Source organism: Hypanus sabinus, unplaced genomic scaffold, assembly GCF_030144855.1.
Source record: "Hypanus sabinus isolate sHypSab1 unplaced genomic scaffold, sHypSab1.hap1 scaffold_790, whole genome shotgun sequence".
NCBI lineage: Eukaryota > Metazoa > Chordata > Chondrichthyes > Myliobatiformes > Dasyatidae > Hypanus > Hypanus sabinus.
The window spans coordinates 55971-200149 of NW_026781641.1; the positions used below are offsets into that span (position 1 = coordinate 55971).

The following is a 144179-nucleotide window of genomic DNA, read 5'->3' on the forward strand; positions in this document are numbered from 1 at the left end:
AAGAAAACCTTTAAGCTGATAAGATGAGGAACTGTATAATACTTGTAATGTAAATTACATGTAATAAGCAATGCGTACAGTAAATGTAAGAAACATATAAATATTACATTATATCTCTGGATGTATATTGATGAATATACTGATATATTTTATTAATAAAAAAGATATATTTTATACAATTATTATTGCTTCTATAATTCATTATATTATAAATCACCCCTTAATGGATCCACACCACCCCCTTAACGGATTCACACCACCCCTTAAATAGATCCACACGATCCCCATAATGGATCCACAGACATGGATGGCGCATGTGTAAGAGAGTATACCCGTCGCCCCCCTTACTAGAACAGTCCCAGATCTCTCAAGCAGAATTATTCTAAAATGAAGCAAGCATCTCAAAATTAACGAGCCTTAGATTCGTGTGCCTTTACTGCGCATGTACCAGTTTATTAACCAGAACTGAGTAATCTTGTATTGATGACTTAGTTGCTAATGTCCCAAACGACAGGAATGACTGACACAGCATACCTCAATCAAATATAACATGGGGTGGAGTTATAAGTGTTACGCCAGCCTCCAATGGAGAAAGGCGCCTGATTTGCACAATGCTCACTGCTGCTCCTCTATTAGCCATCTGGACTTCTTGAGAATGTTGCTGCCGTATATGTAACAACTGTCCGGGAGTACCTTCCACTGCCCATATACGGTTTAGACCCCGGAGGGGGACCTTCCGTTACTCATATATGGGCCCATATCCCGCCAACCATATACGGGCCCGTATATCGGTAGACCGGAGTGACGGGCCCGTATTCCGCCAACCATATACGGGCCCGTCACCCCGTTCAACCGATATACGGGCGCGTCTCCTGCCTCCCGTATACGGGCCCGTCACGCCACAGCGCCACCCCGTGGCCGGTCTATCCATATACGGGCCCGTCACCCCGTTTAACCGATATACGGCCCGTATCCTGCCTCCCGTATACGTGCAGGTCACGCCGGAGCGCCACCCCGTGGCCTGTCTATCCATATACGGACCCGTCACCCCGGTCTACCGATATACGGGCCCGTATCCTGACTCCCGTATACGGGCACGTAACCCCCGTCTACCGATATACGGGCCCGTCACCCTGGTCTACCGATATACGGGCCCGCATACTGCCACCCGTATACGGGCCCGTCAAGCCGGAGCGCCATTCCGTGGCCGGTCTATCCATATACGGGCCCGTCACACCGGTCTACCGATATACGGGCCGTATATGGTTGGCAGTATACTGGCCCGTCACCCCGGTCTACCGATATACGGGACCCTATGCGGCCTCCCGTATACGGGCCAGTCACGCCGGAGCGCCATTCCGTGGCCGGTCTATCCATATACGGGCCCGTCACTCCGGTCTACCGATATACGGGCACGTCACGCCGGAGCGCCACCCCGTGTCCGGTCTATCCATATACGGCCCCGTCACCCCGTTCGACCGATATATGGGCCCGTATCCTGCCTCCCGTATACGGGCCCGTCACGCCGGAGCGCCACCCCGTGGCAATTCTATCCATATACGGGCCCGTCACCCCGGTCTACCGATATACGGGCCCGTATCCTGACTACCGTATACGGGCACGTCACCCCCGTCTAACGATATACGGGCCCGTCACCCTGGTCTACCGATAAACGGGCCCGCATCCTGCCCGTCACGCCGGAGCGCCATCCCGTGGCCTGTATATCCATATACGGCCCCGACACGCCGGACTACCGATATACGGGCCCGTATCCTGTCTCCCGACATACGGGCCCGTATCCTGTCTCCCGTATACGGGCCCGTCACGCTGGAGCGCCACCCCGTGGCCGGTCTAAACGTATACGAGCTCGTCACCCCGGTCAACCGATATACGGGCCCGTATCCTACCTCCCGTATTCGGGCCCGTCATAGATTCTACTGTCTTCAGTCAGTACGAATCTGTCCTTCACGTGCAGTTCTTTTCCGAGGTGAGCATCCAAAATGGTAATCCAGTCACTGTTATAAACAGATCCATAGATTTATTGATGACATCGAGCTCTAGTCATTATTGAAAATGCTCCCGAATGTCTTCAGTTGTTAGTGCGCTCTGGTATACAGGACCACGCTTTTTCCCGTTCCTCCAAATGTAGTCTTTGCTCCTGGACAGTGGGTAGGTCAGGCAATTCTCCACCTCGATATACGTGGTAGCAGATGTAGCCTGTACGTACAATCTCCGGGAGCCATAGCACAACCCATACAGTAGCCAGAAGAATGGCACAAAAGACTCTGATCTACAAGGACACCGACGTGACTAGCAATGGTACGATCAGTGGCGCCCAGAGGAGATTCCACACGAACGCCAGTGAAAGAAGGCCTGCGAGCTCGAGACAGTAAACTACTAGTAATTTTAGTAAACGAAATTTTATCTCCGATAAAGCTCTGCCAGACGCTGGCAAGCTGTGCAACCTCTTTTTGGAGACAGGATTTTACATTATGTTTCTTAAGTTTGCTCTCGCTAGCTACGATGTATTTGATGTATAGTAGAAATTCAAGAACCGTTGTCGATATAGCGATTTACGAATGGACCAGTCAATTGTCAGCAGTCATTGAAGAAGTGAAGAAAACCTTTAAGCTGATAAGATGAGGAACTGTATAATACTTGTAATGTAAATTACATGTAATAAGCAATGCGTACAGTAAATGTAAGAAACATATAAATATTACATTATATCTCTGGATGTATATTGATGAATATACTGATATATTTTATTAATAAAAAAGATATATTTTATACAATTATTATTGCTTCTATAATTCATTATATTATAAATCACCCCTTAATGGATCCACACCACCCCCTTAACGGATTCACACCACCCCTTAAATAGATCCACACGATCCCCATAATGGATCCACAGACATGGATGGCGCATGTGTAAGAGAGTATACCCGTCGCCCCCCTTACTAGAACAGTCCCAGATCTCTCAAGCAGAATTATTCTAAAATGAAGCAAGCATCTCAAAATTAACGAGCCTTAGATTCGTGTGCCTTTACTGCGCATGTACCAGTTTATTAACCAGAACTGAGTAATCTTGTATTGATGACTTAGTTGCTAATGTCCCAAACGACAGGAATGACTGACACAGCATACCCCAATCAAATATAACATGGGGTGGAGTTATAAGTGTTACGCCAGCCTCCAATGGAGAAAGGCGCCTGATTTGCACAATGCTCACTGCTGCGCCTCTATTAGCCATCTGGACTTCTTGAGAATGTTGCTGCCGTATATGGAACGGCTGTCCGGGAGTACATTCCACTGCCCATATACGGTTTAGACCCCGGAGGGGGACTTTCCGTTACTCATATATGGGCCCATATCCCGCCAACCACATAAGGGCCCATATATCGGTAGACCGGGGTGACGGGCACGTTTATGGTTGGCGGAATACGGGGCCGTCACGCCGGAGCGCCACCCGGTGGCCGGTCTATCCATATACGTGCCCGTCACCCCGGTCTACCGATATACCGGCCCGTCACCCCGGTCTACCGATATAAGGGCCCGTATCCTGCCTCCCGTATACGGGCTCGTCACGCCGGAGCGCCACCCCGTTGCCGGTCTATCCATATACGGACCCGTCACCCCGTTTAACCAATATACAGGCCCATATCCTGCCTCCCGTATACGTGCCCGTCACGCCGGAGCGCCACACCGTGGCCTGTCTCTCCATATACGGGCCCGTCACCCCGGTCTACCGATATACGGGCCCGGATCCTGACTCCCGTATACGGGTACGTAACCCCCGTCTACCGATATACGGGCCCGACACCCTGGTCTACCGATATACGGGCCCGTATCCTACCTCCCGTATACGGGCCCGTCATAGATTCTACTGTTTTCAATCAGTACGAATCTGTCCTTCACGTGCAGTTGTTTTCCGAGGTGAGCAAACCAAAATGGTAATCCAGTCACTGTTATAAACAGATCTATAGATATATTGATGACATCGAGCTCTGGTCATTATAGAAAATGCTCCCGAATGTCTTTAGTTGCTAGTGCGCTCTGGTATACAGGACCACGCTTTTTCCCGTTCCTCCAAATGTAGTCTTTGCTCCTGGACAGTGGGTAGGTCAGGCAATTCTCCACCTCGATATACGTGGTAGCGTACGTACAATCTCCGGGAGCCATAGCTCAATCCATATTGTAGCCAGAAGAATGGCACAAAAGACTCTGATCTGCAAGGACACCGACGTGACTAGCAATGGTACGATCAGGGGCGCACAGAGGAGATTCCACACGAACGCCAGTGAAAGAAGGCCTGCAAGCTCGAGACAGTAAACTACTAGTAATTTTTGTAAACGAAATTTTATCTCTGATAAAGCTCTGCCAGACGCTGGCAAGCTGTGCAACCTATTTTTGGAGACAGGATTTTACATTATGTTTCTTAGGTTTGCTCACGCTAGCTACGATGCATTTGATGTATAGTAGAAATTCAAGAACCGATGTCGATATAGCGATTTACGAATGGACCAGTCAATTGTCAGCAGTCATTGAAGAAGTGAAGAAAACCTCTAAACTGATAAGATGAGGAACTGTATAATACTTGTAATGTAAATTACATGTAATAAGCAATGCGTACAGTAAATGTAAGAAACATATAAATATTGCATTATATCTCTGGATGTATATTGATGAATATACTGATATATTCTATTAATAAAAAAGATATATTTTATACAATTATTATTGCTTCTATAATTCATTATATTATAAATCACCCCTGAATGGATCCACACCACCCCCTTAACGGATCCACTCCACCCATTTAATGGATCCATACCACCCCCTTAATAGATCCACACCATCCCCTTAATGGATCCACGGACATGGATGGCGCATGTGTAAGAGAGTACACCCGTCGCCCCCCTTAATAGAACAGTCCCAGATCTCTCAAGCAGAATTATTCTAAAATGAAGCAAGCATCTCAATATTAACGGGCCTTAGATTCGTGTGCCTTTACTGTGCATGTACCAGTTTATTAACCATAATTCAGTAATCGTGTATTGATGACTTAGTTGCTAATGTCCCTAACGACAGGAATGACTGACACAGCATACCCCAATCAAATATAACATGGGGTGGAGTTATAAGTGTTACGCCAGCCTCCAATGGAGAAAGGCGCCAGATTTGCACAATGCTCACTGCTGCTCCTCTATTAGCCATCTGGACTTCTTGAGAATGTTGCTGCCGTATATGGAACGGCTGTCCGGGAGTAACTTCCACTGCCCATATACGGTTTAGACCCCGGAGGGGGACTTTCCGTAACTCATATATGGGCCCATATCCCGCCAACCACATACGGGATATACGGGCCCGTATCCTGCCTCCCGTATACGTGTCCGTCACGCCGGAGCGCCACCCCTTGGCCGGTCTATCCATATACGGGCCCGTTACCCCGGTCTACCGATATACGGGCCCATATCCTGACTCCCGTATACGGGCACGTAACCCCCGTCGACCGATATACGGGCCCGTCACCCTGGTCTACCGATATACGGGCCCGCACACTGCCTCCCGTATAGGGGCCCGTCACGCCGGAGCGCCATCCCGTGGCCGGTCTATCCATAAACGGGCCCGTCACACCGGTCTACCGATATCCGGGCCCGTCTCCTGTCTCCCGATATACGGGCCCGTATCCTGTCTCCCGTATACGGGCCCGTCACGCTGGAGCGCCACCCCGTGGCCGTTCTAAACGTATAAGAGCTCGTCACCCCGGTCTACCGATATACGGGCCCGTATCCTACGTCCCGTATACGGGACCGTCATAGATTCTACTGTCTTCAGGCAGCATGTATCTGTCCTTCACGTGCAGTTCTTTTCCGAGGTGTGCAATCCAAAATGGTAATCCAGTCACTGTTATAAACAGATCTATAGATATATTGATGACATCGAGCTCTGGTCATTATTGAAAATGCTCCCGAATGTCTTTAGTTGCTAGTGCGCTCTGGTATATAGGACCACGCTTTTTCCCGTTCCTCCAAATGTAGTCTTTGCTCCTGGACAGTGGGTAGGTCAGGCAATTCTCCACCTCGATATACGTGGTAGCAGATGTAGCCTGTACGTGCAATCTCCGGGAGCCATAGCACAATCCATATAGTAGCCAGAAGAATGGCACAAAAGACTCTGATCTACAAGGACACCGACGTGACTAGCAATGGTACGATCAGGGGCGCACAGAGGAGATTCCACACAAACGCCAGTGAAAGAAGGCCTGCGAGCTCGAGACAGTAAACTACTAGTAATTTTAGTAAACGAAATTTTATCTCCGATAAAGCTCTGCCAGACGCTGGCAAGCTGTGCAACCTCTTTTTGGAGACAGGATTTTACATTATGTTTCTTAAGTTTGCTCTCGCTAGCTACGATGTATTTGATGTATTGTAGAAATTCAAGAACCGATGTCGATATAGCGATTTACGAATGGACCAGTCAATTGTCAGCAGTCATTGAAGAAGTGAAGAAAACCTCGAAACTGATAAGATGAGGAACTGTATAATACTTGTAATGTAAATTACATGTAATAAGCAATGCGTACAGTAAATGTAAGAAACATATAAATATTGCATTATATCTCTGGATGTATATTGATGAATATACTGATATATTCTATTAATAAAAAAGATATATTTTATACAATTATTATTGCTTCTATAATTCATTATATTATAAATCACCCCTGAATGGATCCACACCACCCCCTTAACGGATCCACTCCACCCATTTAATGGATCCATACCACCCCCTTAATAGATCCACACCATCCCCTTAATGGATCCACGGACATGGATGGCGCATGTGTAAGAGAGTACACCCGTCGCCCCCCTTAATAGAACAGTCCCAGATCTCTCAAGCAGAATTATTCTAAAATGAAGCAAGCATCTCAATATTAACGGGCCTTAGATTCGTGTGCCTTTACTGTGCATGTACCAGTTTATTAACCATAATTCAGTAATCGTGTATTGATGACTTAGTTGCTAATGTCCCTAACGACAGGAATGACTGACACAGCATACCCCAATCAAATATAACATGGGGTGGAGTTATAAGTGTTACGCCAGCCTCCAATGGAGAAAGGCGCCAGATTTGCACAATGCTCACTGCTGCTCCTCTATTAGCCATCTGGACTTCTTGAGAATGTTGCTGCCGTATATGGAACGGCTGTCCGGGAGTAACTTCCACTGCCCATATACGGTTTAGACCCCGGAGGGGGACTTTCCGTAACTCATATATGGGCCCATATCCCGCCAACCACATACGGGATATACGGGCCCGTATCCTGCCTCCCGTATACGTGTCCGTCACGCCGGAGCGCCACCCCTTGGCCGGTCTATCCATATACGGGCCCGTTACCCCGGTCTACCGATATACGGGCCCATATCCTGACTCCCGTATACGGGCACGTAACCCCCGTCGACCGATATACGGGCCCGTCACCCTGGTCTACCGATATACGGGCCCGCACACTGCCTCCCGTATAGGGGCCCGTCACGCCGGAGCGCCATCCCGTGGCCGGTCTATCCATAAACGGGCCCGTCACACCGGTCTACCGATATCCGGGCCCGTCTCCTGTCTCCCGATATACGGGCCCGTATCCTGTCTCCCGTATACGGGCCCGTCACGCTGGAGCGCCACCCCGTGGCCGTTCTAAACGTATAAGAGCTCGTCACCCCGGTCTACCGATATACGGGCCCGTATCCTACGTCCCGTATACGGGACCGTCATAGATTCTACTGTCTTCAGGCAGCATGTATCTGTCCTTCACGTGCAGTTCTTTTCCGAGGTGTGCAATCCAAAATGGTAATCCAGTCACTGTTATAAACAGATCTATAGATATATTGATGACATCGAGCTCTGGTCATTATTGAAAATGCTCCCGAATGTCTTTAGTTGCTAGTGCGCTCTGGTATATAGGACCACGCTTTTTCCCGTTCCTCCAAATGTAGTCTTTGCTCCTGGACAGTGGGTAGGTCAGGCAATTCTCCACCTCGATATACGTGGTAGCAGATGTAGCCTGTACGTACAATCTCCGGGAGCCATAGCACAATCCATATAGTAGCCAGAAGAATGGCACAAAAGACTCTGATCTACAAGGACACCGACGTGACTAGCAATGGTACGATCAGGGGCGCACAGAGGAGATTCCACACAAACGCCAGTGAAAGAAGGCCTGCGAGCTCGAGACAGTAAACTACTAGTAATTTTAGTAAACGAAATTTTATCTCCGATAAAGCTCTGCCAGACGCTGGCAAGCTGTGCAACCTCTTTTTGGAGACAGGATTTTACATTATGTTTCTTAAGTTTGCTCTCGCTAGCTACGATGTATTTGATGTATTGTAGAAATTCAAGAACCGATGTCGATATAGCGATTTACGAATGGACCAGTCAATTGTCAGCAGTCATTGAAGAAGTGAAGAAAACCTCGAAACTGATAAGATGAGGAACTGTATAATACTTGTAATGTAAATTACATGTAATAAGCTATGCGTACAGTAAATGTAAGAAACAAATAAATATTACATTATATCTCTGGATGTATATTCATGAATATACTGATATATTCTATTAATAAAAAAGATATATTTTATACAATTATTATTGCTTCTATAATTAATTATATTATAAATCACCCCAGAATGGATCCACACCACCCCCTTAACGGATCCACACCACCCATTTAATGGATCCATACCACCCCCTTAATAGATCCACACCATCCCCTTAATGGATCCACGGACATGGATGGCGCATGTGTAAGAGAGTACACCCGTCGCCCCCCTTAATAGAACAGTCCCAGATCTCTCAAGCAGAATTATTCTAAAATGAAGCAAGCATCTCAATATTAACGGGCCTTAGATTCGTGTGCCTTTACTGTGCATGTACCAGTTTATTAACCATAATTCAGTAATCGTGTATTGATGACTTAGTTGCTAATGTCCCTAACGACAGGAATGACTGACACAGCATACCCCAATCAAATATAACATGGGGTGGAGTTATAAGTGTTACGCCAGCCTCCAATGGAGAAAGGCGCCAGATTTGCACAATGCTCACTGCTGCTCCTCTATTAGCCATCTGGACTTCTTGAGAATGTTGCTGCCGTATATGGAACGGCTGTCCGGGAGTAACTTCCACTGCCCATATACGGTTTAGACCCCGGAGGGGGACTTTCCGTAACTCATATATGGGCCCATATCCCGCCAACCACATACGGGATATACGGGCCCGTATCCTGCCTCCCGTATACGTGCCCTACACGCCGGAGCGCCACCCCTTGGCCGGTCTATCCATATACGGGCCCGTTACCCCGGTCTACCGATATACGGGCCCATATCCTGACTCCCGTATACGGGCACGTAACCCCCGTCGACCGATATACGGGCCCGTCACCCTGGTCTACCGATATACGGGCCCGCACACTGCCTCCCGTATACGGGCCCGTCACGCCGGAGCGCCATCCCGTGGCCGGTCTATCCATAAACGGGCCCGTCACACCGGTCTACCGATATCCGGGCCCGTCTCCTGTCTCCCGATATACGGGCCCGTATCCTGTCTCCCGTATACGGGCCCGTCACGCTGGAGCGCCACCCCGTGGCCGTTCTAAACGTATAAGAGCTCGTCACCCCGGTCTACCGATATACGGGCCCGTATCCTACCTCCCGTATACGGGACCGTCATAGATTCTACTGTCTTCAGGCAGCATGTATCTGTCCTTCACGTGCAGTTCTTTTCCGAGGTGTGCAATCCAAAATGGTAAACCAGTCACTGTTATAAACAGATCTATAGATATATTGATGACATCGAGCTCTGGTCATTATAGAAAATGCTCCCGAATGTCTTTAGTTGCTAGTGCGCTCTGGTATACAGGACCACGCTTTTTCCCGTTCCTCCAAATGTAGTCTTTGCTCCTGGACAGTGGGTAGGTCAGGCAATTCTCCACCTCGAAATACGTGGTAGCAGATGTAGCCTGTACGTACAATCTCCGGGAGCCATAGCACAATCCATACGGTAGCCAGAAGAATGGCACAAAAGACTCTGATCTACAAGGACACCGACGTGACTAGCAATGGTACGATCAGTGGCGCAAGAGTAGATTCCACACGAACGCCAGTGAAAGAAGGCCTGCGAGCTCGAGACAGTAAACTACTAGTAATTTTAGTAAACGAAATTTTATCTCCGATAAAGCTCTGCCAGACGCTGGCAAGCTGTGCAACCTCTTTTTGGAGACAGGATTTTACATTATGTTTCTTAAGTTTGCTCTCGCTAGCTACGATGTATTTGATGTATTGTAGAAATTCAAGAACCGATGTCGATATAGCGATTTACGAATGGACCAGTCAATTGTCAGCAGTCATTGAAGAAGTGAAGAAAACCTCGAAACTGATAAGATGAGGAACTGTATAATACTTGTAATGTAAATTACATGTAATAAGCAATGCGTACAGTAAATGTAAGAAACATATAAATATTACATTATATCTCTGGATGTATATTGATGAATATACTGATATATTTTATTAATAAAAAAGATATATTTTATACAATTATTATTGCTTCTATAATTTATTATATTATAAATCACCCCTTAATGGATCCACACCACCCCCTTAACGGATTCACACCACCCCTTTAATAGATCCACACGATCCCCATAATGGATCCACAGACATGGATGGCGCATGTGTAAGAGAGTATACCCGTCGCCCCCCTTACTAGAACAGTCCCAGATCTCTCAAGCAGAATTATTCTAAAATGAAGCAAGCATCTCAAAATTAACGAGCCTTAGATTCGTGTGCCTTTACTGCGCATGTACCAGTTTATTAACCAGAACTGAGTAATCCTGTATTGATGACTTAGTTGCTAATGTCCCAAACGACAGGAATGACTGACACAGCATACCCCAATCAAATATAACATGGGGTGGAGTTATAAGTGTTACGCCAGCCTCCAATGGAGAAAGGCGCCTGATTTGCACAATGCTCACTGCTGCGCCTCTATTAGCCATCTGGAATTCTTGAGAATGTTGCTGCCGTATATGGAACGGCTGTCCGGGAGTACATTCCATTGCCCATATACCGTTTAGACCCCGGAGGGGGACTTTCCGTTACTCATATATGGGCCCATATCCCGCCAACCACATACGGGCCCATATATCGGTAGACCGGGCTGACAGGCACGTTTATGGTTGGCGGAATACGGGCCCGTCACACCGGAGCGCCACCCGGTGGCCGGTCTATCCATATACGTGCCCGTCACCCCGGTCTATCCATATACGGGCCCGTCACCCTGGTCTACCGATATACGGGCCCGCATACTGCCTCCCGTATACGGGCCCGTCACGCCGGAGCGCCATCCCGTGGCCGGTCTATCCATATACGGGCCCGTCACACCCGTCTACCGATATCTGGGCCCGTATCCTGTCTCCCAATATACGGGACCGTATCCTGTCTCCCGTATACGGGCCGGTCATGCTGGAGCGCCATCCCGTGGCCGGTCTATCCATATACGGGCCCGTCACACCGGTCTACCGATATCCGGGCCCGTATCCTGTTTCCCGATATACGGGCCCGTATACTGTCTCCCGTATACGGGCCCGTCACGGTGGAGCGCCACCCCGTGGACGGTCTAAACGTATACGAGCTCGTCACCCCGGTCTACCGATATACGGGCCCGTATCCTACCTCCCGTATACGGGCCCGTCATAGATTCTACTGACTTCAGTCAGTACGTATCTGTCCTTCACGTGCAGTTCTTTTCCGAGGTGAGCAATCCAAAATGGTAATCCAGTCACTGTTATAAACAGATCTATAGATATATTGATGACATCGAGCTCTGGTCATTATTGAAAATGCTCCCGAGTGTCTTTAGTTGCTAGTGCGCTCTGGTATACAGGACCACGCTTTTTCCCGTTCCTCCAAATGTAGTCTTTGCTCCTGGACAGTGGGTAGGTCAGGCAATTCTCCTCCTCGATATACGTGGTAGCAGATGTAGCCTGTACGTACATTCTCCGGGAGCCATTGCACAATCCATACAGCAGCCAGAAGAATGGCACAAAAGACTCTGATCTACAAGGACACCGACGTGACTAGCAATGGTACGATCAGGGGCGCACAGAGGAGATTCCACACGAACGCCAGTGAAAGAAGGCCTGCGAGCTCGAGACAGTAAACTACTAGTAATTTTAGTAAACGAAATTTTATCTCTGATAAAGCTCTGCCAGACGCTGGCAAGCTGTGCAACCTCTTTTTGGAGACAGGATTTTACATTATGTTTCTTAGGTTTGCTCACGCTAGCTACGATGTATTTGATGTATAGTAGAAATTCAAGAACCGATGTCGATATAGCGATTTACGAATGGACCAGTCAATTGTCAGCAGTCATTGAAGAAGTGAAGAAAACCTCTAAACTGATAAGATGAGGAACTGTATAATACTTGTAATGTAAATTACATGTAATAAGCAATGCGCACAGTAAATGTAAGAAACATATAAATATTGCATTATACCTCTGGATGTATATTGATGAATATACTGATATATTCTATTAATAAAAAAGATATATTTTATACAATTATTATTGCTTCTATAATTCATTATATTATAAATCACCCCTTAATGGATCCACACCACCCCCTTAACGGATCCACACCACCCCTTTAATGGATCCAGACCACCCCCTTAACGGATCCACACCATCCCCTTAATGGATCCACAGACATGGGTTGCGCATGTGTAAGAGAGTATACCCGTCGCCCCCCTTAATAGAACAGTCCCAGATCTCTCAAGCAGAATTATTCCAAAATGAAGCAAGCATATCAAAATTAACGGGCCTTAGATTCGTGTGCCTTTAACGCGCATGTACCAGTTTATTAACCATAATTCAGTAATCGTGTATTGATGACTTAGTTGCTAATGTCCCTAACGACAGGAATGACTGACACAGCATACCCCAATCAAAAATAACATGGGGTGGAGTTATAAGTGTTACGCCAGCCTCCAATGGAGAAAGGCGCCTGATTTGCACAATGCTCACTGCTGCTCCTCTATTAGCCATCTGGACTTCTTGAGAATGTTGCTGCCGTATATGGAACGGCTGTCCGGGAGTATCTTCCACTGCCCATATACGGTTTAGACCCCGGAGGGGGACTTTCCGTTACTCATATATGGGCCCATATCCCGCCAACCACATACGGGCCCGTATATCGTTAGAACGGGGTGACGGGCCCGTTTATGGTTGGCGGAATACGGGCCCGTCACGCCGCAGCGCCAACCCGTGGCCGGTCTATCCATATACGGACCCGTCACCCCGTTCCACCGATATACGGGCCCGTATCCTGCCTCCCGTATACGGGCCCGTCACGCCGGAGCGCCACCCCGTGGCCGGTCTATCCATATACGGGCCCGTCACCACTGTCTACCGATATACGGGTCCGTATCCTGACTCCCGTATACGGGCACGTAACCCCCGTCTACCGATATACGGGCCCGTCACCCTGGTCTACCGATATACGGGCCCGTACCCTGTCTCCCGTATACGGGCCCGTTACGCTGGAGCGCCACCACGTGGCCGGTCAATCCATATACGGGCCCGTCACCCCGGTTGACTGTTATAAACAGATCCATAGATATATTGATGACATCGAGCTCTAGTCATTATTGAAAATGCTCCCGAATGTCTTTAGTTAGCAGAGCGCGCAGTTATACAGGACCACGCTTTTTCCCGTTCCTCCAAATGTAGTCTTTGCTCCTGGACAGTGGGTAGGTCAGGCCATTCTCCATCTCGATATACGTGGTAGCAGATGTAGCCTGTACGTACAATCTCCGGGAGCCATAGCACAATCCATACAGTAGCCAGAAGAATGGCACAAAAGACTCTGATCTACAAGTACACCGACGTGACTAGCAATGGTACGATCAGGGGCGCACAGAGGAGATTCCACACGAACGGCAGTGAAGGAAGGCCTGCGAGCTCGAGACAGTAAACTACTAGCAATTTTAGTAAACTAAATTTTATCTCTGATAAAGCTCTGCCAGACGCTGGCAAGCTGTGCACCCGCTTTTTGGAGACAGGATTTTACATTATGTTTCTTAAGTTTGCTCACGGTAGCTACGATGCATTTGATGTATAGTAGAAATGCAAGAACCGATGTCGATATAGCGATTTACGAATGGACCAGTCAATTGTCAGCAGTCATTGAAGAAGTGAAGAAAACCTCTAAACTGATAAGAGGAGGAACTGTATAATACTTGTAATGTAAATTACATGTAATAAGCTATGCGTAGAGTAAATGTAAGAAATATATAAATATTGTATTGTATCTCTGGATGTATATTGATGAATATACTGATATATTCTATTAATAAAAAAGATATATTTTATACAATTATTATTGCTTCTATAATTCATTATATTACAAAATCACCCCTTAATGGATCCACACCACCCCCTTAACGGATCCACACCACCCCTTTAATGGATCCACACCACCCCCTTAATGGATCCTCACCATCCCCTTAATGGATCCACAGACATGGATGGCGCATGTGTAAGAGAGTATACCCATCGCCCCCCTTAATAGAACAGTCCCAGATCTCTCAAGCAGAATTATTCTAAAATGAAGCAAGCATCTCAATATTAACGGGCCTTAGATTCGTGTGCCTTTACTGTGCATGTACCAGTTTATTAACCATAATTCAGTAATCGTGTATTGATAACTTAGTTGCTAATGTCCCTAACGACAGGAATGACTGACACAGCATACCCCAATCAAATATAACATGGGGTGGAGTTATAAGTGTTACGCCAGCCTCCAATGGAGAAAGGCGCCAGATTTGCACAATACTCAGTGGTGCACCTCTATTAGCCATCTGGACTTCTTGAGAATGCTGCTGCCGTATATGGAACGGCTGTCCGGGAGTAACTTCCACTGCCCATATACGGTTTAGACCCCGGAGGGGGACTTTCCGTTACTCATATATGGGCCCATATCCCGCCAACCACATACGGGATATACGGGCCCGTCACCCGGTCTACCGATATACGGGCCCGTATCCTGACTCCCCTATACGGGCACGTAACCCCCGTCTACCGATATACGGGCCCGTCACCCTGGTCTACCGATATACGGCCCCGCATACTGCCTCCCATATACGGGCCCGTCATGCCGGAGCGCCACCCCGTGGACGGTCTAAACGTATACGAGCTCGTCACCCCGGTCTACCGATATACGGGCCCGTATCCTACTTCCCGTATACGGACCCGTCATAGATTCTACTGTCTTCAGTGAGTACGTATCTGTCCTTCACGTGCAGTTCTTTTCCGAGGTGAGCTATCCAAAATGGTAATCCAGTCACTGTTATAAACAGATCTATAGATATATTGATGACATCGAGCTCTGGTCATTATTGAAAATGCTCCCGAATGTGTTTAGTTGCTAGTGCGCTATGGTATACAGGACCACGCTTTTTCTCGTTCCTCCAAATGTAGTCTTTGCTCCTGGACAGTAGGTAGGTCAGGCAATTCTCCACCTCGATATACGTGGTAGCAGGTGTAGCCTGTACGTACAATCTCCGGGAGCCATAGCACAATCCATACAGCAGCCAGAAGAATGGCACAAAAGACTCTGATCTACAAGGACACCGACGTGACTAGCAATGGTACGATCAGTGGCGCACAGAGTAGATTCCACACGAACGCCAGTGAAAGTAGGCCTGCGAGCTCGAGACAGTAAACTACTAGTAATTTTAGTAAACGAAATTTTATCTCTGATAAAGCTCTGCCAGACGCTGGCAAGCTGTGCAACCTCTTTTTGGAGACAGGATTTTACATTATGTTTCTTAGGTTTGCTCACGCTAGCTACGATGTATTTGATGTATAGTAGAAATTCAAGAACCGATGTCGATATAGCGATTTACGAATGGACCAGTCAATTGTCAGCAGTCATTGAAGAAGTGAAGAAAACCTCTAAACTGATAAGATGAGGAACTGTATAATACTTGTAATGTAAATTACGTGTAATAAGCAATGCGTACAGTAAATGTAAGAAACATATAAATATTGCATTATACCTCTGGATGTATATTGATGAATATACTGATATATTCTATTAATAAAAAAGATATATTTTATACAATTATTATTGCTTCTATAATTCATTATATTATAAATCACCCCTTAATGGATCCACACCACCCCCTTAACGGATTCACACCACCCCTTTAATAGATCCACACCATCCCCTTCATGGATCCACAGACATGGATGGCGCATGTGTAAGAGAGTATACCCGTCGCCCCCCTTAATAGAACAGTCCCAGATCTCTCAAGCAGAATTATTCTAAAATGAAGCAAGCATCTCAAAATTAACGAGCCTTAGATCCGTGTGCCTTTACTGCGCATGCACCAGTTTATTAACCATAATTGAGTAATCTTGCATTGATGACTTAGTTGCTAATGTCCCTAACGACAGGAATGACTGACACAGCATACCCCAATCAAACATAACATGGGGTTGAGTTATAAGTGTTACGCCAGGCTCCAATGGAGAAAGGCGCCTGATTTGCACAATGCTCACGGCTGCTCCTCCATTAGCCATCTGGACTTCTTGAGAATGTTGCTGCCGTATATGTAACAGCTGTCCGGGAGTAATTTCCACTGCCCATATACGGTTTAGACCCCGGCAACCATATACGGGCACGTATATCGGTAGACCGGAGTGACTGGCCCGTATTCCGCCAACCATATACGGGCCCGTCACTCCGGTTTACCGATATACGGGCCGTCACGCCGGAGCGCCACCCCTTGGCCGGTCTATACATAAACGGGCCCGTCACCCCATTCAACCGATATACGGGCCCGTATCCTGCCTCCCGTATACGGGCACGTAACCCCCGTCTACCGATATACGGGACCGTCACCCTGGTCTACCGATATACGGGCCCGCATACTGCCTCCCGTATACGGGCCCGTCACGCCGGAGCGCCATTCCGTGGCCGGTCTATCCATATACGGGCCCGTCACACCGGTCTAACTATCCGGACCCGTTTCCTGTCTCCCGATATATGGGCCCGTATCCTGTCTCCCGTATACGGGCCCGTCACGCTGGAGCGCCACCCCGTGGACGGTCTAAACGTATACGAGCTCGTCACCCCGGTCTACCGATATACGGGCCCGTATCCTACTTCCCGTATACGGACCCGTCATAGATTCTACTGACTTCAGTCAGTACGTATCTGTCCTTCACGTGCAGTTCTTTTCCGAGGTGAGCAATCCAAAATGGTAATCCAGTCAGTGTTATAAACAGATCTATAGATATATTGATGACATCGAGCTCTGGTCATTATTGAAAATGCTCCCGAATGTCTTTAGTTGCTAGTGCGCTCTGGTATACAGGACCACGCTTTTTCCCGTTCCTCCAAATGTAGTCTTTGCTCCTGGACAGTGGGTAGTTCAGGCAATTCTCCACCTCGATATACGTGGTAGCAGATGTAGCCTGTACGTACAATCTCCGGGAGCCATAGCACAATCCATACAGTAGCCAGAAGAATGGCACAAAAGACTCTGATCTACAAGGACACCGACGTGACTAGCAATGGTACGATCAGGGGCGCACAGAGGAGATTCCACACGAAAGCAAGTGAAAGAAGGCCTGCGAGCTCGAGACAGTAAACTACTAGTAATTTTAGCAAACTAAATTTTATCTCAGATAAACCAATGCCAGACGCTGGCAAGCTGTGCACCCTCTTTTTGGAGACAGGATTTTACATTATGTTTCTTAGGTTTGCTCACGGTAGCTACGATGTATTTGATGTATAGTAGAAATTCAAGAACCGATGTCGATATAGCGATTTACGAATGGACCAGTCAATTGTCAGCAGTCATTGAAGAAGTGAAGAAAACCTCTAAACTGATAAGATGAGGAACTGTATAATACTTGTAATGTAAATTACATGTAATAAGCTATGCGTACAGTAAATGTAAGAAACATATAAATATTACATTATATCTCTGGATGTATATTGATGAATATACTGATATATTCTATTAATAAAAAAGATATATTTTATACAATTATTATTGCTTCTATAATTCATTATATTATAAATCACCCCTTAATGGATCCACACCACCCCCTTAACGGATTCACACCACCCCTTTAATAGATCCACACCATCCCCTTAATGGATCCACAGACATGGATGGCGCATGTGTAAGAGAGTATACCCGTCGCCCCCCTTAATAGAACAGTCCCAGATCTCTCAAGCAGAATTATTCTAAAATGAAGCAAGCATCTCAAAATTAACGAGCCTTTGATTCGTGTGCCTTTACTGCGCATGTACCAGTTTATTAACCATAATTGAGTAATCTTGCATTGATGACTTAGTTGCTAATGTCCCTAACGACAGGAATGACTGACACAGCATACCCCAATCAAATATAACATGGGGTTGAGTTATAAGTGTTACGCCAGGCTCCAATGGAGAAAGGCGCCTGATTTGCACAATGCTCACGGCTGCTCCTCCATTAGCCATCTGGACTTCTTGAGAATGTTGCTGCCGTATATGTAACAGCTGTCCGGGAGTAATTTCCACTGCCCATATACGGTTTAGACCCCGGCAACCATATACGGGCACGTATATCGGTAGACCGGAGTGACGGGCCCGTATTCCGCCAACCATATACGGGCCCGTCACTCCGGTCTACCGATATACGGGCCGTCACGCCGGAGCGCCACCCCTTGGCCGGTCTATCCATAAACGGGCCCGTCACCCCGTTCAACCGAGATACGGGCCCGTATCCTGCCTCCCGTATACGGGCACGTAACCCCCGTCTACCGATATACGGGACCGTCACCCTGGTCTACCGATATACGGGCCCGCATACTGCCTCCCGTATACGGGCCCGTCACGCTGGAGCGCCACCCCGTGGACGGTCTAAACGTATACGAGCTCGTCACCCCGGTCTACCGATATACGGGCCCGTATCCTACTTCCCGTATACGGACCCGTCATAGATTCTAATGACTTCAGTCAGTACGTATCTGTCCTTCACGTGCAGTTCTTTTCCGAGGTGAGCAATCCAAAATGGTAATCCAGTCAGTGTTATAAACAGATCTATAGATATATTGATGACATCGAGCTCTGGTCATTATAGAAAATGCTCCCGAATGTGTTTAGTTGCTAGTGCGCTCTGGTATACAAGACCACGGTTTTTCCCGTTCCTCCAAATGTAGTCTTTGCTCCTGGACAGTGGGTAGTTCAGGCAATTCTCCACCTCGATATACGTGGTAGCAGATGTAGCCTGTACGTACAATCTCCGGGAGCCATAGCACAATCCATATTGTAGCCAGAAGAATGACACAAAAGACTCTGATCTACAAGGACACCGACGTGACTAGCAATGGTACGATCAGGGGCGCCCAGAGGAGATTCCACACGAACGCCAGTGAAAGAAGGCCTGCGAGCTCGAGACAGTAAACTACTAGCAATTTTGGTAAACGAAATTTTATCTCTGATAAAGCTCTGCCAGGCAAGTTGTGCAACCTCTTTTGGAGACAGGATTTTACATTAAGTTTCTTAAGTTTTTTCACGCTAGCTACGATGTATTTGATGTATAGTAGAAATTCAAGAACCGATGTCGATATAGCGATTTACGAATGGACCAGTCAATTGTCAGCAGTCATTGAAGAAGTGAAGAAAACCTCTAAACTGATAAGATGAGGAACTGTATAATACTTGGAATGTAAATTACATGTAATAAGCTATGCGTACAGTAATTGTAAGAAACATTATATCTCTGGATGTATATTCATGAATATACTGATATATTCTATTAATAAAAAAGATATATTTTATACAATTATTATTGCTTCTATAATTCATTATATTATAAATCACCCCTTAATGGATCCACACCACCCCCTTAACGGATTCACACCACCCCTTTAATAGATCCACACCATCCCCTTAATGGATCCACAGACATGGATGGCGCATGTGTAAGAGAGTATACCCGTCGCCCCCCTTAATAGAACAGTCCCAGATCTCTCAAGCAGAATTATTCTAAAATGTAGCAAGCATCTCAAAATTAACGAGCCTTAGATTCGTGTGCCTTTACTGCGCATGTACCAGTTTATTAACCATAATTGAGTAATCTTGTATTGATGACTTAGTTGCTAATGTCCCTAACGACAGGAATGACTGACACAGCATATCCCAATCAAATATAACATGGGTTTGAGTTATAAGTGTTACGCCAGCCTCCAATGGAGAAAGGCGCCTGATTTGCACAATGCTCACTGCTGCTCCTCTATTAGCCATCTGGACTTCTTGAGAATGTTGCTGCCGTATATGTAACAGCTGTCCGGGAGTAACTTCCACTGCCCATATACGGTTTAGACCCCGGAGGGGGACATTCCGTTACTCATATATGGGCCCATATCCCGGCAACCATATACGGGCACGTATATCGGTAGACCGGAGTGACGGGCCCGTATATGGTTGGCGGAATACGGGCCCGTCACGCCAGAACGCCACCCGGTGGCCGGTCTATCCATATACAGGCCCGTCTCTCCGGTCTACCGATATACGGGCCCGTCACGCCGGAGCGCCACCCCTTGGCCGGTCTATCCATAAACGGGCCCGTCACCCCGTTCAACCGATATACAGGCCCGTCTCCTGCCTCCCTTGTACGGGCCGTCACGCCGGAGCGCCACCTCGTGTCCGGTCTATCCATATACGGGCCCGTCACCCCGGTCGACCGATATACGGGCCCGTATCCTGACTCCCGTATACGGGCACGTCACCCCCGTCTACCGATATACGGGCCCGTCACCCTGGTCTACCGATAAACGGGCCCGCATCCTGCCTCCCGTCACGCCGGAGCGCCATCCCGTGGCCTGTCTATCCATATACGGGCCCGACACCCCGGACTACCGATATACGGGCCCGACACCCCGGACTACCGATATACGGGCCCGTATCCTGACTCCCGTATACGGGCACGTAACCCCCGTCTACCGATATACGGGCCCGTCACGCTGGTCTACCGATATACGGGCCCGTATCCTGTCTCCCGTATACGGGCCCGTCACGCTGGAGCGCTACCCCGTTGCCGGTCTATCCATATACGGGCGCGTCACCCTGGTCTACCGATATACGGGCCCGTATCCTGTCTCCCGTATACGGGCCCGTCATAGATTCTACTGACTTCAGTCAGTACGTATCTGTCCTTCACGTGCAGTTCTTTTCCGAGGTGAGCAATCCAAAATGGTAATCCAGTCACTGCTACAAACAGATCTATAGATATATTGATTACATCGAGCTCAGGTCATTATTGAAAATGCTCCCGAATGTCTTTAGTTGCTAGTGCGCTCTGGTATACAGGACCACGCTTTTTCCCGTTCCTCCAAATGTAGTCTTTGCTCCTGGACAGTGGGTAGGTCAGGCAATTCTCCACCTCGATATACGTGGTAGCAGATGTAGCCTGTACGTACAATCTCCGGGAGCCATAGCACAATCTATATAGTAGCCAGAAGAATGGCACAAAAGACTCTGATCTACAAGGACAGCGACGTGACTAGCAATGGTACGATCAGGGGCGCACAGAGGAGATTCCACATGAACGCCAGTGAAAGAAGGCCTGCGAGCTCGAGACAGTGAACTACCAAGGAGATCATCGTCAATAGTATAATAGGCGATAGCGGTTTGTTCGTTGTGTGGTGTATATATAGCCAGATGGACGCGCCGCCTCCTGGTGATTACTATCGTCTTCTAATTGGCGCTTCGTCAATTTGGCTTTGCGGCTGTCCGATGAGGCTCGCGACGACCATTATTGAATCGCGGATGGAAAGCTCCATCAAGAGCTGACAAGTGAATTGTAAAACATGAGGCATGAAGCCATGGTAGAGCGACAAATGGCGTCGCCGGTTCCGCCTCTGCGCCATTTACTAGTGAAGTGGCTAAATTTCTCATGTGCCCGCTGTTTCCTGCGCCGTCTGCGTTCTGTTTCGGGATCCCCCTGATGCTGATCTGTCTCCTCTTGGCCCTCTTGCTCTTCTTGTTCCATGTCCCCCTGATCTTCCTCTTCACCTCCGTTGTCTCCATCATTGTCGTCATCGCTAATGGTACCGGAAGGTGGTGTGATTTTCTCGGTTGCTCCTAATGGATGGCTTGTTGCCCCCGCGGGTCCTACCTCGTCCGGTTCCTTCTTGATGATAGTTCGTACGGGTGTTGAGTGTGATGGTCCAGCTACGGCCTCTGTCTCTTCCGCTGAAGAATCGGACTCGATCAGAATCGGTTGCTCCGTTACCTGTTGCTGTTGTTCGATCGTGTTGCGTCGGCTTTCAAGGAGCTTGCGCTGCAACCAATGAGCCATGTCTTTACCTATGAGGAATTTAGAGTCCTCAATGTCATTGTCAGTCATTACTCCGAGGAAAGATTCATTGTTGTGTAGTTGATAGTGATGTTTTTGTGCGTGTTTAGTTAGTCTATATTTCCCGAGGGCGTCTTCGTTGGAGTGCACTGTGTCACCCTCTGGGACTGTCACAATTTCCACATCCTCCGAACGTCCGGCCTGTGCTGACGTGGATGGGGCTTGGTCGGTCGATTGCCGAATTTTAAATCCTATTGGTGGCGATTCATGGCTCATACTTGTCAAGGCTGGAGCTGGAAATGTGGTATTTTCTGGTGGCTTTAGTAGGATTTGTTTCATTTTTCTGTAGTGGGCGATTGCCCGTTGTATAGCTTTTGTCCCTTCGATGACAACTCCCTTCAAATTAATCAGCCTTTCTGTTAGGTCTTGGACCGTTTCTCGTGTCGGTAACTTCCAGGCCGCCAGTTTTATGCTGTTTTTCACAAACTACAGGCCGTTATCGACTGTTATTGTAGTTCTCCTATTAAACCTATCTGTCATGATTAAATTGGGATTGATATCTATTCCACACCCTTTATAGTGAGTGTCTCTTGCTGAAGAAAAAGATCCATCGCTGTCGCTGCTGGGCTCGTGTAATTCAATACCTTCTGGTAGTCCCGGAGATTCAGCCATTGTAGGATTGGGGGTCTGACCTCTCCGTGCCCTGGATTTCCGTATTATGAGTGGCGCGGGGACGTGTTCTGGATTTAATACCGGCCCTTATTCTGTACTGCTTGTTGTTTGCCTGTCCCGGTGACATCACAATCGCAATTTTCCGGACCCTCCTTCTCTGTTTGTGTCCTTTCTTTCCTTCTTCCGCGTTCCCGTTGCTTCCTTTCAGACGTCCGTTCCCTTCTTTCTCTCTCTGTACGTTTCCTTTCCTTTTCCTTTTTTCTTCTTTTCTTCCGCCTTTCAGTGTCCTCGTTGTCACCTGTGTTGTCGAATTCCTTGCTTGTTCCCGCCGTTTCTGCTCTCTTCTCCTTTGTGTGTCTTTCCATTTCTTGCCCACCCTCCTTTCCCGTGGGTCCTTCCTCTTCTCTTCCCCTCTCCTTTTCTGTGGGTCCTTCCTCGTCCCGTTGCCCTTCCCCTTCTGTGGGGTCTTCCTCTTCCTCCCAAGGAGGTACCGCTCCCGTTCCCCACTTCGCTACCGGTTCGTACCCCGCTGGCGGCTCTTCCCTTTCGCCCTTCCCTTCCCCCGGTGATGGGTCTCCGCCTCCGTCCTCCTCCCTCGATGGTGGTTCTCTCGTTCCGCCCTCCCCCTCTCCTGGGGGTTCGGCTTCTCCTCCATCGTCCCCCTCCTCCCCCGGGGGTTGGTCTCCCCCTCCGTCGTCCTCCTCTCCCTTCCTCGGGGGTTGGTCTCTTCCTCCGTCATCCTCCTCTCCCTCCCCTGGGGGTTGGTCTCCCCCTCCGTCGTCCTCCTCCTCCCCCAGCGGTTGGTCCCCTCCATCGTCCCCCTCCTCCCCCGGGGGTTAGTCTCCCCCTCCGTCGTCCTCCTTCCCCTCCCCCTCCCGCAGTGGCTGCTCTCCCCTTCCATCCTCCGCCTCGCCTGGTGGCGACTCTCCCCTTCCGTACTGCCCCTCCGCTGGTGGCGGGTCCCCGCCTCCGTCTTCCTTCTCTCTCTCCCCCTCCCCCGGTGATGGGTCTCCGCTTCCGCCCTCCCCCTCCTCCGGTGGTGGCTCTCTCTTTCCGTCCTCCCCCGGTGGCGGCTGTCTCCCTCCGTCCTGCTCCTCCTCTCCCTCCCCTTGTGGTGTCTCTAGACCTCCGCCTTTCTCCTCCCCCTCACCCGCTCCCTGTGTCGGGTCTTTGCTTCCGCCCTCCCCCTCCTCCGCTGGTGGTTCTCTCTTTCGTCCTCTCCTTCCCTCGGGGGTGTTTCGCTTTCTTTTGAGTGTCCCCGCTCCCCTTCTCCCGGTGTACACCCTTCCCTTTCCTGTCCCCCTTCACTCGGTGGTCCCTCTCCTTGCATCTCTCTCTCTTCCTCGGGTAGCGGCTCTTTCGTCCCGGGTTGGTGCTCTGTTGTGTCTGTTAATCTGACCTTTTTCCTCTTTCTTCCTTTTTTCCCGTTTTGGCCTGCTTCTGTTGGGGCCTTTCGTTTACGACGCCGTATCGTTTTAAATTGTGGCGGTTCTTCATCTGAATTATCTGTGTCGATCCGGTGTTGGCGGTGGAGCTGGTGCTTTGTCTTAAAAGAAATGCGTTTCAGTCTTGGTGATAGCGGAGGCCTATCGCCTGAACGCAGTCGGGCTCTCGGGGGAGGTGATGGGCCTCTTCCTGGCATGTTAACACCTGTGTAAGAGAAATATATTAGATTATACGGTCAACAAACTCTGACTTGTACAGATCTTAAAATGGTAATACACCCTGTAACTATATCTCGAGATAAAGACACCCTGAGACAGTACCCCGAGATATAGAGACCCGAGATAGGGACTCCTGAGACAGTCCTCCCAAATATACAGACCGGAGATAATACTCCCAAATATAAAGCCCTGTGACAATATCTGGAGATATGTTTCAAGCATCTATTGTCTATTGAGTGGTATGACAGTAAGTTATTTGAAATACAGGACAATTACATCTATCGATGTTATATACGGCTACAGTTATCGCTTAGAGTAGTATACAGTCGAGAACGTTCAATAAATAGGTCTATGGACATTTTTACTTATAACTATTAGCGGGTACATTGTGTTAATAAATACGTCTGATACAGTTCATATACCAAGCTGAATTGTTGTTGTGTACAACCGGCACGGTGCCGTGTCTTTATAAATTAGTCTATATACTTTATCTACACAGTAATAGCTTATCAACGAGAGCCGATCTATTGAACAATTACTTATTGAGCAATGCCGTTTCTCGGTGAATCCGGTATAAGCACGCGTACAGACCCGATAGAGATGTTTCGGGGTGGTTGAAAATGTCACACAGTAAACGGCGGGCGCAGGTCAAGTGATACCTAGCTGACTTATGGAGGAGACAAAAACCGAATTTGCTGTTAATTCTGATGCAATTGACGAATTGCTGACTGGGGGTATTGTGTCCCGGTCGTGATAGAAAGTCCGCTGCTAGTAAGGTGCCCCATCGTGGGTCCGACTCGTCCCAAAACACGAGTGTGGCTTTCTGCCTCTTTGTTGCTGTTAGTCGGGTGAGGTAACGACGCACGAGTGCTTTTTTGTAGCAATCTAGTATGGCGTTCCCGTGGTAGTCCAACAGGTTGACCTCGCCGGTAGGCCGCTAACGATGTCTGTACATTCCCCTTATCCATCAGCGATGTGATAGTTTTCCTTAACCCCTTGGCTAATTCCTGTAGTATCCCGGTAGTATCGTTTAATAGATTCCGAATGTCTTGGTCGACGACCCGTCTACTGAAATGCATCCGTCTGGTACAGTATCGAGATGATGTGTTGGGGTCTGTTGTCTGTCCACGGGCAGGGTAATATGGCCACTACAGCCTGTGCAGGTGCATGGACGTCTGCGGAGGAAGAGTGGGTGCATAATGGCCCAGTGGATAGCGTGTATGGTCTGGGCGTTGGGGATGCCATTCCCGTCGTCCGAGGGGTGTTCCGCTGGGGGGAGGGTCCGTAGAGGGGGGATGCACGAACTTTCCGCGCAACCGGAACTATAAGGTGTTTCTGGGCAGTTAATCGTTGCCAGTATATATTAGATTGCTGTATACAATGCATTGCCATTAGTATTTACATCATATTTGTTACAGAGAGATATCGTTAGTTACACAAACCACCCGTTGGTGAGGCAGGTAAACATCTTCTTCATGGTATCTTATATAAGAAGCATTAGATGCGGTGGTATGACAGTGGTTTCTTCCAGTCTTGCAAAAAATAAAAAAACGACCTGTTGGTAAAGAGGGTGTGTTCTCTATTTCTTCGTAAGGACACTCCGTGTCCTATCCCTATCGCTATTCCCAGTATTATCACAAATTTCAAATGACCGAGGCGACCAGTTTCTGCGGCACTTCGGTTGCAATCATGCTTGTATTCCGCAGATTAATATTAAAATGACTTGATACTGTGATTAAACTATTAAACGAATTTAATAGTTATCATGACGCTGAACTTGGAACCATTAGGAACGCTAATAACAGCTGCTCCTGCGGGTGGGCTTATTGTTTATTCAGCTCTTATGAAGCAGATCATTGCGAATGTGCACGCGACCGCCATTGCACAAAGTATCATTGCCAGAAAGCGAAGTGTTGCTGGTATTACAAATGAAAGGAAGAAGAGCTTGCAGCTGCTAGCTCCTATTACATTTCAAAAGCCCAACGAATTCAGGGTCGTTTATCAATCTTTGATATTTACGTAGCGTCATATGACTGTAAAAGAATTGACGTATTCTGAAGATCAGGCTCCACACGTATACGGGAAAGCACATTGATATGGCAGGGGTTCCAACCGATCTAAATGGGCGCGTAATCAATGACTCCCTTCACGATGTGCCTTTAATGGTTTTAATAGATTCACTGATGCAGAATAGACGACTGAATGAAAACGATGTTGTACGGGCGCGCCGGGAACGGCTACCCGAACATCTACGGCATCGATACAAAAATACACCTGAATATACATTTATCCTCTTGACCCGTAATGAATTCTATTCCAACATGTGTTCGATAGCTACATCTGATGAAATGTTTCGTCAAACGTTGGAACACACGACTAACTCGTTCGATGGCGAACAATTGCTAATTCATTACATATTTCAGCTCTTTCAGACGGACCCCGACCCCTCTGCGGCAATCGGGCTCAGTGGAGATCTAATACATGTAACGAAAGATATCATTACAGTTTGGTACCCTAATATCTTTTGCGAATTCATTTCGTGGTTCGTACTGATGCAGGTGGTTCCATACGCCTACGTGACACTCACCGATGTGGGGAAATATATCAATTGTCCCGACCATCTATCTGCTTCCACCTGTTCCTTCTAGACAACAGTTCATCGCTATTCTCAGACTTCTACATTAATCTGCTGATCAAACACTTGCTTTACTTCACGACCTGCAATTTGACGAATCGACCTGTCCCAATACTGCCGAGCTCCGACGTGGTAGACCTGACAATAGTTTGTCAAATACAGCGCGTAAATTATAGGTGTTATTATACCAAACTATTGTTTACACCTGGTGACAAATAGGTGGTATATATAATATACATCGGTGTATACAGGTTATACCTAGTTATGATAGTTTGTATATCTATGCCATTTGTGCAATTCTGATATCATAATCAACCTGCAATTTGACGAATCCAAGGGAAGGCGTCTCTGCAGTCGGCCCACTAATAGATCTCTATGGTGTGGCAACCGTTCTCATCTGGCTAGTGTCTGGACGACCACTTAACGATCAGTTAAGTCAGCGAGCTATGAGCATGAACACACCGTGTGTGACCCAGCGGGGCGCCGCTTACAGACGTTTGCTCATCAGATGCAGACGGAGTGGGCTTATGGAGTATTAGATTTATTCTTTCTCACCAGGGACACGTCTATGATGTTATTACTAACCGGTGACGCTGGGACCGGGAAGTCCTACTCTATCCGTCTTCTTGTTTCGCTAATGCACGATGTTGGATTGCATGATTGTACAACTCTAACTACAACTACCAGGGCTGCCGCCGGCGCGCTGAATAATCAGATACCGTTCCATGACGTCACAACATATTCGGAATAAATGACAGTGAGTTATTAAACACCGAGCAGGATCTAGATACAGAAATATAAAAGTAAATATCGGGATATCATACGTTAGATACAATGGGATATCGTGCTGACTGGCATCAATGCACCATCATTGTATACGTCTCTCTTTGAGATGTAGAAAGCGTGCCACCCGCATAAAATTTGCCGTGACGTCGAGGTGCAGTTTTGCTCCTTCGTGCATCCGGAGCGCGGTTGTAGTCGTTGATGAATATGGCATCTCGTCAGCCCAGGCTATGCGAAAGTTATTTCGATCACCAGAGGAAACGGATGCGACCGAGCGCGATAAGAGGATCATTATCCTATCGGGCAGCGTCTCCCAGTTCGCACCACACGTGGATCCCAGATCGGACTCTTCTATACACCTGGCCAGGAGGGACATGAAGAAAAGGATGTTTCATACTCAGATATTGTGGTTTAATCAAAGACAGATGGAGGACCCTTTATTTTCTGAGGCTATTGGATCTATGCAATTCAATGTTGTGACAAGGTTAACGGTTGATATTCTAAATTCAAGGGTCCTACCGGACGGGTGCGACCCCACAGACCCCCTGTACATTGCGGATATTCGACAGTAACAGGGGTAGGAGCGAATACACTGATAGTTGTTTCAGGGCAGCCAGGGGGCGGAGCCTACAGCTGTCATATAAGATCTCCTGTCGGAACCCAAATTTGGAAGCGAGACAGATGCAACAGCAGTTTCTAAGGTATCTCCAACAGAGATAGAGTTTCATCTTTACCGAGGAGGGGGCAAAGTATTTATGAGAAAGGTAATGTTTGGGTGGTACAGGGCAAGCAGATACCAACTTGCAGCAGACTTGCTGTTGTCGACCGTATAGAGGATGGGGTCGTGACCGTTCGGTATAATGATGGTACACATCAGGAAATCACGAGAGAAACAGTTGAATGTCAGATGTATAGTGGTCTTTATGTGACATTTTACCCTTTAGCCCCAGCGGCAGGAATCAACACCTACTCTGCCCAAGGACAAACTTTCGACTGTGATGTCATTTACCTCCCACCCTTAATTATCTTTTTTCTCCAGTCAAACCATCAGCGTGCGTCGCTTGTTCACGGGTGAGGCACAGGGAAAAGTTACATATCACGCGTAACATCTTCGCCAATAGACGTGGCTATTGTCCATATTATACAGATGAGATTCTGAACTTTAAAAAGGAAATTGAGTTAGGATGCACTGTGAAATTCCCCTGAACAGTTTGGTAGAAAGGACTATGACCCCGTGTCCCTATTACATGACAGGTTTGCGGCTGCTACGAACCAATTAATAATAAATAGCATAGCGACATTACGAACCGACGGAAATCAGAAAACATACGCGGGCAGACATTTAAACTACGATATACGGCCCCGTATATGAACCTTACTTATCTTTAAGGCTGGGGTGAACAGGTTAATTAATAATACTCCGGTCTAAACAATTGACTATTTAAAGAATATAAAACCTACCTGTGATAGAATGGTATCGACCGCTCTTACACATCACACAATTAACTGTTACATGTATGAACTGAATATATAATTCACCTACCGTGAGATGCGGGTAAACTACAGTAGAGTTACAATCTTTGTTAATATAAATTATGTCTTATACTCACCCGATGGTCCTGGTTTAGGGTCACTCTCGTCGAAGCGTTTTAGGGGCGGTAGGTCTGCCGCAGCGATGGCGGTGGCAACGTTTACAGCGTCGCTGCCCTGCCCACCCGCCATCGCCCTTCCCTGCGCTTCCATTACCGCTGCCGACGCCGCATTCCTGCCTCGTCTGTTCTACTTCCATCTCCTCTTCTTCTTCCTCCATCTCTTCTCCTACAACGACTCTCCTGATCAGATCTGCTTTCTGCGACCCGAGCCACGGTCGGTCATCTCTTCTCCTACAACGACTCTCCTGATCAGATCTGCTTTCTGCGACCCGAGCCACGGTCGGTCATCTCTTCTCCTACAACGACTCTCCTGATCAGATCTGCTTTCTGCGACCCGAGCCACGGTCGGTCATCTCTTCTCCTACAACGACTCTCCTGATCAGATCTGCTTTCTGCGACCCGAGCCACGGTCGGTCATCTCTTCTCCTACAACGACTCTCCTGATCAGATCTGCTTTCTGCGACCCGAGCCACGGTCGGTCATCTCTTCTCCTACAACGACTCTCCTGATCAGATCTGCTTTCTGCGACCCGAGCCACGGTCGGTCATCTCTTCTCCTACAACGACTCTCCTGATCAGATCTGCTTTCTGCGACCCGAGCCACGGTCGGTCATCTCTTCTCCTACAACGACTCTCCTGATCAGATCTGCTTTCTGCGACCCGAGCCACGGTCGGTCATCTCTTCTCCTACAACGACTCTCCTGATCAGATCTGCTTTCTGCGACCCGAGCCACGGTCGGTCATCTCTTCTCCTACAACGACTCTCCTGATCAGATCTGCTTTCTGCGACCCGAGCCACGGTCGGTCATCTCTTCTCCTACAACGACTCTCCTGATCAGATCTGCTTTCTGCGACCCGAGCCACGGTCGGTCATCTCTTCTCCTACAACGACTCTCCTGATCAGATCTGCTTTCTGCGACCCGAGCCACGGTCGGTCATCTCTTCTACAACGACTCTCCTGATCAGATCTGCTTTCTGCGACCCGAGCCACGGTCGGTCATCTCTTCTCCTACAACGACTCTCCTGATCAGATCTGCTTTCTGCGACCCGAGCCACGGTCGGTCATCTCTTCTCCTACAACGACTCTCCTGATCAGATCTGCTTTCTGCGACCCGAGCCACGGTCGGTCATCTCTTCTCCTACAACGACTCTCCTGATCAGATCTGCTTTCTGCGACCCGAGCCACGGTCGGTCATCTCTTCTCCTACAACGACTCTCCTGATCAGATCTGCTTTCTGCGACCCGAGCCACGGTCGGTCATCTCTTCTACAACGACTCTCCTGATCAGATCTGCTTTCTGCGACCCGAGCCACGGTCGGTCATCTCTTCTCCTACAACGACTCTCCTGATCAGATCTGCTTTCTGCGACCCGAGCCACGGTCGGTCATCTCTTCTCCTACAACGACTCTCCTGATCAGATCTGCTTTCTGCGACCCGAGCCACGGTCGGTCATCTCTTCTCCTACAACGACTCTCCTGATCAGATCTGCTTTATGCGACCCGAGCCACGGTCGGTCATCTCTTCTCCTACAACGACTCTCCTGATCAGATCTGCTTTCTGCGACCCGAGCCACGGTCGGTCATCTCCTCTCCTACAACGACTCTCCTGATCAGATCTGCTTTCTGCGACCCGAGCCACGGTCGGTCATCTCTTCTCCTACAACGACTCTCCTGATCAGATCTGCTTTCTGCGACCCGAGCCACGGTCGGTCACCTCTTCTCCTACAACGACTCTCCTGATCAGATCTGCTTTCTGCGACCCGAGCCACGGTCGGTCATCTCTTCTCCTACAACGACTCTCCTGATCAGATCTGCTTTCTGCGACCCGAGCCACGGTCGGTCATCCGAGTGCGTGGATATCGACCAGGTGTTTTGGCAGCTTTGCCATCATCCGATGGATTCATACAAAAATAAAGGAGTGACCTACGTTTTTGCTTTCAGCATTGTGACAGATCTGTGACAGGGGACAAAGAAAGTATAGGGGTAATAGATGGCAGTGACAGATATGGACAGCACGTAGCAAATACTGTCAAATCACCCCATTGACTTTGCTTTGCTCCAAGTCCTGTGCCCGGTATGACAACTGTCTATCTCTTTCTCGACTGTTCTAACATGAAAACGAGTAGGGTGTGTAAGCCATAGCTAAATATAACTGAGGAATAATGAGTTTGCAATATGGGTAAGCGCTCGTGACACAGAGCGCGCATTGATGTTTCTCCCATGTGGGCATAGGGCTCCTGAAAAACAAGTTAGATAATGCTACTGACCCTCCCCAGCGACCAGGATAGCGTGCAATTTCAGACAAAGGAGCTTGCGTAGATGAGGATCAGGTGATACATAAAGGACAAACTGGTATGGGAGGTTGGAGGTTGAGTACACCCGGTACAGAGATAATAAATCAACCTTACATAATTCTGCTCCGGGGCTAGTTATGGCTTCAGGAGAATAGGTATGGAAACAAGTTGAGGGGGTTGGTGCAGTTAACTCATTATTCCACTGGATGAAAAAAACAGAAGGCGTGTTTTGACATGAAATACACCTGTTAGCTCCTCTCCTAAAACTGCCAGGTCACCATCATCAAGATACCTCCAATAAGTGATTGGCCAATAGAGACCTTTCAGCCATATCCCGTCCATCGTGGCATTTAAAAAAGAGGTGTATACGCGGTGTGATTTCCTTTCATCTGTTCGGCAAAACTGCAATCTGTCACAGAGAAAACTGCATCACCGCATTACCAAAGGAAAGGCTTTCATCACAAAAAAGGTACGTGCAGGTTCTCCGATATCACAGTCCCTTTAGACACGCTTTTCAATGTGATACACTACGGTTACACAAGATCTTTCTCCAAGCACCGTCCCTTCAAACTGGCTTTTCTGAGTGATGCATCAGGTTTCTATTGTCTTATATTTCATATATTCTATTGTTTACCTAAAGGGTTTTTCCCTAATAGACGCTTTCGATTTCGGTCATTCCTCGAAAATAACAATGTGTTATGTTGTTACTATCTGTCTCAGTATTGTGTTTATTGACAATCACCTGTGATGATGGATGCAATATATCTAATCCTACGCATCCAAATAATGGGTTTACTCTGACAGTAATTTGCACCGGACCCCCGGAACTCATGATACCCTCCCTCACACTGTCATATAAAAGGCCACCCGTAATAGGGTGTCATCTCTCAAATTCCTGTGCCTCCCGTGGTAAGGTGTCACTTTTCAAATTCCTGTATCACCAAACCATGGCTTTGTCCCCCAACGCTGACCCGAACACCGCGATTAGAGAGGGTATGCTTCAGGACCTAATCAGGCCCAGGCCGAGCACCGACGCCACAGTGTCCCCTCCTTGTCATCTGTAGAAAGACAGGACGCTGACAGTGAGAGGTATGGGCCACCTAATATAGAACGGATATATCAGGATGAACAGTGGGAAGAAGTTAAGAGGAATGCCAGTATCATTCATCGCGTCTCACCCGCAGTGGCATCCAAACCAGTAGTAGTCGAGGCAGAAGTGCGGTACCGCACCGATGGGGCCCCTCTGCCTATTCCACCCTGTGGCCAACAGCGCCCGGTTATACCACGCGCTATCAGTCCTGCTGTCGATAGCTTTCTATACTGTGTCGCCGTAACCCGGGCTGTGTGGCAATCTATACAGAGGCGATTGATAGGGCAAGGGAAAAGCCCAATTTTAATCTGAATACATTTTGGGCCATTGACGACCGCCGTGTCAGGAATAAAATTACTGGTCAGATCCAGACCCTGCTCAACGAGCTGGTGGTCATGTTCGACACTCTGGGTTCACGTGATCAGTCAGAATATTCACGTCTTAGCTCTACATGGTCTCATTCGCCCGTTTGGGAATCGATTACAGTATATTTGCACTAGGAAACCACGCTTCCTTGAGTAATACGGAGTGGTGCGTTGTCAGCCTCGAAACAGAATCACCCAGCCCCAACTTTCAATCACTTCGCTGCTCTCTATTTACTGCTTGCTGCAATGTTGTTCGACAGCACTCTGTGTTCTTGAGCGGTTTACCCACTCTCGTGCAGCATTGTCTTCACCGTTCCACATGCGACAGGTAACTGCTTCACTTACAAAGTAAACATCTTTCACTTCCACCTGTTCTGCAAGATCGTTATACCGGTCCGTACCTGTGAATGTGTATGTTTGTCTTGCTCTGGACTGCTCTTTATTATTTCACGTTAAAGTATTGCAAATATATAAAATATATAAAAGTAATATGGATTGGCCTGACAATGACCGAAATGGAATACGTTGAGCTTTGACATATAATTGTGACCCAAATTTCGAATCCCGATCAACCCTGAAGGGAACTAATATTAAAGGAGAATATGTTCAGTGGAAAGAAGGATGCGAGCGGGCTACATCTGGGGATCAGAAATGGGAACAGAAGAACAGAAAGCTACCACGGGACAGGTGGGGGAAAACAACCCGTTTAGAAACGGACAAGCAAGGATGCTTCCAACTGTGATTTCCACCCCTCAGGAAGAGCCCAACGCAATATTGCAAGTTTCTGGAATTCCAATTCCGTTTATGATTGATATGCGGGCAACCACAACCACTTTCGATCAGGAAACAGTATCAGAAAAGGGATTCCAGCTAACAGACGCCGCAGTCACTGTGTCTGGCTTTGAAGGCATAGGATGTACGTGTTCACATAACCAGCCACTGCAGGTGGAATTCCAGGGGAACCAGTGTGAGGTTTCATTTACAGTCACCACCAGTCGGGGGTGTAAGCTAGCAGGGAGAGACTTGCTCTGTCTGTCGGAAGTCGAGATCCTATGCAGAGACACTGGTATCACCCTGCAACTAGCGATCAACCGACAGCTTCCCCAATTTCTGAACCCCCCCAGTGGTGGGCACTTAATTTGGACTCCACTGAGTTTGAACCCCTTCTGCCAGCGGCCGACTCTCATGTGACTCTGTACTTTGACCCTACGGGGTGCTCAACTGAGGAAAGCCATATTTATGCAGCCCTCGAGGGACAGAAGTTCCCATTCAGGGTGATTGGACAGGTCAAAGGAAGAGAGGGCAGTTCATTACTGTCTGAAGTTCTGGATTTCCTTTTGCGACAGACAGGACTGGTGGCTGCCCATACCAGCATCAGGGTTTGCCCTGGGTTCCCTGCCTACACCCTGACAAAACAAGCCTCCAGCACGGAAGGAGACTGGTGAGATTTCCCGTGGGCCAACTCCGATACTGGAAGGAGTCGGAAGTGAAGACGGGACATCCAGTAAAACTCTCTTTTAATATTGACCAAACCCAAGATGTTGCACCACATCTCTGGGCAATTTCAGGCCATGAAGTCGGCCGCACCAACTGCCCCCTGTCTGGATCACAGTGAAAGAAGGACAGACTCTCCCATCCATTCTGCAATACCCCCTCAAGCCTGAGGCAACGTTTTACGAGGATGGAAGCTCTTTTGCGGATCCATCAGGAAAACGAGATTCTGACTATGCGATAGTGACGGACAGTGAAGTAATTGAGCAGGCCTCTTTTGAAGCAGCTGTCTCCGTCCAGAAGGCTGAGCTGTTTGCTCTGACTCGTCTGTATCCCAGCAACAGACAGAAATGGGAACGTTTACACAGACTCCCGTTATGCGTTTGGAATGGTACATGACTACGGGGCTCTCTGGGAACAGGGGGATTCCTGACTTCCTCTGGCCACCCCATTAGTAATGCCACCTTTGTAAACAACTTACTCACCGCTCTGCAGCTACCTCGAGTTTCGGCTATTATTAAGTGTGCAGCCCACGCCCGCATGTCTAACCTGGTCACTACAGGCAATGCTTTAGCAGATGAGACAGCGAAAAGTGCGGCACAATCCTCGGTAGTTGTAGTCCGCTCGGGTTCCCGTCAAACAACCCTCCGTGACTCAAGCAGAATGGGTTTGCCAGACATGCGGGAGGTACGTACTTTTCAGGGGGACGTCTCTGAGGATGAGCGCAAACTGTAGTCCCAGATGGGATGCCGGAAAGACCCCGACCTAGGTTTTTGGATCACCCAGTGGGACAGGTTTGTGTTCCTACACAGTTTTTACCAACATTGGTCAATTATGTACATAACTGTACACACTTGGAAAAGGAGGGAATGGTTGGTAACCTGTACCCTGCACACCGGGTACGACTCCCTTGACAGGTGAAACTTTTTCGTGTCTACAATTTGATTTCATTGAATTGCCTCGAGTACATTACTATAGATACTGCTTAGTTATTGTAGACGCGCTTAGTAGATGGGTTGAAGCTTTTCGAACTACCATTAATACTGCTGACTGTTGTGAAGGTATTATTACGGGAAATAATTCCCAGGTACGGCCTGCCAGAGATGCTGAGCTCTGACAATGGTCCACACTTTGTGGTGAAAGCAAACGAAGGGGTATGTAACGAACTAGCTATCAAGCAACAATTCCACTGGCCGCTGACACAGTGGAAAGAGACAATGCAACTCTGAAGAGTAAACTGGCCAGACTAACAGCGGAGACTGGACTCACTTGGTTGAAGGTCCGACCATTAGCCCGATTCCACATGAGGGTTACCCCACAGGGGAAAACAGGGTTGTCACCAGCTGAAATCATTTCCGGATGGCCCAACAGGACACCCTGGGAACAAAGTCTCAGGATTAAAGGCTAAATGAATAAGAATAAGGAACCTTGGTTCTCGAGGGAACTCTGATAAAGAAAAAGAGAGACGTATGACATGTATAAGAAACTGGGAGCAAATAAGGTACTAGAGGAGTATAAAAAGAGTAAGAAAATACTTAAGAAAAAAATCAGGAGGGCTAAAAGAAGTCATGAGGTTGCTTTGGCAGTCAGGGTGAACGATAATCAAAACAGCTACATCAGGTATTTTAAGAGCAAAAGGATAGTAAGGGATAAAATTGGTCCTCTTGAAGATCAGAGTGGTCGGCTATGTATGGAACCAAAAGAAATGGGGGAGATCTTAAATGTTCTTTTTGCGTCTGTATTTAATAAGGAAACTGGCATGGAGTCAATGGAAATAAGGCAAACAAGTATTGAGGTTATGGAACCTATACAGATAGAAGAAGAGGAGGTGCTTGCTATCTTGAGGCGAGTAGATAAATATCCAGGAGCTGACAGGGTATTCCCTCAGACCTTGAAGGAGACGAGTGTTGAAATTGCAGGGGCCCTGGCAGATATATTTAAATGTCGTTATCTACGGGTGAGGTGCCAGAGATGTGGAGGACAGCTCATGTTGTTCTGTTGTTTAAAGCAGGCTCTAAAAGCAGTTCCCGAAATTATAGGCTGGTAAGTTTGATGTCGGTAGTGGGTAAAATATTGGAGGAGTACTAAGAGACAGGATCGACAATTATTTAGATAGACAGGGTCTTATTATGGAGAGTCAACATGGCTTTGTGTGCGGTTGTTCATGTTTAACAAATATATTAAGAGTGTTTTGAGGAGTTTACAAGGAAAGTGGATGAAAGCAAGGAAGTGAATGTTGTCTACATGGACTTCAGTAAGGCCTTTGACAAAGTCCCGCATGGGAGGTTAGTTAGGAAGATTCAGTCGCTAGGTATAGATGGTAAGGTAGTAAATTGGATTAGACATTGGCTCAATGGGAGAAGCCAGAGATTGGTAGTGGAGGTAGTGGAGCCCGAAGATGTAGGGGAGAAGAAAGAAAAGGATAATAAATTTGAATGCATTGTTAGGGATGGAAAGAGAGGAGGAGATGGAGAGAATCTTAAATGTATCTATTTTAATGCTAGGAGCATTGTAAGAAAGGTGGATGAGCTTAAAGCATGGATTGATACCTGGAATTATGATGTTGTAGCTATTAGTGAAACATGGTTGCAGGAAGGGTGTGATTGGCAACTAAATATTCCTGGATTTAGTTGCTTCAGGTGTGATAGAGTAGGAGGGGCCAGAGGAGGAGGTGTTGCATTGCTTGTCCGAGAAAATCTTATGGCGGTGCTTTGGAAGGATAGATTAGAGAGCTCCTCTAGGGAGGCCATTTGGGTGGAATTGAAGAATGGGAAAGGTGCAGGAACACTGATAGGAGTGTTTTATAGGCCACCTAATGGGGCGCGTGAGTTGGAAGAGCAAATGTGCAAGGAGATAGCAGATATTTGTAGTAAACACAAGGTGGTGATTGTGGGAGATTTTAATTTTCCACACGTAGACTGGGAAGCTCATTCTGTAAAAGGGTTGGATGGTTTAGAGTTTGTGAAATGTGTGCAGGATAGTTTTTTGCAACAATACATAGAAGTACCGACTAGAGATGGGGCAGTGTTGGATCTCCTGTTAGGGAATACGATAGGTCAGCTGACAGATGTATGTGTTGGGGAGCACTTCGGGTCCAGTGATCACAATAGCATTAGCTTCAATATAATTATGGAGAAGGACAGGACTGGACCTAGAGTTGAGATTTTTGATTGGAGAAAGGCTAACTTTGAGGGGATGCGAAGGGATTTAGAGAGAGTGGATTGGGTCAAGTTGTTTTATGGGAAGGATGTAATAGAGAAATGGAGGTCATTTAAAGGTGAAATTATGAGGGTACAGAACCTTTATGTTCCTGTTAGGGTGAAAGGAAAGGTTAAAGGTTTGAGAGCACCATGGTTTTCAAGGGATATTAGAAATTTGGTTCAGAAAAAGAGGGATATCTGCAATAGATATAGCCAGCATGGAGTAAAGGAATTGCTCGAGGAATATAAAGAATGTAAAAGGAATCTTAAGAAAGAGATTAGAAAAGCTAAAAGAAGATACGAGGTTGGTTTGGCAAATAAGGTGAAAGTAAATCCGAAAGGTTTCTACAGTAATATTAAAAGCAAGAGGATAATGAGGGATAAAATTGGCCCCTTAGAGAATCAGAGTGGTCAGCTATGTGTGGAACCGAAAGAGATGGGAGAGATTTTGAATGATTTCTTCTCTTCGGTATTAATTAAGGAGAAGGATATTGAATTGTCTAAGGTGTGGGAAACAAGTAAGGAAGTTATGGAACCTATGACAATTAAGGAGGTGGAGGTACTGGCGCTTTTAAGAAATTTAAAAGTGGATAAATCTCCGGGTCCTGACAGGATATTCCCCAGGACCTTGAGGGAAGTTTGTGTAGAGATAGCTGGAGCTCTGACGGAGATCTTTCAGATGTCATTAGAAACGGGGATTGTGCCGGAGAATTGGCGTTTTGCTCATGTGGTTCCATTGTTTAAAAAGGGTTCTAGAAGTAAGCCTAGCAATTATAGACCTGTCAGTTTGATATCAGTGGTGAGTAAATTAATGGAAAGTATTCTTAGAGACAGTATTTATAATTATCTGGATAGACAGGATCTGATTAGGAGTAGCCAGCATGGATTTGTGCGTGGAAGGTCATGTTTGACAAACCTTATTGAATTTTTTGAAGAAGTTACGAGGAATGTTGACGAGGGTAAGGCAGTGGATGTAGTCTATATGGACTTCAGCAAAGCCTTTGACAAAGTTCCTCATGGAAGGTTATTTACGAAGGTTCAGTCGTTAGGTATTAATGCTGGAGTAATAAAATGGATTCAACAGTGGCTAGATGGGAGATGCCAGAGAGTAGTGGTGGATAATTGTTTATCGGGATGGAGGCCGGTGACTAGCGGGGTGCCTCAGGGATCTGTTTTGGGCCCAATGTTGTTTGTAATATACATAAATGATCTGGATGATGGGGTGGTAAATTGGATTAGTAAGTATGCCGATGATACTAAGGTAGGAGGTGTTGTGGATAATGAGGTGGATTTTCAAAGCTTGCAGGGAGATTTATGCCAGTTAGAAGAATGGGCTGAACGTTGGCAGATGGAGTTTAATGCTGAGAAGTGTGAGGTTCTACATTTTGGCAGGAATAATCCAAATAGAACATACAGAGTAAATGGTAGGGCATTGAGGAATGCAGAGGAACAGAGAGATCTAGGAATAACTGTGCATAGTTCCCTGAAAGTGGAGTCTCATGTAGATAGGGTGGTGAAGAGGGCTTTTGGAACGCTGGCCTTTATAAATCAAAGCATTGAGTACAGAAGTTGGGATGTAATGCTAAAGTTGTACAAGGCATTGGTAAGGCCAAATTTGGAATATTGTGTGCAGTTCTGGTCACCGAATTATAGGAAAGATATCAATAAATTAGAGAGAGTGCAGAGACGATTTACTAGGATGTTACCTGGGTTTCAGCAATTAAGTTACAGAGAAAGGTTGAACAAGTTAGGTCTCTATTCATTGGAGCGTAGAAGGTTGAGGGGGGATTTGATCGAGGTATTTAAAATTTTGAGAGGGATAGATAGAGTTGACGTGAACAGGCTGTTTCCATTGAGAGTAGGGGAGATTCAAACTAGAGGACATGATTTGAGAGTTAGGGGGCAGAAGTTTAAGGGAAACACGAGGGGGTATTTCTTTACTCAAAGAGTGATAGCTGTGTGGAATGAGCTTCCTGTAGAAGTAGTAGAGGCCAGTTCAGTTGTGTCATTTAAGGTAAAATTGGATAGGTATATGGACAGGAAAGGAGTGGAGGGTTATGGGCTGAGTGCGGGTAGGTGGGACTAGGTGAGATTAAGGGTTTGGCACGGACTAGAAGGCCGAGATGGCCTGTTCCCATGCTGTGATTGTTATATGGTTATATGGTTGTTTCTCTGAGTGGAGGCCTGTGACTAGTGATGTGCCACAGGGATCAGTGCAGGGTCCATTGTTATTTGTCATCTATATCAATGATCTGGATAATAATTTGGTAAATTGGATCAGCAAATTTGCTGATGGTACAAAGATCGGAGGTATAGTGGACAGTGAGGAAGGTTTTCAAAGCTTGCAAAGGGATCTGGACCAGCTAGAAAAATGGGCTGAAAAATGGCAAATGGAGTTTAATACAGACAAGTGTGAGGTATTGCACTTCGGAAGGTAAAACCAATGTAGAACAGATAAGGTAAATGGTCAGACACTGAGGAGGGCAGTAGAACAGAGGGATCTGGGAATACTGATACAAAATTCCCTAAAAGTGGCGTCACGGGTAGATAGGGTAGTAAAGAGAGCTTTTGGTACATTGGCCTTTATGAATCAAAGTACTGAGTATAAGATTTGGAATGTTATGGTGAGGTTGTGTAAGGCATTGGTGAGGCTGAATTTGGAGTAATGTGTGCAGCTCTGGTCACCGAATTACAGGAAGGATATTAATAAGGTTGAAAGAGTGCAGAGAAGGTTTACAAGGATGTTGCCGGGACTTGAGAAACTGAGTTACAGAGAAAGGTTGAATAGTTTAGGACTTCATTCCTTGGAGCAGAGACTTCATAGAGGTATTATGATGGGTATTGATAGAGTGAGCGCAAGCAGGCTTTATCCACTGAGGCTAGGGGAAAAAAAAAACAGAGGACACGGGTTAAGGGTGAAGGGCCAAAAGTTTAAAGGGAACATCGGGCGGGGGGGGGGGGGGGGGTTCTTCACAACTGGTTCTGACAGAGGCCTAACTGGTTCTTCTGGGCACATTCTGTCTCACTCCCAACTATTCCCTACCTTCCTTTGTGCAGGTACGTAATGTCTAAAGGACCAGTGTTTGAGTAAACGAGACTCACCAAACTTTCTCCTGACTGAATCAATGGAAACCCTGAGTCAGACGGGTTCTCTCCAGTCGGTGTTCTCAGTCCTCGGGCTGGTTCACTTGTTGCTGTTCCCTCGTCTTCAGTCGTGGTTTTTCTTCCAATAAATCTCTCACTGCAGGTCTAACTTTAACATGAAAGATAATGAAGCACATTAACATTACAAAGGAGGACCAAACATGTTACTAGGAACAAAACTCACTGAAATTTTAAAGTTGAAGGCAAATATAATTATCTCAGTGAACAATCTTTTATTGTCCCTCACATGTCACAAAACAATATGGGATAAGAAGGAGCCATCATTCAGTCATGGTAAGACATAAGACACAGGAACAGAATTAGATGATTCGATCCATCTGGTCTGTCCCACCACTCAACCAGGGCTGATTTTTATTCCAACACCATATTCCTGCCTTCCTCCTGTAACCCTGAAGCTGCTTAGCAATCATGAGTATATTAATCTCTGTCATAAATATACCCAAATGGCAGCCTCAATCAGACTCCGTGGCAACAAATTCCATAGATCAGACATCTTTTGGCAAAAGAAAATTTCTCAACTGAATTTGTTCTGAGACTGTGCTGTCAGATCACAGACTCTGCATCTAATGGAAACATCCTCTCCATGTCCACTGTATCCAGGCTTTTCAGCATTCGGTAAGTTTACTTAACCATACATCCCTCCACCACCCCCACCGTCCCTCTGAACTCCATCGAGCACAGGTCCAGAACCATCAAATGCTCCTCATACATAACGCCGATTATCCATGTAAACCTTGTTAGCAACAACTGTACTGAACACATTTCCAGGAATAACAGACAAATCGGTACCAGGATAATTTAAAGGGAAACGTTGTGCTTTCTTTACTGTTCTACTATCACATGTGCTGGCTCGTGGCCAAGTGGTTAAGGCGTTGGTCTAGTGATCTGAAGGTTGCTAGTTCGAGCCTTGGCAGAGGCTGCGTGTCTGTCCTTGAGCGACGACACCGGTGCCAAGCTGTATGGGTCCTAAAGCCCTTCCCTTGGACAACATCGCTGGCGTGGAGAGGGGAGACTTGCAGAGACTCTAATGGAGGCCTACAAACTATCACAGCCATTTTCATTTCCAGGTTAAAACAGGTCCATTTCATGAAATATAAACCAAGAAATAAAAAGAAACTGTAATTACCAGAACCACTCAGCAGGTAAGGAACAGCTTACAATACAATTCAATCAATAACATTTCATCAGATTGAGTTCAAACATTTTCAGTTTTTAGTGCAGATCTCCAGCACAGCTGCCTGATTTCCACTGTGTGACAGTGGGATTTCCAAACATAGTTTGAACACCAGTCTCAGGGTCTATTTCTACTGTTGTAAACACGGAACAGCCCATTTACTCACAGCCTCTCCCTGTGAGGATGAAATGGGAACTCATCCTCTCCTCAGATTGGCAGTCATTGCTTCCAAAGGAACTCCAGAAACAAACATCTGATCCCAGACCAGAAATACTCGATCAACACCTCACAAGCCCAAACAGCTCAATCCCAGGTCCACTTAACCTGGATCAAAAACCGTGATCTCCCAGGACCCAACCTCACAGCTGAATCTGCCACTCACCGACACTGAGAGTCTCACACATCGTCCCCACATCTCACACTGGGTAGTGCAATCTAAGATTTCACCACAACCAATGTCCAGCTGCTCAAAATTTCTGCTTTATTGCAGAATGAGCATCCAGTCCCATCTGTAGAAGCTCAAACCAAAGTCAAAGCCAAAACACCAATAGTTCCATTTGCCTGGAATGCCGATCACAGGATTGGAGCCCAAGCACCAACTCTCCCAGTACTCTTTGCTGCCAGTAAAATGCTGCAGTGTGTCAGCCCGTCACTGTTCATAAACTAGCACCTCCACACCAATGCACAACAGAACTGGGACCTGATGACCCTCCGGCATTCCAGCTGACAATAACCGATTCTGGAAATGAGTCAGCGAGGCCAAAGGTACAAAAGAACACTTCACAATGAAGACAAGGGTTGGAAGAAAGTTTGCTGATATATAACATTGAGGAGGTTAAATACAAGGCGGACTGAGGATGACCCAGATGGTTGATGTATATCACTGAAGCGGGGTTGGGAAGTGTGAGGAGACTGGACAGAGGTTGAACAAGATGAGCAGATGGAACAAGGTGGGAGAAGGGATCAAGGACGATCACTGATGGTCCTCCATCAACTCATAGGTACTGAATGAATAGTGCATAATATTGTTCAAAAGATTCTAAAATGACAGAATTGGCAAAAATAGCAGGAACTTTGCCAGATATACTTTGACCCTCACCAAAATTTTTATCAACACAACATAGAAAGTTTCCCATCCGGACACTTCACGCTTTGCACAGTAACTACTCTGCCCGTGACTGTGAGGAACGGCAGAGACCTTTGGATCCAGATCAGCACATCACAGAAACCATTCTCCCCCCTCGACTTCCCAGTCCCTCGGGAAAGCAGGCAGTGAAATCAAAGATCCCCACAACCTGGGACGTTCTCCTTGCTCACCCACCCCAGTCCGGGAGAAGACACAACAGCCATAAAGCTCCAGGACAAATGTGAGGAGCCTCAGGAAGCGAGGCGAGTTCGGGGGAAGTTAACGGGACTCAGTGGCCGACATCAGATTTCCCAACACAACATGGAGGATGCATGACCACCAATCTGGAGATTGTGAACATGCACAAAGAGATCGTTACATCTGCGGTTAAATGGGAGGGGCAAATGGGATCACGTGACCGGTGGGGTCTAAAACCCCAGGCAGAGTCTCCAGCTTCCCAGCACTCTGTGGAAATAAACAAACTTGCCCATCACATCTCCTCTCACCTTAAATGTGTCAGACATTTCAAACCCCAGGTAAAACATAACGTCTGTCCACTCTACCTATTCCTCTCATAATCGTATAAACGTCCATCCAGTCTCACCCCAGCCTGCGCCGCTCTGGAGAAAACAACACAAGTTTCTCCAGCCTCTCGTTATAGCTCATGCCCTCTAATCCAGGCAGTGTCCTGGTAAACCTCTTCTGCGCCCTCTCCAAAGCTCCGACATCCTTCCGAGAATGGGTGCGACCAGAACTGTGTGAAACACTCCAGATGTGGGCTAACAAGTTTTACAAAGCTGCAACACAACTTCATGACTTTTGAACTCAGTGCTTCAACTAATAAAGACAACCACGCTATTTGCCTTCTTAACCACCCGATCAATCTGTGCAGTCTCTTTCAGGGAGCGATGAACTTGGAGTCTAAGATCCCTCGGATCATCGACACTGTTCAGGGTTTTGCATTTAACAGTGTACTGTCTCATGCATTCAGGGGTGCAGTGTTACCAGAGCTCACCGGAGAGCCGCTCTGACACCTCTGAGAAACAGTCAAAATAAACAAGCACGGAATTTAACAGCCGCCGCATATTAAATAGAGGGAATGTTACCGAAGGGGGGGTGTTGGCTGGTGGGGAAAAATGCCACTAATAACATTAGGATATTTTATCGTTTTTTGTGAAATCCTGGAGCTGTGACTCTTTTTTATTTAGGTATTGGTCAAATTCCTTCTCGCTCGACCCGTTGTCCTAGGAAGCTGGGAAATACCTGCACATAAGTGCGAGCATTTTTCCGCTCTTTCCAATGGGTACCACTGGATTCCAGGAAGGAGCTATATTAAGCAAGGAATGAACATAGAAACCCAAGTTTAAAAGTCGAAAACAATGAAAGAAAAATTCACTGCTTCCTGATTTTGATCAAATACACAAGCTAATCATCCAAAATCCTCTTCTACACCAGGATAAATTTAGTTTTGTTTTACAAGCTAAATGGAAAAAAAAGCATTTCTGGGCTATAAGCTAGTTTTACGTCATTTCAACTATCATTAATAGCGGATCAACCCCTTGGCCTCGCTCCACCAACTGTAACTGATGGGAAAAAGACTCTTTTTCTCTTCGTGTTGATAGGAAAAAGAGTAATTTAGTGAGGCAATGAACGAGATGAAATGCATTTCCAAAACTCCCAAATGGTTGCTGTGCTCCCCTGTTAACATTTGTCACTTGCAAACTACGATATTTTCTATTTGTATAAATGCGATAATAATTCATGTAAAGATTCAAGCTTCTTTAACTTTTTATATATTTAAAGACTAAACAGAATCTGTAAAGGTCGAACCATGTAACACCCAACGTGTGAGAATATTGTGAGCATCGACACTCACAGGTACACTTCCCGACCAACCATTTCTGCGAGAGAAACGGTATGAGGCAGAGTTGCCAACCTACCACTTTTGAGACTAATATTCAGCAATATTCCTGGCCTTAGAAATAGTTCATCAGACATTCTTTTTTCATACTTGATTACTTGGTTCCAATTTAGGTGGCTAAAAGTGTAAAAAAAAATGAATTGCTTTATTTCTGTTATTTTTATACCTCTGAGGAACACTGCTAAGCGCTGCGGGCCCTGCCGTCTGCTCTGACTCAGTCGTATTAGTGAGGCTACATCTGTGGTGGTCTGTGGATTACTCGCTAATCCTAAAGTAAATTTTTCTCACTAACAACCCTTTGGCTTCTAAGCAAACAAAGTTATTTTACTTGCTTGATAATTATATTTTATGATAATCAGTTAAGTGCAACTGCGTAATACTTTATCATATTATTAAATTAAGTATTATGTTTAATTGTACCAGTTATACACTGAAATGTAGTGAGAGGCTGTAATCTTGTTAATGTGTTAGCTATCACTATATTTCTGTGGAGCTCTGGAATTCACATATTTCTTTCATCTTGGTTTACTGCTTGACATTACAAGACATTACTGCTTGACATGTCACACCCAATTTGGGTACCTGCTCATTACACGAATGGGCAAGGAAGTTGCCCAGTACATGAAATGAACAGGTAGACAAATTGGGTGTCTCACACGAGATGTGATTGATAACTTCGTAGCCTAAGGTGGAACGAGTCAATTTTACAAAACCGAGCAATTTTCAATTATCTGAAACAGAAATACCGCAAAAGTTATTAATTTCAAACTTTATGCATAATCACTCAAAGAGTTGAACCACGTGCAGGTACCGAGAGTAGTATAACTTTCAGCCTTCTAACTTAGGCCACGAACTTATCAACCACACCACGCCCCCACCCCATACAGCTCCGGCACCTAAAAAATTGCCACTGCACCGCTGCTCCAGCCGTCCGGCAGAGCTCGGGCCTGGCCCTTTCCCTATGCAACCGGCCCACATTTGCACAATTTCGGGATCAATCCGGACTCACCCACGCTCGAATCGGAGATCTGCAAACAGCTGCAGAGAGCACTGCGCATGCGTATAGCAGGCGTTTCTCCGCAGCGCCACCCGTGGCCGGAGGGCCGCACAGCGCCACCTGGGGCCAGAGGTCCAAGGAGCGCCGCCAATCTCTGGAGGTCCGTGCAGCGCCACTAGTGGCTGGAGGCGAGAGTGACAACGGAGAGGGAAATCACAAACACAAAGTCTGCAGATGCTGGACATTCAGAGCAACACAAACAAAATGCTGGCGGAACTCAGCAGGCCGGGCAGCCTCGATCGAAAAGAGTTTCAGTTGAACCCTCCTTCAGGACTGAGATGGGATGGGAGAAATATCTGAATAAAATCGGGGCGGGTGAGGAAATGTCTCGCTGGAAGGTGATAAGTGAAGCCAGTTTGGTGGGAAAGCTCAAGAGCAGAAGAAAATAGAGTCTAATAGGAGAGGGGAGTAGAGAATAGGGGAAGGATATGGAGCAGTGGACCCAGAGAGGACGCAGGTGAGAGGACGTGAAAAGTCAGAGAGGAAGAGAGGGAGAGGGAGGGAGGGGTGTGAGGGAAATTTGTTCACCGGAAGGAGAAATCGATTTTCATGCCATCAGGTTCTGGGGGTGGGGGTGGGGGTACATAGACGGAATATGAAGGTAGCCTCATCTTGGCACAAGAGGAGGCGATGGGTTGACACGTCGGAACGAGTATGGGAATCGGAATGAAAATGTTTGGACACCGGGAACTCCCGCTCGGAGCGGATAGTTCAAAGCTTAATTTATTATAAAGCAGGTATCCATAAACAACTCTTAGTTTTTTGTTCTTCTCCGGAGAACCACGAAACAAAGAAAGAGCATGAAAGTCGCTCAGGGAGAAAAATCAAACTCCCACCCCACCCCCCGCATAAAACAGAACGTCACCCTGATCATCAACTCCCAAACCCACCCCTCCAGACAAAACGGAACTATAATATTGATGCCCCCCCCCAAAATAAAAAAAACAACCCTACCCCGCATAACTGCGGAGGAGCCAGTGTCACGAGTGCAGAGGCGGCCGCATCGGGAGCAGGGGACACAACGGGAGACCCCGGAAGATTCACAGGTGAAGTGTCGCCTCACCTGGAAGGATGTTTGGACAACGGAGAGAGTTCGGCCGTCCGGCCCTTTCACTGTGACACCCCGAACTCCACATCAAATCCGTCCAAACGAATCCGGGTGAACTTTAATGACCAATAAATAGAATTCCTCTCAGCGATCAGCTGTCTGAGTGATCCCCTGACTCTGAGAGGAAGGGGTATCTGTGGTCCACACTGACAGGGTGTTGAGTTTACCAGGAGACAAAGACTGCAGGGACGAGAGGTTTTCTGTTGATTAATACACTGTGTGTGGACCCGCTGGCAATTCTGGTGTTGTGACCCGAATCGAGACAAACACCACGCTGCCCACTCCACCAACAACACGGCACAGCCGGACACATAACAGGGGACTTTACATCTCACAACACTGGATCCAGTGATGAAACCCGTCATTAATGTTGTTGACCCACTGAAAAGTCCATTAAGGTGCTTTTAAATGCCAGCGCTCTCCCACAGGTGACGTCACACATCTCCTCCCCCCATGCGCCTGACGTCACACATGGGCTCCCCACGCCGGGATCTGCCCTCACGTGCGCGGTGTCTTACGTCACCCACGCGCTGCTCTGCTCGAGCTTTATCGGTTGAACGGCTGGGCTAATAATCACGTGACCAGCCCCTCCCGCACCGCTGTCAACAGAGGATTCAGGAGCTGCGCTATTCCCATTGGTGCGAAGCGATGTCAGTCACCGGTTACAACCAGTCGCGGAGGCGGACAGGCCGAGTGGGCGTTACCCCGCTGAGTCCGTCTCCCGCTCATCAGGGCGGAGAAAACCTCAAAGTAAATGTCCGCTTTCTGATTTATTTCCATTTCCCTCCGAGGGAAGTCGGGGCGTTTGTGAAGCGTCTCCCGCGGCCCGAGTCTGATGTATGGCTGAGAGGTAGGAGGAGACCGCTCGGCCCGTCGGTTCGATGCCGGTTCCCCGGGGAGGGAGGGATTTTATTGAAAGGATGAAGATGGTGAGAGAGGGGGCGGACAGGATGTTTGTCCCGGTGGGGACAGGAGGGGCTCATCTGTGGAAATGTCTGAGCCCACGGTGGCGTCGAGCAGAGGGATTCACCACATTGGGGGCAAACACCGGCAGACTGTTGCCCTGCAAGCGGGGCCAGTGATCCGGACAAAATGACAATTATTTGGGTTTTGTTGAGACTGTACCTGGAATACGGTGTAATATCCCGCTCCCCATACTAACACGGGTTACACAGACCAAAGAACAAACTGCCGGAGGAACTCAGTGGGTCGGGCAGCATCTGTGGAGGGAAATGGACCGTCAACATTTCGGGCCGAGACCCTCCGTCTGGACTGAGAGTGGACGGGAAATAGTCAAAGAAAAGAGTTGAGGGGTGGGGATGGGGCAAGAGCTGGGGAGTGAGAGGTGGATCCGGGTGAGGGGGGAGGTGGGAAGGGGCAAATAGTGACAGGGGTGGGTGGGGAGTGGTTGGGCAACACGGGGCTGCAGAAGATTAACAAAGAGGTGAGAGAGTATTTATTATAGAGAGTGCAATAAAGATACACCAGACTGATCCCTGGGGTGGTGGGGTCATCAGATGAAGAAAGATCAAATGTGATAACCCTTTCATTTAGAGAATCGAGGACTGAGAGGTGACCACATTGAAATTCACAAAATCATTACCGGCTGAACCAGGGATCCCAGACTCTGGAAAAAGGAGTGGATTGTCCGGGACTGAGATGAGGGGAAATGCCTCCACTCCGAGTGTGTTGAATGTCTGTAAATCCCCACCACAGAGGGCGGTGAAGACTCAGTGATCGTCCCCACGTAAAACAGAGGCCGGCAGATGGGTGGAGACCGAAGCGATCGAGGAAATGAGGATCGGGCAGAAACACGTGGCTGAGAGGGGAGAGCAGCTGCCATCTTGTTGATGGTTAGAGGGGCTGAATGGCCACCCCCTGCTGTTTCTCACTTGATGTTTCAGTGTTCCTGTCCAGTGAGGCAGGAGGAATGTGAGTAGGAATTAGTGTTTATAAACATAGACTGATTTACATGAAAGCTGCACAATTCTGTTTTGGATCTAAAATGTTCGTCGGACCGGCATGGGATTCGAACCCGTAACAGTGACCCAGGGAGGTGGGGGGATGGGACGGGAATATACGGAGGGGAAATGTTAAACATGTACCCGGTGTAAATATGGGATAATGTGGGAGATGCGGTGGGGAGGTCGGGCAGCGTGTGAGGGGCGAGGAGTGGAGTCACCGGGTCACGTGGGAGACCCTCCGCCCGTCACGTGATCCCGTTTTACCGCGGATCCGCAGCATCTGCAGCACACACAAAATGCCGGCGGAACACAGCAGGGCAGGCAGCATCTACAGGGAGAAGCTCTGTCGGCGTTTCGGGCCGAGACCCTTCGTCAGGACGTCCACCAGCATTTTGTGTGTGTTGTTCTCCAGCTTTTTACCTCTTTCCCCAATCAGACCTTCCCTTCTCCAGACAACACACACACACAACACTGGTGGGATGCAGCAGGCCAGGCAGCATCCACAGGGAGAAGCTCTGTCGATGTTTCGGGCCGAGACCCTTCGTCAGGTCTGACTGAAAGGAAATATAGTAAGAGATTTGGAAGTAGATTGGGGAGGGGAAAATGCGAAATGATAGGAGAAGACCAGAGGGGGTGGGATGAAGCTGAGAGCCAGAAAGGTGATTGGCAAAAGGGATACAGAGCTGGAGAAGGGAAAGGATCATGGGACGGGAGGCCTCAGGAGAAAGAAAGAGGGAGGGAGCACCTGAGGGAGATGGAGAACAGGTAGAGTGACGGGCAGAAAGAGAGAAAAAAAGGAGGAGGAAAAAAACTAAATATATTAGGGATGGGGGAAGAAGGGGAGGAGGGGCATTAACTGAAGTTAGAGAATTCAATGTTCATGCCATCAGGTTGGAGGCTACCCAGCCGGTATATGTTATTGTTCCTGCAACCTGAGTGTGGCTTCATCTTGACAGTAGAGGAGGCCATGGGTAGACATATCAGAATGGGAATGGGACGTGGAATTAAAATGTGTGGATACTGGGAGATCCTGTTTTCCTTGGCAGACCGAGCGCAGGTGTTCAGCGAAACGGTCTCCCAGTCTGCGTCGGGTCTCACCAAAGGCCACACCGGGAGCACCAGACGCATTACACCACACCAGCCGACTCACAGGTGAAGTGTCGCCTCAACTGGAAGGACTTTCTGGGGCCCTGAATGGTGGTGAGGGAGGAAGTGTAAGGGCAGGTGTAGCACTTGTTCTGCTTACAAGGATAAGTGCCAGGAGGGAGATCGGTGGGGAGGGATGGGGGGGACAAGGGAGTCGCATCGGGAGCGATCCCTGCGGAAAGCAGAAAGGGAATGTGGAGGGAAAGTTGTGCTTCGTAGTGGGATCCTGTCGGAGGTGGCGGAAGTTACGGAGAATTATACGTTGGACCCGGAGTCTGGTGGGGTGGTAGGTGAGGACAAGGGGAACCCTATCCCGAGTCGGGTGGTGGGCAGATGTGCGGGAAATGGGAGAGATGCGTTTCAGAGCAGAGGTGATGACAGACAGACAGACATACTTTATTGACCCCGAGGGAAACTGGGTTTCGTTACAGAAGCACCACCAAGAATAGTGAAGAAATATTGCAATATAAAACCATAAATAATTAAATAATAATAAGTTAATCATGCCAAGTGGAAATAAGTCCAGGGCCCGCCTATTGGCTCAGGGGTCTGACACTCCGAGGGAGGAGTTGTAAAGTTTGATGGCCACGGGCAGGAATGACTTCCTATGACGCTCAGTGTTACATCTCGGTGGAATGAGTCTCTGGCTGAATGTACTCCAGTGCCTAACCAGTACATTATGGAGTGGATGGGAGTCATTGTCCAAGATGGCATGCAACTTGGACAGCATCCTCTTTTCCAACACCACCGTCAGAGCCCCTTTGTTTTAAAAAGGAAGACATCTCCTTCGTCCTGGAATGAAAAGCCTCATCCTGAGAGCAGATGCGGCGGAGACGGAGGAATTGCGAGAAGGGGATAGCATTGTTGCAAGAGACAGGGTGGAAAGAATAATAGTCCAGGTAGCTGTGAGAGTCTGTAAGCTTATAGTCGATATCAGTAGATAGGCCGTCTCCAGAGATGGAAACAGACAGATCAAGAAAGGGCAGGGAGGTGTCGGAAATGAACCAGGTAAATTTAAGGGCAGGGTGAAAGTTGGAGGCAAAGTTAATGAAGTCGACGAGCTCAGCATGCGTGCAGGAGGCAGACCCAATGCAGTCGCCGATGTAGCGAAGGAAAAGAGGGGGATGGATACACGTATAGACTTGGAACATGGACTGTTCCACATAACCAATAAAAAGGCAGGCATGCGGGTGCCCATGGCTACACCCTTGGTTTGGAGGAAGTGGGAGGAGACAAAGGAGTAATGATTGAGAGTAAGAACTAATTCCGCTAGACGGAGGAGAGTGGTTGTAGAGGGGAATTGTTTAGGTCTGGAATCCAAAAAGAAGCGGAGAGCTTTGAGAACTTCCAGGTCGGGGGTGGAGGTATAGAGGGTCTGGACGTCCATGGAGAAAATAAGGCAGTGGGGGCGAGGGAACTTTAAATCATTGAAGAAGTTCAAAGCGTGAGAAGTGTGACGTACATTAGGGATTGAACAAGACAGTGTCAAGGTTTGCAGAAACGAGTTCGGTGGGGCAGGAGCGATCTGAGACACTGGGTCTACCTGTCCGAGGCCCCGCCCACTCACCTGGTGACGGACATTAGGGATTGAACAAGACAGTGTCGAGGTTTGCAGAAACGAGTTCGGTGGGGCAGGAGCGATCTAAGACAATGGGTCCACCTGTCCGAGGCCCCGCCCACTCACCTGGTGACGAACATTAGGGATTGAACAAGACAGTGTCGAGGTTTGCAGAAACGAGTTCGGTGGGGCAGGAGCGATCTGAGACACTGGGCCTACCTGTCCGAGGCCCCGCCCACTCACCTGGTGACGAACATTAGGGATTGAACAAGACAGTGTCGAGGTTTGCAGAAACGAGTTCGGTGGGGCAGGAGCGATCTGAGACACTGTGTCTACCTGTCCGAGGCCCCGCCCACTCACCTGGTGACGAACATTAGGGATTGAACAAGACAGTGTCAAGGTTTGCAGAAACGAGTTCGGTGGGGCAGGAGCGATCTGAGACACTGGGTCTACCTGTCCGAGGCCCCGCCCACTCACCTGGTGACGGACATTAGGGATTGAACAAGACAGTGTCGAGGTTTGCAGAAACGAGTTCGGTGGGGCAGGAGCGATCTGAGACACTGGGTCTACCTGTCCGAGGCCCCGCCCACTCACCTGGTGACGAACATTAGGGATTGAACAAGACAGTGTCGAGGTTTGCAGAAACGAGTTCGGTGGGGCAGGAGCGATCTGAGACACTGGGTCTACCTGTCCGAGGCCCCGCCCACTCACCTGGTGACGGACATTAGGGATTGAACAAGACAGTGTCGAGGTTTGCAGAAACGAGTTCGGTGGGGCAGGAGCGATCTGAGACACTGGGTCCACCTGTCCGAGGCCCCGCCCACTCACCTGGTGACGAACATTAGGGATTGAACAAGACAGTGTCGAGGTTTGCAGAAACGAGTTCGGTGGGGCAGGAGCGATCTGAGACACTGGGTCCACCTGTCCGAGGCCCCGCCCACTCACCTGGTGACGGACATTAGGGATTGAACAAGACAGTGTCGAGGTTTGCAGAAACGAGTTCGGTGGGGCAGGAGCGATCTGAGACACTGGGTCCACCTGTCCGAGGCCCCGCCCACTCACCTGGTGACGGACATTAGGGATTGAACAAGACAGTGTCGAGGTTTGCAGAAACGAGTTCGGTGGGGCAGGAGCGATCTGAGACACTGGGTCTACCTGTCCGAGGCCCCGCCCACTCACCTGGTGACGGACATTAGGGATTGAACAAGACAGTGTCGAGGTTTGCAGAAACGAGTTCGGTGGGGCAGGAGCGATCTGAGACACTGGGTCTACCTGTCCGAGGCCCCGCCCACTCACCTGGTGACGAACATTAGGGATTGAACAAGACAGTGTCGAGGTTTGCAGAAACGAGTTCGGTGGGGCAGGAGCGATCTGAGACACTGGGTCCACCTGTCCGAGGCCCCGCCCACTCACCTGTTGACGAACATTAGGGATTGAACAAGACAGTGTCGAGGTTTGCAGAAACGAGTTCGGTGGGGCAGGAGCGATCTGAGACAATGGGTCCACCTGTCCGAGGCCCCGCCCACTCACCTGGTGACGAACATTAGGGATTGAACAAGACAGTGTCAAGGTTTGCAGAAACGAGTTCGATGGGGCAGGAGCGATCTGAGACACTGGGTCTACCTGTCCGAGGCCCCGCCCACTCACCTGGTGACGAACATTAGGGATTGAACAAGACAGTGTCGAGGTTTGCAGAAACGAGTTCGGTGGGGCAGGAGCGATCTGAGACACTGGGTCCACCTGTCCGAGGCCCCGCCCACTCACCTGGTGACGAACATTAGGGATTGAACAAGACAGTGTCGAGGTTTGCAGAAACGAGTTCGGTGGGGCAGGAGCGATCTGAGACACTGGGTCTACCTGTCCGAGGCCCCGCCCACTCACCTAGTGACGGACATTAGGGATTGAACAAGACAGTGTCGAGGTTTGCAGAAACGAGTTCGGTGGGGCAGGAGCGATCTGAGACACTGGGTCTACCTGTCCGAGGCCCCGCCCACTCACCTGGTGACGAACATTAGGGATTGAACAAGACAGTGTCGAGGTTTGCAGAAACGAGTTCGGTGGGGCAGGAGCGATCTGAGACACTGGGTCTACCTGTCCGAGGCCCCGCCCACTCACCTGGTGACGGACATTAGGGATTGAACAAGACTGTGTCGAGGTTTGCAGAAACGAGCTCGGTGGGGCAGGAGGGATCTGAGACACTGGGTCTACCTGTCCGAGGCCCCGCCCACTCACCTGGTGACGAACATTAGGGATTGAACAAGACAGTGTCGAGGTTTGCAGAAACGAGTTCGGTGGGGCAGGAGCGATCTGAGACACTGGGTCCACCTGTCCGAGGCCCCGCCCACTCACCTGGTGACGAACATTAGGGATTGAACAAGACAGTGTCGAGGTTTGCAGAAACGAGTTCGGTGGGGCAGGAGCGATCTGAGACAATGGGTCCACCTGTCCGAGGCCCCGCCCACACACCTGGTGACGGACATTAGGGATTGAACAAGACAGTGTCGAGGTTTGCAGAAACGAGTTCGGTGGGGCAGGAGCGATCTGAGACACTGGGTCTACCTGTCCGAGGCCCCGCCCACTCACCTGGTGACGAACATTAGGGATTGAACAAGACAGTGTCGAGGTTTGCAGAAACGAGTTCGGTGGGGCAGGAGCGATCTGAGACACTGGGTCTACCTGTCCGAGGCCCCGCCCACTCACCTGGTGACGAACATTAGGGATTGAACAAGACAGTGTCGAGGTTTGCAGAAACGAGTTCGGTGGGGCAGGAGCGATCTGAGACACTGGGTCCACCTGTCCGAGGCCCCGCCCACTCACCTGGTGACGAACATTAGGGATTGAACAAGACAGTGTCGAGGTTTGCAGAAACGAGTTCGATGGGGCAGGAGCGATCTGAGACACTGGGTCTACCTGTCCGAGGCCCCGCCCACTCACCTGGTGACGAACATTAGGGATTGAACAAGACAGTGTCAAGGTTTGCAGAAACGAGTTCGGTGGGGCAGGAGCGATCTGAGACACTGGGCCTACCTGTCCGAGGCCCCGCCCACTCACCTGGTGACGCGCTGACGACATCGCGCATGCTCAGTACGGAAGGGCGGTGTTGTTTTTCGTTCTTTGTTGAAGCGGGTCGGCGGTGGATCGGGATCGGGATCGGGAGGGGTCCTCACCCTCGCCCCTTGGGGCAGGGAGCCGTGGACGGATTATTCTCTGCGGGGCGACACCAAGAATTTCCTTTCGGTGAGTATTGAAGCAGGTCCGGAGCGGGGAGGTCTGACGTTAGGCCGAGAAACCCATTAACTTTCCCGGATTCAAACAGGAGAACTGGAGAATAAAAGTTGGGGGTGGGGAGGGAGAGAGAAACACAAGGTGATCGGTGAAGCCTGAAGGGGCAGGGGATGAACTTGCCCGAACTGGCGGGCTCGCCTCGCTTCCTTCACAGAATCTGCCGGGGTCGGTCCTTCACACCGAACCGTCTGAGATGAGCCGCCGCTCAGCCCGTTGTTCTGGTCCTATTAGCCGGAGGAAGTAAAACATGTTTCTATCTTGTTACTGACAGAGAATTGTACAATTTGTGTTCCGTGTGTTATCTGAATGTACTTGCCTGTGATGCTGCCACAAGTCAGTGTTTCTCTGTCCCTGTACCTTCCCGTACTTGTGACTTGGCAATAAATTCAACAGGACCTGAGAAATCTCAGTGAGATTTGATTAGTGATGATCATCTTGGCAGCTCGGTAGGTCGAATGTATGAGACGGTACACTGTTAAATGCAAAACCCTGAGCAGTGTCGATGATCAGAGGGATCTTAGACTCCAAGTTCATCGCTCCCTGAAAGAGACTGCACAGATTGATCGGGTGGTTAAGAAGGCAAATGGCGTGGTTGTCTTTATTAGTTGAAGCACTGAGTTCAAAAGTCGGGAAGTTGTGTTGCAGCTTTGTAAAACTAGTTAATCCACATCGGGAGTGTTTCATACAGTTCTGGTCGCACCCATTCTCGGAAGGATGTCAGGGCTTTGGAGAAGACGCAGAACAGGTTTACCAGGACACTGCCTGGATTAGAGGGCATGAGCTATAACGAGAGGCTGGACAAACTTGTGTTGTTTTCTCCAGAGCGGCGCAGGCCGGGGTGAGACTGGACGGACGTTTATAAGATTACGAGAGGGACAGAGTGGATAGACGATATATTTTTGAAATTTCTAAGATAAGAGGCCATGCATTTGAGGTGAGAGGAGGTAGGTTAATGGAGATATTGTGGCGACCCACTTCCTGGCGCACTCGGACAATATGAGGGGCTACAATATGAGGGGCGTGTATGTTGTTCCTCACCGAGTCTGCTGGGTCGGTCACTGGAATTTGCTCCCTGGGGAGACCCTCCGCTTGCTCACAGCCGCCGCCCCTCCCCCCCCGGATGGATGGTGGTTTTTCTCCCCGTTCGTTGTTGAAACCGATCGGGTCTGCGCCCCCTCACCCCGGGGGAAATATCAGATTCCCGTCGTTGAGTACTGAGGCCAGTGTCGAGTCGGCAGCTCTGATGTTGGGCAGTGAATCCCGGTAACTTCCCGAACTGTCGGCCATTTACTCATTTTCCAACTCTCTGGGCCCCTCTAAGACGGACACACTTCACTGATCTCTCCCTGCGAACCAACAACACCAAATTAAAATGGCGAATCAGCCTCAGGGCAAAGAGGCGCCTATTTAAAACAGAGATTCGGAGACATTTCTGTAGCCAGAGTGTGGAATTAGCAGAGGGAGCTGTGGGGGTATTTACTAGGTTCTTGAGTGGTTCCGATGAGAAGGCCGTGGAGTGGGGCTGAGGAGGGGTAAAAAGGTCAGCTAGACTCGATGGGCCAAACGGCCTAATTATTCTCCTCTGTCCTATGGAGCCGGTTTGTTGTCGGGGAGACGCGCCCACCGGTCACGGTATCCTGTTTTCCGCTCTTATTCTGCCGCAGATCTGCAGGCTGCGGCTTTTTCCCGAGGCCCCCCCCCCCCCCCCCCCCCCCCCCGGCTGTCGATGTGAGAATCGCATCGCGCATGCTCACAGTCTGCCGAATGCAGTGATTTTTGGCTGGCGGAGTCCAGTGACCGTTTTGTGCTGACGTGGATTTGTTGGAGAAATCTAATATTGGCCAATGAGTCCCATTAACTTCCCGAACTGTCGACTTCGCCTCGCTTCCTGGAACTTCTCAAAAACGTTTTCACTTCAGATGAGCTGCTTTTAAGCCTGGTGATATGTATCTTCTCCCCCCTAATGGGGGTGGGTGAGAAAAGGGAATGCCCAGGCTGTGGGGATCTTTGATTTTACCGAGCGAGGGAGCGGGAAGTCCAGAAGGAGTTCACGTAGGGAAGACTGGTTTCTGAGATGAGCTGATCTGTGTCCGTAACTCTGCAGTTCCTTGCAGCCATGGGCGAAGCAGTCGCCGTACCAATGCGTGGAGTATCCGGATGGGAAACTTTTTATGATGCATTGATAAAATTTGCTGATGGGCAAAGCATATACTCCAAAGTTTTTATGGTTTGTTCCAGCTTTGTTATTTTCAGATCTTTTATACAGTAGTATTGTGGTGAGCATTCGGTCCATAACGACAGATGAGGCAGCTCGTTAAACTCAATAACAGTTTTATCGTGATAAAGACAAAATAGACCGGCCAGCACGACCCAACCAGTCTCATACAGACGGGAGGTGACCATCACACACCCCGGTTACAGTTAGTGTGACCCAGAAATACACAAGCAAGTAACTGTATAATCCAAACTAAAAGGTAACAATAAATGAACTGGAACATCATAATCCCATAAAGGCATTTTAACACAAGAACAATAAATAGTGCTGCTCATTAGAAATGTAGGGGGCGGGCTGTTGACCAACCCCTCCTCCTGAGGACCATCAGTGATCGTCCTTGATCCATTCTCCCAGCTGATTCCATCTGCTCATTCCCCGCCCATCTTGTTCTACCTCTGTCCAGTCTGTTTCCCACCACCTCAATGATATACAACAACCATCTTATTCAACCTCTGTCCAGTCTGTATCCCACCACCTCAATGATATATATCAACCATCTTGTTCAACCTCTGTCCAGTCTGTATCCTACCACCTCAATGATATATATCAACCATCTTGTTCAACCTCGGTCCAGCCTGTATCCCACCACCTCAATGATATATATCAACCATATTGTTCAACCTCGGTCCAGTCTGTTTCCCACCACCTCAATGATATATATCAACCATCTTGTTCAACCTCTGTCCAGTCTGTATCCCACCACCTCAATGATATATCTCAACATCTTGTTCAATGGAGAATGGAAGGATATGGACATTGTTCTGGCAGATGGGATTAGTTTAGTTGGCCATTTCATTCATTGAATAGACTGAGCACTCTGCTGTACTGTTCTATGTTCTGTGTCTCTTGTTGAGAGGTTTTGGGGTAATGGAGGCAAAAGGAGTCAGTGGGAACAACAGGTCACTGGAGTCCAGTTTGGGAAATGTGAGATCACCCACTTCTGCAGGAGAAACTGAAATCCTGAGTGTGTTAAAATGGAGAGTTTAAGTGCAGTGGGTAGAGAGGAAGGTGAAAGGTACATTGTATTTATTGTAAGAGTTATTGGGTGTAAGAGTGAAATGACATTAACAATTACTTGCATTTGCTTGAGATTGTACCTGGAATATGGTGTAAAATCCCGCTCCCCACACTGACATGGGTTATATAGACCTGCTGTTGAAGAAAGGCTTAAAAAAATAAACCAGCAAACTATAGACCAGTGCTTCTGACATCAGTATCAGAAGCACTGCATATATAAGTATTTGTAAAGACAAGACTTACTTGGAACAGTCAGCATGACTTTGTTTAACCATATAACATATAACCATATAACAATCACAGCACAGAAACAGGCCATCTCGGCCCTCCTAGTCCGTGCCGAGCTCTTAATCTCACCTAGTCTCACTTACCCGCACTCAGCCCATAACCCTCCACTCCTTTCCTGTCCATATACCTATCCAATTTTACCTTAAATGACACAACTGAACTGGCCTCTACTTCTACAGGAACCTCATTCCACACAGCTATCACTCTCTGAGTAAATAAATACCCCCTCGTGTTTCCCTTAAACTTCTGCCCCCTAACTCTCAAATCATGTCCTCTCGTTTGAATCTCCCCTACTCTCAATGGAAACAGCCTATTCACGTAAACTCTATCTATCCCTCTCAAAATTTTAAATACCTCGATCAAATCCCCCCCTCAACCTTCTACGCTCCAATGAATAGAGACCTAACTTGTTCAACCTTTCTCTGTAACTTAAGTGCTGAAACCCAGGTAACATCCTAGTAAATCGTCTCTGCACTCTCTCTAATTTATTGATATCTTTCCTATAATTCCGTGACCAGAACTGTACACAATATTCCAAATTTGGCCTTACCAATGCCTTGTACAATTTTAACATTACTCCTGGCAACACACACACAATTTTTTTTTTTTTGATGAGGTTATGGGGTATGTTCCCAGGAAAGTAGATAAAGGCAATGAAGCGAATGTTGTTTACATGGTCTTTTGCAAGCATTTAACAATCCCGCGTGGGAGGTTGGTCAAGAAAATTCATTTGCATCACGTTCAACATAAGGAAGTAAATTGGAGTAGACAATGGCATTTTGGGAGAAGGTGGACTGCGATGGTAGATGATTGTCTCCATTAGAAGGTAGACTGCGATGGTAGATGATTGTCTCCATTAGAAGGTAGACTGCGATGGTAGATGATTGTCTCCATTAATCGTTGGGTCCGTTGCTGTTTGTCATCTATATCAATGATTGGGATGGTAATGTTTTTAACTTGATAAGCACATTTACATGTGACACCAAGATTAGGGGTGTAGTTGACAGAGAGGCAAATTATCTATCATAGGTTACAGGGATCTGGAACAGCTGGAAATACTGACCTGAAAATGGCAGATGGAATTTAATGCAGGCAAGTGCGAAGTGTTGTGCTATGGTAGGTCTTACACAGTAAACAGTAGAGCACTAACGTTGCGGTGGAACAAAAGGATCTGGGAATAGAGGTCCATAATTCATTGAAAGTAGTGCCACAGGTAGATAGGGTGGGTAATAAATGCTTTTGACATAGTGACCTTCATCAATTAAATTATTGACGACAGGGGATGGGATGTTATTTTGAAGTTGTATATGACATCGGTGAGTCCGAATTTAGAGTATTGTGTGTAGTTTTGGTCACCTACCTACAGGATAGGTTTGGACTTTAATCCTTGAAATGCTAAAAATTGAGAGGAGATTTGATAGAGCAGTGCAACATGAAGATGGGTATAGATAGGGAAATGCAAGCAGGTCTTTTCCACTGAAGTTGGGTGGAACGACAACCAGAGATCATGCATCATGGGTGAAAGATGAGAAGTTTTAGTGGGACATGAGTGGATAAGTCTTCAATCAGTGGGTCAAGATCATGTGGAACGAGCTGCCAACAGAAGTGGTACATGCGAGCACGATTTCAGAACCGATGGGAAATCCGCCAGGACCCTGGTGAAGTCGTTGTCGGACAGCGTGATGGAGTCGAGGTGAGGGGCTGGCAACTGGGCTGCACCCAGGGAGAACGTCTGAAAGGTCTCGGAGTGGACCAGTCTCTGACTCGGCAGGTCAACCAGCAGGCTGTGAGCCCGCAAAAAATCCGCTCCCAGAAGTGGTTGGACTACGGCGGCCAGTGTGAAGTCCCACGTGAACCGCTGGAGCCGAACTGCAGCTGCACCGTAAGGGTGCCATAGGTCCTAACTGTGCTGCCGTTCATGGCCCTCGGGGGGGACCTGGTGCCCTGCTGCGGGTGTCGTAACTTGTCGGAGGTAAGACGCTGATCTCGGCACCGGTGTCGACCAAAAAACGGCGTCCCGACCTCCTGTCCCACACATACTGAAGACTATCCTGATGGCCAGCTGCTGTAGGCATCAGCGGTGGCTGGCCCTGGCGTTTCCTGGGAACTTGCAGGGCGGGCTACAGTGGCGGGCTTCTGTGTCCCACCGCTGGTGGTAGAAACACCATTTGTTGGGCTCCTCACCCCTGCCTGTGGGGTTAGTGGGCTCTGTGGCCGGGCCTGGTCTGGTTTGCTGCTGGGAGCGTGGCCTGGTGATCTGTGCGACGGACACCCCACTCGCCTTCTTGGCATTCCACAGTAAGTCCGCCCGGGCTGCCACCTTCCGGGGGTCGCTGAAATCTGCGTCGGACAGCAGCAGGCGTATGTCCTCGGGCAGCTGCTCCAGGAATGCCTGCTCAAACATGAGGCAGGGCTTGTGTCTGCCGGCCAGAGACAACATCTCATTCATTCAAGCCGATGGAGGTCTGTCCCCCAAACCATGGAGGTGCAGTAAACGGGCAGCCCGCTTGCGCCGTGAGAGTCCGAAAGTCCTTATGAGTAGGGCTTTGAAGTCCATGTATTTTCCGTCCTCCAGGGGCGACTGTATGAACTCCTCAACCTGGGCGGCTGTCTCCTGGTCGAGGGAGCTCACCACGTAGTAGTAACGTGTGTCCTCTGAGGTTATCTGCTGAACGTGGAATTGGGCTTCAGCTTGCTGGAACCATAGGTGAGGTCGCAGCGTCCAGAAGCTTGGCAGTTGGCAGTTTCAACAAAACCGCATGAACAGAGGCGGCGGCGTCCATCTCCGATCCAAATATCATTTGGACCATCGGGGTCACCAGTTGTAGCGGTGTGCTACACGCAGCGCTAAAATAACGACACGGAGTCGGTAAACTGCAGTTAAAGAAGAAGATTTTATTCAAACTTCACAGCCTCGCTTTAAAGCCTCCCTGATCCCGCTCTCCCCGGGCGCGGATGCTGTAGGGGGCACGTACTCACTGTCCCGCGCGGGCTTTTCCCTTTGTTGGTGAAGCAGACCTGGCGCCCTTTTGGGACTGTCCTTTGTGCCAGCGCGCTGGCTATTTGTGAGCCAGTTCGAGTGCGCTAGGAAGTGGGTCGCCACAGATAGGGGAATATGGCTACTGTGCAGGTGGGTGGGAACAGGTGGTTTAAATGGCTCAGACAATGCACCTGTACTGTGTTCTGTTTCGACATGACTCTCTAACCATGACTCCTTGATCACAGACAAAAGTTTGATTGAGTAAAGATCCGAAATTAATATCAAACTTGAATAATTCACACCTGAATTCCCCAAGAATACTCAACAGCCTGGATGTGTTTTGACATGGTTTTAAACTGCCCATGCCCTCCCTATCACGGATATTTCGTAACCATGGAAAGACAAAATGCTGGAGTAACTCAGCAGGTCCAAGCAGTATGTATGGAACTGAGTACAACGGGAACGTTTCGGGCCGAGACCCTTCAGTGGAACTGGAAAGGAAGAGGGAAGAGGCAATATCATTGATTGATTTGGAAGGTGCAGGTTGCTTTTGTGTGAGACTCGGAGCTCAGGGTTTGTGTTTAAACAGCTGCCTGCACATTCCTCAGAGCAGGGAGCAGCCTTTCTGCTGAAACCAATTCAAACTGGTTTGACATTTCACTCTCGATCACATAAACAAAGTCACTTCAGTGTTCTGTTTACCTATTTCTGCATATGCAAATGTGCTAAACTGTTAATAGTTTGCAAGGAACCTGTAACCTGTCATAAACGGGCTTGAAGCAGCTACATTACCAGTTACAGTTGCTGTCCTGTTTGCTGTGAGTTTGCAGAGTTTAATTTTTTTTACTTCAAACTCTCATTATCTGCAGTTGTCTTTAAACTTTTTTTCACGATACTTTAAAAAAAAGATCCACGCCATTCCCAACTGTGACATTCCTTAATACAAAGACACGACACAGTGTATGAAGAGTGTATCTTTCCCAAAATTGCCAATAACCCTTAAAATATTGTTGATGTAAGTGTAAAGGTGAGGGGCAGAATGAGGTGGAGAGGGAGAGAGGTTGAGCAGGGAGAGGGGAAAAAGTCAGGGCGAGGGTCTGTTACATACCCCGTAACTGGGTGTCTAACCAGCAGAGAAAGAAGAATTTGCTGGAGTCTGGTGGTACTGTACTAAAGGTGTTTATTAATAAAAATAAGCAAAACCATATCAATAATGCAAATATACATATAAAACCAGTTAGCAGTAATAACCTAAAAGTGTAGGAATAATAATAATATTCAATAATAAACAAGCTCTGTTGATGTCTAGGGGTGAATAAATTGCCATAGAAAAGTATAAAGTTCAGTTCAGTTCATGAGTGCTGATGTAGTTAGGGTTGTTGTAATGGTTGGAGAGAGAGAGAGAGAGCGAGATGTAACGGCTACAGTCAGGCAAACCCTTTGCTTTCTTAATCCGTCGTTTCGGTGTGGTCATTCAGTTATGACCTCTCCGTCCTTCTGCTAGACTGTTATGTGGTGGACTCGTCACTCTGGCATGAGTGGACACACGCACAAGTCCCCACCGGCCCTGTGTTAACACTGATTGCCTTAATGACCGACCGACCTAGTTGGGTCTTCGAAGCCCCCACCTTTCTTGTGGGTTCCAACACTCAATCAGTGTCCACTGGCGTGTCTGGAGGGTGTCTCTCCAGACCTGTCTTTTATCCCTACTGACGGGGACTCAGCTATCCATCATTCCAGAATGACCGCGTCCATCAAATAAGGCCACTCCTTCAATCCACTGAGGAATGTTTATGAGTAAACTATTGTCCTTGCAGTGAAACAGTAAATAATTCAAAAAGGAGTCACAATATGGTAAATCAGCAATTTCCCCCTCTCTCTTATCTGTTGCAGATGTTCTTGCTCGTTTTTCCGTCTCTCTTACTCATGGTCAGCATAGCAACAGTAATAGTTTGTGTTTCTCAGGAGGGGAATGGTTAACTCTGCACCCCATTGTCCATCAGGTCTATTCATCACTCACAACAGGTCTATGAGGTGGAGCAGCTAAGATGAAGGTGAGTCAGTGGAGTAGGTAGACGGGGGGGTAGATGATGGGACACAATGGGGAGACAGCGGGAGGGAATATGATTAGAGTGAAAGGGACAGAGAGGGAGTTTGGTAAAGAAAATTTATTTGCTCCATGTTCAACGTAAGGAAGAAAATTGGCGTAGACAGTGGAGCTTTGGGCGAAGGCTGACAATGATAGTAGATGATTGTCTCCCTGATTGGGGGTTTATGACCAGTGGAGAGCCACAGAAATGGTAGTTGGGCCGTTGCTGTTTGTCATCTGTGATAATGTGTTTAACTTGATAAGCACATTTGCATAAGACAGCAGGATCAGGGGTGTGGTCGGCAGAGAGACAGGTTACAGTGGGATCTGGCGCAGCTGCAAATACTGAGCTGCAAATTGCAGATGCAGGTAAGTGCAAAGTGTTGCACTGTGTAGGTCTTACACAGTAAACGATAGCGCACTAAAGAGTGCGGTGGAATAAAAGACATTGCTGAGTTCGAATTTGGAGTATTGACTGCAGTTTTGGTCATCTATCTATAGAAGAGAAATAAGTAAGGTTGAAAGGGTACTGGGAAAAGGTGCCGGTTGTTTTTCTGGGAGATTCCAAGCTCAGGGTCTGGTGTAAGCAGCTGTTTGGCCCTGCACATTCCACAGAACCATAGGCAGTTCTTCCGAAGCAGAACTTTAGGCCATTCTGCTAAAACCATATCCAACTGGTTTGAAGTTTCCCTCTCATTTGGGTTTGAAAACATTCACATTATTAGTCTGCTTCACTATTTCTGCTGCAGGGTGGGTCAATGAATGTGAAAGCTGATATAAAGAACACTAGCGATGATTTCGAAACCACAACGTTACCAATTACAGTTGATGCTCTGCTTGCTGTGACTTTCTGGAATTTTATCATTTCTTCCTTCAGACTCACATTGTCTATATTTGTTTCTAAAATATTCTTTTCATGATGGAGAGAGCTCGGGGTAGGTGGGGAAGGAGAGGGTGGGAGGAAAAGTGGACGGGGGGTGGGAGAAGAGTGCAGCGGGAAGGGGGCAAGTGGGAGGATAGCGCGGGAAGGAAAGCGAGTGTTTTGTAATGAGCGACAGACACTATATAACCGAATAACCTCGGGTTTAGCGGCTCAGACTGACATCTCTGTGTATGGTGAGCACACCGTTCACCCGGCACCTCACTGAACTCCGTCCGGTTTCAACATCACAGTAAGTGTTGTCTCCGATTCTTCAGAACCAGGGAGCATTTACAATGGGGTTTGGCTTTTGTCGGGCTCGGGAGGGAAGTCAGTGGGAGAAGGGAACTCCGGAATCCTCAAATTAACAATTAGTTATTGACCAAGTGGATGAAAAGAAACAATTACCTTCAACTACAAACATTCTCCAGTTGGTTTCTGCTGAGGCGCTGTAGAAAAACCTTTCTGCAGTGATATGCAAGATGTCCCCACAGGGCAGTGAAAGAGTCTCTCTCCCTCTTCGCCCTCCCTGACACACACTCACTCACATACACAGGAAAACATTGAGAATACAGAACTACTGTAAGATATTGGCATTCGGAACATCGCCGTGGACTATGCCACACATCGATTCATTTAATTAAGTCGCAAATATACATATATTAAAACTACAGATATTGGGTGTTTGAAGTAAAATAAACTACTGGAAACTCTCAAAGTCTAATAGCAATTGTAATAAGTAGACATTCAGTTTGCAGGCACTGGTGAACTTTCTTTTTTATATCGTCGGTGTTTTAATGTTTTTTCCTGTTTCAGAAATATTTAAATTAGCTTTGTTCACAGTTGAAGGTGAGCATGAAATGTTGAAGTAGTTTGCTTGTTTTCAGCAGAGAAGCCGCTCCCTGCTCCGAGGAATGCCTGCGTGAAAGAATTTGCCCTGCAGACAGGCAGCAGCTTGCACACAGAAAATTGCACTGTGAGTCTCACAGAGCGCAACATCGGCCCCTCCCCCATAGTTACTAAATGACCCTCGTCTTATGGTCTGGTGTAAAACTAGAAGAAAACGACTTGAAAATATACCCACAGGGAGACTAAACGTTCTTAGTGAATTAAGGTGAATTCAACTTCTGTTCTTTACTTCTGATCTTTACTTCCAGTTGACACGTTACCCGTGTTTTGGATCAGTGATCAAGAAGTTACTTGCAAACAAGAGAACATTTGCAGATGCTGGAGCAACACACACAGAATGTTGGAGAAACTCAGCAGGCCAGACAGCATCTAGGAAGAGAGTGAACAGATGACGTTTTGGGCCGAAACCCTTCGGCAAGACTCCTTTCCCAGATGCTGCCTGGCCTGCTGAGCTCTTCCGGCATTTTGTGTGTGTTGGAAGAAGTTATTCGCTTTATTTTGTCTCTTCTGGCGGTTGTGGTATTTGTGTTCTTGCATTATCCTGTCTGCACGGTTGAGATTCTCCACAATTCATGTCAAGGTTAAAAACAGTTCCTGAATCAAGGGTTACGATTCCAAAGCAAGTGTGCAAAAAGATGTTTAGTCAACACAGCTTCTGTTTCCAAAACTTGTGACTTCAGATGAATGCATGTCGTTTTTCTCATGACTGTGTTTATTGTTGGTGTTTCGAGCTGATTTCCTCGACGTCCTTTAAAAGAAAAGACGTTGATTCTGTTCAAGGTCTTGATACATAACAAACATTGTGGGTGGGGTGGTGACCAGTTACAGAAAGCGACAGGTGGCATTGCAGAGCGAACACCATGATTTCACTGTGTGGGGCAGCAGGCTCGATGGGCTGAGTGGCCAATTTCTGCCTGGTCTGTGCACAAGAAAATCTCTGACTACAGTGTTACTGTAAACTAAGTTATTAAGTACGGACCTCGGCAAATAACCTACTGTTGAACAAAAAACAACTATTGCAGTAATTAAATCATCCAGAACGTTGACTGAGATGATAAGCAACATTGAACCTAGCACCGACCCCCACTGCACCCCACGAGTCACTGGTCTCCAGTCAGAGAGTCAAACCATCTTCCACCACTTACTGGCTTCTCCCGCAAAACCAATGTCCAAACCAATTTACCACCTCATTCTGAATGCCAAACCTTCTTGACTAATCTCCCAGGTGGGACTCTGCCAAATGTCTTGCTACATTGTACTGAACTATATATTTTCAATTCAGTAAATTAACTGTTCTCTCTCCCAGAGCAGTAAGTGTCACGTTGTTCCAGTCTGATAACTGACCAACAACATTCTTGCACATCATACTTTCACTGCTCTGGGGAGAAACGAACCATAAAAGTTAGGAAATGGGGGGGGGGGGTGTAGAGACTTGGTGTATCTGTGTTGTTGCCCATTGTCTGAGTCTAGGATCTGATGACCCCAGGGCTGCTGCAGGACCATCCACACTGCAAGTGTCCTCTCAGGGCAGTGGGAACGAGTCTGTTTCAAAAAGCCTGGGATATCCCTGTGAACACAGCCTCAAATCGTCAATGCCCAGAGTCCGGCTCTCTGGAAAGTGAAACGATAAAGATGGTTTCCTATCACTGACAAGTGGAGTAGCGGTATTACTGGCTCACGATGGCTGTTATTGTCCCAGGGATGAGGATGTGATCTTTGGCCGTCCAGCTGCACCGTTTGCTAATGGGGAACAGAGAAGAACACGGGAAATGGATCTTCAGCCCGATGGACTCAATCGGAATTAATCCCCGAAGAGTCATCAGGAGGATGTGTCATACCACAGGCATACGTAGTGAATGTTGTTGGCTTTGTGGCAGCAGTACAATGCAATATATAATAGTAGAGAAAAAACTGCATTACAGTAAATATCTGTTACTAAAAGTTAAATAATTATTGCAAAAATGAATTCAGTGAAGTAGCTTCATGGGTTCCATGTCAATTCAGACAGAGGGAAGGAAGTGGTTCCGAACTAGTTGAGTGTGTGCCTTCAATCTCCTGTACCACCTTCCTAGTGATACCAATGAGAAGAGGGCATCTCCTTGGTGAAGCAGATCCCTTATGACTGATGCCGCCAATTTGAGGCATCGCTCCATGATGATGTCCTGGATGCTACGAAGGCTACTGCCCATGATGGAGCTGACTGTATTGACAACTTTCCTCAGAGTATTTCGATCCTGTGCAGTAGCTTCATCACTTCCCCCACCGTACCATATGAAGCAACGTGCAGACAGTTAGAACAATTTTTACGGTACAACTGTAGAAATCCACTAGTCTTTGGTCACATCCCAAATCCCATCAAACTCCTAATGAACTACCGTGCATTCTTTGTAACTGCATCGATATGCTGGGCCCTGGATAGATCCTCAGAGATGCTGACACACAGGGACATGAAGTTGCTCACTTTTCCACTGCTGACCAAACAATGATGATTGTTGTGTGAGTGTGACCTCATTTTACCCATTCAGAAGTCCACAATTAGAACATTGGTCTTACCGACATTGAGGGCAAGTTTGTTGCTGCAACACCACTCATCCAGGTGATATATCTCGCTCCTGTTTGCCTTCCCCTCACCATCTGAAAATCTGCCAACAATAGTGGTGTCATGAGCAAATTTGTCACTGGCACTTGAGCAGTGCCAAGCCGCACAGCCATGGGTGCAGAGAGAGTAGGGCAGTGGGCAAAGCACATATCCTTGAGGCGCACCAGTATCGATGGTGATGTGCAGGCGTTACATCCAAACCGCACAGATTGTGGTTTTCCGTTGAGGAAATTGAGGATCCGGTTGCAGAGGGAGGTAGAAAGGTCAGCGGTTCGAGCCTTTTGATCAGAACTGTTGGAATAATTGCATTACATGCTGAGCTCTGGTTGAGAAACAGCATTCTGATGTAAGTATTCATATTGTCAAGGTAATCCAAAGCCGCGTGAGGAGCCGATGAGATTGCATTGTGACCTACTGTGGATACAGGGAAATTACAGTGGGCCCAGGTCCTTGCTGAGAGAAGAGCTAATTCTAGCCATCACAAACCTCTCAAAGCATTTCCTCACAGTAACTGTTATTGCTATGGATGATAGTCATTAATGCAACTCACACTGCTCTTCTTGGGCACTGGTGTAATTGTTAGCCTTTCGTCTGCGTAACCAAAATGCTTCCACAAACGGAGCCTTTGTTGCAGCGCAGATGGAAGTAAACACTGCAGGATAAACGTTTATGAAACCTGAACGTTTTTCTTTGTTGTACTGCATTTTTATCCTGTCCTTTAATTAGTAACTAAAATCAATAGAATTTTTTTTCTCTTGTCTGTCTTCATCCTAAAATATTCATAGATGCATTTTACAAAAGAGGACACATCTATGATGTTGTGCTTTTCTCAGTCTGTGTGAAAATTTCCAGCTCACAGCAATGGTTGATCCATGTAGCTGCAAAAATAGTCATTAGATGGAACATTGGAGACCGAACCACGTTCCACATTCTATGCATATTAATCACGATTGAATATGGTACATTATCGTGCTTCCTGTTATAGAGGAGATGTTAAAAGTCAATAGAGTGGACAAAACAGTTTCACCGGGAGCCTCTCTGGTATCCAGGAAATAGTAATGAATAATGCAAGAAAAATTAATAATAATTTTGCCTTGTCCGTGGGAGCGTACTGTAAGGCAATGATGCTCAGGTGCTTAACAATGTAGAACTAATTTTGAGCAGCGAATAACTAGACGGTCCATTTACTATAAATTCAAGAGCTTATCGTTTTCGTTTCTCGAAAGATCCCCATTAATGCCCCGATAATCACTTTTACTATCTTTTCTTAACACTGTGTGTAGTACCTCCCCCATTATAGGTATGAGCAAGGATGCGATCTGGGCCAAATTGTGCAATTAAGCTTACAGAATATCACGCATCATCCTGGATAATCCCAGTTCTGATACTGGGTCTTCCACAGTGTCTTGTTCCACAGATGCAATCTGATGTACCGAGTTTCCAGCACTTTATAAGAGGATGCAGGAATATGGCATTGGGACGAGAAAAAAAAAATCAACCATGTTTGAATGATGGAGGAGACTCGATGGACTGAATCACTTCATTCTGCTCTGATATCTTATCATGACTGAATGATGAGTCCTTCGTATCCCACATCAGGATTTGTGACGTGTGAGGGAAAATTAATGATTTGTTCCATGAGATCCTTTTATTTGTCTTCAGCGTTTAAATTTCAGTGAGATTCGCTTTTGAAAAAATTGAGCAGAAATATTGTTTCTCCTTTGTATTGTTAATGTGCTTCATTATCTCTCTGGTTAAAGTTAGACCTGCGGTGAGAGATTTATTGGAAGAAAAGCCGACAGCTGGAAAGCCACGAATGAGAACGAGGGAACAGCGACAAGCGAACCAGCCCAAGGACTGAGAGTACCAACTGAAGAGAAACCTCTGACTCAGAGTTTCCATTGATTCAGTCAGGAGAAAGTTTGGTGAGTCTCATTCACTCGAACACTGGTCCTGCAAACATTACATATCTTTACAAAGGAAGGTACGAAATAGGTGGAATGCCTCGGTCAGAGCAAGTTGCAATCACCCCAAGTCTGCTTTCAGAAGCCCAGTTCTTTAAAGTCACTCACATTCTCTGAGTGTTTGCTCATTTGAAGGTGCTGCATCATCTGAAGAAGCTTTTGGTTGGTTCTGATGTTTCCTTGTTACGTTATAATCAGCTTAAAATGCGTTAACAATTTCCTCCCTTGATAAGAAGCCCCAAGTGTGTCATGTTGTAGTGATTGTAGAAATGTGGAATTACCATGAACTGCAGCAAGATGCCCTTGATCCCATTGGCTATTGCTATCTGCAGTGGTATACTTACCCTCGAATATATCGACGCGCAGGCCTCTGCAGAGAACAGACCATTTATAAAGGAAAATATCCCAACACTGCATTTTATTCAGTCCTAACTAACACATGGCAAACCATAATTTACATCGACATACCTTGGCCTCATCAAGTACTTTTCTGCTAATTACATTGTCAGAACCTGTGAACGTGACATTAAGCAGAGGTGGAAATTCAAAGTTATGTTCCCATGGATGTTGTGAATGGGATTTCAGTAAAGCCTTTGACAAGGTGTCACGTGGCAGCTTGGTCTCGATGATCAGGTTCCACGCTGTCCGGAGAGAGCAAATTGGATGTATTCAAAATTAGCTTCAAGGTAGCAAGCAAAGAGTGGTGGTTGAAGATTTCTCCTCGCAATGGAGGCGAGTAATGAGCGGTGTGCCGTGAGGCTACAAGTTGGGACCTTTGATATTCGTTATTTTATAGCAATGATTTGGATGCGGTTGCACAAGGATTACTTGACTGGTAAGTTCGCAGAATGCACAACATTAGTAGTTCTGTTCACAGAGAAGATTATCGTAGCATCTAGGGGATCTAAATGGACAGGGTCTGGTAAAGAGATTACAAACCCAATCTGATCAGCAGCGGATTCATGCAGAAGTTGGGGATCATGTGGAGGACACAACCAGAGGAAGGAGATGAGGCAGGTGCAGTTGCATAATTCAAAAAGCAGTTGGGGTGTGTAGATGGAGTGAAGAGGCCAGAAGGGAGATGGCCCCATCACAGGAAATTGTGACCATCTCAGTGGGCACTGTGGTTGGCATTGTCTCGTTGGGCTGAATGCTCTGAATTTGGATTTTATTGCTCTGTGACTCTGTCAGTAGATGCCCCAGGTATCTATTGGTCCCCATGCCAAATGCTACAGGGGATGGAAATACTGTCATATTTGCAAAGTAGTCGTACTCTCTGACTCACTGTCTGCTTGTTGTGAAATTTAGAGCCTCACCACCAGGTGGAGCTGTCCTGCAGAGCGACCAAAGTGTAAACAAGGTGACGACAACCAACAATCGTCAGTCAGAATCAGAATGGACAAAGGTATGATCACAGGGGTCTTTGAATTAAACTTTTATCACGTTTGTACACAATAGTTCAGATGAAAAAAAAACCTGACAGGGGTGTTAACAGTGCATAGAAAAGTTTCATCCAGCAGTGTCATTTATCCCACTGGTAAAGCGGCCTTGAGTAATTGATCAACCCAACAGTTCCAGCGCAGGGACCTGACACCAGTAATGGTCGAATCACTCCGCTCACCACACAAACCTTCAGCTGAGTGAAAGGAGCAGGGACTCCTGAATCAGGTGGTCGTGAGTGAAACACAGACTGGAATGTGACAGCGATCTCGTGGTTTATGTAAATGTTTAGGGTCAGGGTCCGTTTCACCTCCAGACAGGCCCTGATATGCAAGACATCTTCAATTTTCATTTATAAAATTCAGAAGCAGATGATAGGAGCATTTCCAGTATTTCAGAGATTCTATGATAACACAGTATTTCACGTTTTGGAAGGAAAGCTACCAACTCCCTCTGGTTTTTCTTGCCTGCTACGCAAAGGAGGAGGGGTGTCACCGAAATCTGTTTTCTGTAGCGGAGCGGAGATCATTGCTGGTGCTGGGAATGGCTGAGGAACAGGAGGCAGCTCATTGTAGATACATTTGTGGTCTGCTTCGGAGTTTTAACACCCCAGTGAATATCTAGGCTGTGGAGAAATGGTGAACCTGAGTTTCTAAATATTTCCCTCTTGATATGATCTTCTACCTGAATTTAAATTCCCAGGATCTTGGCTGGGAAATCCGGCATAACCAATGACTAAATATCTCTGTCACCTGTAGACATTGTGATTGTGCTCAAATCTGAGATTCCAGCTGGAATAAAAACGATGCTCCAGCCTGGAAATGGGTCCTTCGGCCCAGATAATTCAAGCTGATCTAAATGTCCCATTTTCCTGCCATTTTCCCAAATTTCCCTCTTATCTCCCCTTTTTCCTGCCCACATGCTCTCAATTTTGTAATTTTATTCGTGTTTGCTGCCTCCTCTGGATGCATGTACTTTATACCCATCAGCCACCACGTGAAAAAATGCCCCTTTGGTCCCTTTTAAATCTCTGCCCTTGAGTCTCAGACTCCCTTACCTGGGCAAAAGGACTGTGACTATCTAGCCTATCTGCACCCCTGATGTGTGTGTGTGTGTGTGTGTGTGTGTGTGTGTGTGTGTGTGTGTGTGTGTGTGTGTGTGTGTGTGTGTGTGTAAGATCACCCTTCAAGCTCCTGAGCTCCAGGGCAAGCTGTCCCAGCCCAACCATATAACACAAAAAACAACACCCTAGCCCAGTACCGTAGTGTTCATTCTTCACTTCACACTTTCCAGCTTCATCCCCTCCATCCTATAGATTAGCAACTGCAACTACACACAAAGCTCTATAACCAAGACTTTGCCAATGACATGCATAGTTGTTACATGATGATCAGCAGGTGGGGGAGAAGATGGCAACCAGGGGAGAGGACAGCATAGATCGCAAGGGAATGGTCAGCCTGCGACCCAGGGGACCGGAGGACGTGCGTCTCAAGGGGATGGTCAGTCTGTGACCAAGGGGACTGGAGAAAGCAACTCCAGTTCCCTTGTCCAGTCTCCAGCCCCTCGTGTGACAAAGCAACTGGAGAATGTGTGATCCAGCAGACTGGACCATGTGTAATCCCGTTGCTGGTCTTCGTGTGACACAGACTACTGGACAGTTAGTGACCGAGGGAGATTTTATTTTGTGGAAGATAATCACAGTGATATTTCCCAGTATCACCGGACACTGGTGCATTACGATCCCGTGGTCATCCGTGCGTTCAACTGCTGTGATTAGTATTACTATGCCGATCGTGCTATTTTACTGGGTGTAAATGTGTCCGGTCACCGGCTTATCGGGATGATCACCTGACAGGATGTACGGTTCACATTAACCAGCACAGTTCCACTCCAAATCTGGTCACAACACAGAGGAAAAGAAAAAAAAAAATCACGCAACAGCTACACTAAACGAGACACAAATCTAGGACTGCATAAAGTGCACGAAACAGTGCAGGCATTACAATAAATAATAAACAGGACAATAGGGCAACACGGTGTCAGGCCAGGCGCTGGGTATTGAGGAGTCGGATAGCTTGGGGGAAGAAACTGTTACATAGTCTGTCCGTGAGATCCTGAATGCTTCGGTGCATATTCCCAGATGGCAGGAGCGAGAAGAGATTGTATGAGGGGTGCATGGATCCTTTATAATGCTGCTGGCCTTACGGATGCAGCGTGTCGTGTAAATGTCCGTGATGGTGGGAAGAGAGACCCCGATGTTCTTCTCAGCTGACCTCACTATACGCTGCAGAGTCTTGCGATCTGAGATGGTGCAATTTCCGATCCAGGTAGTGGTGCAGCCAATCAGAATGCTCTCAATACAACCCCTGTAGAATGTGATGAGGATGGGGAGTGGGAGATGGACTTTTCTCAGCCTTGGCAGAAAGTGGAGACGCTTCTGGGCTTTCTTGGCTATGGAGCTGGTGTTGAGGGACCAGGTGAGATTCTCCGCTGGATGAACACCAAGAAATTTGTTTTGTTCACATTCAGAGCCAGGCTGCTGGCTCTGCACCAGTCCGTTAGCTGCTGCACCTCCTCTCTGTAAGCTGACTCGTCGTTCTTGCTGTGTCTTGCAGCACAGTCGTGGGTCAGCAGAGTGAACAGCAGTGGTCTGTGCACACAGCCGTAGGGGGACTCCGTGCTCAGTGGGATGGTGTTGGAGATGGAGGATTAATCCAATTTTGTAACTGGAGGCAGGTTCGAGATACGGTTTTTTTGTTGAGTTGGGTGAGAGCGGTGGAGGCGAGGGATATCTGTGTTCAAGCCTACATTTTCCTTTTTATATTCACAGAGCCAGAGTTTATAATCTCCGACCTCCTGGCACAAGGGGAGGAATATCGACTGTACCAACTGACAAAGTTCTACAGGGACAGACTCAAACAAGCAATTGAAGAAAAGGTTGAGAGACTGGGTTGGATGTTGACAAAGGAGGGACATTTCAGTAGAGAAGAAAATGAGGTGAGAGCAGTTCGTGTATTGTCACTGATCTGCTGGTATCAGAGGGAATAGTGATCAACATTAATCTCCTGCACGTTTTAGGAGATCGACCTGGGAATGGAGACATTGAGCTCTGTCTTGTCTCTCGCAGATCTGGTTTCAGTTTTTAAGGTGGGGAGCACTGGGAACTGCAGGTTTAGCATCACCTTTTCCTGTATCACCTGTTGTATTTATCAGTGTGAAGTAAGAGCAGTGGCTGCATATCAGGACTTCCAAAAGGCATTCGGTGTGAAACATTTCAAATCTTGGCTGAACCGTCGGGTAGCTTCACCTCATCTCATTAATCCAGGATGAGTATTAAACTGTCAATTGGGCCAACCGGCTTCACTGCGGTACCTGAGGGAGGGAAACCAGCTAACCACAGCTTGTCTTGGCTCCGTGAGTTCCCAAACAATGTGTGGCTGACTTGTCGTAGTCACAGCAAAGCACAGTACAGAAACAGGCCTGGTGACTAGCTGACATCTCACGCACAAAGCTGATATCTTATGACCACAAACATCAATTTTTTGATCTAAAAGGGCAGAAGAAAGCACAAAACATAAAATAAATCTAGTGACTAGCTGATATCTCATGATCCCAAAAAATCAGCAGGTTGTCCTGAAAAGGAAGAAGATCAATAGGATTTCCTGAAAGGGAAAGGGCAAACAAAAATAAATCTGCTAACTTGCTGAATATCTGACTAATGAGAGACAGGGACACACCATTTCAGGTCACTCTACTTGGAGCTCACAAACAGTGATTGTCTTGCCCTAGATCTGACCTATTCAGTCATGAGTGATTTTAGAAAATCAAGTGTGTTACACCCGTGAGTAACTCTGTTCTCGTTGGGATTCATTGGCGCTGTCTGTAATGAATCACACAGGCATTATCCAAAGGCAAGAATCTGTAAATATGATGCTGATCTATAAATTCATCATCTGGAGACGTCTGCTTTACTGGTTAAATTTCTTTCACAACTGTACCTCCTCAGACCTGGTAGCAGTGAAACTGAGAGATTACTTTATAGTGCAGTGGGCCATCAGGGAATTATGCTGATTTGTTCCATAATTTCATAATTCCATTATTCCCTACTGATATCTGTTCTCGGAGATCAATCATACAAATCCGGGACACAGAACATAGAACATAGAACACAGTACAGTACAGGCCCTTTGGCCCACAATGTTGTGCTTCCCCTTAAACGCTGCCTCTCTTATTTCTCAGAACAATGTCCTAAGCCCATCCATATTCAGTTGTTTATATAATTCCATCATAGGTGTATGTTGCTTGAAGACTATTCAATATTTAATTCATAATTCCTCAGTTAATCAGGAAACCCATGCCTGCATTCAGGAAGTCATTACCATTTTACGGTATGAGTGCCAGGCAGTAACCATCTCCATTATAAGATAGCCGCACTGACATTTCTTGATCTTCTTTTGCCTTTACACATCATGAGACCATAAGGCATCAGAGCACAATTGGCCATTAGGCCCATCTATTCTGCTCCGCCATTACATCATGGGTGATGTACTATCCCTCTCAACCCCATTCTCCTGCCTTCTCCCAGTGAACTTTGCTGACCAGACTAGTCAAGGAGGTACCAGCCTCTGATTTAAATATACTCAATGACCTGGTCTCCACAGCTGTCAGTTCCAATGGATTCTGCAGTTTCACTACTCCTCGGCTAAATAAATATCCTCATTTCTGTTCTAAATGGACGTCCCTCTAATCTGCGGCTGTTCCGTCTGGTTCTAGACTCCCCCACTTAGAAACATCATCTCCACGTCCTCTCAATGCCTTTCGATATTCCACAGGTTGCAATTAGATTCCCCCTCATCCTTCCACACTCCGGCCAGAACAGGTTCATCGGGATCCACTCCCATCAAAATCTGGCTTAATATCACTGGTTCTGTTAGTTTAGATTCCTCTCTGGACTTTTCACAATGCCATCACATATTTTCTCTGAACAGGAGATCAAAATATGCGAGTGTGGTCTGGCCAGAGCTTGTTCTTATATTCTGATCCTCTCGAAGTGAATGCTAGCATTGTATTTGCCTTTCCTAACACCGACACAAACTGCACGGAATCATGCACCAGGTCTCCAGAGACTCTTTACAAATCCAATTTCTGAATTTTCTCCCAGATTCAAAAATAGTCTACGTCTTCATTATTTCTGTTAAAGTATTTGGCCATGTACCTCACTATACTACATGCCAGATGCCACTGATGTGTCCATTTTTTCATCGGTCTATGTGGGACACCTGGTCAAAGGTCCTCGGGAAGTCCAAGTAAACAACTTGCACTGACTCTCTGTTGTCGACCCAGCATGCTGTTCTCTGAAAAAATTCCAACAGTTCTGTCAGGCAGGATTCCCTTCCATGGATGTTGGCCTTTTTCTTATCATGTGCGTCCAAATACCCCGAAACCTTTTCCTCAATTATCGACTGCTGACATCTTCCCAAACGCTGATCAGACTAACTGGCCTATAGTTTAAAATGATCAGTCCTCCGGAACCATTCCAAAATCTAGTGATTCTTGAGCTATCGTTACTAATGTCTCCATAATCTCTTCATCCTCCTCTTTCAGAAGCAATCGGGTGAGTTCATCTGGACTCATCTATCTTCAGAACTTTCAGCTTTCCGATCGACTTCTCAATAATTGCAAACAAACTCGCTTCTGCCACCGGACATTCTCAAATATCTGGCACGTTCTAGTGTTTTTACAGTGAGGACTGACGCAAAATGCTGACCAATACCTTCCGGCATTTCCTTGTCCCCTGACAGTACCTCTCCACTGTCATTTTCCAGTGGTCCAATATCCACACTCCTCTCTTTCAATCCTCATACATCAGACGGACGTTTTGGTAAGCTATTTTACATTATTCTCTAGCCTGCCTTCCTATTTCATATTTTCTCTATTTACGGTTTTTGAATTGCCTTCTGTTGATTTGAAAAAATATCCCAGTCCTCCAGCTTTCTGCTATATTTTGTAATACTCTGTGCCCTCTCCTTTGGTTTTGTGCTGTTTTGACTACCTCGTCAGCCACGGTTGATCATCCTCCCTTTAGAATAATTCTTCATCATTGTGATTGTTTGTCCTCCGAGAAACTTCAGCCATTCCTGCTCTGCCATTGTCCCAGTTAGTGTCATTTTCGAATTTATTATTGCCCAGCTCCTCTCTCATGACGAGGTAATTCATTTATTCTACTATAGCACTGATACCTCTAACTTTACTTTTTCCCTTTCAACCTGCTGGCTGAGTTCTGCTATTTTATGATCACTGCCTCTTAAGGGTTTATTTAGCTGAAGCTCCCTAATCAAATCTGGTGCAATACACAACACAGACTCCAGATCCGTCTTTCCTATATTGGGCTCAACCATAGGCTTCTTTCAAAAGCCATCTCATAGGCATTCTATAAATTCCCTCACTTGAGCTTCATCACCGACCTGATTTTCCAATGCTATCTGGATATTGAATCTCCCTGTGACAATTTTAGCATTGACCTTCTTCCATGCCTCTTCTCTCCCCCTTTGTAATTTGTGGCCCACATCCTGGCTCCTGTCAACATGCCTGTATATAATTTCCATCAGGGTCATTTTACCTACGCAGTTTCTTAACATCCACGTCGTCTAATCCGATATCACCTCTTTCTCAGGACTTTTCATTTTTAATGACAGCAGCTTCGACCCAACACTTACACCTACCTGCGTATCCTATCGATTCAATATTTATCCTTGGACTTAAGCACCCAATGATAAACTTTTGTCAGCCACGATTCAGTGATGCCCGCCATCCATTTGATTTTGCTCTCTCTCTCTCCTCTCTTCCGTTCTTGTTGTCACATCTTGTTGATGTAATGCTGCACATTGACAGATCAAGGAAAGTAATCACATTGCATCTACTGCAGGGTGTCAGTAAATCCTTATGCTTAGACAATATTGATTTAGAATTTCCTTAAGTTACTGTTTCTCTGTTTATGACTGAACCCAGGGAGGATGAGGAGCAGCCCAGTGACTGCATCTGTTCTGAAGCTACTGGTGCCATGAACAGATACTTTCCTGCACATTCTCCATGTCTGTCTGTCTGCTCCACAATAAGTCCATTGTTCCCTTTTCTAGAAAGTCACTGAACTGACAGAGAAGGGAAACCGGGCAGAGAGTTCCAGACTCTTCCTCAGTTTGGTGAATGGCAAAGGCTCCCGGGCCCGGAGGGCGATGTGGGAATCCTTTCTGATGTGGAGGACTGAGTTACCGAAGTTGGACAGAATACTGAGGGAAATACAGGAACTCGGTATGTTAAAACCACGCTCTGAACACAAAGGCACATTGAGATAAACATTTTAGTTATTTTAATTATTTTAGCTATGTTTCCATGGATTTATTTTCATGTTTAAACAGGTCCTGATCCACAGGAATACATGAACATTGGCCAAGGTTTATCTGAATTACCCACTCAGCTGATAGGTGAGTGATCAAATGCACAGTTCAAACAACATCTCAAATGTTGGTCTGTGACTTGGCAAAACCTGGGAATCAAAATTCACCATTAATTATTCTCTGATCTCTGGATTCAAGTAACAATTCAAAGAATCTCTCTTTGCAGCCTGAATATTCTACAATATATTTTTCTATTAATCCAGCTGTTGGTTCTGATGAAGCCTTCACTGCAGGTCCTCACGCTCTGGGAATCCCCGCACACCCCAGGCAGGCTCCTGATACACTGTATGACCCAGTCCAGGTGACTTTTCTATCTTCAGACCTTTCATCTTCCAAGCCCATTTTCCTTTGTAATAGCTCTACATGCAATTCTGTTCGCTGATTTTCTTTACCTTTTGGAATTCTGCCAGTGACGCGCACAGAGTTTGTCTGGCATTTCCTTTTCACTCGTTACTGCAACTACAAGAGCAGTTTCCAGTGGTCCGATATCGACCCTCTCCCTTTTTTTCACTCTTTATATTTCCGGGAAAGAAAAAAAAAGAACTTTGGTATCCTTTCTTATATTATTGACCCACAGTATCACGTGACCCTCTATTTTTCTTTCATCCATGTGCCTGTCCAAGAGGTTCTTAAATACACTTAATATTTTAGCCTCCACCACCATCCCTGGCAAGTTGTTCCAGGCACCCACAACCCTCTGTAAAAAATTTACCCCTGATGTCTCCGCTAAACTTCCCTCCCTTAACTTTGTACATATGCCCTCTAGTGTTTGCTATTGGTGCCCTGGGAAACAGGTTCCAGCAATCCACCCTATCTATGCCTCTCATAATTTTTTAGACCTCGATCAAGTGCCCTCTCATCCTTCTACGCTCCAAAGAGAAAAGTCCCAGCTCTGCTAACCTTGCTTCACATGACTTGTTCTCCAAACCAGGCAACATCCTGGTAAAACTCCTCTGCACCCTCTCCATAGCTTCCACATCCTTCCTATAATGAGGTGACCGGAATTGAACACAATACTCTAAGTGCGGTCTCACCAGAGATTTGTAGATTTGCAAATTGGCCTCTCTACTCTTGAACTCAATCCCCCTATTAATGAACCCTAGCATCCCATGGGAGTTCTTAACCATCCTATCAACCTGTGCAGCGACCTTAAGGGATGTAAGGATTTGAACTCCAAGGTCCCTCTGTTCATCCACACTCTTAAATAAACAACGGTTAAACTTGTAGTCAACATTCTGGTTTGTCCTTCCAAAATGCATCACCTCACACTTATCCGGATTGAATCCCATCTGCCACTTTTCTGCCCAAATCTGCACCCTGTCTATATCCTCTTGTAACCTTCGACAACCTACAGCTCCATCCACAACTCCTCCAACCTTCATGTCATCCACAAATTCACTCACCCATTCTTCCACCTCTACATCCAGGTCATTTATAAAAATCACAAATAGCAGGGGTCCCAGGACAGATCACTGCGGCACTCCACTAGTCACCGACCTCCAGGCAGAATACTTTCCTTCCACAACTACCCTCTGCTTTCTTCCTGTAAGCCAATTATTTATCCAAACAGCCAAGTTTCCACTTATCCCGTGCCTCATGATTTTCTGGATGAGTCTGTCATGAGGGACCTTGTCAAATGCCTTGCTAAAATCCATGTAGACCACATCTACAACCGTACCTCTGTCAATTGCTTTTTGTTACCGCTTTAAAAAACCCAATTAGCCTCGTGAGGCACGACCTACCCTTCACAAAGCCATGTTGACACAGACAGTAAATTCCAGGCACACACAAGTCTGCTAAAAAACTACCCACAATTGCTGTAAATTTACCCCATCTCACCTTAACCAAATGCCCTCTGGTATTAGACACCAGTCTTACGTAAAAATAAACAAACAAAATACAGGCTGATGACCCGAACTCTTACCCCTCAAAGTTGTACACCTCTGTCAGATCTCTATTCTACCACCAGAATAAACAAACCAAGTTTATCAAACTTCTACTTGTAGCACATGTCACCGAATCCAGGCGACATCCTGATGAACCTGTTCTGCACCCTCTCCAATCCTTCCAAGAGCTGGACAATCAGAAGTGAACACACTACTCCAGATGCTCCCTAAAACCATAACACCTCGCAGCAGAATTTTGCCATTCAGCTCAGTGAATTTGCTCTTCAATTACTCTCTACCCCATTATCCCAGTAAACGTTGACACTCTTCCTAATCAGGAACAGGTCGACCTGCATTTTAAATATATCCAATCAAGTGACTTCCTCAGCCGTCTATGACAATAATTGCACAAATTCACCACCCACCAGCCAAGACATTTCGCCCAGTTTGTGTCCCCGGCAGCCAGGACAATTCCCCACAGTTCTCAAGCATGTTAATATTCTGTATGAGCCTCCCATATGGGACTTTGTCAAACACTATACCAATATACAAGTAGACAATATCCACATGTAACTTCATCAATCTCCTTTGGCACCTCCTGGAGGAACTCAATCAAGCTGGCAAGACACAAACCCGAACCAAAGCCTTGCTGCTGAACCCCAAACCACTTCATACATCCTCTCTGTCATACTCCCATGGGGCAGAACATATAAAAGGCTGAAGGGATGTACCACCAGTCTCAACGACAGCTTTATTCTGCATTTATAAGACTACTAAATGGTCACCTACTATTATTATTGGCTCTTAATAATAATAAGACAATTTTATATCTAAAATTATAGCATCTTACGTCTTGTAACTAATAACAACTCAGATAACAACTTAGGTAACCACAATATACTCACAGGAGAGCAGACAGAATGCTGTTCGGGTTTGAACAACAGATAACAGATTATCTATTCTATTTCAAACCCTGTGGAAAGCAGAAAACTTTCAGTGTTATATTATCAATCAAAAAAAAATCAGATTCTGTTCCTCGTGTGTTTTGAGAAGTTCCAAATATATATAAAATTCATACAATACTTGTGAAATTTCTACAACTGATGAAGCATTCGCATAAAATAATCGTCCTATTAACAACCACAGAGGAACAACGACCACTATCCAAATAAATGGAGGGATTTTCCACGGCGACTCACTAAGCCCACTGTGGTTTTGTCCAGCTTTAAGCCCATTCATAATTTACTGAAACAGACAAAAATCAGAAAAAAATACGAATTATACCTTGACACAGCTATACATTGATGATTTGAAATTATTTGCTCTTGCATCAGTAAAGCTGAAACAAACAATTCAAATAATGGAACTAATTTCCAAATATAAAAACATGAACTTTAGACAAGGAAAGTACAGAACATGATTAAACATAAAGAAAGGTGCAATAGAGCCGGTAGAATATCAAACAGAGCATCGGGATGCAATGCAACAGAATATGAAACGGATATTTAGGATATCAATAAGCAAAGAAAATAGATCATCGTGTGATAAAGGAAAACCTTCCAACAAAATTTACTTCAAGGCTGAAGAAAATCTGAATTTACTGCAAGGCTGAACAAACTTTGAATTTACATCAAGGATCAAGAAAATCTGCCAAACAGAGCTGAACAGTAAAAATATAACAAAGGTAGTAAACACTCACTGTGCCCATATTGACGTATAATTTTGGTAAAATACCCTGGTCTGAAACAGATCTGGAAAACATGCAAAACAATAAGAACTTAAATAGCAATTTCTGGAAAACACCATGTGCACTGGAGCGCACTCAGATTGATATGAACGAGGACAGTATGAGGATGATGAATAACAGATCTAAAAAAATGAGACAACAGCCAGATAAAAATTTTCAGGATCAGGGTTAATATCATGGACACATGTAGTGAAAATTGTTTTTCTGTTCCAGCAGCACGATTACGGTAAAGTGTGTGCAGTGAGTCTGTATTTATGTATACAATTGTGGAAATGGAATTGTATCAGCGTGAATTAGTCAGCCTGACTGCCTGGTGGAAGAAGCTGTCGCGGAGTCTGTTGGTCCTGGCTTTTACGCTGCGGTACCAATTCCCGGATGGCAGCAGCTGGAACAGTTTGTGCTTGGTGAGACTTGGGTCCAGAATGATCCTTCGGGCGCTTTTTACCCCGTCACTGAAATGACCTTAGTAGTAGCAAGATCACACCTACAGATGCACTGGGCTGTCCGCACCACTCTCTGCAGAGACCTGCGATTGAGAGAAGTACAGTTCCCATACAATGCAGTGATGCAGCCAGTCAGGATGCACAAAATTGTGCCCTTATAGAAAATCGTTAGCATTTAGGGGCCCATCCCAAACGTCCTCAACAACCTTAACGATTTATGGTTGTGACAGAGACTCCCGGATGGTATGTTGCCTCCCGGGTGCCATGGTCCGGGATGTCCCTGATCGCCTGCACAGCATTCTGAGGTGGGAGGATGATCAGCCAGATGTCGTGGTACACATCGGTACCAACGACATAGGTAGAAATAGTCAGGATGTCCTGAAGAGTGAGGACAGAGAGCTTGGTAGGAAGTTGAAAAACAGGACAGAGAGGGTAGTAATCTCCGGATTGCTGCCTGGATCACGTGCCAGTGAGGGTAAGAGTGCGATGCTCTGGCAGATGAACACGTGGCTGAGAAACTGGTGTAGGGGGCAGGGTTTCAGATTTCTAGATCATCGGGACCTCTTCAGGGGCAGGTGGGACCTGTACAAGAGAGACGGGTTACACATGAACTACAAGGACACCAATATACTTGCAGGGAGGTTTGCTAGTTTTATTGGGGAGGGTTTAAACTAAATGGGAACTAGCGTGCCAGAGTAGATAGTGGAATGGGGGTAAAAATAAATGATGTTGTTAGTTCATGCAAAGTCACAAATAGCAAGGTTGTGTGTGCTGGTAATAATCTTCTGAGGTGTGTATATTTCAAAGCGTGGAGTATTGTGGGAAAGGCAGATGAGCTGAGGGCCTGGATTGACACATGGAGTTATGACATCATAGCCATTACTGAAACATGGCTACAGGAGGGGCAGGACTGGCAGCTCAGTGTTCCAGGGTTCTGATGTTTCAGACGTGATAGAGACAGAAGGATGAAGGGTGGGTGGTGGCTTTGCTAGTCAGGGAAAATATTACAGCAGTGCTTCAGCAGGACAGATTAGATGGCTTGTCTACTGAGGCCATATGGGTGGAGCTGAGAAACAGGAAGGCATGACCACATTAATAGGGTTGTATTATGGGCTACCCAATAGTCAGCGAGAATTGGAGGAGCAAAGAGATAGCTGAGAGATAACAGACAACAGCAGGAGACAGAAATTTATGATTGTAGAGGATTTTAATTTTCCACACATTGATTGGGACTCCCATACTGTTAAATGTCTAGATGGGTTTGAGTTTATAAAATGTGTTCAGGAAAGTTTGCTAAATCAATATATAGATGTACCAACTAGGGAGGATACAATATTAGATCTCCTATCAGGAATGAGTTAGGGCAGGTGACGGAAGTCTGTGTAGGGGAACACTTTCGTTCCAGTGATCATAACGTCATTAGTTTCAACTTGATCGTGGATAAAGATAGATCTGGTCCTCGGGTTGATGTTCTAAACCTGAAAAGGGCCAAATTTGAAGAAATGAGAAGGGATCTAAAATTCGTAGATTGGGACAGGTTGTTCTCTGGCAAGGATGTGATTGGTAAGTGGGAGACCATCAAAGGAGAAATTTTGAGAGTGCAGAGTTTGTATGTTCCTGTCAGAGTTAAAGGCAAAATGAATAAAAATAAGGAGCCTTGGCTATCAAAGGATATTGGAACTCTGATAAAGAAGAAGAGAGAGATGTATAACATGTATAGGCAACAGCGAGGAAATAAGATGCTTGAGGAGTATAAAAAGAGTAAGAAAATACTTAAGAAAGAAATCAGGAGGGCTAAAAGAAGACTTGAGGTTGCTTTGGCAGTCAGGGTGAAGGATAATCCGAAGAGCTTCTGCAGGTATGTTAAAAGCAAAAGGATAGTAAGGGATAAAATTGATCCTCTTGAAGATCAGAGTTGTCGGCTATGTATGGAACCAGAAGAAATGGGAGAGATATTAAATGGTTATTTTGCATCTGTATTTACGAGAGAAACTGGAATGGAGTCTATGGAAACAAGGCAAACAAGTAGGGAGATCATGGAACTTATACAGATTAAAGAGGAGGAGGTGCTTGCTATCTTGAGGCAAATCAGAGTAGATAAATCCCCGGGACCTGACAGGGTATTCCCTCGGACCTTGAAGGAGATTAATGTTGAAATGGCAGTGGCCCTGGCACAAATATTATGTCGATATCCATGGATCTGGTGACAGAGGATTGGAGAATAGCTCATGTAGTTCCGTTGTTTAAAAAAGGCTCAAAAAGTAAGTCGTGAAATTATAGGTTGGTAAGTTTGACATCGGTAGTAGGTAAATTATTAGATGGAATACTAAGAGATAGGACCTCCAGGTATTTGGATAGACAGGGACTTATTAGAAAATGTCAATAGGGCTTTGTGCATGGTAGGTCATGTTTAACCAATCTATTAGAGTTTATCGAGGACGTTACCAGGAACGTGGATGAAAGGAAAGCAGTGGATGTTGTATACATGGACTTCAGTAAGGCCTTTGACAAGGTCCCGCATGGGAGGTTAGTAGGGAAGATTCAGTCGCTAGATATGCATGGAAAGGTAGTAAATTGGATTAGACATTGGCTCAATGGAAGAAGCCAGAGTGGTAGTGGAGGATTGCTACTCTGAGTGGAGGCCTGTGACTAGTGATGTGTCACGGGGATCAGTGCTGGGTCCATTGTTATTTGTCATCTATCTCAATGATCTGGATGAGAATGTGGCAAATTGGATCAGCAAATTCACTGATGATGCAAAGATTGGAGGTGTAGTGGACAGTGAGGAAAGTTTTCAAAGCTTGCAGAGGGATTTGGACCAGTTGGAGGAATGGGCTGAAAAACGGCAGATGGAGTTTAATGCGGACAAGTGTGAGGTATTGCACTTTGGAAGGTCAAACCAGGTTAGAACATACAAGGTAAATGTTAGGACACGAGGAGGGCAGTAGAACAGAGGGATCTGGGAGTATAGATACATAATTCCCTAAAAGTGCCGTCATTAGTAGATAGGGTTGTAAAGAGAGCTTTTGGTAAATTGGCCTTTATAAATCAAAGTACTGAGTATAAGAGTTGGAATGTAATGGTGAGGTTGTATAAGACATTGGTGAGACCGAATTTGGAGTATTGTATGCAGTTTTGGTCACCTAATTACAGGAAGGATATTAATAAGGTTGAAAGAGTGCAGAGCAGGTTTACAAAGATGTTGCCGGGACTTGAGAAACAGAGTTACAGGGAAAGTTTGAATAGATTAGGACTTTATTCCCTGGCATGTAGGAGAATGAGAGGTGATTTGATAGAGGTGTATAAAATTATGACGGTATAGACAGAGGGAATACAAGCAGGATTTTTCAACTGAGGTGAGGGGAGAAAAAAAACCGAGAGGTCATGGGTTAAGGGTGAAGGGGGAAAACATTGGGGAAGGTCCTTCTTCACGCAGAAAGTGGTGGGAGTGTGGAACGAGCTGCCAGAGGAAGTTGTGGATGCGGGCTGACTTCTGACATTTAAGAAAAACTCGGACAGGTATATGGATGAGAGGTGTATGGAGGGATATGGGCCAGGTGCAGGTCAGTGGGACTAAGCAGGAAAATGGTTCGGCACAGCCAAGAAGGGCCGAAAGGCCTGTTTCTGTGCTGTAATGTTCTATGGTTCTATGGTTCTATCTGAGGTGAAAGAGGTGCTATTGTGCCTTTTTTCACAACACAATTGATGTGTACAGACCACATGAGATCCTCAGTGATGTGAACGCCGAGGAACTTGAAGCTGTTCACTCTCTCAAACCCAGATCCATTGATGTCAATAGGGGTTAGCCTATCTCCATTCCTCTTGTCTTTGCGACATTGCATCCAGCTCCTTTGTTTTTGCGACATTCAGGGAGAAGTTGTTTTCTTGTCACCACTGTGTCAGGGTGATGACTTCTTCTGTGTAGGCTGCCTCGTTATTATTTGAGATTTGGCCAATAAATATAGTATCCTCAGCAAATTTAACTAGCAGATTGGTGCTGTGGGTGGCGACACAGTCATGCGCATACAGAGAGTAAAGGAGGGAGCTTAGGACACAGCCCTGAGGGGCTCCTGTGTTGAGGGTCAGAGGGGCAGAGGTGAGGGAGCCCACTCTTACCACTTGCTGGTGATCTGACAGGAAGTCCAGGACCCAGCTGCACAAGGCAGGGTGAAGGCCGAGGTCTCTGAGCTTCTTGTCAAGCCTGGAGGGAATGGTGGTATTGAATGCTGAACTGCAGTCTAATAACATCATTCTCACAAAAGCATCCCTCTTCTCCAGATGTTTAAGGAGGTGTGCAGAGCAGTGGCTATTGTGTTGATTGGTTGTGTCGGTAGGTGAATTGTAGGGGGTCCAGTGTGGGTGGTAACAAGCTGCAGATGCAGTCCTTGACCAGTCTCTCAAAGCAGTTGCTTATTACTGAGGTGAGTGCGACAGGACGCCAGACGTTCAGACATGTTGCCTTAGTTGTTTTAGGTACAGGAACAATGGTGGATGATTTGAAGCAGGAGGGAACTCTACACTAGGAGAGGGTGAGATTAAAAATATCCGTAAATACACCTGCCAGTTGTGCCGCGCGCATCCTGAGTACCCGCCCTGGGACGCCGTCCGGTCCCGCAGGCTTGTGACTGTCCACTCGTTGGAAACACCTGCAAACTTCAGCCTCAGAGATGACCAATGTGCAAGTCACTTTGTCTACTCTCCTCGGGGTCTCAGTGTTGGCGATATCGAACCGAGCGTAAAGAGACTTAGATCCTCTGGGAGACAGGCAGCGATGTTGGCAGCACCACTGCACTTAGCTCTGAAGTCTGCATTGGGATGCAGAGCTTGCCATAAGCTGTGTGTGTTGTTGGTGGAGAGCTGTGCCTGAATACGATCTCTGTATTGTCGTTTCGCTGCCTGGATGACTTTGTACAGATCGGAGCTGAATTTCTTGAGATCCTGCTGATCACCAGCAATGTAAGCAGTCAATCACACGGCAAGTGCTGTTCACACGGAACTGTTGATACAAATATTGTGGTTTGGGAAGTCCTGACCGATTCCTGAAGGAAATCATCTCCCCTCTGTGACAATAACACACAAATGGGGGATGTTGTTATTACACAGCTGTGATAATAACAGCCGGGAACTCCCTTGGCAGCCGGAAAGGTTTACACAGCAGCACCAGGTACTCCAGATCCGGGGAACAAAAGGGTTTGAGGGCATGGACATTCCGGGGTTCCACCAAGCATTAATGATCATGAAACATACCCTAAATCCTGTTCTCTTCCCAAATAGCTGTGTGTGTGTGTGTGTGTGTGTGTGTGTGTGTGTGTGTGTGTGTCTGTGAGGGGAGATGGTGGTACTGGATGACGACACGATTGTTGGTGATGGTAGGGGCCAATTCTGGATCTGTGGACTCGGGAGCAGTTGGGACAGAGGGACAGCTGGGATGCAGGCACTTGGGTAGTTGGATCCTTCTTGCATCCCCTCTTCTTTTCAGCAGTCACTCTTCCATGTTCCTCAAAATTCCTGGCTTTTCCATGGATCAGCGGCTGCTACTCATTGACCTCCATATTTACCTGAGGGAGCTTCTGCTTAATTTGGTCCTTGTACCTCCTGCGCGGGGCACCACGATCTCTCTTGCCCTGAGAGAGCTCACCGTAGTGTACTGCTTTCGGTAACCTGGAGTTGTCCATGCGAGACATGTGGCCTGTCAGAGGGTGGATTGGTGAAACACTATCGATGGGTTAAATGTCCATTCAGAAACTGGATGGCAGAGGAGAAGTTGCTCCTGAATCGTTAGGTGTGCACCTTACTCCGTTCCTCGTGAACCAGACGGTGATGCAGCCAGTTACAATGCTCTGCAAGTTACTGTAGAAATATTCAAGTGATGTTGGAAACTCCTGATGAAATGTAGCCACTGTTGTGTCTTCTCTGTAGTTGCATCGATATATTGGGTCCAGGTTAGATACTCGGAGATATTGACAGCCAGGAATTTGGAATTGCTCACTCTTTCCACATCAAATCCCTCTGTGAGGACTGGTGTGTCGTGCTCCCTCATCTCGCCTTTTCTGAAATCCACAATTAGCTCTATTGACACACTGTCATAACGCAAGCAGGATTCAGGACTCCATACACGCATATGCAACTCCGATAAGCGGTACACATCACTGACCGTGAATGAAAGCATAACCCATAAAAATGAAGAAACTGTCATAATAGTAGAAAACGTTAACCAATGGAAGAGTCTGGCTCCCCACGGAGGACATCCACACGATCTGAGCCGATTAGATGTCGACAAGGAAGCGTCGAGCCCCTGGCTCAGAGTTGGAGACCTCTTCCCAGAAACAGAAGAGATCATTGTAGCAATACAGGACAAGGTTGTTGACACATGTAGTTATCAATAATACAGAATAAACGACCAATAGGTCCAAGATGATATATGATGAAAATTATAAGAGAAACTACAAACAATCTGACTTTACATGATCCTGCAGTAGTTCAACAGAATCTCAATACTTACACAAGCACAATAAAATGGTGGATAACATTCACAAAAACATACCTTAAACTACAACTGATGAAAAACCCCATAATTTACTAAATATACAAGCCTCTTCCACTTTTGGAGTTAGAGTCCTTCATATCGTACTGCGTCCGATCATTATTTCAGATAGGATAATACATGATCTGCGTTCGGATGTAATTTTACAGGATAAACAAGCAAAAACAACTTTTTAAATATATATCGCCATTCTAAACACACATAACTTACAGAAATGAATTAGTAAAAAAAAATACCAGAAAGATGCTGAATTGAAAGGGCAAAATGAAAGACTATGGAACACGAACAGGGTATTATTTATCCCAATCGTAATATCAATAACTGGTATCATCCGAAAGCCTTTACAGAATAGGATTAATAAATTAGGCCCACACGACGATACTTGTGTAAATCTTCGAAAACCCATAACACTATACACCACAAGAATAGTCTGAAATCTCCTATCAATTGAGACATGAGTGTGCTTGGCTATGCCTGTACCTCAAGTTTTACCAGTTTAGGCTAAGATAATAATAATAATAATAATAATAATAATAATAATAATAATAATAATAATAATACTGACATATTCATAAAGCACCTTTCATCCAGACGATGCTGTTCAAACTGCATCACAACGGGATAAAGTGCAAACTAGAAAATAAAAGCCAAAATGTTGTCGGTCGTAATATACAAGTCAAGTCACTTTTTATTGTTATTTCGACCATAAGGGCTGGTACAGTACATAGTAAAAATGAGACAACATTTTTCAGAACTATGATGCTGCACGACACAGTACAAAAACAAGACAGAACTACGTAAAAACAATAAAGAAAAAAACTGCACTGGACTACAGACCTACCCAGGACTGCATACAGTGCACAAAACAGTGCAGGCATTTCAATAAATAATAAACAAGAGAATAGGCACAGGAGACATCTGCACAGTACTGTAGTTTAAGGTGTTGAATTCTACACTTTAGGAACATAGTCCCAAAAAAACTCAACGCTGACCTCCCAATGATCCTTTGGCCTTCTACCTTATCGTCTGCCTGCACTGCATTTTCTCGGCAACTGAAACACGTTTCCCTGAAGAATTCTGTTCCATTTTGCCTTGTACAACCTCATTGCACCGATGTGATGTAATGATCTATTTGGATCGCATGCAGAAAACTTTTCCATTTTATAGTGGTGCATGTCACAATAATAAACCAATTTACCGATTCATTGTCAATAATTCATTGGTTGCTTAAGATTGTTATAACGGGGGGGGGGGGGTAGGGGGGGGGTGACAGTGCAGATGAGCTGCCACGACCTATTAAATGCTCCCAGTGGCGAGTAGCCTCTGTCCAGCTCCTGGCCTTCACGTGCGGTTAAGCCACTAATCCCGGTGGAAGCGTTTCTTCTGACAGGAGAAGGGGCAGAGGTGGGTTACTAGTGCCAGCTCCCCAGGAATAAGAAAACTCTGATCTCAAAACTCCACTGCCTTGTAACTGTAACCCCTCATGGGGAAGAGTTTGGGAGTAAACCCAGTGGGAAAGCCTGGAGCTGGAGTCCCTGAGTCAGTGTTAAATGGTGTTCAACGCAGACTGGCATCTCCTGCGACACCTCTGGTGCCAAGCTGTGTCAGTCTATGTCGTTCCTTTGTGTACATCAGATGCATGGAGAGAGGGAGCTTGCTACATCGGCAGAAGCTTCCTCTCCATATCGGAGTGTCCCGGCTTGCAGGGGCAGGACATCCATGGTCGACTCTGACAGACAGAGGCCTCCTAAGACAGAGCCCCACACCCCCACAGCAAGACTGATGAGTAGCAGTTGCCAAGACTTCACCACCCTCTCCCAAAGACACGATGTACATCACTGAGACAGACCCTTGTGGCTTCTTCCGTTAACAGAGATTCCATCTTTCCACCAATCCTCCATCACTGCGATTGAAAACTACCCATTTTCATCTCTGTCATTCCGATGGGTTATCGATCCACAACTTCACTGTGATTCTCCCCCAGACGCTGCCTGACTTGAGTATTTCCCGCGTATTCTGCTCCTGTTTTGGTGCAAGAGCAGTGGACACCTGTGACTCCCCAGTGTGCAGCCTTGCCAAAATGCACAGTGTCCTGCTCTCCATAGTTCCACACCAGATCAACATTAACAGCGTCTGTTAATGATGCAAACAATGCCTTAAAATAGTGAAATGTTGTTGTAACGGGAGCGCAGTCAGGATTGCAATAGGATATTCAAGATTCAAAAATATTATTGTCGTTCCAACCGTACATCAGCTCTGCAGGGTAGAATGAGACAGCGTTTCCCAGGAGCAGTGCAATCATAACATAACAAACGCAACACTAAATAATAAACACAACAATAAATAATAAAACACAACAGCCACATGTCGCTTTAAATCAAGTTATAGGTGTCCGGTACAAGTTAAAAGTGTCCAAAGCAGAGTCAGGTAGAGCAGCTATTTAGCAGTCTGACTGCCTGTGGGAGGAAGCTGTTTAGTAGCCTTGTGGTTTTAGTTTTGATTCTCCTGTAACATTTACCTGATGGCAGAAGAACAAACAGTTCATGGAGAGGGTGTGAGGGGTCTTTAATGATGTACCGTGTCTTCTGGAGGCATCGTCGTTGAAAGAGGTCTTGGAAGAAGGTAGGGAAACCCCAATAACCTTCTCTGCTCCCCTAACCACCCCCTGCAAGGCTTTTTTGTTAGCAGAACTGCAGCTGGAGTACCAGGTTGTGATGCAAAAGGTCAGCACACTCTCAACCACGCCTCTGTAGAATGTAGTTAAGATGTTAGTGGGGAGTGATGCTTGTTTAAGCTTCCTCAGAAAGTGCAATCAGGGGAATGTTCACCTTCACAAATTACTAGAACCAGAACATGAGGATTGGACATTTTCAGGGACATCCATTGCTGTCAATTCCGTGTCTGCGAACAGAATTTTACTTTCTGTCCTAGTATCCATGGAAGAATTGAATTTATTCATGTAATCTCAAACACTGAATGTTGAAATGCAGTTATAAAGTTCTTTGTCACATGAGCCATTTAACGTTTTGAATATGTTCTCTGTTCCCATGGAAGATGTCCAACAGAAACACAAGGAGACTCTGCGGACACGAACTGAAACACTGAGAGTGAACACGATCCTGATGACGGAGAAGGTGAAGGTTTTCCAGCTGATTGATCGATACGCTGAGCTCACGGTCATTTCTACTGTTCGAGATCGGACACTGGTGGAACATGAGCTGCTGGCAAGAGGCAGAGACCATGAGGATTATAGAGTGAAACAACTCCGCAGACAGCTGGAAAAAATCCGTACTGATCAGTTATTCCAGAGCAGCTTTTCCCGGAGTAAATCCAAATCTGGGAGCTCAGCAGCAGTGGCCGGAGTCCCGGGGATCGGGAAAACAACGATGGTACAAAAGATTGTTTATGACTGGGCCATGGGGAAAATATACCAACAGTTCCAGTTTGTCTTCAGTTTCAAATTCCGAGATTTAAACACCATTAATTGCAGAATAAACCTGAGGGAACTGATTCTGGATCAGTATCCTTACTTTGGGAAGTTCCTGAGAGAAGTCTGGAAGAACCCAGAGGGACTGCTGTTTATATTTGATGGTTTGGATGAATTCAAACACAAAATCGATTTTGCGGACAGTCGGAGAGACACAGAACCAAAGCACCAGTGCCCAGATCCCGAGTGGTGGTGTGAAGTGTCTGACATTGTGTACAGTTTAATCCAGGGCAAGCTGCTCCCAGGGTGTTCAGTGCTGGTGACCACCCGCCCCACTGCGTTACATTTATTGGAAAAGGCGGCTATCAGTGTCTGGGCTGAAATCCTGGGATTTGGTGATGAGGAACGGAAGGAATATTTCATCAGACATTTTGAAGATCAGACGGTGGCGGAAGCTGTTTTCAATTATGTGAAGGAGAACGAGATCCTGTACACCATGAGCTACAACCCCTCGTACTGCTGGATCCTCGCTCTCGCAGTGGGCCCCTTCTTCACAAAAAGAGTCAGGGACCCACAGCAAGTCCCGAAGACAATTACCCAGCTATATTCCTACTATATTTATAACATCCTGAAAAACCACGGCCGTGAGATTGAGAGACCCCGTGATGTGTTACTCAGGGTTGGTCAGATGGCCTTCAGAGGAGTGTCCGAGAAGAAGATTGTGTTTACAGATGGAGATTTGATCAAGTACAATCTTCAGCCTTCCCAGTTCCTGTCCGGGTTCCTGATGGAGCTTTTGGAGAGAGAGGATTCTGCCTGCAGCGTGGTGTACACATTCCCACACCTCACCATCCAAGAGTTTGTAGCTGCAGTCGCACAATTCCTAACTATACATCCAGAGGAAATCCTGAAATTCCTTACTGATGCCCACAACAGGAGAGATGGACTATTTGAGGTATTTCTCCGTTTTTTTGCTGGTCTCTCCTCCCCAATGACAGCTCGGGGCCTGGTGGAGTTTTTGGGTCCATTTCCTCATGTAACAACCTGCCGGGTGATTGACTGGGTGAAGGAGGCGGTTAAACGTCAGATTGGAAACACAGGGAGTGAAGCTGGTAAAAGGAGCCTCCTGAACACATTGCACTACCTGTTTGAGTCTCAGAATCGTGGACTGGCTCAGGAAACACTGGGATCTGTGAAAACACTGTCATTCCGTGGAATGACACTGACCCCGATTGACTGCGCGGTCCTGTCTCATGTCATCGGGTTCTGTGATACAATAAAACACCTCAACCTGCAGGACTGCCACATTCAGTGTGAAGGAATCCACCGGCTGGGACCCAGGCTGCACAAGTGCCAGGAGTTGAGGTAACTTGATTTATCTCTCACTCGGAACAGTGAAACTGTTCTATTGTGTCATTTCAATGTAAATGGATTTGGGATAAACTGTGATAAATCAGATTGTGAAGAATTGTGACAAATGGCCAGGGGATCGGTCAGTAATTTCCCAAGGTCGGGAGGGTTCTGTAGTTCCTTGTGAAGGGACGTTGGAGACTTCATCAGGTCAGTGAACAACGACCATTGGTTTAATGGTAGTAAATCACAGGAATGGCCGTGTTTCCTGCTGCCTGTGACACGTCCATTGACAATGTTCCTTCTCACTGTTACTGACATCCAGACTGACACTGACTGCAGCAGGTGGGTCAGAGATTCACACCCCCTTCCCGGTGAGGGACAAGAGACCGTCAGCAGACTCTCCCAGTGAGAAGGAAAGAAATACCATTGTGAGATTGTGCTCCCCCGCCCTTGATAGTGTGTGACTGCTCACTACCAGATACACAGAGAGCGAGGCCGCATCTCCTCTGGGTCTCTGTTCAGACCCAACACACATACAAAAATTTCTGCATCCTCTAGTCTTGTAGGATTATCGTTTACCCTTGGAATCCTCCTGTGGGACTTTTTATCCCAATCCCCTTTCGATTCTTAGGGATCTGAGTGAGGACGTTCCCCCTAAACCTTTCCCCTTTCACCCTGAAGCCAAGTCCTTTTGTAATTTATCTCTCCTAATCCGTGTGGAAAGAGCCCATTCACATCTACCCTGTCTATGCCCCTCGTAATTGTGTAAACTTCTATCAAATCTCCCCTCATTCTTCTGCACTCCAAGGATTAAAGTCCTAACCTGTTCAATCTTTCCTTGTAACTCAACTCCTGAAGAGCCGGCAACATCCTCGCAGATCTTTTCTGCACACTTTCAGTCTTACCGATATCGGTCCTATAGTTCAGTGACCAGAACTACACACAATACTCCAAATTTGGCCTCACCAATGTCTTATACAACCTCACCATAACATTCCAACTCCTATACTCAACTTTGATTTATGAATGCCAGGATGCCAAAAGCCTTCTTTACAACCCTGTCTACCTGTGACGCCACTTTCAGTGAATTATGTATCTGAATTCCCAGATCCCTTTCATCCTGCGCACTCCTCAGTGCCCTACCATTTACTGTGTATGTCCTACCTTGATTTGTCCTTACAAAATGGAACACCTCACACTTGTCTGCATTAATTTCCATCTGCCATTTTCTGGCCCATTTTGCCAGTTGGTCCAGATCCCTCTGCAAGCTTTGAAAGCCTTCCTCGCTGTCCGCAACGCCTCCAATCTTAGTGTCATCAGCAAACTTGCTGATCCAATTTATCACACTATTATCTAGATCATTGATATAGACAACAAACAACAATGGTCCCAGCACAGATCCCTGAGACACACCACTAGTCACAGGCCTCCAGTCTCAGAAGCAATCATCCACTACCACTCTCTGTCTTCTCACACACAGCCAATTTCGAATCCAATCTACAACCTCTCCATGGATACCTACTGTCTGAACCTTCTGAACTAACCTCCCATGTGGGACCTTGTCAAAAGCCTTATTAAAGTTCATGTAGACAACATCCACAGCCTTTCCTTCATGTGCATTCTTGGTAACCTCCTCGGAAAACACTACAGGATTCATTAAACACGATCTGCCATGAACAAAGCCATGCTGACTATCTTTACTCAGCCCTTGGTTGTCCAACTCCTTGTATAACCGATCTCTCAGAACACCTTCCAATAATTTACCTAATACCGATGTCAGGCTCACTGGCCTGTAATTACCTGATGTACTTTTGGAGCCTTTTTCAAACAACGGAACAACATGACCTAACCTCCAATCCTCCGGCACTGCACTTGTGGCGAAGGACATTTTAATTATTTCTGCCTGGACCCCTGCAATTTCTACACTAGTCTCTCCCAAGGTCCGAGAAAATATCATGTCAGTCTTAGAGGATTTATTTACATTTATTTGCTATAAGGCAGTAAGCACCTCCTCCTCTTTAATCTCTATATGTTCCATAAAACATAGAATAGTACAGCACATTACAGGCCCTTCGGCCCACAATGTTGTGCCGAACCTCAAACTCTGCCTGCGATATAAACCCCCACTTTAAATTCCTCCATATGCCTGTCTAGTAGTCTCTTAAACTTCACTTGCGTATCTGCCTCCACCACTGACTCAAGCAGTGCATTCCACGCACCAACCACTCTCTGAGTGAAAAACCTTCCTCTAATATCCCCCTTGAACTTCCCTCCCCTCACCTTAAAGCCATGTCCTCCTGTACTGAGCAGTGGTGCCCTGGAGAGGAGGCGCTGGCTGTCCACTCTGTCTATTCCTCTTAATATCTTGTGCACCTCTATCACGTCTCCTCTCATCCTCCTTCTCTCCAAAGAGTAAAGCCCGAGCTCCCTTCATCTCTGATCATAATCCATACTCTCTAAACCAGGCAGAATCCTGGTAAATCTCCTCTGTACCCTTTCCAATGCTTCCACATCCTTCCTATAGTGAGGTGACCAGAACTGGACACAGTACTCCAAGTGTGGCCTAACTGGAGTTTTATAGAGCTGCATCATTACATCGCGTCTCTTAAACTCTATCCCTTGACTTATGAAAGCTAACACCCCATAAGCTTTCTTAACTACCCTATCTACCTGTGAGGCAACTTTCAGGGATCTGTGGACATGTACCCCCAGATCCCTCTGCTCCTCCACACTACCAACTATCCTGCCATTTACTTTGTACTCTGCCTTGGAGTTTGTCCTTCCGAAGTGTACCACCTCACACTTCTCCGGGTTGAACTCCATCTGCCACTTCTCAGCCCACTTCTGCATCCTATCAATGTCTCTCTGTAATCGTCGACAATCCTCTACACTACCTACAACACCACCAAACTTTGTGTCGTCTGCAAACTTGCCAACCCACCCTTCTACCCCCACATCCAGGTCGTTAATAAAAATCACAAAAAGTAGAGGACCCAGAACAGATCCTAGTGGGACGCCACTAGTCACAACCCTCCAATCTGATTGTTCTACCTCCACCACGACCCTCTGCCTTCTGCAGGCAAGCCAATTCTGAATCCACATGTCAAACTTCCCTGGATCCTATGCCTTCTGACTTTCTGAATAAGCCTACCATGTGGAACCTTGTCAAATGCCTTATTAACCTCCTTGTAGATCACATCCACTGCACTACCCTCATCTATTTGCCTGGTCACCTCCTGAAAGAACTCTATCAGGCTTGTTAGGCACAATCTGCCCTTCACAAATCCATGCTGACTGTCCCTGATCAGACCATGATGCTCTAAATGCCCATAGATCCTATCTTTAAGAATCTTTTCTAACAGCTTTCCCACCACAGATGTAAGGCTCACTGGTCTATAAATACCCGGACTACCCCTACTACCTTTTCTGAACAAGGGGACAGCATTTGCCTCCCTCCAATCCTCCCGTACCATTCCCGTGGACAACAAGAACATAAAGATCCTAGCCAGAGGTTCAGCAATCTCTTCCCTTGCCTCGTGGAGCAGCCAGGGGAATATTCCGACAGGCCCCGGGGACTTATCCATCCCAACAACTCCAACATCTCCTCTAGCTTAATATCCACATGCTCCAGAACATCAACCTCACTCACATTGTCCACACCGTCATCAAGTTCCCTCTCAGTGGTGAATACCAAACAGAAGTATTCACTGAGGACCTCGCTCACTTCCACAGCCTCTAGGGACTCCTTTCCACTCTTATCTCCAATCGGTCCTGCCTTCACTCCTGTCATCCTATTGTTCCTCACATAATTGAAGAATGCCTTGGGGTTTTCCTTTACCCTACTCGCCAAGGACTTCTCATCCCCCTTCTTGCTCTTCGCAGCCCCTTCTTAAACTCCTTTCTTGCTACCCTATATTCCTCAATAGACCCATCTGATCCTTGCTTCCTAAACCTCATGTATGCTGCCTTCTTCCACCTGACTAGATTTTCCACTTCACTTGTCACCCATGGTTCCTTCACCCTACCATTCTTTATCTTCCTCAGCGGGACAAATTAATCCCTAACATCCGACAAGAGATCCTTAAACATCGACCACATGTCCATAGTACATTTCCCTGCAAAAACATCATCCCAATTCACACCCGCAAGTTCTCGTCTTATAGCCTCAGAATTTCCCCTTCCCCAATTAAAAATATTCCTGCCCTCTCTGATTCTATCCCTTTCCATGATAATGCTAAAGGCCAGGGAGCGGTGGTCACTGTCCCCCAGATGCTCACCCACTGACAGATCTGTGACCTGACCCGGTTCGTTACCTAATACTAGATCTGGTATGGCATTACCCCTAGTCGGCCTGTCAACATACTGTGACAGGAATCCATCCTGGACACACTTAACAAACTCTGCCCCATCTGAACCCTTGGAACTAATCAAGTGCCAATCAATATTAGGGAGGTTAAAGTCACCCATGATAACAACCGTGTTATTTTGGCACAAATCTGCCTCCCAATCTGCTCCTCGGTATCTCTGCTGGAACCAGGGGGCCTATAGAATACCCCCGGTAGAGTAACTGCTCCCTTCCTGCTCCTGCCTTCCACCCATACTGACTCAAAAGAGGATCCTGCTATATTACCCACCCTTTCTGTAGCTGTAATAGTATCCCCGATCAGTAATGCCACCCGTCCTCCCCTTTTCCCCCCTCTCTATCCCTTTGAAAACACTGATATCCAGGAATATTGAGAATCCATTCCCGTCCTGGTGCCAGCCAAGTCTCCGTAATGGCCACTACATCATAATTCCATGTATGTATCCAAGCTGTCAGTTCATCACCTTTGTTAGGGTTTCAGAAGGCATTCGATAAGGTGCCACATAGGAGATTGGTGAGTAAAATCAGAGCTCATGGCATTGGGGGCAGGGTTTCAACATGGATAGAAAACTGGTTGGCAGACAGAAATCAAAGGGTAGCAGTGAATGGGTGTTTCTCGGACTGGCTGGAGGTGACTAGTGGGGTACCACAGGGCTCTGTATTGGGACCACAGCTCTTTACGATTTATGTCAATGATTTAGATGAGGGCATTGAAAACTATATCAGCAAGTTTGCTGACGATACTAAACTGGGTGGCAGTGTGACATGCGAAGAGGACGTTAGGAGAATACAGGGAGACTTGGATAGGCTGGGTGAGTGGGCAGATACTTGGCAGATGTTATTCAATGTTAATAAATGTGAAGTTATCCACTTTGGAAGCAGGAACAAGAGGGCAGAGTATTGTCTGAACGGTGTAGACTGAGGTAAGGGAGAAATGCAAAGAGACCTAGGAGTCCTAGTTCACCAGTCAATGAAGGTGAATGAGCAAGTGCAAAAGGCAGTGAAGAGGGCAAATGGAATGTTGGCCTTTGTTACAAGGGGAATTGAATACAAGAGCAAGGATGTCCTTTTGCATTTGTACAGGGCCCTGGTGAGACCACACCTGGAATATTGTGTACAGTTTTGGTCTCCAGGTTTAAGGAAGGACATTCTGGCAGTTGAGGAAGTGCAGCGTAGATTCACTAGGTTGATTCCTGGGATGGCAGGGCTGTCTTACGCAGAGAGATTGGAGAGATTGGGCTTGTACACGCTGGAATTGAGGAGATTGAGAGGGGATCTGATTGAAACGTTTAAGATAATTAAAGGATTTGATAGGATTGAGGCAGGAAATATGTTCCAGATGTTGGGAGAGTCCAGTACCAGAGGGCATGGATTGAGAATAAGAGGTCAGTTATTTAAAACAGAGTTGAGGAAGAGCTTCTTCTCCCAGAGAGTTGTGCAGGTGTGGAATGCACTACCTCGGAAGACAGTGGAGGCCAATTCTCTGGATGCTTTCAAGAAGATATCTGATGGATAGGGGAATCAAGGGATATTGGGACAAGGCAGGGACTAGGTATTGATAGTGAATGATCAGCCGTGATCTCAGAATGGCGGTGCAGACTCGAGGGGCCGAATGGTCTACTTCTGCACCTATTGTCTATTGTTCCTGATGCTTCTTGCATTGAAGTACACACACTTTAGCCCTTCTACGTTACTGCCTTTATACCCTTTATTCTGCTGCCCTTTCCTCAAAGCCACTCTATGTGTCAGATCTGGCTTTACTCCATGCACTTCTTTCACTACTTTATCGCTCTGGGTCCCATCCCCCTTGCAAATTAGTTTAAACCCTCCTGATCCATGCTAGCAAACCTACCAGCAAGGATATTGCTCCCCCTTGAGTTCCGGTGCAACCCATCCAATCTGTACAGGTCCCACCTTCCCCAGAAGAGATCCCAATGGTCCAAAAATCTAAAACCCTGCCTCCTGCACCAACTCCTCAACTGCCATCTCCTCCAATTCTTACCATCACTGTCACGCATTACCGGCAGCAATCCTGAGAACACCACCCTTGAGGTCCTGTTCTTCAGCCTTCTGCCTAGTTCCCGAAACTCACACTTCAGGACCTCACCCCACTTCCTGCCTATGTCGTTGGTCCCAACATGTATCACGACTTCTGGTTGCTTTCCCTCGCGTACCAGAATGTCATGTACCCGGTCAGACACATCCGGACCCTGGCACCCGGGAGGCAACAAACCATGCGGGTTTCCTTCTCACGTCCACAAAATCTCCTGTCTGCCCCCCTGACTATAGAGTCTCCAATGACGACAGCTCTCCTCCACTCCGTCCCACCCTTCTACACCACAGGGTCAGACTCAGTGCCAGAGGCCCTGCCACCGTGGCTCACACCTGGTCGGTCGTCCTCATCAACAGCATCCAGGACGGTAAACTTATTATTCATGGGAATGGCTACAGGGGTGCTCTGCACTACCTGTCTACTCTCCTTCGCTTTCCCCCCTCGGACTGTCACCCAACGACCTGCTTCCGGCAGCCTAGGTGTGACTACCTCCCTGTAGCTCTCAACTATGTCTGCCTCATTCTCCCTTAAGAGTCGAAGGTCATCCAGCTGCTGCTCCAGATTCCTCACACAGTTTTCCAGATCGCCCAGCCACAAGCACTTCTGGCAGATGTGACTCTGCAGGAGAGGGGATTTCCCCCAAGACTGCCTCATCTCAAAGGAGAGGCACATCACCATCTCAGGAGGCATTGTAAAGACCTGTCAAAGCCTCAAATCTCCACTCTCTCACTGGCCGCTTTCCACAGGCCGCTCAGCTTGAGCTACCCCTCTATTTATTTGTTCGAGCTTTTCAAACTGCTTGGTCAATCAGCTGCTTTCTGCTGAGGCTGAGCTATTCAAATCTTGGTTGTCTTGATTTGCACAGTCCAATTGCCAAAACTGCCAGAATCTCTCGAGTCAAAGCCTCAAATTTCCACTCCTTCACTGGCCCATTCACTCACTGGCCGCGTTCCATGACACTACTGTTTGTTTCCTTTAATTCCATATCCATTATGCCAGTTTTCTAAGTAGACACTGACGCAAAAAACTGTTTAAGATCTTCCCCATCTCGTGATGCTCCACACATAGACAACCACTCTGATCTTCTAGGGGACCAATTTTGTCCTTTACTATCCTTTTACTCTTAATATACTTGTAGAAACCCTTCGGGTTTACCTTCACATTATCTGCCAACACAACCTCATGTCTTCTTTATGCCTTCCTGATTTCCTTCTTTAGTATTCCCTTACATTCTCTATACTCTTCAAGTATCTCATTTGTTCCTAGTTGCCTGTACCTGCTAAACACGTACTTAACCAGATCGCCAATATCCCTTGAAAAACAAGGTTCCCTATCCCTGTTAACTTTGCCTTTAATCCTGGCAGGAACATGCAAACTCAGGATGTAAGCGCAGTTCAGTAACTCGCAGTAACAGTAACTTACTGAATACATCATTGCCAGAAAACAACTTATCCCAATCCACTCTTCCCAGATCCTCTCTCATTTCCACAAAATTGGCCCTTCTCCAATTCAGAACCTTAACTGGTGGACCAGTCCTATCCTTATCCATAATTATCTTGAAACTAATGACATTATGGTCACTGGACCCAAAATGTTCGCTGACACATACTTCTGTCACCTGACCTGTCTGATTCCCTAATAGATCAGGTACTGCACCCTCTCTTGTTGGTACCTCAATGTATTGATTTAGAAAACTTTCCTGAACACATTTGACAAACTCCACGCCGTCTAACCCTTTCACAGAGTGGGAGTCCAGGTCAATATGTGGGAAGTTAAAATCCCCTACGATTACAAATTTCTGTTTCTTACATTGGTGTGCTAACTCTCAACAGACTTGCTCCTCCGATTGGGCCGTATATAATAATACCCTATTAGTGTGGTCACAGCTTTCCCGTTCCTCAGCTCCACCCATACGGCCTCTGTAGACGAGCCCTCCGGGCTGTCCCGTCTGCACACAGCTGTGAGATTCCCCTGACTAGTAATGCCACTCCTCCCCCTTTCATCCCTCCCCCTCTATCACGTCTGAAACAACATAACCTCGGAACATGAAGCTGCCAGTCCTGCCCCTCCTGCAAACCAAGTCTTACTAATAGCAATAATGTCGAGATCATCATGTGCCAATCCACGCCCTAAACTCATCTGCCTTACACACAATACTCCTTGCATTGAAATAGATGCACCTGAGAACATTTCTATCACGTACACCATTGATATCTGTCGAAACAGGCAGTCCTCGCATGACCATTATCCTCCTCCACATCACTATCTGCTCTAAAACTCTGCCCCGTCCCCCTGCAACCTTGTTTAAAACCCCCAGAGCAGAACTTGCTAGCCTACCGATAAGGATGTTAGTTCCCCTCCAGTTCAGGTGCAAACTGCCCGATTCGAACTGGTCTCACCTCCCCTGGAAAAAGCCCAATTGTCCAGAAACATGAACCCCTCCATCATGTACCATCCCCTCAGCCACGTATTTAGCTGCATTAGTTCTAGCCTCACCAGCACGTGGCACGGGTAGCAAACCACCTGTGGGATCTCACGTTCCCATCCCCCATTCATTCTCTGGGCTCTCTGTTTCCACTCCCCCTTTCTGCTGTTGGATCTCTCCTCAGCATCCCCCTTCCTCCTGTGGAATCACACTTCCTCATCAAATTCCTCCTGTGAGATATTTCTTCCCCATCCCCCTTCCTCCTGAGGTATCTCTCTTCCCCATCCCCCTTCCTCCTGTGGGATCTCATTCCCATCCCCCTTCCTCCTGTGGGATCTCTCTCCCCAATCCCCCTTCCTCTTGTGGGATCTCTCTTCCACATCCCCCTTCCTCCTTTGGGATCTGTCTTTTCCATACACATTCATCCTGAGGTATCTCTCTTCTGCATCCCGCTTCCTGCTGTTGGGCCTCTGTTCCCAATCCCCCTTCCTCTAGTGGGATCTCTCTTCCCGATCCGCCTTCCTTCCGAGAGATCTCTCTTTCCTAACCCCTTCCTCCTGTGAGTCCTCAGTTCCTTTGCCCCCTCTTCCTGTCGGATCTCACTTCCCCATGCTCCTTCCTCCTGTGGAATCTCTCTCCCCCATTCATTACCCTTCCTCCTGTGGGATCTCTCTGCCGCATCCCCCTTCCTCTTGTGGGATCTGTCTTTTCCATACACATTCATCCTGTGGGATCTCTCTTCCACATCCCCCTTCCTCCAGTGGGATCTGTCTTTTCCATACACATTCATCCTGAGGTATCTCTCTTCTGCATCCTGCTTCCTGCTGTTGGGCCTCTGTTCCCAATCCCCCTTCCTCTAGTAGGATCTCTCTTCCCGATCCCCCTTCCTTCCAAGGGATCTCTTTCCTAACCCCTTCCTCCTGTGAGTCCTCAGCTCCTTTGCCCCCTCTTCCTGTTGGATTTCCCTCCCCCATCCCCCTTCCTCCTGTGGGATCTGTCTTTTCCATACACATTCATCCTGAGGTATCTCTCTTCCGCATCCTGCTTCCTGCTGTTGAGCCTCTGTTCCCAATCCCCCTTCCTCCCGTGGGATCTCTCTCCCCCATCCCCCTTCCTTCTGAGGTATCTCTCTTCCCCACCCCCATCCTCCTGTGGGATCTCTTCCCCATCCCCCTTCCTCCTGCGGGATCTCTTTCCCCCATCCCACTTCCTCCTGTGGGATTTCTCTTCCCCGTCCCCCTTCCTCCTGGGAGATCTCACTCACCCGTCCCCCTTCCTCCTGTGGGATCTCTCTACACCGTCCCCCTTCCTCCTGTGGGATCTCTCTACACCGTCCCCCTTCCTCCTGTGGGATCTCTCTTCCCCGTACCCCTAACTCCTGTGGGATCTCCCTCCCATGTCCCATTCACACCTATGGAATCCCTCTCCACCGTCCCCCTTCACTGTGTGGGATCTGACTCCCGTGTCCCCCTTCCTCCTGTGGGATCTCTCTGCCCCGTCCCCCGTCCACCTGTGGGATCCCCCTCCCCCGATCAACTTCACCCCTGTGTGATCCCCCTCCCCCGTCCACCTTCCCCCCTGTGGGATCTCTCTCCCTCGTCCCCCTTCCCACCTGTGGGATCTCTCTCCCTCGTCCCCCTTCCTCCTGTGGGATCTGACCCCCGTGTTCCCCTTCCTCCTGTGGGATCTCCCTCCCGCCTCCCCCTTCCCCCCTGTGGGATCCCTCCACCGTCCCCCATCCCCCTGTGGGATCTCTCCCCCTTCCCACCTGCGTGCTCTCCGTCCCCATTCCCCCTTCCCCCCTGAGGGATCCCCCCTCCCCCAACCACCTTCCCCCTGTGGGATCCCTCTCCACCGTCCCCCATCCCCCTGTGGGATCTGACCCCCGTGTCCCCCTTCCTCCTGTGGGATCTCCCTCCCCAGTCCCCCTTCCCCCCTGTGGGTTCTCCCTCCCACCTCCCACTTCCCCCCTGTGTGATCCCTCTGCACCGTCACCCTTCACTGTGTGGGATCTGACTCCCGTGTCCCCCTTCCTCCTGTGGGATCTCCCTCCCACGTCCCCGTTCCTCCTGTGGGATCTCTCTGCCCCGTACCCCATCCACCTGTGGGATCCCGCTCCCCCGATCAACTTCACGCCTGTGTGATCCCCCTCCCCCGTCCACCTTCCCCCCTGTGGGATCTCTCTCCCTCGTCCCCCTTCCTCCTGTGGGATCTCTCTCCCCCTTCCCACCTGCGTGCTCTCCGTCCCCCGTCCACCTTACACCCTGTGGGATCCCTCTCCCCCGTCCCCCTTCCTCCTGTGGGATCTCTCTGCCACATCCCCCTTCCTACCGTGGGATCTCTCTTCCCCGTCCCCCATCCTCCTGTGGGATCTCTCTGCCACGTCCCCCTTCCCCCCTGTGGGATCCCCCTCCCCCTTCCACATTCCCACCGTGGGATATCCCTCCCCCTTCCCCCTTTCCCATTTTGTGATTGCCAATCCCCAATCACCCCTGTGGAATCCATCTCAACTGTCCCCCTTCCCCCTGTGGGATCTTGCTCCCCCGTCCCACTTCCCCCCTCTGGGTTCTCCCTCCTCCTTGCCCCCTGTGGGATCTCCCTCCCGTGTCCCCCTTCCCCCCTGTGGGATCCCTCTCCACCGTCCCCCTTCCTCCTGTGGGATCTCCCTCCCACGTCCCCCTTCCTCCTGTGGGATCCCTCTCCCTCGTCCCCCTTCCTCCTGTGGGATCTCTCTCCCACTTCCCACCTGCGGGCTCTCCGTCCCCCGTCCACCTTCACCCCTGAGGGATCCCTCTCCCCCGTCCCCCTTCCCCCTGTGGGATATGCCTCCCCTGTCCTCCTTCCTCCTGTGATATCTCTCTGCCACATCCCCCTTACTACCGTGGGATCTCTCTTCCCCGTCCCCCATTCTCCTGTGGCATCTCTCTGCCCCGACCCCCTTTCTCCTGTGGGATCTCTCTGCCCCACCCCCCCTTCCTGCTGTGTGATCTCTCTCCCCCATCCCACTTCTTTCTGTCGTATCCCCCTCCACCGTCCCCCATCCCCTTGTGGGATCTGACACCCGAGTCCCCGTTTCACCTGTGGGATCACGCTCCCACGTCCCCCTTCCTCCTGTGGGATCTCTCTGCCCCCTCCCCCGTCCACCTGTGGGATCTCCCTCCCCCGTCCCCCTTCCCCCCTGTGGGATCTCTCTCCCCCGTCCACCTTCCCCCCTGTGGGATCTGCCTCCCCTGTCCCCCTTCCTCCTAGAATATCTCTCTGCCACATCCCCCTTCCTACAGTGGGATCTCTCTTCCCCGTCCCCCTTCCTCCTGTGGGATCTCCCTCCGCTGTCCCCCTTCCTCCTGTGGGATATCCCTCCCTTGTCCCCCTTCCTCCTGTGATATCTCTCTACCACATCCCCCTTCCTACCGTGGGATCTCTCTTCCCCGTCCCCCTTTCTCCTGTGGGATCTCTCGTCCCCGTCCCCCAACCTCCTGTGGGATCTCTCTGCCCCGTCCCCCTTCCCCCATGTGGGATCCCCCTCCCCTGTCCACCTTCCCCCCTGTGGGATCCCCCTCCCCTTCCCCCTTCCCCACTGTGGGATCCCCGTCCCCCTTCCCCCCTGAAGGATCTCCCTCCCGTGTCCCCCTTCACCCCTGTGGAATCCCTCTCCACCGTCCCCCATCCCCCTGTGGGATCTCTGTTCCCCGTCCCCCTTCCACACTGTGGGATCCCCCTCCCCCATCCACCTTCCCCCCTGTGGGATCCCCCTCCCCCTTCCTCCTGTCGGATGTCCCTCCCCCGTCCCCCTTCACCCCTGTGGGATCCCTCTCCACCGTCCCCCTTCCTCCCTGTGGGATCACTCTTCCCCATCTCACTTCCCGCTTTTGGGATCTCCCTTCCCCCCTGTGGAATTTCCCTCCCGCGTCCCTCCTCACCCCTGTGGTATCCCTCTCCACCGTCCCCCTGTGGGATCTCATTCCCCCGTCCACCTTCACCCCTGTGGGATCTCCATCCCGTGTCCCCCTTCACCCCTGTGGGATCTCCCTCCCGTGTCCCCCTTCACCCCTGTGGGATCTCCATCCCGTGTCTCCCTTCCCCCCTGTGGGATCTCTCTCCCCCGTCCCCTTCCCCCTGTGGGATCCCTCTCTACCATACACCTTCCCCCTGTGGGATCTGACTCCCGTGTCCCCCTTCCTCCTGTGGGATCTGCCTCCCACGTCCCCTTTCCTCCTGTGGGATCTACCTCCCCCGTCCACCTTCCCCCCTGTGGGATCTCTCTTCCCCGTCCCCCTTCCTCCTGGGGGATCTCACTCCCCCTTCCCCCTTCCTCCTGTGGGATCTCACTCCCCCGTCCCCCTTCCCCCGTGGGATCTCGCTCCCCCGTCTCCCTTCCCTCCTGTGGGATCCCTCTCTACCGTCCTCCTTCCCCCTGTGGGATCTGACTCCCGTGCCCCCTTCCTCCTGTGGGATCTCCCTCCCACGTCCCCCTTCCTCCTGTGGGATCTCTCTGCCCCCTCCCCCGTCCACCTGTGGGATCTCCCTCCCCCGTCCCCCTTCCCCCCTGTGGGATCTCTCTCCCCCGTCCACCTTCCCCCCTGTGGGATCTGCCTCCCCTGTCCCCCTTCCTCCTAGAATATCTCTCTGCCACATCCCCCTTCCTACAGTGGGATCTCTCTTCCCCGTCCCCCTTCCTCCTGTGGGATCTCCCTCCGCTGTCCCCCTTCCTCCTGTGGGATATCCCTCCCTTGTCCCCCTTCCTCCTGTGATATCTCTCTACCACATCCCCCTTCCTACCGTGGGATCTCTCTTCCCCGTCCCCCTTTCTCCTGTGGGATCTCTCGTCCCCGTCCCCCAACCTCCTGTGGGATCTCTCTGCCCCGTCCCCCTTCCCCCATGTGGGATCCCCCTCCCCTGTCCACCTTCCCCCCTGTGGGATCCCCCTCCCCTTCCCCCTTCCCCACTGTGGGATCCCCGTCCCCCTTCCCCCCTGAAGGATCTCCCTCCCGTGTCCCCCTTCACCCCTGTGGAATCCCTCTCCACCGTCCCCCATCCCCCTGTGGGATCTCTGTTCCCCGTCCCCCTTCCACACTGTGGGATCCCCCTCCCCCATCCACCTTCCCCCCTGTGGGATCCCCCTCCCCCTTCCTCCTGTCGGATGTCCCTCCCCCGTCCCCCTTCACCCCTGTGGGATCCCTCTCCACCGTCCCCCTTCCTCCCTGTGGGATCACTCTTCCCCATCTCACTTCCCGCTTTTGGGATCTCCCTTCCCCCCTGTGGAATTTCCCTCCCGCGTCCCTCCTCACCCCTGTGGTATCCCTCTCCACCGTCCCCCTGTGGGATCTCATTCCCCCGTCCACCTTCACCCCTGTGGGATCTCCATCCCGTGTCCCCCTTCACCCCTGTGGGATCTCCCTCCCGTGTCCCCCTTCACCCCTGTGGGATCTCCATCCCGTGTCTCCCTTCCCCCCTGTGGGATCTCTCTCCCCCGTCCCCTTCCCCCTGTGGGATCCCTCTCTACCATACACCTTCCCCCTGTGGGATCTGACTCCCGTGTCCCCCTTCCTCCTGTGGGATCTGCCTCCCACGTCCCCTTTCCTCCTGTGGGATCTACCTCCCCCGTCCACCTTCCCCCCTGTGGGATCTCTCTTCCCCGTCCCCCTTCCTCCTGGGGGATCTCACTCCCCCTTCCCCCTTCCTCCTGTGGGATCTCACTCCCCCGTCCCCCTTCCCCCGTGGGATCTCGCTCCCCCGTCTCCCTTCCCTCCTGTGGGATCCCTCTCTACCGTCCTCCTTCCCCCTGTGGGATCTGACTCCCGTGCCCCCTTCCTCCTGTGGGATCTCCCTCCCACGTCCCCCTTCCTCCTGTGGGATCTCTCTGCCCCATCCCCCGTCCACCTGTTGGATCTCTCTGCCCCGTCCCCAGTCCACCTGTTGGATCTCCCTCCCCCGTCCCCCTTCCTCCTGTGGGATCTTCCTCCCCCGTGCCCCTTTTTCCTTTGGGATCTCCCTCCCCCTTCCCCCTTCCTCCTATGGTATCTCCCTCCCCCGTCCCCCTTCCTCGTGTGGGATCTCTCTGACCCATCCCCCTTCCTCCTGTGGGATTTCTCTTCCTCATCCCCCTCCTCTACTGGGATCTCTCTGACCCATCCGCTTCCTTCTGTGTCTTTCCATCCTTTACCTTAGGTGATGTCCCTTCCTCCATCTCCCATCGACATTTCCCGATTCTCAAATCTTCCTCACTGTTTGACTTCTCCCCTTCACACCTGCCCTTTCCGACTGTCTCACGTCAGGAACACTTTTCTAACCATTAGGGAATGAGAGAGAATATGTGGAGTTTACAGGGTCACACCGACAGATGAAATTACTGACATTCGGTGAATTCATTGGAGCTGGGCAGTGAGGGACATTGACAGTGATGGGATCTACGATCAGTGAATTACTGAAGGGTTTAATGTTCCCTGAAATATCCGAGTGAGAGAAATGCCCTCAGACGGACGATTTTAATCACAATGTTCATCAATTTGTCTGTTTGTGTTTAGACTGAACAATAATAAACTGGGGGATTCAGGAGTGAAACTGGTGTCTGCGGCTCTGAGGAACCCGGAGTGTAAAATACAGACACTGTGGTAAGTACCAAACTGTGGGAGATTGTGTTTACAGTCACTGTGTGTCTGACACTGAACATTATTGTGATCAGTAATTGTGTTACTGATAAACACTGGGGATTTGTACCGTCTCCTGTCTCTCTGTGTCCTTCACCCTCACTCTCTCTCATCTCCAGGCTGATGAATGTCGGTCTCACAGATTCTGGTGCCGAGGATCTCGTCTCCGCTCTCAGTACAAACCCGTCACTGACGGATCTGGACCTGAGTGGTAATGAACTGGGGGATTCAGGAGTGAAACTGGTGTCTGCGGCTCTGAGGAACCCGGAGTGTAAAATACAGAGACTGTGGTAAGTACTAGACTGTGGGAGATTGTGTTTACAGTCACTGGGTGTCTGACACTGACATTAATGTGATCAGTAATTGTGTTACTGATAAACACTGGGGATTTGTACCATCTCCTGTCTCTCTCAGTCCTTCACCCTCACTCTCTCTCATCTCCAGGCTGAGGAATGTCGGTCTCACAGATTCTGATGCCAAGGATCTCGTCTCCGCTCTCAGTACAAACCCATCACTGACGGAGCTGGACCTGAGTGGTAATAAACTGGGAGATTCAGGAGTGAAACTGGTGTCTGCGGCTCTGAGGAACCTGGAGTGTAAAATACAGAGACTGTGGTAAGTACCAGACTGTGGGAGATTGTGTTTATAGTCACTGGGTGTCTGACACTGACATTAATGTGATCAGTAATTGTGTTACTGATAAACACTGGGGATTTGTACCGTCTCCTGTCTCTCTGTGTCCTTCACCCTCACTCTCTCTCATCTCCAGGCTGAGCGGTGTCGGTCTCACAGATTCTGGTGCCGAGGATCTCGTCTCCGCTCTCAGTACAAACCCATCACTGACGGATCTGGACCTGAGTGGTAATAAACTGGGGGATTCAGGAGTGAAACTGGTGTCTGCGGCTCTGAGGAACCCGGAGTGTAAAATACAGAAACTGTGGTAAGTACCAGACTGTGGGAGATTGTGTTTACAGTCACTGGGTGTCTGACACTGAACATTAATGTGATCAGTAATTGTGTTACTGATAAACACTGGGGATTTGTACCGTCTCCTGTCTCTCTGTGTCCTTCACCCTCACTCTCTCTCATCTCCAGGCTGGACAATGTCGGTCTCACAGATTCTGGTGCCGAGGATCTCGTCTCCACTCTCAGTACAAAACCATCACTGACGTGGCTGGACCTGGGATACAACTCTCTGACAGACCGATCTGTCCCCGCTCTCCGCCGCCTCATACTGACCCTCCCGAGTCTGGAGCTGATTGAGTGAGTGTTTGTGTTAATGTTCAATGTGATAAAATATCAGCGGATCCGCGGGTTTTCTGGTGATATTTGTCTGTGAGTGTTGTTGAAACATTAACCCCGGTCCCCCGTTACTGACACTGTTGTGTGATCTGTTTATTTCATCTTTATTTCATCTTTATTCAGGCTGTGGGGGAATCGGTTCAGTGAGACCGGGATGAGGGAACTGAGATCTCTACAGGGAGTCAGACCCGGACTGAGAGTGATCCTGTGAACATCTGAATGTGTGAACATCCCCGCCCGCGGGGTGGGGACATTTGGCCGACTCCCCGCCCTCCCCTTTAACTCCCGCCCTTACCTTTAACGGCCGCGCGCCGGGGCTGATTCCCAACGGTTTTAACGGAACCGGCTCGGGTCTCGCGCTGTGTGCGTCGCTCGCAGCGGTCCCGCAGTGACGTGTTTCCGCCTGTTGTCCGGCGGGGCAGCATCAGCCGGAAGTGCGTGGAGGAGACTCCCCACGTGACTCCCCGGGGAATTACCCGGACAGGAAGAGCCCGGGGTCCGGGGCTCAGTCTGGGACACCGGAGTCCCGGGGTGGGGGGGGGATGGTCCCGGGAGAGAATCCTTTTGCCCCCTTTGCTGAGGACGGAGGATTCGGCAGCCTGGCCGATATAATGATGTTAAATGGACAAATCCCTCGGCAGTGACCCTGGATCTGCAGCGATCCCGGACACGGCCCCGAAGTGTGAATTTATAATCAGTTTTATAATTTTATAATCAGTTCCCCGATGCAGAGTGACGGTGAGAAACGGGACAGATTATTCAACCGGTCACTCCTTGTCGCCAGTCAGTTAATTGTGTGTGACTGTGAGCAGATCATTTATTCCCGCACGTTAGCAGCTCACACATTGTTTCATTGATACTTCTCATAAAAAATCAATAAACCACTGTATCTTCCTGTCTTGTGTCGGACTCGAGTTTTATTTGAGGTTTCTGTTCATCACACACTCCCGGGGTCAGACTCAGAGTGAAGCTCCCTCCACACTGTCCCATCACACACTCCCGGGGTCAGACACAGAGTGAAGCTCCCTCCACACTGTCCGATCACACAGTCCCGGGGTCAGACACAGAGTGAATCTCCCTCCACAACATCCTGTCACACACTCCCGGGGTCAGACACAGAGTGAAGCTCCCTCCACACCGTCCCATCACACACTCCCGGGCTCAGACACAGATCTGAATCTCCCTCCGCACCGTTCCATCACACACTCCCGGGGTCAGACACAGAGTGAATCTCCCTCCGCACCGTCCCGTCACACACTCCCGGGGTCAGTCACAGAGTGAATCTCCCTCTGCACTGTCCCATCACACACTCCCGGGGTCAGACACAGAGTGAAGCTCCCTCCACACCGTCCTATCACAAACTCCCGGGGTCAGACACGGAGTGAAGCTCCCTCCACACCGTCCCATCACACACTCCCGGGGTCAGACACGGAGTGAAGCTCCCTCCACACCGTCCCATCACACACTCCCGGGGTCAGACACAGAGTGAATCTCCCTCCTCATCTGCCATCTGAAGGCTTGTTCATGAAGAGTCACTTCATGCCGGTCGGAATCCCGGCCCCTCCCTGACCCTCAGCCCGGACGGCTTCACCTCCTTGAGGATCCAGTCTGCCCCCTTCAGCAGGATCTCCTTCGTCTTGTACCAGTCGCCCCGCCGTAGCGCTCCCTTCAGCCTGGGGGGACAAGAGTGGAGGGGAGCGGGAAGAAGGGGAAAAGAGAGAGGGGGATTGAAAAAGATTTATGTCCTGTTATCACCCTGATAGCGAGGGAGTGCCCCCAATTTCCTGTGAGTTATGGAGCGTCCGAATTTCCCTGGCAGATCAGGGAGTGCTGACGTTCACGTCCCAGATGGAGGCAACTCAGAATTGATAACCCTTCACCTTGGGCGCTTCAGAAAAGACACCCCCTCCCGTTAAGTACGGGGGCATCACAAGTTCCCCCGCCCTTAAAAAACGAGCACCCAGAAAGATCCATTACTCAAACAGGGGACGTCCGCAAATACCCCAACCCCTGAATTAGGAGACGTCCACAAATACTTCAACCCCTCTATTTCGGGACATCCACAAATACCCCAACCCCTCTGTCAGGGGACGTCCACAAATTCCCCAACCCCTCTATTTCGGGACATCCACAAATACCACAATTCCTCTATCAGGTGACGTCCACAAATACCCCAACCCTTGAATGAGGGAACGTACACTAACTCCCCAATCCCTGAATTAGGGGATGTCCTCAAATACCCCAAACCCTGAATGAGGGAATGCCCACAAATTCCATCCCCCCTCCCCCCCTGGAGTGCCTGCATTTTCCCTTCCACTGTCTGGAAGCGTCACCGTGATGTTATCCCTGTGAGAGAGCGTCCCCGTTTTCCTCCCCTCACAGTGAGAGGACACCTCCCTCCATGAGCCTGCGACCATCTCCCCTCGGTTAGGGATCGCCTCTGAATTCCTCTCACCTCCAGTCGTGCCTGCCATACAGGTTGGTGAAGATACGGTCCTCATCCTTCAGCGGGCCGTATTTGGTCTTGGCAGGAGGGTAGGACACGCACCGTGAACGGTGAGGAGTGTCGAGGGACGGGGGACCTCGGGGTACGAGGGTAGGACACACACCGTGAACGGTGAGGAGTGTTGAGGGACGGGGGACCTCGGGGTACAAGGGTAGGACACGCACAGTGAACGGTGGGGAGTGTCGGGGGTCAGAGGGACACCTGGAAAGGACAGTCTGGGGCCCTGAACGGAGGTTAGCGGGCAGGCGAGGTCCCGGAGGACTGATGGGTGATTCGTCGGTAAGGAAGGGGACCGGGATCATCCTGGGAACTAGAGAGTGGCGACTGCCCCATCAGCAGCCGGACAGAATTCTCAGCAATAGGATTTATGGGCACTTGGAAACCCTTGGCCTAATTGTGGACTGCCAGCTTGGCTCTGTGCGGAGCAAGTCAGGAAAATGATTCCGGGATTGTGAGGAATCGCAAAAGGTCGGTTTGCAGGGGCAGCAGGCTATCAAGAAGGAAAATAGGACGCTGGCCTTCGTTGCTGGAGGGGTCGAATTCAAGAGCAGGGAGGTCATGCTGTAACTATACAGGGTACTGGTGAGGCCGCACCGGGAGTACTGTGTGCAGTTCCGGTCTCCGTGCTTGAGGAAGGATATACTGGCTTTGGAGGCAGTGCAGAGGAGGTTCACCGGGCTGATTCCAGGGATGAAGGGGTTAACCTATGAGGAGAGATTGAGTCACCTGGGACTGTACTCTCTGGAGTTCAGAAGAATGAGAGGGGATCTTATAGAAACAAGCAAAATTTTGAAAGGGACAGATAAGATAGATGTAGGGAAGTTGTTTCCATTGGTGGGTGAGACTCGAACTAGGGGACATTGCCTCAAGATTCAGGGGAGAAGATTTAGGATGGAGATGATGGGAAACTGTTTTTCCCAGAGAGTGGTGAATCTGTGGAATTCTCTGCCCAGGGAAGCAGCTGAGGCTTCCTCACTAAATATACTTAAGAAACAGTTAGGTAGGTTTTTACACAGCAAAGTAATTAAGGGTTCTGGGGAAAAGGCCGGTCGATGGAGCTGAGTTTACGGACAGATCGGCCATCATCTCATTGAATGACTGAACAGGATCGATGGGCCGGATGGCCTACTCCTGCCCCTATTTCTTATGTTATGTTCTTAAATCAATTACAGTGTATTGGATAGATTACAAATCCGTGCAAAAAGCAGAAATAATATATTTATTAAAAAGTGAGGTAGTGGCCAAGGGTTCAGTGTCCATTTCGGAATCGGATGGCAGAGGGGAGGAAGCTGTTCCTGAATCACTGAGTGTGTGTCTTCAGGCTCCTGTACCCCCTCCCTGATGGTAACAGTGAGAAAAGGGCATGCCCTGGGTGCTGGGGGTCCTTAATAACAGACGCTACCTCTCTGAGACACCGCTCCCTGAGGATGTCCTGGGTACTTTGTAGGCTAGGACCCAAGATGGAGCTGACCAGATTTACAACCCTCTGCAGCCTCCTCCGGCCCAGTGCAGTAGCCCCTCCACCCCAGACAGTGATGCGGCCTGTCGGAGTGCTCCCGGGAGCCTCATCGAGACGCCTGCGGTGCGAGGGATCGACAGACAGTTGCCTGTTTGGATTCAGGACCGGCCTGACCGCGGGAGACGGAGGGTCGTGGTGGAAGGGACTTATTCAAGGTGGAGGTCTGGAATTGACGGCTTCGTGGCAAAGTTTGCGGATGATACGAAGGGGGGCGGAGAGATAGGTAGTGCCGAGGAAGCAACGCGATTGCAGAAGGACTTAGACAAGTTGGAAGACTGGGCAAAAAAGTGGCAGAATGAATACAGTATTTTGGTAAAAAGGAACAAGAGTGCGGACTATTCTCTCACCGGGGAGAAGGTTCGAACATCAACAGGTGCAGAGCGACTTGGGAGACCTCGTGCAGGACTCCTGGAAGGTTAATTCTGAGGCCGAGTCTGTGGTAAAAAAGGCAAATGCAATGCTGGCGCTTATTTAAACAATAGACTATAGGTGCAGGAGTCGGCCATTCAGCCCTTTGAACCAGCACCGCCATTCAATGTAATCATGGCTGATCATCCACGATCAATACCCCTTTCCTGCCCTCTCCCCATGTCCCTGGACCCCGCTATCTTTAAGAGCTCTATCTAACTCTTTCTTGAAAGCATCCAGAGAATTGGCCTCCACTGCCTTCTGAGGCAGAGCATTCCACATATCTACCACTCTCTGGGTGAAAAACTTTTTTCCCTCAACTCCGTTCTAAATGGCCTACCCCTTATTCTTAAACTGTGGCCTCTGGTTCTAGACTCCCCCAACATCGGGAACATTTTTCCTGCCTCTAGCGTGTCCATTCCCTTAATAATCTTATATGTTTCAATCAGATCCCCTCTCATCCTTCTAAATTCCAGTGTATACAAGCCCAGTTGCTCCAATCTTTCAACATATGACAGTCCCGCCATTCCGGGAATTAACCTCGTGAACCTACGCTCCACTCCCTCAATAGCAAGAATGTCCTTCCTCAAATTTGGAGACCAAAACTGCACACAATACTCCAGGTGGGGTCTCACCAGGGCCCTGTACAGCTACAGAAGGAGCTCTTTACTCCTATACTCAATTCCTCTTGTTATAACGGCCAGCATGCCATTAGCTTTCTTCACTGCCTGCTGTACTTGCATGCTTACTTTCCGTGACTGATAAACAAGGACACATAGATCTCGAATCGCAAAAGGTCGGTTTACAGGGGCAGCAGGCTATCAAGAAGGAAAATAGGACGCTGGCCTTCGTTGCTGGAAGGGTCGAATTCAAGAGCAGGGAGGTCATGCTGTAACTGTACAGGGTACTGGTGAGGCCGCACCGGGAGTACTGTGTGCAGTTCTGGTCTCCGTACTTGAGGAAGGATATACTGGCTTTGGAGGCAGTGCAGAGGAGGCTCACCGGGCTGATTCCAGGGACGAAAGGGTTAATCTATGAGGAGCGATTGAGTCGCCTGGGACTGTACTCCCCGGAGCTCAGAAGAACAAGAGGGGATCTTATCGAAACATACAAAACTTTGAAAGGGACAGATAAGATAGAAGTAGGAAAGTTGTTTCCATTGGCGGGTGAAACTAGAACTAGGGGACATTGCCTCAAGGTTCAGGAGAGAAGAGTTAGGACGGAAATGGGGAGAAACTGTTTTTCCCAGAGAGTGGTGAATCTGTGGAATTCTCTGTCCAGGGAAGCAGTTGAGGCTTCCTCACTAAATATATTTAAGATGCAGTTAGATCGGTTTTTACACAGCAAAGTAATTAAAGGTTCTGGGGAAAAGGCAGGTCAATGGAGCTGAGTTTACGGACAGATCAGCCATGATCTTATTGAATGGCGGGGCAGGCTCAGTGGGCCGGATGTTGTCCGATCAAAGGTATTGTTTTCCGCACACCAGGCCGAGACGCAGCCAGTCAGCGCGCTTTCTTCCGCACCACTGCAGAAGTTTGCCGAGGTTTTGTTCGGCCCGCAGCTGTGGGCGTCATCAGCGATGTTGTTTCTGGTGGCGGAGCCGTACTGAGCCATACAGTCGTAGGGGGTCAGCCGAGTCGAGCAGGGGGCTTGTCGCTCACAGACACACAGCTCGGGGGTTCACAGGGAAACTGCCCCCGTGTCAGGTCTGCTGATGCCGAGTGCGGGCTGGAACCCGCCCTGCGTGGGGGGCCGCTGCTCGATCACAGACACACAGCTCGGGGGTTCACAGGGAAACAGCCCCCGTGTTAGGTCTGCTGATGCCGAGTGCGGGCTGGAACCCGCCCTGCGTGTGGGGCCGCTGCTCGATCACAGACACACAGCTCGGGGGTTCACAGGGAAACAGCCCCCGTGTCAGGTCTGCTGATGCCAAGTGCGGGCTGGAACCCGCCCTGCGTGGGGGGCCGCTGCTCGATCACAGACACACAGCTCGGGGGTTCACAGGGAAACAGCCCCCGTGTCAGGTCTGCTGATGCCGAGTGCGGGCTGGAACCCGCCCTGCGTGGGGGGCCGCTGCTCGATCACAGACTCACAGCTCGGGGGTTCACAGGGAAACAGCCCCCGTGTCCGGTCTGCTGATGCCGAGTGCGGGCTGGAACCCGCCCTGCGTGGGAGGCCACTGCTCGATCACAGACTCACAGCTCGGGGGTTCACAGGGAAACAGCCCCCGTGTCCGGTCTGCTGATGCCGAGTGCGTGCTGGAACCCGCCCTGCGTGGGAGGCCGCTGCTCGCTCACAGACACACAGCTCGGGGGTTCACAGGGAAACAGCCCCCGTGTCAGGTCTGCTGATGCCGAGTGCGGGCTGGAACCCGCCCTGCGTGGGGGGCCGCTGCTCGCTCACAGACACACAGCTCGGGGGTTCACAAGGAAAGAGCCCCCGTGTCCGGTCTGCTGATACCGAGTGCGGGCTGGAACCCGCCCTGCGTGGGGGGCCGCTGCTCGATCACAGACACACAGCTCGGGGGTTCACAGGGAAACAGCCCCCGTGTCAGGTCTGCTGATGCCGAGTGCGGGCTGGAACCCGCCCTGCGTGGGGGGCCGCTGCTCGCTCACAGACACACAGCTCGGGGGTTCACAGGGAAACAGCCCCCGTGTCAGGTCTGCTGATGCCGAGTGCGGGCTGGAACCCGCCCTGCGTGGGGGGCCGCTGCTCGATCACAGACACACAGCTCGGGGGTTCACAGGGAAACAGCCCCCGCGTCAGGTCTGGTGATGCCGAAACCCGAAGCAACACAGACAAAGCTCTGAAAGAGCTCAGTAAGCCGGGCCACCGTTATCGAAAGGCGTCCTCTCAATAGCCACTGGAAACTGGGAGTTTTTAAAAAAAATATACATATTCTAGGCAGAGATGCTTGATCAGCTGTGGTGTGCAGCCGGAAGACAACAAGACCCGGAGAAGAATTTGGCAGTTTGTCCCATCGAGTCTGTTCTGACATTTCATCTTGGGTGATCGACCTTCTTCTGGGAACATAGAAACCCAGAATGTCTGCGGCACATTGCAGGACCTTCGGCCCACAATGTTGTACCAACCGTGTAACCTGGCCTGGAAAATCCCTGGATTGTCCCCAAAGCACAACACTCTGTTTTGTTCAAAGCTCCATGTACCCATCTATCAGCCTCTTAAAGGACCCCATTGTCCCCCGGGTTTGCTGGTAATTCTCTTACCCCCGTCGCAGCCCGTGCATTTAGGCACGCACCACTCTCTGTGTGTGAACAACACCCCCCTTGTACCTACTTCCAAGCACCTTAAAACTATGCCCCTTTCTTCAGGACAATCTGAAAGGAAATATAGTAATAGATTAGTAAGTAGTGGGGGGAGGGGGAAATGCGAAATGATAGCAGAGGTCCGGAGGGGGTGGGGTGAAGCTGAGAGACGGAAAAGCGACTGGCGAAAGTGATACAGAGCTGTAGAAGGGGAAGGATCATGGGACGGGAGGCCTCGGGAGAAAGAAAGGGGGAGGGGGAGCACCAGAGGGAGATGGAGAACAGGCAGAGTGATGGGCAGAGAGGGAGAAAAAAAAACAAACAACTAAATATGTCAGGAATGGGGTAAGAAGGGGAGGAGGGGCTTTAACACGTTAGAGAAGTCAATGTTCATGGAGGCTACCCAGCCGGTATATAAGGTGTTGTTCCTCCAACCTGAGTTTGGATTCATCTTGACAGTAGAGGAGGCCCTGGATAGACATATCAGAATGGGAATGGGATGTGGAATTAAAATGTGTGACCACTGGGAGATCCTGCTTTCTCTGGCGGACAGAGCGTAGGTGTTCAGCGAAATGGTCTCCCAGTCTGCGTCGGGTCTCGCCAATATATAAAAGGCCACACCGGGAGCACCGGACGCAGTATACCACACCAGCCGACTCACAGGTGAAGTGTCGCCTCACCTGGAAGGACTGTCTGGGGCCCTGAATGGCGGCGAGGGAGGAAGTGTAAGGCCAGGTGCAGCACATGTGGCGCTTCCAAGGATAAGTGCCAGGAGGGAGTCCGGTGGGAGTGGAGGGGGGGGGGAGGATGAATGGACAAGGGAGTCGCGTCGTGAACGATCTCTACGGATAGCAGAAAGGGGGGGGGGGAGGGAAAAAAATGTGTTTGGTAGTGGGATCCCGTTGGAGGTGGCGGAGGTTACGGAGAGTTATACGTTGGACCTGGAGGACAAGGGGGACCCTATCCCGAGTGGGGTGGCGGGTGGATGGGGTGAGGGCAGATGTGCGGGAAATGGGAGAGATGCGTTTGAGAAAGATCATGGTGATTTCCTTAGGGTCGGAGCGTGTTTGCTGGGGGTCCAATCGCAAACCAGAGAAAATAGGTAGATGCTGGAAACCGGACAAACAAGGGTAAAATGCTGCAGGAACTCAGCAAGCCAGGCAGCCTCTGTGGGGGCAGATAAAAGTACAGTCGACGTTTCGGGCCGATCCCCTTCAGCAGGATCGGAGAGAGAAAACGTTGAGGGGTGGACTTAAAAGGTATAGGGGGCGGGGGTGGGCAGAGGGAACCACAAGGTGATAGAAGAAACCGAGATGGTGAGGGGGATGAGGTAAAGAGGCTGGGATGCTGATTGTTGAAAGGGATCCGGGGCGGGAGAAGGGCGCAGTCTGTTAGGAGAGTACAGATGGCCACGGAGGAATGAAAAGGGCGAGAACCACAGAGGGAGGCGACGGGCGGGCGAGGAGATAAGGTGAGAGAGCGGAAAGGGGTGCGGGGAGGGGTGAAGGAAGGGGCTGGTGTAGGGGGTGGGGGGGAGCTTTAACGGAAGTTCCACCAATCGACGCTCATCCCATCAGTTTGGTGTCTACCCAGACGGTACACAAGGTGTCTCTTACCCAGCCTTAGTCAGTTACCTATCCCAATTTTAATTTTGAACAGGTCTGGTGACCCTTTATTCATTATTCTCACGTGGTCTTCCTTTCTTTCTTCCTTCCTTCCTTCCTTCCTTCCTTCCTTCCTTCCTTCCTTCCTTCCTTCCTTCCTTCCTTCCTTCCTTCCTTCCTTCCTTCCTTCCTTCCTTCCTTCCTTTCTTTCTTCCTTCCTTCCTTCCTTCCTTCCTTCCTTCCTTCCTTCCTTCCTTCCTTCCTTCCTTCCTCCCTTCCTTCCTTTCTTCCTTTCTTTCTTCCTTTCTTTCTTTCTTTTCTTTCTTTCTTTTCTTTCTTTCTTTTTTTCTTCCTTTCTTTCTTCCTTTCTTTCTTTCTTTCTTTCTTTCTTCCTTTCCTTTCTTTCTTTCTTTCTTTCTTTCTTTCTTTCTTTCTTTCTTTCTTTCTTTCTTTCTTTCTTTCTTTCTTTCTTTCTTTCTTTCTTTCTTTCTTTCTTTCTTTCTTTCTTTCTTTCTTTCTTTCTTCCTTTCTTTCTTTCTTTCTTTCTTTCTTTCTTTCTTTCTTATGTATTTACTTACTTACTTACTTACTTACTTACTTATTTTCTTATTTATTTTTCTTTATTCTCTTTTGGGAAAATCCTTATCGGTGAAGGTTCGGAGATGACAGGAAGGATGCTGTTTTTTCTCTCTCTTTTAATTTTTTTTTATCCTCAATTGGACTGCCCAAACTTTCTTTCCCTTTCTTTTTTCTTTCTCTTTTATTTCGTTTCAGTTTAGTTAGTGGTTTTCTCCCCCCCTTTATTAAATAAAATTTCCAATCTTTTTTTATGATTGCTATAAGATTATTAAGGGATTGGACACGCTGGGGGCAGGGAAGCATGTTCCCGCTGATGGGTGAGTCCAGAACTAGAGGCCACAGTTTAAGAATAAGGGGTAGGCCATTTAGAACAGAGATGCGGAAAAACTTTTTCACCCAGAGAGTGGTGGATCTGTGGGATGCTCTGCCCCAGAAGGCAGTGGAGGCCAAGTCTTTGGATGCATTCAAGAGAGAGTTAGATAGAGATCTTATAGATAGCGGGGGCAAGGGATATGGGGAGAGGGCAGGAACGGGGCACTGATTGTGTATGATCAGCCATGATCACAGTGAATGACGGTGCTGGCTAGAAGGGCCGAATGGCCTGCTACTGCACCTACTGTCTATTGCCTATTGTCTATTATTGTCTATGAGGAGTTGTAGTTTTTTGACCGTTGTATATATAACAGCTTAACATTTTACTTGTCTGCTATTGACATTATGTACGTTCTGCTTTTATTATTGCTGTTTACATGTCTTTTATATTATCTGTTTGCTAATCTCCTCCTCTGATTTGTATGTTCTTTATTTGAAAATCAATAAAGAGATCGAAAGATGAAATGAAACCCATCCCAAGATCGTTGGAGGTTTGGGGGCTGACAGGCCGACAGGCCGAGAGCGTGTGGTTTCGTTCGAGGTGACGGGAGGGGTTAAGTTGTTAATATGCGGGCGGTGGTAAAATTAATCTTCCTCTGCTCGCCTATCTCGGGATCAGAGTTTCAGTTCCGCTTCAGCCTGCCACTGTGGAATGCCCCAGACCCGCATCGGACTGGTTCAGCTGCACCTGTTTTCCTGAAATCGGTAATTTGTTTGTCCAGGTGCATTTCACTGGCAGGTGTCGTATTCCCGCTGTTCCAGCTTCCTTGTCGCCTCGGTTTCTCATGATGCTGTTGTCAAACCAGAGGGTCAGAGAGACCAGCGGCACAGAAACGTTCAGAAACATAGAAAACTTACAGCACAATCCAGGCCCTTCGGCCCACAGAGTTGTGCCGAACTAGTCCCTACCTTAGAAATCACTAGGCTTACCCACAGCCCTCTATTTATCTAAGCTTCATGTACCCATCCAGGAGTCTCTTAAAAGCCCCTGTCGTATTCGCCTCCACCACCGTCACCGGCAGCCCATTCCACACACTCACCACTCTCTGAGTAAAAACTTACCCCTGACATCTCCTCTGTACGTACTCCCCAGCGCCATAAACCTGTGTCTTCTTGTGGCAACCATTTCAGCCCTGGGAAAAAGCCTCTGAATATCCAAACGATCAATGCCTCCATCATCTTATAACCCTCTATCAGGTCACCTCTCATCCCCCGTCGCTCCTACGAGAAAAGGCCGAGTTCACTCAACCTATTCTCATAAGGCATGCTCCCCAATCCAGGCAATATCATGGTAAATCTCCTCCGCACCCTTTCTATGGTTTCCACATTCTTCCTGTAGTGAGGCGACCAGAACTGAACACAGTACTCCAAGTGGGGTCAGAACAGGGTCCTATATAGCTGCAACATTACCTCTCGACTCCTAAGCTCAGTCCCACGTTTGATGAAGGCCAATACACCGTCCGCCTTCTGAACCACAGAGTCAACCTGCGCAGATAGATTTCTTTCGGCTGTTTCTAGTCCGTGTCGATCTGTTACGCTGCCGAGGACAATCGCCCCGCACCCGAATCCTGGCCCTCCGCAATGTTTCCACCATATCATGTATTCTTTTCCCATTCTGACCCACATCCAGTACTTCCTGTTGGATTCGGGAATCCACTGTGAGGGGAGACAGAGTCGCCTGGAAATGTAGCCGCTGAAATTCAGGCGCATGAGGGCAGATCTTATCGACACTTCTAAAATCAGGAAAGGGACGGATGAGATTGAGGAAGGGAATTATTTTCCACTGTTGGGTGAAACTAGAGCCACGGGACATCCCCTCATGATTCGAGGAGGTGGAGTCGGGACAGACGTGAGGAGGAAGTGCTTTTTCCCCGGGGAGCGGTGAACCTGTGCAATTCTCTGCCGGATGAAGCAGTGGAGGCTCCCTCGGTGAACATATTTAAGGCAAGGCTGAATAGACTGTTGCATCGGAGGGGATCTGAGGGTTATGGGGAGAAGGCAGGAAGGTGGAGATGTGTCCGTGGCCAGATTGGTAATGGCCTTTTTGAATACCCGAGCGGTCTCTCCGGGTCTGATGTCCGATTCCTGATCCTTATGTTCTCATGTTCCTCAGGCCGACTCGAGTCAACGCCCTCGGAGAGAAGCTCCACGTGATGTTGCTGTCAAGCATTTCCCGTTTCCCCTTTTACCAAGACATCTAACCCTACTCTCAATCTGAGTGGCGAAACCCGGTGGCATTTACACTTTCTGCCCCCTCCATGATTCCGTACTCGTTTGTCAAAACCTCCCCTCATTCTGGTGCCCTCAGCCGGTATAACTCAATTCAAGGTGGCATCCCTGTTAAGTTTCCCCGCACTCTTTCTGTCTTATCCATATCCCACTTTTGCTGATGGGTCACTAGAATTGATGGATGTTGTAGCAGAAAAAGGCAAATACTCAGGGAACATTTGCACGGAGTTCTGCGCAGGGATGCTTCGTGGAGGCAGGGAAGTGATGGCAGAGGTAAGGGACCAACGTGTGGACAACATTTAGTTAAGAAGAAAAGAAAAGCTAACGAAAGGTTCAAGAATTAGGTACTTTTTGAGCTCTAGAAAATCTCAAGGTTGTTTGGAAAGCCCTCAAGAATAGGAATTAGCAGAGCCAGAAGGGACCATGAGAAAGCCTTGGTGAGCTGGATTAAGGAAAACCCGAAGGCATTCTACACGGATGTGAAGAGCAAGAGGAGGAGCCGTGTGAGAATAGGACCAATCAGGAGTGACAGTGGGAACGTGTGCATGGAGTTGGAGGAGGTAGTGGAGGTACTTAATGGCTAATTTATTTCAGTACACACCAGGGAAAAGGACCTTGGCCATTGTAGGGATGACTTACAATGGTCTGAATCGTTTGGGCAAAATGCATTAAGAAAGAGGATGTGCTGGAGGTTTTGAAAAGCATTACATTAGATAAGTCACCAGGACCTGATTGGGTAGACCCCAGGCATCTGTGGGAAACGAGAGGAGAGATGACGGAGCCTCTTGCGATGATCTTTGCGTCATCAATAGGGACGGAAGAAGTACTGGAGGATAGGGAAGTTGCAGATGTCGTGACCTTGTTCCAGAATGGGTGTAGAGACGACCCAGGAAGTGACAGACCAGTGAGTCTGGGTTCAGTGGTGGGCAGGTTGTTGGAGAAGATTCTGAGAGGCAGGATTTATGAGCATGTGGAGAGACATAACCTGATTAGGGATAGTCGGCATAGCCTGATCAAGAGCAGGTCGTGCCTTACGAACCCGACCGCATTCATTGAGGAAGTAAATAAACAAATTGATCAGGTTAGAACGGTGGATGTAGTGTATATGGATTTCAGTACGGCCTTTGACAAGGGTCCCCGTGCAAGGCTTATTCAGAAAGCAAGGAGGCATGGGATCCAAATAGACCTTGTTTGGTGGATTCAGAATCGGCGTGCACATGGAAGGGAAAGGGTGGTTGTATATGGTTTGTTTTCTGCATGGATGTCGGTGACAAGTGGTGTTCCGCAGGCATCTGCTGTGGGACTCCTCCTCTTTGTGATTTCTTAATAAATGACCTGGATGAAGAAGTAAAAGGGTGGTTTAGTAGGTTTGCAGATGACAGAGAAATTGAGGGTAGGCAGCCTGGAGGGCTGTCAGAGTTTACAGCGGGACATCGACAGGATGCGGAACCGGGCTGAGCAGCGTCAGATGGACTTCATCCCAGATAACTGTGAACTGTTTTCATTTGCTGGGTCAAATATGATGGCAGAATGCAGTATTAATGGTAAGTCTCTTGGCAGTGTGGATAATCAGGGAGATCTTGGGGTCTGTGTCGATAGGACACTCAAAGCTGCTGCGCAGGCTGAGTGATGTTAAGAAGGTGTGTGGTGAATTGGCATTCATCAACCGTGGGATGGAGTTCAAGAGCCGTGAGGTGATGTTACATCTATACAAGACCTTGGTCAGACCCTACTTGGAGTACTGTGGTCAGTTCTGGTCACCTCGCTTGAGGAACAATTTGGATATTACAGAGAGAGTGCCGAGGAGATTACAAGGATTTTGCTAGTATTGGAGGGCGTAACTTATGAGAATGGGTTGAGTCTACTTGACCTTTTCTCCTTGGAGGGACGGAGGATGAGAGTTCAGCTGACAGAGGTGTGCAAGATTATGAGGGGAATTGATCGTGTCGATAGCCAGAGGCTTTTTCTCAGGTCTGAAATGACGACCACGAGGGGGTAGAGCTTTGAGGTGTTTGGTACAGAAATTGGTGAGAGGTAGAGATTTCACACAGAGAGTGGTGGAACGCACTCCGAGCGACGGTGGTGGAGGGATACATTAGCGTCTATCAAAAGACTATTAGATAGGTACAGGGAGCTTTCAAAAATAGAGGGCTGTGTGCTTGGAAAATTCTAGGCAGTCTCTAAAGAATGTTACAAGGACAACAGAAAATGCTGTGCCGAAGAGATTTACGAGAATGTTTCCTGGGTTTCAGCACCTAAGTTACAGAGAAAGGCTGAACAAGTTAGTTCTTTATGCTTTGGAGCGTAGAAGGTTGAGGGGGTACTTGATAGAGGTACTTAAAATTATAAGGGGGATAGATAGAGTTGACGTAGATAGGCTTTTTCCATTGAGAGTAGGGGAGATTCAAACAAGAGGACATGAGTTGAGAGTTATTCTCTCTCTTTTGTTGACTTCTTTCCTATAATTCAGTGACCAGAACTGAACACAATACTTGTAAATAAAATCTGGCCTCATCAATGCCTTGTGTAATTTTTAACACGACATCCCAACTCCAAAACTCAATGCACTGATTTATAAACGCCAGCATACCAAAAGCTTTCTTCACCACCCTATCCACATGAGATTCCACCTTCAAGGAACTATGCCCCATTATTCCTAGATCACTCAGTTCTACTGCATTCCGCAATGCTCTACCATTTACCATACAACCATATAACAATTACAGAACGAAAACAGACATTTTTGCCCGTGCCGAACGCTTCCTCTCAACTAGACCCACTGACACGCACTCAGCCCATAACCCTCCATTCCTTTCCTGTCCATATACTTATCCAATTTTACTTTAAATAACAATATCGAACCTGCCTCTACCACTTCAGCTGGAAGCTCATTCCACACATCTACCACTCTCTGAGTAAAGAAATTCCCCCTCCTGTTACCCTTAAACTCTTTCCCCTAAACTCTCATGTCCTCTTGTTTGAATCTCCCCTACTCTCAATGGAAAAAGCCTATCCACGTCAACTCTATCTATCCCCCTCATAATTTTAAATGCCTCTATCAAGTCCCCCCTCAACCTTCTACGCTCCAAAGAATAAAGACCTAACTTGTTCAACCTTTCCCTGTGACTTAGGTGCTGGAACCCAGGTAACATTCTAGTAAATCTCCTCTGTACTCTCTCTATTTTGTTGACATCTTTCCTATAATTCGGTGACCAGAGCTGTACACAATAAAATATGTCAACTAAATTCAGAAGGATGGTGGGGGAGGGGAGTTTCATCAAAACCCATCGGATGTTGTTAGGCAACAATGGAGTAGAATTGGTGAGGACGTGGGCGGACTGAGACGCACCAAGAGACACACCAGTGAGCACTGTTTAAGTGTTGGAACCCGCGAGAAAAGTGTGGGGCATCGGAGACCGAACGAAGGATCGGTCAATTTTAACTCACAGTGTTTAAAGCGAGGCCGGTGGGGGCTTGTGTGTGTGTCCTACTTGCATGGGTGACGAGTCCAGCATAGAAGAACGGTCTAGCTAAAGGAGACAGTGGTCATACCTGAATGGCCACAACACATCGACGGATCAAGAAAATAAAGGAAGGTTTGAAAGACAATAGCTGTCACTGTTTGATCACCCTCTCTCTCTCTCTCTCCAACACTTACAACACATCGACCAACAACTACCTCAGCACGTATGAACTGATCTGAATTTTATATTTCCATTTGACAATTCAGTAGAGCTTTTTTATTATTGATTATTATTATACCCACATTAGGCTTAGTATTGCTAACGTGTATTATCTGTATATAACATATAACCATATAACAATCACAGCACGGAAACAGGCCATCTCGGCCCACCGTCCGTGACAAACTCTTAATCTCACCTAGTCCCACCTACCCGCACTCAGCCCATAACCCTCCACTCCTTTCCTGTCCATATACCCATCCAATTTTACCTTAAATGACACAACTGAACTGGCCTCTACTACTTCTACAGGAAGCTCATTCCACACAGCTATCACTCTCTGAGTAAAGAAATACCCCCTCGTGTTTCCCTTAAACTTCTGCTCCCTAACTCTCAAATCATGTCCACTCGTTTGAATCTCCCCTACTCTCAATGGAAACAGCCTATTCACGTCAGCTCTATCTATCCCTTTCAAAATTTTAAATACCTCGATCAAATCCCCCCTCAACCTTCTACGCTCCAATGAATAGAGACCTAACTTAGACAATAGACAATAGACAATAGGTGCAGAAGTAGACCATTCGGCCCCTCGAGTCTGCACCGCCATTCTGAGATCATGGCTGATCATTCACTATCAATACCCAGCCCCTGCCTTGTCCCCATATCCCTTGATTCCCCTATCCATCAGATATCTATCCAGCTCCTTCTTGAAAGCATCCAGAGAATTGGCCTCCACCGACTTCCGAGGCAGTGCATTCCACATCTCCACAACTCTCTGGGAGAATAAGTTCTTCCTCAACTCTGTTTTAAATAACTGACCTCTTATTCTCAATCCATGCCCTCGGGTATTGGACTCTCCCAACACCTGGAACATATTTCCTGCCTCAATCCTATCAAATCCTTTAATTATCTTAAACGTTTCAATCAGATCCCCTCTCAATCTCCTCAATTCCAGTGTGAACAAGCCCAATCTCTCCAATCTCTCTGTCCTGCCATCCCAGGAATCAACCTAGTGAATCTATGCTGCACTTCCTCAATTGCCAGAATGTCCTTCCTCAAACCTGGAGACCAAAACTGTACACAATATTCCAGGTGTGGTCTCACCAGGGCCCTGTACAAATGCAAAAGGACATCCTTGCTCTTGTACTCAATTCCCCTTGTAACAAAGGCCAACATTCCATTTGCCCTCTTCACTGCCTGTTGCACTTGCTCATTCACCTTCATTGACTGGTGAATTAGGACTCCTAGGTCTCTTTGCATTTCTCCCTTACCTAACTCGACACCGTTCAGACAATACTCTGCCCTCTTGTTCCTGCTTCCAAAGTGGATAACTTCACATTTATTCACATTGAATGACATCTGCCAAGTATCTGCCCACTCACCCAGCCTATCCAAGTCTCCCTGTATTCTCCTAACGTCCTCTTCGCATGTCACACTGCCACCCAGTTTAGTATCGTCAGCAAACTTGCTGATATAGTTTTCAATGCCCTCATCTAAATCATTGACATAAATCGTAAAGAGCTGTGGTCCCAATACAGAGCCCTGTGGTACCCCACTAGTCACCTCCAGCCAGTCCGAGAAACACCCATTCACTGCTACCCTTTGCTTTCTATCTGTCAACCAGTTTTCTATCCATGTTGAAACCCTACCCCCAATGCCATGAGCTCTGATTTTACTCTCCAATCTCCTATGTGGCACCTTATCGAATGCCTTCTGAAAATCTAGGTACACAACATCCACTGGCTTACCCTCGTCTAACATCCCTGTTACACCCTCAAGAAACTCCAACAGATTAGTCAGACTTGTTCAACCTTTCTCTGTAACTTAAGTGCTGAAACCCAGGTAACATCCTAGTAAATCGTCTCTGCACTCTCTCTATCTTTCCTATAATTCGTATTGACATTTGTATTTGTTTGTTTGTATTTGTATCTATATTTGTATTGACATTTATTTGTATATTTTACTAATAAACACTGTTTGAAAAAAGTACCAGCAGACTCCAACGGACACTTCTATCTTTGCCTGTAAGACACCCAGTTATGGGGTACGTAACAATCCTAACTGGCCATTGTCCCAACGGGAATCTCAATCCGCGGGCCGGACCTAACTAAGTTACATGTTAATTTTGAAACCCATGATATGGTGATATAAGCAGACTTGGTCTCGATACTTGACCGGAACGGAACTCACCCTTCAGCCCAGGACATCCGTCCAACTATGCTCAATTACTTCAAGACGTACAAACAAGCTGGATGATGATATCCGGAATAGTTGATCCCTTCGTGGGCTCTGAAGTCGCCACGCACCAAAGTGGCAACTTAAAACCGCCGTGACCATTCTTCACGCAATTCCTGTCTCCCGTTTCATCACGCCTTGGATCGTCTTTGAAGGTCTGTGTATAACCACCCTCTGAGTCTCTTTAGCTTTTGCAGAACCTTTGCACGACCCACAACGATTCTCCAACCCTATGTCACTTCTGTGTAATGATTGAATTTCATCCTGTGAACACAGAGCCGCCCCGCACCCCCTGCCTGCCAGCCTGACCTTATGATACAATCTGCATCTTTGGCCTTCAAGCTCCCAGCGGTAATCTACTTTCGGCCACGGGTCAATGACGTCCACAACGTTATCCGTGCCGATCCTAACAGTTCTAAAGATCATCTGCCTTATTTCACACACTGCGTGCATTAAAACATCTCACCCTTTTTGATTTTGTCCCGTATTTGTTATGAAACGGATCCTGGTGACTGCAAGACTGCCCTGTGATCAGACTTTCCCTGCCAGAATCCCAGACACAGTACATCTGTTTGTTAAACCAACTGCCCCTTTCTCAGACCCATCGCACCAGTTCAAGTCCCCCTGACAAATTCGTTTAAACCCGCCCCCTGCCCAACAGCTGTACCGAACCTCTCTACCAGGATATTAGTCCCCCTGGGGTTCAGGTCTAACTCATCACTTCTGTCCAGGTCGTACCTCCCCCATGTACCTCCAACAGAAAGTTATGTTATAGTCCTGGCAATGCAGGAGAATGGGGTGAGTTATGTTATAAACAAGTTGCATGAACTCACAGGTCGGGCGGCATTCTTTGAAAGGAGCAGTCAACTCGGCTACTGGTCCTCCTCAGTTCATTGCAAACTATCCTTTCGGTACAGGTCTCAAATTCCCAGGGACAGGGTCCCGTCACCGCTCGCTCTCACTCTCGCTGTAAGAAGCAATGACACCGAATAACCATGCGGCTCAGAAAGGAGAATGCCTCAGACTGATTTATTTTAAGGAATCGTGAAACACGCGGAAAGTTGGGCAGCAGCTGTGACAATAGCCTTGCATCTCATTCTATATTCCATCCCATCCTGGAGTCTATTGCTTTCTGCTGAAAACAGAGATAGTTAAAGATAAACTCATGAGAACTTTGCTCACAGCTGAACGTGAGCGGGGAAAGTGGAGCCGGTTGGACCGGATCTCAGCGGAGAGGCCGCATCCTGTTCTGCGGAATGCCTGCCTGTTGGAACCCGTCCTACATCCAGGGCCGATGCTCGCACACAGACACGGCGCACCGAGATTCACAGAAAAACAACCCGCACGTCCTAATCATGGAGAAGATCTGCTGATGCTGAAACACGAAGGAACACACACAGAACTCCGAAAGAACTCAGCAGGCCAGGCGGCAGATATGGAAAAGGGTAAATGGTCGACCTTTCGGGCCAAGACCCTTCATTAGGAACTAACCCGATCTCTAACCCATAACTCCAAATACAGCCAAATGTCCCTCGGCTCACTGGTTGCACTGAAGGCAACAACCTGAAAATATACCCACAGAGAAACATAATATTGTTATTATATTTTCCGGATCTTTATTTCCAGCCAGACTGTTGTCTGCAGTGGGAGCAGTGATCAGGAATTCAGAGACCCAGTTTTAAGCTTCTTCTCGACGTGATGGTGTTTGTATCGTTGCGGGCCTGTTTCCACGTTGAGATTTTTTCACCTGTTAAGAGGTGTTCTGGAATCAGTGGTGATGGTTTCTGTGGGGTCTGTATCGCATCAGCCTGCTCGGTTTTCAAAACATGTTACTTCAGGTGTACACATCGAAATACATCTTTTTCTTTTGCTTTATTTGGGCAGGTTGTGGCTCTTTGGAACTCCTATCAATGGCCACTAAAGCAAGCATTTTTGTTTATTTTCAAGGTCTTGTTGCTTGACAAGCCGTGGGGAGTCTGCTCCCCCATTTCAAAAAGGACTCGCTTCCGTTCTGTGGCAGTGTCCTCTAGTCCTAGACTCAACCAGTGCGGGAAACATCCTCTCCACATCCACTCTATCTGTGTCCTCTGGTCCTAGACTCCCCCACTATAGGAAACATCCTCTCCACATCCACACTATCTGTGTCCTCTGGTCCTAGACTCCCCCACTACAGGAAACATCCTCTCCACATCCACTCTATCTGTGTCCTCTGGTCCTAGACACCCCACGATAGGAAACATCCTCTCCACATCCACTCTATCTGTGTCCTCTGGTCCCATTCACCACACGATAGGAAACATCCTCTCCACATCCACTCTATCTGTGTCCTCTGGTCCTAGACTCAACCAGTGTGGGAAACCTCCTCTCCACATCCAATCTATCTGTGTCCTCTGGTCCTAGACTCCCCCACGATAGGAAACATCCTCTCCGCCTCCACTCTATCTGTGTCCTCTGGTCCTAGACTCCCCCACTACAGGAAACATCCTCTCCACATCCACTCTATCTGTGTCCTCTGGTCCTAGACTCCCCCACTATAGGAAACATCCTCTCCACATCCACTCTGTGTCCTCTGGTCCTAGACTCCCCCACTACAGGAAACATCCTCTCCACATCCACTCTATCTGAGTCCTCTGGTCCTAGACTCCCCCACGATAGGAAACATCCTCTCCGCCTGCACTCTATCTGTGTCCTCTGGTCCTAGACTCCCCCACTACAGGAAACATCCTCTCCACATCCACTCTATCTGTGTCCTCTGGTCCTAGACTCTCCCACTACGGGATACATCCTCTCCACATCCACTCTATCTGTATCCTATGGTCTTAGACCCCCCCCCCCACTATAGATTTTGGGGCAGAATGAGGCTACTTGTTCCCTTCATTCTGTTTCGCCATTTCATCATGGCCGATTCAATTTTCTTCTCTGCCCTATTGTCCTGCTTTCTCCTCGTGTCCCGTCACGGCCACCGTAGGATACATCCTTGCAACATGCTTTCTCACAATGCCTGTCGGCATTCCATATGTTCGAATTGGATTATCACCTATTTCTTTCCCCTGAACTCCATCGAATACCGGCCCAGAGCCATCAAACGCTCTTGATATGATAAGCCATTCTATCCTGAATTTATTTCCGCGAATCTCTTTTCAAACCCCTCCTGTTCCAGTACATCGTTTCTTCGATGATGGGCCCCACACTGCTAACAATACTGCGACTGAGGCCTCACACTGTTTTATACAGTCTCCAAATTACATTGCTGCTTTTTTGTGTGACTAGTGGTTTGCCACAGGGATCAGTGCTGGGTCCATTGTTATTTGTCATCTATATCAATGACCCTGATGATAATATGGCAAATTGGATCAGCAAGTTTGCTGATGATACAAAGATTGGAGGTGTAGTGGACAGAGAGGAAGGTTTTCAAAGCTTGCAGAGAGATTTGGACCAGTTGGAGGAATGAGCTGAGAAATGGCAGATGGAATTTAATGCGGACAAGTGTGAAGTATTGAACTTCGGAAGGTCAAACAAAGGTAGAACAGAGAAGGTAAATGGTAGACACTGAGGAGTGCAGTAGAACAGGGGGATCTGGGAGTATAGATACATAATTCCCTAAAAGTGGCATCACTCGTATATAGGGTTGTAAAGTGAGCTTTTGATACATTGGCCTTTATAACTCAAAGTATTGAGTATAAGAGTTGGAATGTAATGGTGATGTTGTATAAGACATTGGTGAGACCAAATTTGGAGCATTGTGAAGAGTTTTGGCCACCTAATTACAGGAAGGATATTAATAAGGTTGAACGAGTGCAGAGAAGGTTTACAATGATGTTGCTGGGACTTGCGAAACTGAGTTACAGAGAAAGGTTGAATAGGTTAGGACTTTATTCCCTGGAGCGTAGGAGAATGAGGGGTGATTTGATAGAGGTGTATAAAATTAGGATGGGTATAGATAGAGGGAATACAAGCAGACTATTTCAACGGAGGCAAGGGGAGAAAAAAAACAGAGGTCATGGGTTAAGGGTGAAGGGGAAAAGTTTAAAGGGAACATTGTGGGGGGGGGCTTCTTCACGCAGAGAGTGGTGGGTGTGTGGAATGAACTGACAGATGAAGTGGTGAATGCGGGCTGACTTTTGACATTTAAGAAAAACTTGGACAGGTACATGGATGAGAGGGGTTCGGAGAAAGAACATCGGCCTTTATAAATCAAAGTACTGAATGGTTGCGAAAAACTGGAACATTGCAAATATCACTTCACACATCAAGAAGGGACAGAGGCAGAAGACATTAAACAATTAGTCTGACCCCAGAGTTCGGGACGACGGTGGAGTCGTTTACTGAGGATGAGGTCTGAGAGTACTTGGAGTGTTTTGAACAGATCTGATGGACCATGGGGTGCAGAGTTGCCCACATCCCCCCCTTTGAGAATCACGAACCATTACTGTTGCTATGCTGCTCGTGAGAGAGAGAGATGAGGAGGAAACATTCAACAACCTCTGCTACAGTTAAGAGAGGGGAGAGAGACTTGTTGATTTACCGTATTATGACTTCTGAGAGGGTTATTTATCCTATACCATTTTGCTCATTAACATTCCTCAGTGGTCAGCCGGAGTGGGCCGGTTTGATGGACACAGTCATTCAAAATTGATTGATAGCTGAGACCCCGTGAGTAGGGGTAAAAGTCAGGTCTGGAGAGACACCCCTCAGAAACACCAGGAGACACACTAGTGGACACTGATTGAGTGTTGGAACCCACGGGAAGGTGTGGGGCATCGGAGACTGAACCAGGAGATCAGTCACTAAAACTCACAGTGTTATAGCAGGGCCGGTGGGGACTTGTGTGTGTGTCCACTCATGCCAGAGTGACGAGTCCACCACAGAAGAACGGTCTGGCTGAAGGACAGACGGGCCATAACCGAATGGCCACAACGACACGACGGATCAATAACGGAAAGGAAGGTTTGCCTGACTGTAGCTGTTAACTCTCTCTCTCTCTCTCTCTCTCTCTCTCTCTCTCTCTCTCTCTCTCTCTCTCTCTCTCTCTCTCTCTCTCTCTCTCTCTCTCTCTCTCTCTCTCTCTCTCTCCCCAACTATTACAACACAACAACCATATCTACCTCAGCCCGCATGAACTGAACTTCATATTCTATGACAACTTATTTACCCATGGACATCGATCGAGCTTGTTTATTATTATTGCTTATTATTATTCCTACACTTTTAGGTTTATTATTGCTAACCTGTGTTATGTATATATTTGCATTATTGGTATTGATTTGCTTATTTTACTAATAAACACTTTTGAAAATAGTACCACCAGACTCTGTCTCTGTTGGTCAGACACCCAGTTACGGGGTATGTAACAGGAGGCACGTGATAAAATAGGCCGCAGTCAACAAGGTTTCCTCAAGGGAAAATCTTAAAACCATATAACCATATAACAATTAAAGCACGGAAACAGGCCATCTCAGCCCTTCTAGTCCGTGCCGAACGCTTACTCTCAGCTCGTCCCACCGACCGGCACTCAGCCCATAACCCTCCAGTTCTTTCCCTCCGTTTTCCATTTTTCACAGGTCTATAATTATGCGGACAAACCCTGCTACCTTTTTTGAACAAGGGGACAACAGTCGCCTCTCTTCAAACCTCTGGTACCATTCCCGTGGACAAAGTGGACATAAAGATCCCAGCCAGAGGATCTGGAATCTCTTCCCTAGCCTCGTGAAGCAACTTAGGGAATATTCCGTCAGGCCCCGTGGACTTCCCGTCCTAATGTATTTTAACAACACCAACACCTCCTCTCCCTTAATATCAACAGGTTCCAGAACGTCAATCTCACTCATATTGTCTTCATCGTCACCTAGTTCCCTCTCATTGATGAATACCGAAGGGAAGTATTCATTGAGGAGCTTGCTCACTTCTACAGCCTCCAGGCACATTTTTCCACTTTTATCTCTAATCGGTCATGCCTTCATTCCTATCATCCTTTTGTTCTTCATATAAATGAAGAATGCCTTGGGGTTTTCCTTTATCTTTCACACCAAAGCCTTCTCATGCCCCTTTCTTGCTCTCCTCAGACCCTTCTTAAGCTCTTGCTACCCTATATTCCTCAATAGACCCTTCTGATCCTTGCTTCCTAAACCTCATGTATGCTACCTTCTTCCACTTGACTAGAGTTTCCACCTCACTCTCACCCATGGGTCCTTCATCCATCCATTCTTTATCTTCCTCACCGGGACACATTTGTTCCTTATATCCTACAAGAGATCCTTAAACATGGGTTGAGAGAGTGTTAAGAATGGATTGGGGGAGGTGTCAATAAACTGTGTACTACGGCCGACAGTCCTAATGGAGAAACAAGCTATTACTTACATGGATCTGTAAAACTGCCTATATGTTTTTCACCATTAACTGGCCTGTCTGGGTGGGGAAGTGATGGACGGAGGAGGAACTGGGTTGATTTGAGAGTATTCCTGGTTCAATGGAACTGCTGATGAACTGTGACGAAGTAATTACCACAGTTTCCTATTTTCTCATCTATTATCAGCAGTCTATGCAGTGTTAGACACTGCGACAGAGCAAACAAATGATTGTGCAAGTTCTCTTCCTCCACGTAATGGCAGATGTGTGCACAGTGTACAGAATGCAGGTGTGTGTGTGTGTGTGTGTGTGTGTGTGTGTGTGTGGCGTAAACGCTCATGGGAAACTTGCTGGGGGATGGGTTGTGTTGACTATGTTTTAATATTTAATACATTCCGATGGAACTGGTTTAATGCTGGAGAGTTGGTTGAGAGGGTCTTGGATTCGATGTGAGTATTATACTTAGTACAAGCTCCAGCGATGATGGAAAAATAAGCTATTATTTACATCGATGTGTAAAACTGTCTGTATTTTGTTCACCATGCTCTGGGGGGGGGGGGGGGAGTGATCGATGGAGGAGGAACTGTGTTGTTTTGACTGAATTTCTGGTTCAATTAGAACTGCTGAATGAATTTGTGGAAGTAATTACCACAGCTCCCCAATTCTCCCTTATCTATTGTTAGCAGACTGTGTAGTGTTAGACTCTGCAACAGAGTAAACGGATGCAATTGCAACATGTAAGTTCCCTTGCTCCACATCATGGCCCAATGCAGGTGTGTGTGTGTGTGTGTGTGTGTGTGTGTGTGTGTGTGTGTGTGTGTGTGTGTGTGTGTGTGTGTGTGTGTGGTGGGGGGAATATACTTCCGTATATCGGAAACAAGCCGAGTTGCAGGAAACTTGCTGGGAGATGGGTGTATGTGGCCTATGTTTTAACATTTATTACAGCCCTGTGGCCCTCAATCACAGCCCTCAATCCTTGAGAGTGTGTTGAGAATGGCTTGGGTGTGGTGTCAATTCTCTATGTACTACAGCCGACAGTCCTGATGGAGAAACAAGCTATTACTTACATGGATCTGTAAACCTATCTGTATGTTCTTCACCATGAACTGGCCTGTGGGGGCGGGGGGGGGGGAGTGGTAGGAGTGCTCGATGGAGTGAGAACTGAGTTGTTTTGATGTGTGGTTCAATTGAATTGCTGAAGAACTATGAGGAAGTAATTACCACAGTTTCCTATTTCTCTCTTATCTGTTATTATCAGAATGTGTACTGTTAGACTCTGCTGCAGAGCAAACGAATGCAATTGCAACGTGCAAGTTTCCTTCTTCCACCACCGGCACATAATGGCCGATGTGTGCATAGTTTATAGAATGCAGCATCGGAACCTACCAGGACTATTCTAAGAGAAACTCCGGAACACCACTCCCACCACTACCAACTACCCCACCACCCACCCTAACAACAGTCCTCACCCTGAGGGCGAAGGTCAGCAAGAAAAAAGAGGAACAAGACGATTAAACACTACTTTTGTCCCCAACATACCCCGCCACTCGGGAAAAATGTCATAGTTGCCTGCATCACGGTGCGGGTAAGATTCCCGGAATCCCCTGCCTGAGAGTACTTTGGTACAGCTTTCCCAGAGAGCGTATGACAGTTTAAGGAGAGAGCCTAACACAATCCGCTCAGTGAGGGGTTTGTTAAGGGAGGGGTGATAAATTCCTGCCTTGCCAACAACACCCAGAGCCATCCCTTAAAATACAAACAATCCGCACCACTCTTTGATGCAAACATTCCTCTGGGAATTGTTTTCCTGGTGACCATTTCTCGCTGAGATATGTCTCAGAGCAGAGAATAAGCTCGCTGTGTAATCTATCAACACACAATGATATTGGACAAATCAGCCCACCTGCCTTACCCCCTGAGCTCGAGAAACTCACCCCGCACTGCTAACCCTCTCTGTCCCTCACTCAGCCATCTAAATGATAACAACTGGATCTGGGTGCCTCGATCAAATTTAAAATCAGCACCAAGTCCATCAGCACTGACATATGGCCTTCAGTCTGTTGTTTTGTGGCGGAGATACAGATGATTGTTTGATGATGAATTTCAAAAAATTCCAAAAATAGTGCTCCTCATTTTCACATGTTGGGTTGATGGGTCTGTTCAATCATGCAAATACGTGGACTCCACATCCACCTGTGACAAAAGATTGTCCGGTATCATCACTCTCTGTCTAAAGAAATTCCTCCTCATCTTCCTTTCCAAAGTACGCCCCTCAACCCAGAGGCCGTGCCCTCTGGTCTCAGAGTCTCCCACCGCAGGAAACATCCTCTCAACACCCACTCTATCAATTCCTTTCACCGTTCTATCGGTTTCATTGAGGCCACCCCTCAGGCCCAGAGTCATTGAAAGCTCTTCATATGACATGCCATTCAATTCTGGAATCATTTCTGTGAACCTCCTTGAGCCCTTCTTCAGTTTCAGCACATTGTTGGTCAGTTCAGGGGTTTAAACCTGCTTACAATGCTGCAAGTGAGGCCTCACCCGTGCGCTATAAAGTTACAAAATCTCATCCTTGATTTTACATTCTAGTTCTCATGAAATGAATGCGAACACCTTCCTCATCAAACATTAAACTTGCAAGTCAACCTTTAATGAATCTTCCCCGGGGACTCCCAAGTCCCTTTGCAACCCTGGTTTTATTGTATTTTCTGTCCATCTGAATCTAGTCAACACTTTCATTTCATCTCCCAAATAGCACGTGGATATGATTCCCAAAACTGCATCACATCTGCCACTTTTGTCCATTCTCCCAATCTAAATCCTTCCTTAGCCACTCTGCTTCATTTCCCTCCACCTGGCTTCAAATTGTCTGCAACTCTACAGAAAAGCCATCAATACCATCACCCCGACCATTGACAGTACGGTGAATGATAGCTCCCGAGAGAGACCCCTGTGGAACACCAATTGTCACCGGCAGCCACACGGTGGTCTCATCTCACATGACGGTCTGCGTGGGCTACGTGCCTGATCCTATTCACCACTATTTTGTTTCTCTTCCAGCCACGTTCAGCTGTGGGAAACAAAGAGGGTCGAGCGAACAAGTTTGAACCCAAGTTCAACAACAAAAATTATTTCACTGGGTTACAGTGAAACGTCGACACGAGGGAGACTGATGGAAGAACCACATAATGTGATTAGACTGTGGGATCAATCGGCATTCAGCACATAAGAAGCGAAGTAACATTTCGGCGTATAGGATCATTGGAAAAGGGGGCTGAATTAATGACTCGGATTGATAATTATTCACTGTGCAAATTCACGAAGCAATCAGGAGTCAACTCGGGGTTTCAGCACCGTTTTCTATTTTATTGGATTTATTATTCAGGAATGAAGCGCGCAGTCGTCACTTTTGGCCTTTCAGCGACCGATGACAAACCCGATTAACAGAAGAGATTTACAAGGATGTTGCCTGGATTGGGGAAATGCCTTATGGGAATAGGTTCAGTGAAATTTGCTTTTTCTCCTTGGAGCGACGGAGGGTGAGGGTTGACCTGACAGAGGTGTGAAAGATAATGAGAGGCATTGATGGTGCAGAAGCAAGAGGCTTTTCCCCAGGGCTGAAATGGCGAACACGATGGGCACAGGTTTATTGTGCTCGGAAGCAGGTACGTTTTTCACACAGAGAGTGATGGGTGCGTGGCGAGCGAAGGCCGATACAATGGGAATTTCCAGAGACTCTGAGATTGGTACATTGAGCTCAGAACCATAGAGGGCTAAGCGGTAGGGTAATTTTGCTATATAGATCAGACATTGCAGCTCAAACACAACTGACCACGTGTTGAGAATAGAGTACGGCCGGGATCGGGATTCGAACAGCGGTCACTTTATGGAAATCCCCTGACACGCCACAGCACCAGTCTGAGTTGATGCGAGAGAACTAAGCTGCTGTGAAGGAAACGAGATAGAATCTTCTGTGATATCTTTGTCGTGAGGCTGGGAAACAAGGAGGAGGTTTAATAGAGACCTGGGGAACGATTACAAAGAAAAAAAAAACATTTGGAACAGTGGGTTTATCCTGGATGATTGTCATTTCTCTGTGCCAATTCACGATCCAATCATCGGCTTCCGTTCACAGTGACGTCAGCTGCGGAAACAATTCACAATTTATGTTGACTACGTCAGCAACACGAAAGTGCGGCTGCTGGTGAGGGCAAATACGGGTGATGATTTCAGAATCTGTGTCTGACATTGTGACAATGCAACCGCAATTAATATTTCTCTAGATCGCTATAGATCTAGGAAAATTGTTCCTTTCAATATCAATATATCGCTGTGCGACCCCGCCTGACTCCAGTCTTGCTCTGTTACTTGTCTCTAAACTTCCAATCTCAGTGTGACTATGACATGCGCACAACCATGACTCTGCACGGCCCATAGGCTTGAAATTAATGAATACCTTTCCTTTACAAGTGACACTATGTGTCGGCAGCCCCAGATTCGGTTCACATACCTGTTCAGATCACCGTAAACAGATCGATACTCCAGGATAAGTCCCTGTTAATGCGAGGAAATCAGCAGGATTAGCAAAAAATATGATCAAAAGCATTTTTGTAACAGAGGAGAATTAGAAGAACATTCAAAAGATCCTGCGCATTCTTAACAATTCGTGCCTGAAAGAAACACGGAACAGTAAGGACATGGTTCAAGGATAACCAAACCAATCCAGGAAAACGGCAGAATATTTACATCTCCCGACAAGGCGAAACTGACTATAATCAGAGCTAAAAGAAACGACGCAGGGACGTACAAGTGCATCGCCAGCAACTCATTCAGCAGTGGCGCTGGTGACCAACGTGCAAGTTTACTGTAAGTACACAGTTAGTCACCGCGTTCATTTGTATCAGATATTACATTTAACAACATTTGCTCTCATCTTTTCAATGAAGACAGAAGGTCATAATATCCCGTATCCATCAGGATTTTTCTCTAATCAGCACTTTTCTTCATTTTATAAATGGATCAGAGAAGTTCAGAATTGAACCGGAGCGTCCAGTTTTGTCCAATATAGTGTCAAACCTGACATTAACTTCCTTTGCTCTGTCAGTACAAGGGGGACAATCTCCGGCAGACAGGGCAGGAACTCACCCTTGCGTCAGTGACAATGGGAACAAACTCCGGCAGACAGGGCAGGATCTCACCCTTGCGTCAGTGACAATGGGAACAATCTCTTGCAGACAGGGCAGGAACTCACCCTTGTGTCAGTGACAATGGGAACAATCTCCTGCAGACAGGGCAGCAACTCACCCTTGTATCAGTGACAATGGCAACAATCTCCTGCAGACAGGGCAGGAACTCTCCCTTGTGTCAGTGACAATGGGAACAATCTCCTGCAGACAGGGAAGGAACTCACCCTTGTTTCAGTGACAATGGGAACAATCTCCTGCAGACAGGGCAGGAACTCACCATTGTATCAGTGACAATGGGAACAATCTCCTGCAGACAGGGCAGGAACTCACCCTTGTGTCAGTGACAATGGCAACAATCTCCTGCAGACAGGGCAGGAACTCTCCCTTGTGTCAGTGACAATGGGAACAATCTCCTGCAGACAGGGCAGGAACTCACCCTTGTGTCAGTGACAATGGGAACAATCTCCTGCAGACAGGGCAGGAACTCACCCTTGTGTCAGTGACAATGGGAACAATCTCCTGCAGACAGGGCAGGAACTCACCCTTGTGTCAGTGACAATGGGAACAATCTCCTGCAGACAGGGCAGGAACTCACCCTTGTGTCAGTGACAATGGGAACAATCTCCTGCAGACAGGGCAGGAACAAACCCTTGTGTCAGTGACAATGGGAACAATCTCCTGCAGACAGGGCAGGAACTCACCCTTGTGTCAGTGACAATGGGAACAATCTCCTGCAGACAGGGCAGGAACAAACCCTTGTGTCAGTGACAATGGGAACAATCTCCTGCAGACAGGGCAGGATCTCACCCTTGTGTCAGTGATAATGGGAACAATCTCCTGCAGACAGGGCAGGAACTCACCCTTGAGTCGGTGAGCTCGGTTGACGTTGGGAGTTATACATGTCGGATTAATAACGGCGTAACCAACAGGACCAGTTATCTTACAAGGTGTAGTTAGCGCACACGGTGAGTGAATGTGTCTCTCATTCGTTCATGTAAACCCGATGATCAAAGATTCAAACCGTTTCCTTCTTACGCTTTCCTCACGCCCTACCTTCAATCCTCCTTCTAAGTGGCCTACCAGAATAAAAGAGTAATTGATTTAAATTGATTCAATATCGAGACCAGCGACCAGAAGTTTCCAGAGCGTGGATCAATTATCATTTCTTAAATAAAGATGAGTTTTCGCCATGTAAAATATATGCTTGTTTTCTGTGTCATCACCAAAAACAGATGAAAATTGTACCTTCCGGGCTGGCGCGATCGTGGGCATTATACTTGGTTTACTTATCATGGGCCTGGTTGGAGGATTCAGTGGATGGCTGTTCGCAAGAAAAGCTGGCGGGTAATTGCATTTCTCTACGAATTTCGTTCCTACCTTTAATAATTGAATGTGAATTTCGGCAGAATCGACTTCAGCTGGGATCAGGGCCCATCTGTGGACAGAATCAGCATTCCGCCTTCACGGCGAAGTTGTCTGTCCGAAATTTGTCTGAAAGAGGTTTGCGTTCAGCAATATGTGTGTGAACAGCCTTATCTGTCAAAAAGGCCAAAGCAGTTTTGTCTACTTAACCCATCTGTCGATGCTATCGAGCTCGACTGGTACAGGGCATCCGATAAACAAAACGTTATTAAGGGATATCTGGAGAGAATCGAATGGAATTATAGAGGCCATTCTCATTCGGTGCATCAGCGCAGGAAATTAAGTTCCAGACGAATTATTTTCTTGTCTTTGTTTCAGTTTATTCAGCAACATATATCCACCGAAATCTAAAAATGGCACGGGCAGAAATTCCGGATGGAAAAGTGAGTGAACACCGTTTCAACTGTCCTAATACTGAGTCCAGGGGAATCTCAGCATTTGATTTTAATCTGGGAGCTCCTAGTCCACTGAAGCTGGAGCTGGTCATCCGAGCGAATGGTCACGGATGATGCGACTTTTACCGTTGGGTTTTCCAGTTATTTTAACTGAAAGCTTCTGCTGAAGATTACAATATCAGCGAAGTAATGGGATGGTAGTTCATGCAACTTAATTTCTCTCCATATTGATCAATATCGGCCCTCAATTCCTGGTTCCGGCGATTGGTGGGAAGGGAGCTCCTGCTCTCAATGGCTTTTTCTATTGGGCCGGTTTGACGTCTGCTGTGTTCAACAAAGCCCCCTGACGGTCGGCACCCTTGTGCCATATCTGTTTTGTTTCCTCAGGCGCCTTCGACACAAAGACCGTCAACTCATCAGAATATTATGAAAATGTCCAAATGGATGAACAGGTTGGATGTTTGCATTATGTCCGTGATCTCACTCATTTCTTTTCAAAGAGGGGAAAAGGAACATAAGTAATGTGATGGGTCGCGT

At 47.8% G+C, this 144179-nt stretch overlaps 1 protein-coding gene and 2 long non-coding RNA genes across 12 annotated transcripts; 2 read left to right on the plus strand and 1 right to left on the minus strand.

The window, feature by feature from the left end:
* The first annotated feature begins 55559 nt into the window (after positions 1-55559).
* On the plus strand, positions 55560-112789 carry LOC132390149 (NACHT, LRR and PYD domains-containing protein 3-like). Of its 10 annotated transcripts, none has more exons than XM_059962760.1 (14): positions 55575-55721; positions 66225-66313; positions 70606-70770; positions 72118-72214; positions 75080-75246; positions 79386-79557; positions 79665-79730; positions 93378-95115; positions 110469-110555; positions 110711-110881; positions 111006-111206; positions 111361-111531; positions 111687-111854; positions 112017-112427. In XM_059962760.1, the coding sequence occupies exons 4-14, from the start codon at positions 72205-72207 to the stop codon at positions 112102-112104; spliced, it is 3039 nt and encodes a 1012-aa protein (XP_059818743.1). In that variant the 5' UTR covers positions 55575-55721; positions 66225-66313; positions 70606-70770; positions 72118-72204; the 3' UTR covers positions 112105-112427. The 10 variants fall into 10 exon arrangements, with proteins under 10 accessions (XP_059818742.1, XP_059818747.1, XP_059818749.1 ...); XM_059962762.1 differs by lacking the exon at positions 55575-55721 and adding an exon at positions 64712-64787; XM_059962759.1 differs by lacking the exon at positions 66225-66313 and having other exon boundaries at positions 55560-55721.
* On the minus strand, positions 82230-110458 carry LOC132390150 (uncharacterized). The gene is made up of 3 exons (XR_009510804.1): positions 110108-110458; positions 90904-90956; positions 82230-83340 (listed from the first exon to the last, which is right to left on the minus strand). It is a non-coding gene; the product is annotated as an uncharacterized LOC132390150 (long non-coding RNA).
* A 30339-nt stretch (positions 112790-143128) lies between the features above and the next one.
* Positions 143129-144046, plus strand: LOC132390151 (uncharacterized). Its single transcript, XR_009510805.1, has 3 exons — positions 143129-143169; positions 143566-143630; positions 144030-144046. It is a non-coding gene; the product is annotated as an uncharacterized LOC132390151 (long non-coding RNA).
* The last annotated feature ends 133 nt before the right edge of the window (positions 144047-144179 follow it).

Bases quoted from the DNA above. Each gene is read 5' to 3' on its own strand.
- LOC132390149 (XM_059962759.1), top strand. The intron at 95,116-110,468 runs GTAACTTGATTT...GTTTGTGTTTAG, and splicing joins CACAAGTGCCAGGAGTTGAG to ACTGAACAATAATAAACTGG. The intron at 110,556-110,710 runs GTAAGTACCAAA...TCTCATCTCCAG, and splicing joins TGTAAAATACAGACACTGTG to GCTGATGAATGTCGGTCTCA.